The sequence below is a fragment of the Rhipicephalus sanguineus genome, unplaced genomic scaffold (genome assembly GCF_013339695.2).
Source record: "Rhipicephalus sanguineus isolate Rsan-2018 unplaced genomic scaffold, BIME_Rsan_1.4 Seq451, whole genome shotgun sequence".
In the NCBI taxonomy this organism is placed as follows: Eukaryota; Metazoa; Arthropoda; class Arachnida; order Ixodida; family Ixodidae; genus Rhipicephalus; species Rhipicephalus sanguineus.
In genome coordinates, this window is record NW_023615281.1 from 87,713 (window position 1) to 202,063 (window position 114,351).

Below are 114,351 nucleotides of genomic sequence, written 5' to 3' on the forward strand. Positions count from 1 at the left end.
GGACTGCCTCGTAAACGCAGCAAATTGTGGCAACAACTCGTGCAGGCTGTGTCAGCCTCTCTCTTTCCTTACCAGCTTTGTCTGATTTTGTTCATTCTTTTTGATCTGGCTGTTGGAATACTAACAGAGAAAAAATGCAAACATTTTATGAAAGTTTTAAAAGCGGAGCTCTTTAAGCTTTTCGTTGTGCCGGGTAGTGCGAACAGGAATTGTCGTCATCGTGAACCATGCTCGCTTCGTCCTCTTCATCTGCTTCGCTCCCGCAACACGTGCGCCGTTTGTCCGGCGTGGAATACAAAAACTATGATGGGCGAGTCTTACGTGACGAAAGATCACGTAACGTCTCGTAACAACTAGTACAGTGACTGAACTAGCGTAACATCACGTAACAACTAGTCACGCGACTAAAAATCATGTAACATCACATAATAACTAGTCACCTGACTACAACCACGTAATTACTAGTGACGTGACTAAAACCACGTAACATCTAGTCACGTGACTGAAATCACGTAACATCACGTAACAACCAGTCACGTGACTAAAATCCGGTGACAACACTCACATGACTAAAATTTATGTGCCATGATGTAACTAGTCACGTGACTAGAATCATGTAACCTCACATTACTCGCAAGACTAAAAATCACGTAGCATCACGCCACATTAGTCACGTGACTAAAAATCACGTAACATTTAGTCACGTGGCAAAAATCACGCAACATCGCGGAGTAGCTAGTCACGTGACATGTTCCCACCAAAAACCACGTAACAGCTAGCCACGTGATTAAAATCACAGCATCACGTAACAGGTCGTCACGCGACAGCCTAGCCATGTCTAGCCATACTTAGCGCTATTAGCAAAAACTTGGCATTACTAGCAAAACTTAGCTAGGTCGAACATTAGCTCCGCTGATGGTTTCAGCTTTTCGCCACTACTGCAGCTGCGCATTTTTTCTTCGACACAAGGCATGGATAGATATTTTGAGGACAGCAGTGAAGTGACTTGACATCTTCAACATGGAAAAGTTCTTGGACTGTACAAAGACGAATAAATGCAGTGAACATTTCTATCATGATATCATGATTTTTATCATGAACCAACACCAACTCGCCCAACTTTTCACCTTGAACATTTCTAAATGTTTTAGTAGCATTCCTGGAAGAGATAATGACATAGCATTAATATTCGCCGGTCTTTTTTTAAGAATAATTTTTTCAACGACCGCGGCAGTTTCCTTAATCTGACCAAACGATGTCAGCGCTCGGTATTTACCTTTATTCCCGGCTTTGACGCTTTTTTAATGGTATGCGCACCTGAGGTCCACATGTTTCTAACGCCGAGTGCGAGGAAACGATTGTTTGGCTGCCGAGTATATTAGTGTGGAGGATCAGGGTCTGGATGCCGAAAAGCTGCAGCGACGAGGAAAGGCGAATAAGTTCGGGTGCCATTCGCTGGCACCACTGGCAGGCGCCACTGGTCCCGCAGGGGCGACGCTTTGGTTCACACTGTTCCTGGCACCCTACGAGAAGTTTCCGACGCTAGCACCTATGACGTGCCTGTTTCCACGTCCGTGAAGACTTATTCAACACGCTGCACGATGCCTTTGTTTCCGAACATTCTCAACGCCACGTTTGCCATCGCTACGACGCGTAAGTGATCTCTTCCAGAAGCAGGCGTTCGTTCCCCGCCATCTAATTAATGGATTCTCCCGAATTTTATTACGGGCATCTGTTACTGTGGAACGGTATAGTATAAGGTGCTCTGGCTATAAAGAATCAGCACTTCGGGCTAGCACCGTGTGTCGCTATGGCTTCGCTGCGTGTGTCGTGCTATCTCCATCCAGGTTCTTAGAAGCGGCCATGTTCTCTCTCGCGTCCGATCACCTGGGCCAGACAGGCACCCCCTTTGTATCACACTACGACTGGCATGTGGTGATCGTCTTCCAGTTGAGGCTTTTTTGTTCTTTCGCAAACGACTGGAATTATGGCGAAGACAAACAAAACGTGACCTTGCAGAGTTCTAAAACAGTTTAACCGGGCCTAATATGGGCTGGACTCAGGCCCACCCGAGCCTGACACAAGCCCCAAGTTCTGAGGTCCGGCTTGGGTCCGAATCAGCGGTTGCTTGCTTTGCCGAACCCGACCCACGGGCTCGGCCCGGACAGTTCTCTAGTTTAGGGGAACCTTGAATACAGAATCATGAAAAGGGATGTGCGTCGCATGCATTATCCAACAAAATTTATTGTGAAACAAAAACTGAGCAGACAAAGTTCTTTGTGCGCTAACATGACGAAGCTTATGTATCTCACCTGGTACGAAAATCCAAGGCACGACAGCCCTACGTTTATTATTCCCGCCCCAAGAACTGCCAGCGTTTCAAGTGTGTCGGTCTTCCAAATGCGAATGTGAGCCTGAAAAACATAGAGAAGTAACGTAACTGGCAAAATGCACATCGCGAATAGACCATTTTTTACGGGATTCAAGTCTACTGCTTCTAATTGGCATGAATTCCGTGCAGTGAATTTCTTTCTGTGAAAAGCGGTAATATAACCATCCCATATGGTGAAGAATATCCTCTCTTGCTTGCCTAAATCTGCTAAATCATCTGCGCAACAAGCGCTGGTAGTTCAAACTTAGTTGCTGGCGTGCTTTCTGTTCAGTTAAATCAAGAAGCAATGCGAATACTTTTTGTAGAATGGGGTAAATTCGTTTTCTAGACACGACACATTGGAGTCGTGCATTGCAGTGCCGCTTATGCTGGTATGTAAAATTAGATGGGGAATAACTGGAGAGCTTTGAAGCAGTGCGCCTCCACCTACTCTATTTCACTCCTATGCAAAGTTCGCATTACATGAACAAAAAAGAAAAAAAATGGTACTGATAAAAAAGACTCTTTAACATTGGCAAGCACTATAACATGAAAGAGTGGCATCGAAGGCGGGTCACTGTATGCAGTCGCTGCGGATATTCCGAACAGATGTCCGTGCGTCTTTCATTGCACCGAAAGCTGTTCATATTCATGAACCTGCTTCACGTGCGGCTATGGTCCCGCTATTATAGCAAGTGGCAATGGACGACTGCCCAGACAACCCCAAGTCTGAAGCGTAGCTGTTGCCTTTGCTTTTGTGGACATCGCCAGAGATACAGCGTGAATCAAAGGGCTCTGGAAAAGAGTCTTCAAGATTAGCCCTTTTGTGCAGCTTTGCGCAGCGCCCGCTGAGAACTAATGAATACTTGTGCGACGTTTTTCAGCAGATAGCGGTCCCTTCGTGTGCCTCACGTGCATTCAAAGTGCCTAACAAAGATGTCTCACGGTGAAGCTTACCGGAGGTGCGTGGTTGAAGCCAGCGCCTTGTCCCGTCGCCGCGACGTCTTCGTTGTAATTGTACGCAATGCTGGAATATCAGAGAATCACAGGTTGCGTAGCGCAGGGAGAATAAACGCAAAATAAAGAACGAAACGACACACAAAGCGCAAAGGTTACATACCTCAAGACCATGAACCAACAAACCCAAAATTACACTGTCTTGAAGTTCATTTCGCGGCTCTTTCGTACGCCCATTGCCGTGCCCAAGTTACGCAACAACGGTGAAAGGAAGCGTCTACGAAGTTATTACGGGTATCTTCAAAGCCGCAGCGCGCGGCCTCTTTTTAAGCGTATATCTTAACGATATGTGCACGAATTTAAGTTACAGAAAAGAGCGTACGGAGGCGACTTGTAAGAAAGGTTCTTTGCCTTGCAAACTGCAATTTGTGAACTGCCATCTGCTGACTGTTCCCCCGCTGATGATTACCGATGTAACGCAGCCCGCGTTACACAATGTTCATAGCTTAAAAATACCGAGTTAGTTACAAAAAATCTGAGTTAAAAAGGCAAGATACGCTTGCTCAAACCGTTCTCTTACAGTTTAAAAGGAGTTCATGTATGCAGAAGCCGAGAAAGAAACACCAGCACATTGAATTGCACTTAAGTTTAAACAAATAATTTGGCAATACCCGCGCGATCACGGTGATTACGAAGCAGTGGCCAACGTAGACATGGCTGCAGATAATTATTTGCTGAATTTTGAACGTAATTAAGGTAAACCTTATGAAAAATAGTGCTTGCTTTGACTAACATTTTGCAAAGACTCTAGCCAAGCAAAACAATACAGAACTGTTTTACTACTTGGCGTTGACCAGGTAGTGAGACAACTAGTTTTGGCGATTCATAAGTGGAAGTTTCTTTCATAAACGCAACACGCGGAGAAAAAATTCGAGGAAAGTGTGTGATATAGCTGCGCATCCGCTACCGTTGCGTGCCCTTGAATGCTTTCTGCGTGTAGTCTGTAGCTTTGCCTGCGTTTTGAATTTACAAGAGAAAATACATTAAAGTACATTTTAGATTCGACACTGAAGCTGGCCTAGTTCAAAAGTAAAGTTATGCACCCTAATTAGGTACGATACACACAGCTAAATGTGGCTTCCAGCAATTACACTGACGAGGACACAAGGACGACCTCGTCATCGGCTGGAAACCCCCCTCTCTATGTGCGACCATCTAGCACAGGCAAACTATATATCAAGCCTGACAGCAATGAGCCACGAAACGAAATCTACGTTTGTCCTTCGGCTCGTCGTCTTATAAGGCCGCAAGGCATGGCTTCTGTGCTTTTGAGTAAGTGGCTGTTACCAGTCGATGTCCATAGAGTGTCCCATGTAGAAGCGCTGCTGGTGCTTGGACCGGTTGAAGAGGACAGCCAGAGCCGCCACATTGTAGAGGATCTCACCTGAGCGGACCACGTGGAGGTTGTTAAATGGGCCGTTGCCTTGGTAGCCGTGGCTGACATAAGCATGTCAAGGATGGTTCTGGTTTTACAGCGGGTGGGTGTTCGCAGTCTGGACTCGCCAAACGCCCAGTCCGTGGGTAGCGATGCGGGCTTGTTGGTCTGTCATGCTTCTTGGATGTGGGTGCGAAAAGACAAGGACGAAGGGAAGGGACTATTTCGCGAAAGTTGTCTCAGCAAAACGTCACTGTCATTGAGTAAAACGGAATTAAACTACTTGCGCACGTGCTAAGGCCTGTCTTGTTGCCGGCGTTCCAGAAGCGGTAAATTTCGTCGTAGGAAGTTTTCAGCCTGTCATGTTGTTGATTGTGTTGTTAGTTTTTTTCATGTTATATGCAAGTGGTCACGTGGATGTCATGTGCAAAAATAGGTATATCAGTCGGCTTGGTGATTGAAAGTAAACGTTCTTGTTGTCAGTAGCGCCAGTGTGTGTGTGTTTCTTCCCTTCGTCCTTGTCTTTTCGCTCCGACATCCAAGAAGCCCAGTCCGTAAGCGCTATACTCGCTGGCAACTTGTCTTGGCAACTCAGGGAAAGGGGGGGAACTTCTGCACACAGCTACGCCAACGCGATGTGGTCCGGTTGCGAGGAGACGGAGGAGCCAAAAAGTATTGTCATGCGTGCTATATATATATATATATATATATATATATATTATATATATATATATATATATATATATATATATATAACTCCCTCCCCCTTGGCTACGCCAGTGCGCAGTCCACAAACAACAGCGATTGCCGTCTCGCCATTGTCCGCTGCGGCGGCGAGCCTGTCGCGGCTGCTTCCCTTGGTTATGCGGTCCTTTACTAGTGGTGCCCTCCGCGGGACAACACGTAAAGCCGACATGGGAATTTCAGAAACCTGGAAAATTCTGGCTTTGCGAAAATGTGATGGCAAACGTGCTCTTTAGGGGGCCGCTCACGATGCTGACGAACGCTAGAAAAAAGACGCAATGTCGATGCCTCCCGAAAACAGCGTTCTAGCGAAGGCCGCAGTTTACAATAACAGTCTACCCTTACGCGTCTCTTAGACATTTGCCCATGCATGGAGACTTCGCGCCCGTCAGCTACGCTGCTCACCCACCTTCACCGAGTGAAATGGTCTCTAGTTTCTTTTTTTTTTTTCACGTAGAAAACACGACGCAATTGGGGACTACATTTATTAACAGTAACACTAACGCAGTTTGACTCTGTAGCCTTCGCTTCATTGCCAATAAAACTAGTCCACGAGTATGATTAATAGCGAACAGAGAAGCAAAACTGCATCTGACCCTTTACTGCAGACACACGTTTGCACGACCACGACCGGCACATAAACGACTTACAGCGACCGTATGAGAGGGACTCTATGTGGCGGCTTGACTGTTCCCTTTCCCCAGGTGCGGCAGTATGCTCAAAACCACCAGTAGGGAGACAACTGAACGGCCGCATTACTAACCAGCTTGATCATTTGATAAAACTGCATAGTCACTGCATACACTAAAATAAAGCGAATTAGGTAACACTACAGCTCTTCAATACGAATTAATGAAAAGCAACAGAGCTCATACGCAACAAATAAATGTAATGGAAGTGGTCTCAGTCTTTCCTCCGCCATACCTTCGCAGGCTGCTGTCAACGCTGCTCTGCCAGCTAGGGTCCACAATCGGGACAAAAGCCCCACGGTGGTCGTCATTCAGCTGAGGGAACACACCGGACGTATACGTCATTTTCATAATTTTTGCAATGTTCGCTTGAGCGAACAAAAGTTTTTTTTTATTATATAGGAAGCATTTAATGGCTTAATTCTTTTGCGGTGCGGCGCAGTGCTCTGCCAGAAGAACGCCTTAGGTCCCGGTTTTTGCCTGTTGCTGCTGCGTTCTACAGCAATCCGTGACACACGTTCTCATGCAGCTTGTTCCTGGTCTATTTAAAACTCAGAAGAATTCGCCAAGTGAATGCTAAATCTGGCCGCCGACGAAGCGTCGAAACTAGCGCTGGACCTCTCGTACGCGGTTTGCTGCAATAAGTAGGATGAAAACGGCAATTTGTGAGCAGGCGCACAACATTCTATGAAATTAGTGTTCTTAAAAAATCTAATTCAGCAGACATAAGCCTCGAAAAGAGTACACAGGAGCTACAGGAAGAAGTAAAGAGAGAGCTGTACCGAAAGGCAAACCACTTAACGTAAGATGTGCTAAGAGAAAGTGGCAGAAATTGAAACTGCTGTCTGAAGATACGGACGCTTTTGCATTTCGACCCATCGAAATATTGCAGTCGTGACCGGGAATCGAACCCTCGCGCTGAATGTTTAGAAGCGTGACGCGTAAGCCACTAAGCCACCAGGGCCCCACAGGGCGAGTAATCCGAAGACTATCATGCGCATTTTCGAAAGTGGACGGAAAGGAAAAAGAGAGCGAGGAAAAATAAAAGTAACCAAAAAGGAGACACACACCGAATTAGTTTTTTTTTTCTGTCATTTTTTTTTACCGCAGTCCTTGCAGCTCGTCTTCCTCCCTATCATAACTGATCCCTGCAAAAAAATGGCTGCCTGGGCTTGCTTTTTCCGCTAAGACGAACTCTTTGTACGCAAAACGTAAGAAGTATTTCTTTCTCAGGTGTTATTGAATTCTGAACACTTCCGTCGCCTTACTTTTTTGTACCCTCATATGTTATTCGCCCTCAAGAAGATAGCTTAGGTGCATAAAGGCTGCCAGGGAAAGCAGCCGTTGCCTGAAGCGTTCCTTGTTGTTCAAGTGCTTCCTCCTAATATTTTATCTTGTCTCAAGTCAGAGAATTCAGGCTGATTTACGGACGCCGCGCTTAAATCGCAGATTAAGAAGGAAAACATCAACATCCAAGTAAGTTGGGTCACAACGAATTTTATTAAAAAACGTGGGATAACTTAAGATACGTTTGAAATTAAATCCGATCAGAAAAAAAAAAGAAACAAAACCCCCTGCTTACTTGCACAACACCGTAGCCAATGCACGAGAAGGGGGGATTTTGTGTTTGAAATTGATCCACACCTGCGGGCACGGAAACTTAAGTTTGACCTCCATTTTCTTCACCACTAGTAGACATTTGCCTCCCAAAAAGTGTACATAATGTAACGAGATATTACTGCACAAGCCAAGACTGATTGACTTCCGTTTTAGCGTAACCGCATAGGAATGCAGCCTGCCGGCACAACTGCCGGCTCCGAGTGCTTGCGGCGCTGTAACATGCAAATGATCACCGACAGAAGGATACACCCAGCATATTTCTGGCCTCCTCTCCAACCTCCTGGTGGGCGTTTTGTGGCTGGACGTGGACGACGTCTCGGTCGACATGGGCGATGACCAGTTGGTCGACGTAGTGGCCGTGCTGCCGCTGGCTGCCTGCGAGCCCAGCTCGGCTTGCTCCATGTGCACGGGACTGGCCTGCGGCTCGCCTCGAGGCTCGACGTCGTTCACCGCCGTGGCGTGTGGTCGGCCACCATCGCCGAATCCTCGGCGCTCGCTTCCCACTCATCGCCGTTCACCTCGTCCATGCCTCCGTGAAGCTCGGGAAACGGCGTGTCCGCGCGCTCATCTCCCCGCTCCGCAAGTGAACCTGCAAGGGAAGTTCCGTTCAGAAGAAGTTTAACTGGATGCCACCTTAATGGTTCCTGGTTGTCGATAACCCTCTTTCAGGCACAAGCATACATCTAAGGGACACTCATACGGCACTCGCAAACCGGCCTTAAGTGAACGCTGCGTGCGCGCGGAGCAAAAAAAAAAAAAAGAGTTTCGGTGCGCGTAAACAGACACATTCTAATCATCCGAAGAAAGTTCACGAGAACTAAAGCTACGTAGCTACGCACTGCGTGCAACTACGCTCGCAATCGAACCTTGCTTTGTACTTCCGTCTTCTGGCTCACTGTCCCCATCCTCCGATTGCAAGTCGCCTGCAGACATGGAATAAGAACGGATTCTCAGTTATTGCTAAGCTCGTATCGTGAAACAACCTTCGAGGGACGCTCAAGTGAGACACTGAATCAGTTTACGCATGTGAATTTGGGACTGTATTACGATTAATTTCACCGTCACAGGTTACATTGTTGGAAGAGGAAATGAAAGTCAAAGTTTCATGTTTGAATTTCGCGGCGAAACTTCAGCATGTGAACGTTAGTGTGGCGCCACGAATTTCAGTCTTTTTGCGTATTTTCCCCACATTTGCTATATGAAATTTTCCGAAAATAGCTACGTGAGGACTTTGTGTCCCTCAGCACACAATGTAAATTGTCTTTAGCGACAAACGATTACGGAGGCCCTAGTAGACACCGTCAAAATCTATGACGTCACGGCAAGCCGCTGCGGGAATTTCCAGGCGGCTTCACCTCCTGTATTTTTGCGCGTTTACTCTCTTAACAAGCGTCTTCTCGCGGTAAGAGTGGTAATTTCGGTGTAGTGAAATTGTGATTTATTTGCACGAATAAAATCGTTTTTTTTTTTCACTTCAGTGTCCCTTCAATCGATACATGGAGGCTAAATAAAGGGAGAGTGGCTACGTTGATTCGCCTTTTCCAATAATGTCTTCTAGAGCATGTAATTAATTTAAACACGAAACCCAGTAAGCAAACTGCCTCCACATATTTTTGACAGGATGGCAAGCAACGAGTACTCTCCCAGGAAAGCACATTTCGCCACATAAAGTATCCGTGACGTGGCACACACTCCTCCCCCAATTCACAACATTCTTTTACGTCTTAAAAAAGTACTCCTGCACTAAGCTACCACTACATGCGAAAACAATTCATTCTTGCCTCTTTCGCTCTCTCTCTTCTCCTCGTCTGATTCAGCGCTGCCTGCACAAGCAAACACGGCGTGAAAAAGCAATGTTAATCCTTTTACCAAACGCTGTCTGCATTTTGAGTTGCGAAAAGGAGTAGAGGAGACAACATGCAGCGAAATGCTGCACATCGGTTCAAACACAAAAGTTGGTCCTTGTTGTATTCCCGAAAATAATGCGCATTCATTCATTCATTCATTCATTCATTCATTCATTCATTCATTCATTCAAGAAAACTGCAGGCCAGCAATTAACACCTGCAGAATTGGCTAGGTCACTTTAAAGGAATAAAAGTGATCTTAAAGCAAGAACAGCCAGTATCCAAGGACATGTCAAATGGGCAACATTAGAACACTAACTTCGGACAGTGCCCAGCTTCAATAACGCCGAGTGGCCGATAGTTTCACTCTTAAACACATCGCAGGAAGAAAACGGGCTCGTGACTGTTTGATCTTGAAAATTTTGGAGTTAATAAATGACTGCTCTTATAGGCGATACTCCTCACTTTGTCGTCGAATCTTGTGGCGCATCTACGTAGCATCATCGTCATGGCCACCAGTTCCGTCATTTGTATGCCCACCCGTCATGTAATGTTCCAGTGGGTACAAATAATCAAACATGAAAAGTCTGCGACTTTAACATGCTCGTCCGGTACTAACAAGTCTGAGATCATCAGGAGGTCGGGGACCTAAATGTTGCCAAATAAACTATAACGAGGAAACGTAAGACAAAGAAACTTAAATCTAACGTCAGCCATCAGGAAAAGTGATTTTCTTTCTCATATTAGTAAATTATTCTTTCACAATCCCAAAATCACCACGCTTGCCGGGACGAGACGCATGGTAAGCGAGAAAATGTGCAAAAAGAAAACGCGGGTCGCGACGCCACCTTGAAATTGCCGTTTTAGAGCTTATTTTTCTTATTTATTCGTTTTCCCTTCTAAAGGGTAGCAATGTGCTATATTTCTTGGTTAACGTACCTGCCTCTCCTTCGCTGCTATAAACCGAAAGGAAAATTGACAACCACCCGTCCGTAGCCCGAAGACACAAGAAAATCTATACGGATTTCTCAGAAAGAAAGCTTCTTAGTTGCCGGCAAATTCGTCCTGGTCCGGGGATAAAACCCGGGACCAGCGCCTTTCTGGGCCGTCGCTCTACCAATTGAGCCAACCAGGAGCTAACCAAGGTCCGCGGGCCAGGACAAATTTCCCGGCAACTAAGAAGCTTTCTTTCTGAGCATGGGTATTCTTGTTGCTTCGTGTACTACGAACGGGTGGCTGCCTGTGTGTCTTTCTCAACCCTCTACCACCTTGCGCGATTCCGCAGAACTTACTTGCAAGCCCAAGTTTTTCTTTGGCGGGCGGCATGATGCCACTGCATGTTTAGGCCTCCCCAGCTTTCTTAAGTCTGTCTTGTACAACCAGACTTTTATTCTCATATTGGAACATATGTCCTGGCTAGAATAACCAGAACGTGTAAGTGACGTGGACCGATATGGCTGGTAACGATTGGCGGATTCATTTCAGGGAGTGGGCGGTATGGCTGCCGGTCCTTTTCCACATCATTGTATGCGTCGTCCTGTTCACCGTCTAGCGCTATGCTTTTGAACGGGAACAAACTTTTCAAATATTTTGGAGGCTGGACAGTTCGATCATGCTTTGCAAGACCGTCCTCCTCCTTGAACGATAGACGAAGGCGGTTGCACTGCTCCCCGTTCGTTTAAAGCAGCCATGCCTTCCGCAGGATTCTTAGAAAATGAGCTGAAAAAAAACACTGAGCGTACAGATGCTAGAAGATGGCTCGACTTCATTCACAAGTGATTAAATGTTCGCCCATTCAAAGGAACAATATGACTTTCTCCGACCAAATAACGTCATGTCTGTAACCACAACGCTTGCAAAATGAGATCGAAAAAACGCTGAAACATATTGCCACGCCCACTTCTTGTCTTGTTTTGATGTATTCGGGTTTGACCGGCAGGGACGGTTATCAACGCTCGACGCTGTCCGCGAAGTAGTGTTCTAGAAGCGTCGCGATTGTAGTAGATCGGTTTGTTAAGATTGCGCCCCGCACGCGAATGTTCTAGCTTTGTCTAGAGATTACGCCGCCACCAGCGATATTGCTGGAAAGTTCGATAGCGCCTGGATAAAAGCCGACGCGCGTGACCGCTTGTCAGTTGATCGACGGACGACGCCCTGTTCGCCGCTATCATTGTACAGCGTGTATTGCTGTAGTTCTAGTTCTCATTTTCCCGGCCACAAGTTCGGCCAAATAAACAGTTTCATTCTGCAAACGCCGACTGCTTTCTTCGTCGACGTCACGACCACGTGACATCTGGTGGAGGTGCTGGGTACAAGGCTTGTCGGGGGCGTCCGGAACATGAACGAGCAGCCGCAGACTGGAAGGACTACCCCCACAATACGGACCCCTACCGGACAAGACCAGGATCACAACGAAGAAGACAACAGCCACAATGACAACCGCTGTGGCGCCTACAACGGTCGTCATGCATCAACCGAGGGAGCCGCCGACATTCCGCGGATCACCATGCGAGGATCCAGAAAGCTGGCTGGAGGCATACGACCGAGTCTCCACGTTCAACAACTGGGACTGCGACGAGAAGCTACGCCATGTCTACTTCGCCCTTCAAGATGGCGCAAGGACCTGGTTCGAGAATCGAGAGTCCACGCTAACATCATGGGACCTCTTCCGCACCGGATTTCTCAACACCTTCACGAGCGTCATCCGGAAGGAAAGGGCTGAAACCCTTCTCGAGACCCGTGTACAGCTCCCCAATGAAAACGTCGGACTGTACACCGAAGAAATGACTCGACTATTCCGCCATGCCGATCCAGCCATGTCCGAAGAAAAGAAAGTTCGCTTCCTGATGCGGGGAGTGAAGGAAGAACTCTTCGCCGGACTTGTGCGCAACCCGCCGAAGACGGTCTCGGAATTCCTTTCAGAGGCCACCACAATCGAAAAGGCACTAGAAATCCGCACTAGGCAGTACAACCGCCGCATTCCTACGACGACCTACGGGGAGGTTCAGGCGCTGCAGTCTGATGACCTGCGTGACACCATCAGAGCGATTGTGCGGGAAGAGCTGCGCAAACTGTTACCTTCGCCGCAGCATCAAGTGCATTCAATCGCCGACGTTGTCCGCGAGGAAGTCCGGCAATCGCTTCGAATTCCCGAAGCACCGCAGGCTCAGCCGGAAGCAATGAGCTATGCTGCTGCAGCCCGACGCAACGCCCCACCCCCTCGCCCACGTCAAGACGCCGCGTCGCCGCAGCAGTTCCGCCGCCAGGCACCGCCGCCACCACCACCGACGCCATACCGCCCGCCGACAGGACAACGCTGCGCCCCCCGAAAGACCGACGTTTGGCGTGCCCCTGACAACCGGCCGCTCTGCTATCACTGCGGGGAAGCCGGCCACACATACCGCCGATGCCAGTATCGACAGATGGGGCTACGCGGATTCGCCGTTAACGCGCCGCCCGCAGCCAGGCGAACGGCCTCGCGACATCGACGACTACCTCACCGGAACACAGTGGGAAGAACGACGAGCTTCCCGCTCGCCGTCGCCCGGCCGCTACATGTCACCGCACCGCCGGCAGTACACTGGCCCAAACCGGGGCCGGTCGCCTAGCCCGTATCCGGGAAACTAAGGGCAGCAACCGATGGAGGTGCGGTTGCTGTACGACGAAATGCCGAAGATCCTCCGCGGCCGCCGACGACGACAACGCGACGAGACCTTCAGAACACGACGCAAACCGGACGGAGCCCTCACGACGAAACTTCGCGGCCCGAAGAAAACCTGACGACGCAACGTAGAAACAGCGGGACAAATCGACGAAGCCGTGATCCGACGCCACGACCTAACCGCAACGCAAGACGACGAACTAGCGACCTCGATGTCCTTATCGACGGCACAGCATCACAGCTCTCGTCGACACCGGAGCCGACTATTCCGTCGTCAGTGGGCCATTCGCCACCAAGCTGAAGAAAGTAAAGACCGCTTGGAGTGGACCCGAAATCCGGACAGCTGGAGGCCACCTGATAACACCGATTGGTGTCTGCACGGCGAGAGTCACCATCAATAACCGGACTTATCCTGCGAGCTTCGTAATCCTACGAAACTGCTCCAGGGATGTGATACTCGGAATGGACTTCCTAAGTGACCACGGCGCCGTTATCGACCTGAGGTCTGAGTCGATAACACTAAGCTCAGACAAAGCGCTCCCACGCCACGCGACGCCAGGGAACCATGCACTGAAGGTGATAGAAGAGCAGGTGACCGTTCCGCCGCGCTGCAGCGTCATTATTTCCGTCGGCACCGAAAAACCTGCGAACCTTGAAGGTGTAATCGACGGCGATCAGCAACTACTCCTGAACCGTCAAATTTGCGTCGCAAGAGGTATCGCCGAGCTGCATGACGGTAAAGCAAAGGTACTGCTGACAAACTTCAGCCACGAATATAGGCACCTCAACATGGGTGCGACGGTTGCCTACATCGACGAATGTGTAGCCGCCAGCGATGCTTTCGCCCTCTTCGATGCTGCCGAACCTGCTTCGACGAATAGAGGTCCCGAACCGGATTTTGACGTCAACCCGAGCCTTCCGAAGGTCAAGCAAGACCAGCTCAAAACCCTGCTCCTGCAATACAAGGACTGTTTCTCGTCGTCATCGCGGGTCCGACAAACGCCCCTTGCTAAGCACCGAATTATAACAGAAGAAAATTCTCGACCACTCCGACAGAGCCCCTACAGAGTTTCGACGCGAGAACGTGAGGCCATAAAGAAACAAGTGGACGAAATGCTTCGCGACGACATCATCCAGCCTTCAAAGAGTCCGTGGGCATCACCTGTGGTGTTAGTGAAGAAGAAGGATGGGACACTGCGCTTCTGCGTTGATTATCGGCGCCTGAATAAAATCACGAAGAAGGACGTGTACCCCCTCCCACGGATAGACGACACCCTGGACCGACTTCACAACGCGACGTACTTTTCGTCGATGGACCTCAAGACAGGCTATTGGCAGATCGAAGTAGACGAAAGAGATCGAGAAAAGACCGCTTTTATAACGCCCGACGGCCTCTTTGAGTTCAAGGTCATGCCTTTCGGTCTTTGCTCGGCACCTGCGACGTTCCAGCGCGTCATGGACACCGTACTGGCCGGATTGAAGTGGCAGACGTGCCTGTGTATTTGGACGACGTCGTCGTGTTTTCCTCGTCCTTCGACGAGCATCTCCGGCGGCTTGAGTCAGTACTTCAAGCAATCAAGACCTCTGGACTGACCCTGAAGCCAGAAAAGTGCCGATTCGCATACGACGAGCTCCTGTTTCTGGGTCATGTGATCAGCAAGTCTGGAGTGCGCCCAGACCCGCGGAAAACAGCTGCCATCGCCGACTTCGCGCCACCCACCGACAAGAAGGCAGTGCGCCGATTTCTCGGCTTATGCGCCTATTACAGACGCTTCGTCAAAAACTTTTCACGGATCGCCGAACCACTGACGCTTCTCACGAAGGCTAACGTGGATTCAGGTGGGAAACGGCGCAAGTGCAAGCATTTCAAGAACTTAAACGACGCCTGCAGACGCCACCCATACTTGCGCATTTCAACGATTGCGCCGATACGGAAATACACACCGACGCAAGCAGCGTAGGACTCGGTGCCGTCCTTGTGCAAAAGACTGACGGGCTTGAAAGGGTTATCAGTTATGCTAGCCGGTCACTATCCAATGCAGAAGCCAACTATTCCACAACAGAAAAGGAATGCCTTGCCATCATCTGGGCTACGTCAAAGTTTCGCCCCTACCTCTATGGCAGGCCCTTCAAAGTTGTCAGTGACCATCACGCCTTATGTTGGCTAGCTAACTTGAAGGACCCTTGTGGTCGTCTCGCACGATGGAGTCTCAGACTTCAAGAATTTGACATTACCGTCGTGTACAAGTCCGGACGAAAACACTCTGACGCCGACTGCCTGTCCCGAGCCCCCGTCGACGCGCCGCCGCAAGAGGACGACGACGACTGCTTCCTCGGAACTATAAGTGCCGACGACTTCGCCGAAGGCAACGAGCCGACGCGGAACTGGGGGGCCTTATGGAGTACCTCGAGTGCAAGACCGCCGTTGTTCCGAAGGTATTCAAGCGAGCACTGCCGTCGTTTTCCTTACGGAACGGCGTTCTCATGAAGAAGAACTTTTCGGCACTTCGAACCGACTACCTTCTTGTCGTGCCCTCATCATTGCGACCAGAGGTCCTCCAGGCCCTACACGACGACCCGACGGCTGGGCACCTCGGTGTTTCCCGCACGCTCGCCAGAATACAGGAAAAATACTACTGGCCACGCCTTGCTGCCGACGTCGCCCACTACGTTAAGACTTGCCGAGATTGCCAGCGACGGAAGACACCACCGACGAGGCCCGCGGGACTTCTGCAGCCAATCGAACCACCTCACCGGCCGTTCCAGCAAATCGGGATGGACCTACTGGGGCCGTTCCCGACGTCGACTTCCGGCAACAAGTGGATCGTCGTAGCAACCGACTACCTCACCCGCTACGCCGAAACAAAAGCCCTGCCCAAAGGCAGTGCCGCTGAGGTAGCCAAGTTCTTCGTTGAGAACATAGTCCTTCGACACGGCGCCCCAGAGGTTCTCACCGACAGAGGTACGGCGTTCACGGCTGACCTGACTAAGGCGATCTTGGAATACAGCCACACAAGCCACCGCCGCACCACCGCGTACCACCCACAGACCAACGGCCTCACCGAGCGTCTAAATAAGACCATCGCCGACATGCTGGCCATGTACGTCGACGTCGAACACAAGACGTGGGACGCCATCCTTCCGTACGTGACCTTCGCGTACAACACGGCCGTACAGGAAACGACGCAGATGACGCCATACAAGTTGGTCTACGGACGGAGCCCGGCAACGACGCTCGACGCCATGCTACCAAACGCGACCGACGAGGAAAACATCGACGTGACCACACCTACACCGCGCCGAAGAAGCACGACAGCTCGCCCGCCTACGGATCAAGAACCAGCAGCGACTGACAGCCGCCGCTACAACATTCGACGACGCCACATGGAATACCAACCCGGTGACCGTGTATGGGTATGGACGCCAATACGCAGACGAGGACTTAGTGAGAAGCTTCTTCGACGATACTTCGGACCGTACAGGGTACTTCGACGCCTCGGCGCACTCGACTATGAGGTTGTCCCTGACGGCATTACGAACTCTCAGCGGCGCCGTGCGCGACCTGAAGTCGTCCATGTCGTGCGCCTTAAGCCGTTTTTTGCGCGTTAGCGATCCTGGGGACTCTATTTTTTTTCCTTTGTTATTGTACTAATTTATTTGTGTATGCACTTGTTTTTATTTTTCTCTTCTATGTTCTTTCACAAGCATCGGGACGATGCTTTTTCAGAGGGGGCAATGCCACGCCCACTTCTTGTCTTGTTTTGATGTATTCGGGTTTGACCGGCAGGGACGGTTATCAACGCTCGACGCTGTCCGCGAAGTAGTGTTCTAGAAGCGTCGCGATTGTAGTAGATCGGTTTGTTAAGATTGCGCCCCGCACGCGAATGTTCTAGCTTTGTCTAGAGATTACGCCGCCACCAGCGATATTGCTGGAAAGTTCGATAGCGCCTGGATAAAAGCCGACGCGCGTGACCGCTTGTCAGTTGATCGAGACGACGCCCTGTTCGCCGCTATCATTGTACAGCGTGTATTGCTGTAGTTCTAGTTCTCATTTTCCCGGCCACAAGTTCGGCCAAATAAACAGTTTCATTCTGCAAACGCCGACTGCTTTCTTCGTCGACGTCACGACCACGTGACAATATTTCAAGAATTACGTTTATCTCTCCAATAATGTGATTGACGAATTAAATACTGAGAAATGAAGCCCTAGAATTAACCTGAGGGTCTGTATGTATTTTTATTCAATAACTAAAATTTTAGAAATACATCCTTTTTGGGATTCGCTCTTCAGAAATCCATCTCAAACTGAAATCAACTTGAAACGAAAAACAGGGTGCCACGTTTACAGCCCGAACATTGCACACGTGACCATAGCTGCACACTTGCGACAACGCACCTTCCTTGGCGCTTTCGTCTTCTGTCCGTTCATTCTCTTCTCCCGAACCAAAACTGCCTGCGGAAAAAAAAATGAAGTAAGAAGGCAGCACGTTGAACATCGCCTCGTATGCTTCAGAATTTGTTCTGCGCGCCCAGTGTAATGTGCGATGCTTGGAAGCTACAGGTGTCTGAACCCTCAATGGCTCAGATTGTGAAGAGAGATTACCTTCGTTATTGTGATATAGCTGTAAACAAGAACTGAACGAAAGCAGCGGTAAAGGACATTTAATACAAGAGAGTTCGTTGCTGAAATTTCCGTGCATAGCGAATAAAACAAAAGCTCACAGGGTCTCCTAAGAAGACTCGAAGGCGAAAGCCATCTGTTTTTTTTTTTTTATTGCGAAGCGTTTCTTAGCGAATCTTAGCGAATCTTAGCGAATCTATCTATCTATCTATCTATCTCTGGGTGCTCTCGTCATCGCCTCTTTAATTGGTGTGGACCAAAATTGACATGGGACGGTAAAGGCGCGTTCACGCTTGGCCTCGAAGGGGTGAAAGCGGCACAACTAACCGGAAATTCACTCGCTTCGCCGCCGAAACGGCCGGAAAACCAGGAGGCGAGACCGACGCGAAAAAATCGGTCCGAGACCGATTTTTCCGCCACGCGAATGCGGATCGCCTTTCCGCTTCACGGGAAGCTTTAATCTGGCTGCACCACCTTAGCCACCCGATGTAAACAACGGCCGACCGCTAATTCAACATGGCGGCCAGGGCGTCGGCGGTGGCTCGCATCGACGCAAGTGCGACTCAGCGCGACAAAACTCAACAAGAACGCGTTTCTCGAGAGCCTGTTTGGATTAGGATTGCCGAGAGGACTGGAATTCGCAGAAGGTGAAGCAGCAGCGAGTCGGCGTGCCGCAACGTATCTCGCTTTTGCGCAGCCGGGTGAATCCGCCGCCGCCGCTGCTGGCGTGCCCGCTTATGTAGTTTCTGCTGGTGTATCTCCCGAAAAACGGTTTGAAAAGGTGAAAGCTATTTCTTTCCCGTGTTTTGCAAGCATAGTTAAATTCGGTAAGGAATTAAATGCGCAGTAAACGGGCAAAATATAATGAATTCTCGAAATGGCGAAGGCGGCAGCGGTGACAGCACGCAGGAGGGGCAGAACAAATGTGAACATTTTCCATGCTCGTGAATAACGGTTTTCCGGACGCTGTGGCGTTTTCGCATTCTCTTGGCGTCTCAAGTGTGAATGCGCCCTAAGAGGGCTTGACGAATATGACTGTCTGGTCATGACATGAATAACGTAAAAATCCTGTCGCGGACATCGTCAAACCCTTCTCCATACACGCGTGGCACATACCCGTATGCCACGGGCCGCGGGTATGCGCCACGGGTGATTGACAGCTTATATCTACCCAGGAACGGCGAGAACAGACATTGGCAATTTAAATGCGAGGGCGTTAAGAAAAACCGATGCCGGCAGCGTTGGCCCGACGAATGCAAAGAATAAAAATCAGGATCCCAGCAGGAATCGAACCGAAGCATTCAGAGTCGCAGTGAGGTATTCTACCACAGTGCCCCGCCAGGTCATGAAACTGCTTTGGAAAAGACCATGCAGGCGTAATCTCGGTGCACATCAATTGTGGTTGCAGTGCTGGTTATCTAATTTTATAACAAAGAAATAAACATTACATATGTACTCCTATATACAGGCGTCATGTCGGATTGACGTCAATTGTGGTTCCAGTGCTCGCTCCGCTTTTATAGCAGTCTAAAACATCACATTTGAATCCCTCTAAATCAGCAAGCTATATCCAAGCGTTGCTCGACACCGGAGGAATACGCTAACAGAAGTTCCGTAAATATTCACACTATCGCACCGTAAAGTGCACTTCGTTTCGTTAATACTGACGTGTGTGCTCTAACGTGAATGCTCACGTTACCTCAGACTATAAGTTACCACTTAAACGCCAGTGTAGCTGACGTGCCTGGTAAGCCCACGATGTGTAGACAACTACTACACTTACAAAAAGTCGTCGATCCCCCTCGTAACGCTTGGCTCAAAGCAACAAAAAAAATGCAGCATAGGCAACTACTCGCTGACTGCATCGCATGAGACCGATCACCACGAGGCGTGGGATCTGCCGAATTTCTTCTCAGTCGATGCATGACCCTAGTGATGCAAAACTATCGATGGTACGGTCGACAGCTGAGTCACTGTCGAACTATCGATGGCAAAACATGCTATCGATAGCGCTATCGATAGTAAATTCTATGGTACTATCGATAGTATAAAGTCAACAACTCGAACTCATGTAGAATAAACTTGGTTTCCCGCTCGCGTGGTGAAGCCGGAGGAGCAGGCTGAAGGACAAGAAAGTTGTGTTCCTGCACCAGAAAGCTTGGCTGACACATGACAATTAAGTCAGACTGTTCATCTGCAGTGGAAAGGAAGGCGTTACATGTGGTGGAACTGTGCGGCTTCAAATTTATATTGCATTTTATGATTCAAAATTTAAAATTATCAAGAACTAATTTGCAATTGGAAGGTGTAATGGTTGCTTTTGGATATGATTTATGATCGACATATTCCGCATTTTCACAGTGCGGAAATAATTATTTCTCGCCAAAAAGAGCTCATTAATTAGCTAAGTGAAATAGGCTATCGCAAATATTTTGGACATATGGCCCAGAAACAGCCAGTATTAACACAGCAGTAATCAGTATTCATACCACATATCGATAGTATTATCAAGACTGCTGCAACAAGACTGGGAAATACGGAGCTCTTATTTGGGCGAACTTGTGCCCAGAAAATTCAAACTCAGAACACAAGCGATACACGCTGCGCACTGAGAGCGGCGAGAACAGTCGTCGGCCGTCGAGTAATCTGATCATCGATGGAACGAGTCGTCCTTTATACACCAGTCATCGAACCTTCCAGCGTTATCGCTGGTTCTCGCGTAAGCTCTCGAATAAACTTGACTATTCGCTTCTGGCACGTAATCGTAGCAGAATGATCTCAAACAATCGTGAACCTTCTCAAACATTACGGCGCGGTCTGCGTCAAACGCTGCTAACAGTCTTTGTGGGTGAAACCCGAATACATCAAAACAAAGCAAGAAACACGCGTGGCAGTAATATCGCTAGTAATATTAACGACGGCACCACCGATTGCACTATCGATAGTTTCAAAGAAACTATCGATGCTATCGATAGTCAAGTTACCGATAGTTCTGCGTCACTAATTGACCCTCCCGAAAGACCCAACATGGTCTTGCAGTGCCTGCGGGATCGGAGGCGTTCTGCACCTCACATTTGTTTGCTCTGCCTCCGGGTCGGTCCACCTTTCACCAAGTGACGATGCCTTGTGTCAGTTTATATATCGTCATTGTGACGTTAAGGTCAGTTTCGCGCCAGGCCGGGGTAAATTTCTCTCGACACTCTCAACGGACCTCACCTTCAAGCTCTAAAGCTAATGCCTACGCATTGTGGCATGGATGAGCACGTAGGCCACTGTCATCGTCATTCCCTTTCCCCTACGCAGAGTAGCAGGTCAACCTCTCCGATTTTCTCGCATTAAAAGTACTTCTCTCTTCTTGGCCGTGTTGGCTGTTGGTGGTTCTGTTGGCACAACAAACGCAAATAATTTTACACGCCGTGCTACCGTCGGAAGAAATAACCGACCGTGCAGTCCAAGTCAGTCGATAGCGGCGTACATAAACAAACACGTTCGTCCTTGTTCTGGCTCGTCCCGCAGAGTCGAAAGAAACCACTCGCGTTGCCATATCCACGTATGCCTTGGAGTCGCGTCCCAATCTTCTTCTCATTTTTGAGCTTATTTCTGGATCTCGCCTAGACGCAATCAACTAGAGGTAAAAGAGCAAAATAAAGCCCCGACTTTCGTCATTAATCTCTGCGAAAGACCTCGGAGGGAACAAACATTGGCTTACGACGACTTGCATGGATTCTCGATACACGAGTCGCTTGCATTCGTCCTTTATGGAGCTCGCTTTTTTTGCTCTCGTTCTTCTCGGCAGGCCCTATTTGTTTACGTCGAAGTACGCTCATTGCGGCTGCACCGTGTACCGCGCTTATCTCGGCGTCCGGAAAGCAGACTCCTCGCGAAGATAAGCGCCGCCCATTGGCGGTGAGGTGCACGCGCCTTACGGCCGTGCCATTTTTCTATCGACTCGGAGTCCGCGCTCCTCGTTGCAGCGTTTGTATAACGTGGACACGCATTATATAGACCCGTTCCCCGTCCTAGTCGGGCTGATAACGGGCCGCGACAGATCGTCGGCTCTCTTAATAGCCTTCTTTCCCCACCTTCTACTTTTCTTTTTATGGTGTTAAAAATGAAATTATTGGCATGGCACAAAGTGCGCTCCCAAGTTTGTAAAATCCATGCTTTCGCAAAGCACAGTTTTCTATACTTTCATTCGAACGTGCCTACTCTAAAACGACTCACACGAGGATTTTTATTCCTTCGTCTGAGTCGTTTTCGCGTAGGTGGCCGCGTCAAGGTGCATCACCCCGGCGAACCACCTCCTGATTTTCTGATAAATAGCCTGAAAAGTTTTATGAACTGTAAAATAAGATTGTAAGCTTCCGCGATGCCCACGCGCACTGACGTGGAAACATTAAATGAGTAGCAAATCTTTGGACGAGTTGGTAAGACTAACAGCGCGGAAACGAAAGGACGAAGGAGAGCAAGTAACACGACAGACGACTTTCAACTGAAGTTTATTGCAGAAAACTTCAGTTAAAAGTCGTCTGTCGTGCCTCCTTCGTCCTTGTCGTTTCCGCGCTGCCAGTCTTAAGAAGGAAATGAATACTAAGGTTATATTTGCACGCCATAGCGTGAAGAGATGTGACGTCATCTTCCGAAAAGCTTTTGCAAGGCGAGGCGTGTAATCAACGCCCACGTATGCGCACAGACTAAGACGGTGCTCAAGTCTGAAAGATCTTCGCAGCGCTGCGCACGCGCAGTTTGCCTCCGCCGGACGCCAAGCGGCCTCAGCTGGGCATTGAAAACACACAAAATTTGACTGCAAGCTAGTCCCCAAATTTTGAAATCAAGCTAGGTGCATTACCAGTCACGGTAGTGCACATTGAACGAGGCACTCACGCGCAAGGTCGATTGGGAACAGTGATCGCTATCTGGAAAGCCAGCTTTACAGAAACACAGTGCTCCACTCGGTGTACGTGGCCCTGTTTAAATGAAGTGTCCCCGTGAGCGTTTCGAAGGCCTTCGGACGTCGTAAGCAAGAGCCTTTTAAGACACGATATCTAGATGAATTGCTAACGACCTACGCCGCAACTACCGGCATTAATGGAAAATTTGTGTATTATGCACGGCTGGTAGACAGCGACAACAGTGTCATTCGCATAGGAGCGCGCAATGTAAAAAGCATGAGCAAAAAGAGCAAAGACGTGTACATGGTGCGGCTTACACACTGTCTGCACAGAATACAGAAGGTTATACATTAATGTGTGAACGATAGTGCACGCCGCCTTATAAACAAACTGCTGGCACACACACGGTCGAAGAAGTGGAATAAGTCACGATTTACTGTTTCGCATGTAGAGCGCACAGAGAAGCGATCTCGATCGAGCATGTACACCGCGTCCTTCTGACAAAGGAGAAAAATTGACCCCCAGTAAACGCGACATATCAATAGTTTCAAGACAAAGATTATATCCTTCTTGCCGTCATTCAAGATAGCATGCCTGCAGCACACGTATCCAGTAAACAGTCTGCTCTTCTGTGAAAGTAATTCTCGCCTTGCCTATGGAAGTTGAAGTTAAAGAAGAAAAAAAAAAGCGGAGCGAATGTGAAGTTAACCACCGGGAGGGGTTGGGAATGTGAAAAGGGTGCTGTATTCCCCTGTATTGCAGAAAGTGCTATATCTGCCAAACCGGGAGGCGTTTGAATAGTCGTTTAATGGATCACAGGGCATCGCTGAAGGCTAAGCCTTCGTCGAATTTGTGGTTGCATTGTAAAGCTCGCAAATATCATCCGTTGCTGCGTGAAACAAAGGTGCTGTCCCGGCATAAAGATAGGACAGCGCGAGAAGCAGTTGAGGCGTTTTTATTTACAAGTATGGCAACATGTGCATTGCTACGCCATCGGTTACGTTGCAGAAACTAGAGATAGATTATCTAACTGTCAATCTCTAATCGTTCGCGTGGTTTTTGTATCCGTTCTTTATATTTGTGTTCCTTCAATAAAACTTCCAATTGCTAGTCTGCGCTTGTGCGGCTTACTTGTCCCAGTTTTTTCGCGCAGTTCTTCGTAGTACTATCTCTGGCAGTGCCGCAAATACTGAAAAGGCGGTGTTGCGTCTCACAACGCGAACGAAGCAGAATCGAAAGTGCAGGCTGGAAATGTCCTCAACTGCGGATAATGGCACATGCGAATTTTCATGTTTCAAGTAGGCGCCTATTATTTCGATACACAAGTGGGAATACGCAATAAAGACTCGGTTGTGAAATGGGGTTCCCCGGAACCGAACCCTGTTTCACATGCGGGAGAATCACGTAACCTGTGACGCCATCGGTAGAGCGGCACGTCGCTGTCGACTCTGGTACTGGCAGTTGTGATGCTGGCAAAATAGTGATAACCGCGAAGCGCAGGCTGGTGTAATCAGCCTTTGTATCTATCATTGTGTATCGCCTAGCTTGTGTATCTATTCCGATTCTATTACCTCACAGGTTAGCCTTGCCACTCACTGATGAATAATGGGGCTGCAACCACAGTCACGGCAATGAATGCCAAGATGCTCCTCCACCGCTCACGCAGGCGGTCTGGCAGACACATGTTGGGGAGACCAGCAGCTTATTACCAAAATGAAACAGTGTTTAGAAAGCGCCTATTTGTCATTAGTTTATATTTTAAATGAACATTGCGGGAATTAGCTTACTTTACTAACCGACCAACCTAATAACAGTAAACTATGTGGAGAGGAAAGTGTAGAACTTGCCCGATTTGTAGAATGCAGAGATGCAAAATTGTTCATCAAAGAACAGCACAAAAGCACTCGTGCCACGAACTGTCCTTTTATAACACGATAAACATAGCAGAAAGCTCCGTTGCCTAAGTCTCCGTTGCCTAAGTCCAACGCAAAGAACACAGTGGCAGGTAGTAGACATACCACAGGGCTTAAATCCGGTTTTGCCCCACAAACAATGCAGTGAACGAGTACGAGCTACACTAAGACAAAACTGAGTTTTCAAAATGTTTGCGCATCGAGAAATTCTTTTTGATAAGGTAGATGCAGAAAACGCAAACAACAATGCTCTACGGCCGTTAAGCACTTGGACACCAGATACAATAAAATGCCAAGAGTTAGATCAATGCATAAAGCTAGTCTCAAGGGAAATGCTCAGCACAACTCGACAGAGTACGTCGTAAGCCTAAGAACTTAACTTACAGAGAGTACGACGTTTTGAAGCAACTCGCGGACAGAAAGGACATTATTATAAACCTGCGGATAAGGGTACAGTAATCTCGCATCTGAAAAAATATAAAAACGAGGCTATCGGGCTAACGACACTCATGATCTAAAATTAATCACGACCCATGTAGCAAGAAGATAAAACATAAGATATAGCCAGGGTATTAATCATTCCTTCTGAGTACCGCTCCTTGATGCCTAACAATAAACAAGGGGCTTCTACCGTCTTCCGAAGATGAATTACTTAACGCGCATATTCCAGGCAGCCCTATAGTATCCAACGGCAATACACCTACTGAGCCACTACCTTGCTGCTCTATTCTGTATTCTTTCGATTTGGTCAATTAAGGCTTTCTGGCGGGGGTCCCAAACACAACACGCATATTCTAAAATCAGGAAGACGAATGAAATATAAGCAGTATTTTTTTTTTTGGGGGGGGGGGGCAGTGTGTGAGAATTTTAGGCATCGTTGAACAAAATTTAGTGCTCATGGGAGCTTTGCAAGTACATTGTACGGATGCGCATTCCAGGAGACTCGAAAGCGTTACACCTAAATATTTATAGATTGATTGCTGGGTAAACAGCAGGTTTCGTCCTTTTTCTCTCTTTTTTTTAAAGTAAAACACACATGAACACATTTCTTCGCACTTATTTCTCACACCATTCCACAATTTTATTAGGTCTCTGCAAGCTAATGTAGTCTTGCTCATTTGTTTTTTTTTAAACGACAGAGTTGTCGGCAAATAAACGTACACGTGAAGATATCTCGTCAGGATATCATTAATATAAACTAAAACTAAACGCGGCCCTAAATCGGACAGATGAGGGCCACCCGGTGTGACCCCGACTAAGGCGAAGTTCAGTTAAAACTCGATCTAACGAAACCCGATTTTACGCATAGCTCTATATCTAACGAAGGAATATTCATTCCCAGGCAGGTACCCAATAGCCTTCAACGTTGTCATCAATCCGAACTGAAGAAATAACTTGGTGCCAAACCCGATTTAACGAAGTTTTTCCTGAAATAAATGAATATTATAGAACGGTGATTATTTTGTAATGTTGACACAGATGGGTTTTTCTTCGAGCGCGTGGTTCTAGTCGCCCTGGTCCCGACCCTAGTTTTATTTTGACGGGGCTGCACGCGGCGCCCGGAACATCGGTACAAGCGGCGGCGGTCGTTTGTCCCCCTTCTCCCGCGGGAACCACACGCTTTCGTTATTTCATCCATGGTTATGCGACACATGATCGTCGCCTCGCAGTTTTCTTGCTTGGCCTTGTCGCGCAATCACTGCATTTGTTCTCTCCGTGGTTGCATATCGGCAGCCTGTGATAGCTTGACGCTTATCTACGCCTCCACCGCCCGGACATGGGAGGCTCGGTGTCCGGGCTGCCTTCGCGGACTTTTCAGATGCAGGGGTGAAAGTGCTGCGCCATTTGCGCCAAGCTGCGCCAATCCGCTTCTGCTGCGCCATCCTGCTCCAAACACATTATTGCGTCAAAACTGCTCCCCAGCCGTATTTGCTGCACGGCCTCCGCGATGGGCTCCGGTGCGCTTCCGGAACCGATCACCGAGGCTACGTTTGGTGCCTTTATGTGCCGCTGTCATCCGTGTCATGGCGCGCCTATGCGAGCCTATATCTAGGGGTGTGCGAATATTCGAGTTTCGAATTCGAATCGAATAGAGCCTAATCGAATAATTCGATTCGACTTTCGAATAGCTAGTATTCGAAGTTTCGAATAATTCGACAGGACGAATATCTAAAACGCGACAGAGGCCAATTACGCAACTTCGTTAGGGTGGGGTGGCTAAAATTAACGCTAACGTCGTTACAGTGGGCCTGTCGTTAAAACTTTCATCAACATCCTGGTTCAAAAGCGAGCGCATGCTGATCTTAAAGGAGATTATGTCATATCCGCACGTAGAAAAAACACAGGAGAAAACTGTGAAGCCATTCAAAACTTCGTTCCCGAAACGAAGGCACGGACTTCTTGAGTAGTTCGGTCGCGTATGCCGCAAGCGCCGTAAAACGTCCCTTACTTGGGCCTGCGAAACCCTCAGTCATTGGCTTTGCAATGTAAAAATTCGTTCACGCTTGGTAGTCGCCAACTGCCGTACCGAACCACTCGTTCAGAAACTCCCGTCATTCCGGCAAGCAGTTAAAACGCTGCTGTGAACGGGCGCCCGAAGATCTTTGGGCCCAGTGCAACCCATGGCGATGAGCACAACATTACCGTTGTCAGATAAGCCGTAATGCGCGACCATGGGGAAGGAAACTAGCTACCGTGCCCCCCTCTGTTAGGAGGTTAGGAGTGGCGCTGCTGACTGGAATGGCGGCTCTCCTATTAACGTGCTTACGCGTGCCCATAAAAAGCTGAAACAAAAGCCATTCCCGAACAAGTGCGTAATAAAACTGTCGGCACGACGTAGCGTCCCTGATTTTTCCTTTGTGTGCCGTAGCCCGGCGTACACACTTTGTATCATTTACTATTCGATTATCGATATTTTGGTCACTATTCGGCACTATTCGATTCGAATTCGATTCGAGATGGAATTTCACTATTCGCACACCCCTACTTATATCATCATCACATCACTTGGCGCGCTCTCGTGACGTTGTCGAAGGCGCAAAAAGCTAGCGAGCCTGTACAGGAGACAAGAAGTGAGTTGTGCGGCCATGATTTCGATTGTCACGCCCGGCGGCAACGGAGTTTTTTTGGCGCGCAGCGCGCACGAGGCTGTTGCCGTCATCGTGGCCAGGGATTGCGAACATGAATAAAAGTAAGTGCGTTGACGCTTCATATTGTCGAAATGGCTCTATTTACTGCGAATACTTAATTTGATGTGAAGCCATGAGGATAGTGCAAGCAGCTGCTGCGGACGTAAACGCGCGACCATTATTTAGAAACTTTGCATTAAGGAAACCGCTGTATAGCTGAGTGTGTAATGTGGATTTTGTGTCATAAGTCTGCATGAGAAAGACAAACTTGTTCTACCTGTTTGCGGTCAATGAAGCCACTACCAACCGCGAAACCACTCACAGGGCTTCGGTTTGTGTTAGTCGGTTGGACCATTTCCGAAACTTTTTTTTAGTGAAAGCGCGCCTCTCCATGTGCAGATTTTTTTGCATTGCACACAAGCCCTTAGACGTTAGAAAATGCAGCATGTAAATGTGCTCGTGCAGCAACGAGCTTAGTCTCGCCTGTGCGATCGGTCGCCGTTTGTTCGATTTTGGCTCGTCGGAACACTGCGCTCGGCTCGTGGTCGAGTACGCTGTAGCTCGTACCATCCGCAGGACAACGTGACATGCCGCTCGCCGCCGTTGCTGGGTATGGTTGGTACATGAGGTGGCCAAGTGAAGAAAATATACAAAAAAGAACAAGATAGACACTTGGAGCGTTTATTACTGAAAAGACGAATGTGAGGTAGTACGAAAACAGAACCACGGTATACAAATTGTGCGCTTGCGACATCTATTATCATCGCAACCTCAAGTACCTATTTGCGTGCGTATAAACCGACACCAATAATTGAAAAATCTTGGAAGGGAACTTGAAGGGAAAAGGTGAAAGCGCGTAGCGCAATTTTTGGCGCGATTTACGCGCGTGTTTTTGACGAATGCCTTCGCGAAATCACGCTGTTTGCGTCCCGAATGGCTTGATTCCATGCGCGACTGACGCGTGGTCGGACGCCATCTCAAGATCGCGCCGCCGCGTCTTCCTACTCGAAGTAGAAAAGAAAAAGCCTCGCACGTTCATCGCCCGCTCGTCCGACAAGCGGAGTTTAGGGTGCAGACGCGTGTTTGTTTGCTTTCTTCCAATGCCTCCAGACGGCGCTGACCTCCGCACATTTCGAAGGAACTTTTTGAAGCCGGCGTAGGCTTTGACGAATATGTAGCAACCCAACAAACGCGGCGCGAAAACGCCGCTGCTGAAAAACGTTCATTACCACGAACGTTTCCATTTGTCAGTCTAGTCAAGTGTAGCTATTTAAGACATCGCTTATCTCGTTTTCCTGAGTCCATTGCTCTATCACAGCTGTGATGTTTTAATTATAACACGTACGCGTATATATAGATATATCTATATATATATATAGATATATATATATATATATATATATATATATAATCATTTGTGTTAAGAGTGGTTCATCGTATTGAATGTTTTCCTAAATCGTTGAATTTTTTGTGTTTACCAGAAATAAAAAAAATAAACAACAACGACGTTTGACCCAAGATTCTGCTCCAAAAACAGCATTATTCCTGCTCCTGAGCTGCTCCAAAACACTCAAGCCCGCCTTCCACCCCTGCAGACGCACAGGCGCGGGTTAGCGGCAAATACAATGCCGCGATAGCTTTTGGGCGTCGCTGCGTTACAATTTTGATTTAGAAGGGCCGAAAAATCTCATCCTCCATTTTTGCGAACTATCCAATTTAGCGAAATAGTTCGCGCGGTCCATCACTTGGTCAACATCGAGTTTCAACTACATCACCATTACACACATTGTTAACGCTGCGGCAGTAATTGGCAATCCAGTTGAACCCTTTCTAAACATTAATTGCCCTTTGAAGTTTGTGAAGCAGCAGTGGGTGGCAAAACGTGTCAAACGCCTTTCTAAAATATAAAAGACGCGATCTGTCCGTTATTATCCACGTCTGACACCAAGTCATGGTAAAACTCAATCAATTGTGAAATCAAAAAAAAAACGGCAGGGAGGGGAATATGAAGCTGCGATGAAAAGTCCGCAAACAGGGGGTGGGGGCTCCAGCCGACGTTCGACAAGTGTACTTGCCTTCTTCAAGGCTGGAACTTTTCCAGGCAGCATGCGAGTGAAAGAGGTAAAGGTAAGATGCAATTGGCCAGGCACAGCATATTAATATGCCGGGGAAACCTTGACCAAAAATTCGGCTTCATCCACACTTTTAGTGTAAGGACGAAGAAGATTCATATGCGGCAGTGGGCCACGACATTAGCTGAGAGAGCCGAGCGCGAGCTGTTGGTGTTGGACTGTGATTCTTGTGTTGGTTTTCGCCGCCCGCCTTCAGCGTCCGTGAGCCTGCTTCTCAAGTGCTACTTGTCGCCAATAAACCTCGTTCCAGAGTGGTGGAGGTGCGGGGTACTCAACCTGGAACTCCGAAACAGGAGACTGCCCGCTCCCCCAGAAATGGCCGACGAAAACACCCCAGCAAGGCACGGCCCAACCTCCGATGGTCTCATCGTGCCCACTGCGCTACGCCTGCGCGATCCACCTTTCTTTGACGGCACCGATGAACAAGACGTTGAAGATTGGCTGTCGACATTCGAAAAGGTGGGCGCGAGCAACAAGTGGGACGATCCGTCGAAACTTCAATATGTGTCCTTCTACTTGAAAGAGGTCGCAAGCCTCTGGTTTCACAACCACCAGTCGGAATTCGCCACTTGGAGTGCCTTCAAGCAACGCATTGCCGATGTGTTCGGTCGCCCCGAGGTACGGAAGCTCCGTGCTGAACAGCGCCTTCGGGTCGTGCACAGCTGCAGGGAGAAGGCTTCACAAGTTACATCGAAGACGTGCTGGACTTGTGTAAGCGCCTTAACCCTTCGATGAGTGAAGGAGACAAGATCAAACACATCTTGAAGGGGATAGACGACGACGCCTTTCAGATGTTGCTGGCCAAGGACCCACGGACCGTGTCTGAAGTCGCCACTCTCTGCCAGAGTTTCGACGAACTGCGGAAACAACGGGTCTTGGCGCGGCGAGCAGCGGCTACAGACAACACTCTCGCGGCGTTGACCATCGGTGGTGAGCACAACACTCTGCTGTCGGAAATCAAACGATATGTGCGCGAGGAAGTGGCTCGACAACTGTCGTGCTTGTCGTACTTACCCACAACGGAACACGCTACTGAGCGTGTCGCGCCCGCCATCCGACAGGTTATACAGGAGCAGGTCTCCGAGGCACTGCCGTGCGCCTCTCAGCCAACACCTGTCGCCGCGCCACTGAGTTATGCGGCCGTTGCTGCTACTCCACCGCGACCTCTGCCTGTGTCGACTGCCCACCTGTGCGAGCGCCAACGACGTCATTTCCTGGTACACAGCAGTGCTATAACGGAAACCCCTGGCGCACACTTGACAATCGCCCAATCTGCTACGCATGCGGGTACCCAGGCCATGTCGCGCGCTTCTGTCGCCGGCGCTTCGCAGCGACCCCGCCTGTACCGAGATATTCCAACTACTCCTTCCGGGCCCCGTACGACGCGCAACGAGAACTTCCCCCTCAACGTGACCGACTACCAGCTGAACGTGACCCGCTACCAGCCGACCGAGACAGCCAACCTGCTCACGAGTACCGATCATTCGCTGCCCGTCGCTCACCCTCACCACGGCGCCGTTCTCTGTCACCCCTGCGTCGCCGACCGAACCCCCTGGAGACGGAAAACTGACTGCCGCAGCTCCGGAGGCACGAGCTGCGTCGTCGTCACATTGTACAAGTCCTCGCCTGTCCCCCGCCAATGTTATAGAAGTGTTTGTCGAAGGTTTACGAACTCTCGCGCTTGTTGACACCGGTGCTGCCATATCTGTGATGAGCCGAAAACTTTGCCGCTCTATACGAAAAGTAACGACGCCGCCTTCCGAGTTTTCGCTGAGTACAGCGAGTGCGCAACAAGTTCGACCGGTTGGAGCATGTACGGCCAGAGTCATCATTCAAGACGTATTGTATGACATAGAGTTTCTCGTGTTGGCCACGTGTTCTCACGACGTGATACTCGGATGGGATTTCTTGTCGCGCCACCACGCCGTCATTGACTGCGCTCGCGCTCAAGTGGAACTTTCGGTGTTTTCCGATGCCCCGTCCACTGACACCGAACGACCTCACATTGGCAAGCTTCGTGTTGCCACCGACACTGACGTTCCTCCTCTCAGTGCCGTCATTGTCCCTGTCTATCGCACTGAATTTTCTGGCTCCACCGTTGTGTTCGCGCCATCCGACGTTTTCATTCGCCGCCACGGTACGTCTCTGCCATATGCTCTTCTGCCACCTCACCAAGATGCGACTGGAATTGTCGTTTGCAACCCCAGCTTATGCCCCCTCACCGTACATACTCACGAGACGCTTGGCCACGTTCACCCTGTAGACGACAATTGTATAGTGCCCATTGAATCCCACGAAACTGGCTCAAAACTTCAATTGAACGCTGTCACACCTCGTTTTACGCCGGATGACATCTCCTCGGATATATTCAACCGCTCCATCGACAGCAAGCTTCCTCCGGATCAACGCGAACAGCTTATCAGCCTTCTGCATGAATTTCGAGATTCGTTCGACCTTCCCCAGAAGGCACTGAGTCAAACGAACACAGTTGCTCATACAATCCACACTGGAACTCACCCTCCTTTGCGTCAGCGGCCCTACCGGGTATCACCGAAGGAACGTACTATAATTGCGGAGCAAGTCGATGACATGCTTCAGCGCGGTGTCATCACGCCTTCTTCCAGCCCCTGGTCTTCCCCTGTTGTACTAGTTCGGAAAAAGGATGGTTCGATTAGGTTTTGTGTGGACTACCGACGACTGAACAAAATTACGCGGAAAGATGTCTACCCTCTTCCTCGCATCGACGACGCCATCGATTGCCTACAAGGTTCCGAATTCTTTTCTTCACTGGACTTACGTTCGGGTTACTGGCAGGTCCCGATGGCAGAGTGTGACCGACCCAAGACAGCGTTCGTTACGCCAGACGGCCTATACGAATTCACGGTAATGCCATTCGGTCTGTGCAATGCACCTGCAACTTTTGAACGGATGATGGACAGCATTTTACGCGGCCTAAAATGGCAGATATGCTTATGCTACCTTGATGATGTCGTCGTCTTTTCCCCAGATTTTCCTACACACATCGACCGTTTGCGCACCATTCTTCAGTGCCTTACTAAGGCAAACCTTCAGCTTAATCTGAAGAAGTGCCGCTTCGGGCTCGCCAACTCACTATACTTGGCCATGTTGTGTCAAAGGATGGAATCCTCCCGGACCCGGACAAACTTCGTGCAGTAGCCGAGTTTCCGAAGCGACTTCACTCAAAGAACTTCGGAGCTTAATCGGCTTGTGCTCGTATTTTCGTCGTTTCGTCCGTAACTTTGCATCGATCATAGCACCACTTACGCAACAACTGGCTGGCCCCACTAATCTTTCTAACTGGACCACAGCATGTGACGAAGCCTTCCGTACACTGCGCCGCCTGCTTACGTCACCACCCATTCTGCGCCATTATGACCCAACTGCTCCGACTGAAGTGCACACAGACGCTAGTGGCGCTGGTCTTGGCGCGGTGCTCGCGCAGCGTAAGCCCGGCATTCCAGAGTACGTCGTCGCATATGCAAGCCGCGCACTCACAAAAGCGGAAGTTAACTACTCAGTCACCGAGAAAGAGTGCCTCGCAATTGTGTGGGCGTTAAGCAAGTTTCGTCCATACTTGTACGGACAGAGTTTCGACGTCGTAACCGACCATCACGCACTCTGTTGGTTGGCTTCGCTAAAGGATCCTTCAGGTCGCCTTGGGCGTTGGGCTCTTCGCCTACAAGAATTTGATATTCGCGTCATCTACCGCTCAGGACGAAAACATTCTGACGCGGACGCACTGTCCCGATCACCAGTGAGATCCAACACAGACACGCACTCAGACGCCGACTTTTCCATCTCTGCCATTTCTGTGCCGAACATGTCACTTGAGCAGCGAAAAGACCCATGGATTGCCTCGCTGCTTAACATCCTTTCCGACACTTCAGCGTCTGCATACCCTCGTGCCCTTCGCCGCCAAGCCTCACATTTTGAGATACGGGACGCGCTATTATACCGCAGAAACTACCAAGCGGATGGTCGTAAATGGCTCTTGGTTATACCAAGCCACATGCGATCTAACCTATGTGCGTATTTTCATGCCGACCCGCAACATGCTCACGCTGGCGTGTTGAAAACGTATCACCGGCTCCGCCAGCGTTACTACTGGCGTGCTATGTACACCTTCGTCCAGAAATACATTCGGTCCTGTCAATTATGCCAAAGACGGAAGACATTTGCCCATTCACCCGGATTACTGCAGCCTCTACCGTGTCCTGCACGCCCTTTCGACCGTGTTGGCATTGATCTGTATGGACCCCTTCCGTACACTGCGGCTGGCAATCGATGGGTGATTGTCGCCGTCGACCATCTTACTAGATACGCTGAGACAGCGCCGCTACCTTCTGCTAGTGCTCGTGACGTTGCCAATTTTGTCTTACGTCGCTTCGTCCTCCGTCACGGTGCACCACGCGAACTACTCAGCGATAGAGGGCGTGTGTTTTTATCCGAAGTTCTTCAAGAACTCCTTCGCGCTTGCCGCACGGTTCACCGCACCTCTACAGCCTACCACCCGCAGACCAACGGTCTAACTGAGCGCTTCAATCGAACGCTGGGAGACATGCTCGCGATGTATGTCAATTCGGACCAGTCTAACTGGGACGTCGTTCTCCCATTCGTGACCTATGCATATAATACCGCCACGCAGTCAACCACAGGCTTCTCGCCTTTCTTTCTTTTATATGGTCGTGAGCCATGCGCCACCCTTGACACTATTTGCCGTATCGCCCGGACGCCTCCGAATTCAGCCCTGTTTCTGAAATTGTACAGCACGCTGAAGAGTGTCGTCAGTTGGCCCGCTCATTCACCTCGGACAAGCAAGCCCAAGACAAAGAACGCCATGACCGCGACCAGCAAGTCGATACTTTCGCCGCCGGCTCGCTCGTCTGGCTTCGACTGCCCTTTCACTCCCCTGGCCTGTCGTCCAAGTTTGCCCCCAAGTATCACGGTCCTTATCGCGTTGTGGAACGTCGATCTCTTGTGACGTACGTGATCGAGCCGGTCAACCCATCTCAAGACAGGCGCCGCCTTGGTCGCGAGACTGTCCACGTGAGTCGCCTCAAGCCATATCACGACCCGCTCCTCCTCTCGTCACCGTGACTCGCCAGGATGGCTCCTCTTTGTCGCCGGGGTAATTGTAAGGAAGAAGAAGATCATATGCGGCAGTGGGCCACGACATTAGCTGAGAGAGCCGAGCGCGAGCTGTTGGTGTTTGGACTGTGATTCTTGTGTTGGTTTTCGCCGCCCGCCTTCAGCGTCCGTGAGCCTGCTTCTCAAGTGCTACTTGTCGCCAATAAACCTCGTTCCATTAGTAATAATTCAATACAGAGTTCGACATGTTTCTGCGTGCTTAATCGCTGGAAGTTATAGGCAGCGCCACTCGTAGGGCTTATTGGTCAGGTTCCACATCGTGCAAAGATCGTACCAGCCTTGAAGAAGACAAGTCCACTTGTCGAAACGTCAGCTCGAGCACACACCCCCTGTTTACGGACTTTTTCATCAATCACTTGTGTTGTGCAAGACAGGCCCTTGCGAAAATCACGTTGGTTATCAACTAATCACCTGTGCTCTGTAAATGTTTCATTATATCTTTGTATAAAATGTGTTCTATTATTTTACAGGAGACTGATGTTAAACAAGTAGACCTATAACTGTTCACCTCTTTTTGTGAATTATAAACGGGAACTATATGTGCCATTTTCCAGACAGCATGCCAGTGGAAAGAGATAAAGGTAACCCTACTGAAAATTCCTATATATACAGGACCCGTACATACGATGTTATTGGATACGGGTGATATAGGTTTTATGGGTCATATGGGTGATATAGGTTTTATGGGTCATATGGGTCATACGGGTGATATAGGTTTATGGGTCATACAGGAGATATAGGTTCATGGGTCATATGGGTGATATAGGTTTTGTGGGTCATATAGGTGGTACGGGTCCTACCAATTCTTTCGGTCCTATGGACACGTAGTAAGGGTCATAAGTGACGTGCAATTGAGCATACTACAAATAAGGCAATGCCGGTTTATGAATAGGTTATGTCATGCATACACTATTCATACATGAACATGCAGCAATGTGTGCTTTAATGGTGCTTCAAAGGTGCAGTATACTCTAAATGGGTAGAACAATCAAATATAGTGTTGTATGTAGGTGTTTGGAGAAAAACAGTGAGACAAATATTTTTGCAACTTCATTATTTATTTAAATCATTAAGCATTTTGGCAATGAGATGATTCATCTTTTTCATCCGGGCAGCCACATGCACATCTGCCGGCTTAAACTTCACATTCTGCAAGCCATCTGCAGAGTAGCGAGCAAATACATGAAGCGCTTCTTAAATATTTAGATTATTTGTTCACCTAAAGTAAAAATTTAATGCCACTACGTAAAGAAAAATACCTTAAAGAGGTACTGACACAAAATTTCACAGCTGAGATAGCCTCAGGGATTGATTCCCGTGAACATGCGTATATCATCTACCAAACCTGAACAGCGAATATAGTTCGGAAGATAATTTATATGGATATTGAAGTTCGCGTGTGTGATCCAGCGCTATATGCCACACCTTGCATCATTGAAATCATCCAAAGTGACCTCAAGGTGACTCCCAACTTCCGAGACATCACCACAGCGGCTGAGCTCCGAGTTGGCGCAGCTAGAATAATAGCATCATAGTCGCCATTGCTCTTTGTTTACGCTTGTGCCAGCAGGCTACTATTCGGCGACTGCTCGCGAGTTCGTGCCTGCAGCGAATGTATGGAAGCCTCAACAAAGTCGTTGCCACCATACCATGATGATAGAAATGAGGCCAACGACATTGAGCAGCACATACGGCAGCGAAAGAATGCGAGTAGATGATACAGGCAGCACAGAAGTGCGTCACGGTTCTGTGTACCATCTCACATGCTAGATGGCATTAGTTGCACCAGGCAACTTGTTGTTCTCGCTCTGCCAAACGGAAACCGAGACTAGTCGGTAATAAACAGACTGTAATTAATTATCTGTCCCGCGTTGTAGCAAACAATCTGCCGTGTTATGACTAATAGGCCCCCAGCGATGGATTGCAGCAAAAAAATGCCAGACGAAAATTTTTGTGTCAGTACCTCTTTAAGGAAAAATACTCACTAGCCACAGCCTCCAACTTTCTTGGTGTCAGGGCCCTCTTCGGTGGCCCGTTTGTCCTCCTGGCGCACCAAGCGCCGACAAGGCGCTACTGTGGGATTCTTGTTCTGAAGCTCAAGGATACTGCACAGGAGCTTTGTGGCCTTCTTGCAAAATAAGGAGTCCTTGGGCCGCGACAGCAGCCAAGCCCATTGCTCTTCCTTCACGAATATGCCACTTCTCAGATGGACCTGCATTGGAAAAATGTCTTTGTGATCCTTTTCTTTTTTTGTGTTGTGCGAGTTAACATTGTTGCACTCATTCTGAAAGCGTTGCTATTACAGTTGCAATTTACCTGCATAACTGCCTTGTAGCAGAAAGCTTCAATGCTGAAAATTATTGTTCCAAGAGGTCTCACAATTTTGACTTGAAACAGATAAATAGAGGAGCTCAAAGAAGAATATGTGTGCAGCTCTAGGCACATGCAGGACTTATAATTGGTAGCATTAGCGCAATCTTCAGAATGGCACTTGTGCAATCACTCATTCAACTGACTGCTAAAATATGGGGCAAGAACATGAAGGTAAACATTAGCTTCAAGAGAAGAGGACTGCCAACTAACAAAAGGGACAAAAATGACAGCCGTAACGTGAAATATCAAATAGCAATAAAGAAATCTGACACTATAATGGCTCAAGCAAGATCAAAAATCCATTTTTTGCAATCATATCAATGAAAAGCAAATGTGATTGATCATCATGGCTGCCTTTGAGTCAATTTTGTGCCACCTCAGCAGCTGATGTAAAGCAATTGTGAAATATGCTAGAAAGTGGTATTAACTAAAATTTCCAGATTACTATAGTTTTCTTCAGCGAGTTAAATTAGCACAAGTTTCAGCTTTCGTGGGAATACTGACAAGAAAATTAAATTTTTGTCATGACACACTTTTTTTTTCATCATACTTCTGGTTGTTTGTAATACCTTGCAATCACAGAGTCTCAATAACCCTCCAGCTAATACGTATCGCTTTACATTAGCATCAAAGCATAATCACTCCTTATGTCCCCCAACTCCGCCCCTGTCTTATCAAAGAGCAAATACATTATGTAGCTTGTAGTTGCTGCAAGAGGCTTCTGCACTATAGTGCTTTCGTGCTCGAAAGTTACACAGTTTGCAGCACAACACAAACAGCCAATCAGAGACAGTTTAATCATTTATGCAACTGAAACTACTGTAACAGTTCAGTGCGACTAGTGGGGTTCAACGCACGCCCGCTGCCTTTGCACAGATGGTCACCTATTCTGCCTTCCGTGTAACTCTCCATATCAGCGGTTACGGGACGTGGTGAACAGGCAAGTTTCGAACGTGTTCCGCCATGAGCTGGTTTGGAGAGGCACGCTGCGCAAGCTCTCGGCCGTGTCAAGGATTTGCATGATTGGGAGCGAGCGCATGGGATGCTCTCTCTCTAGACACCATAAAGAAAGCAGAAGTTTCTTTCCTGTCTGCTGGCTCCTTTGTATGAGCATCACTTGGACTGATTCCTGTTCTGGTTGTTCAGCCAAAGAGCGTAATTGAAAAGTGAAACTTTGAGGCAATATACAGCACCAAGATATTGGCACTAGGCAGCAGGAAAGAGCGGCACCTCTGAGGTTCGTTGTTTGTTGTCCACTATTTTGATCTCCTTGCTCACCACTCATGCTGACTAAGCTACTCTTTGAGGCACCTTACGTTTTCAGGTAAATCGTTTTTATAAAGCGCAGATGACGACAAATATAGAGGAATGAGACATGCTAAAATGTGTGCTTTCTTTTTTTTCTATTTAGAGCGAAGTACACACCGTGCTTTTCATGAAACAAAGGGGCCCACAACACTTTTCAAGCATGGTCAGAAAACAATGCCGACCGAAAGTCGAGTCTCCTGAGAGCATGTGAGGCTAACATAGCACAGCACGCGGCCTGGAATTCACAATTTATTTTTAGTCAGCTAGAAATTGCTCCCTCTTCCCTCGACAAATGATGCCATAAATCCAAATGACCGCGCCATGAGCACAAAGTACACTGACGCTGCGGGAGGCTGCCATGTGCCCGTGCGCTCGCTCGCAATCACTTTGAAAGTAAGCCCCGTGTTCGAAGAAAAAAAAAGGAAAGGAAGTACTCAAGGGGATGATGCGCGCTGACGAATTAACGTAGCTTTTGTCCCCTTGTCATCACCCCCTGCGTAACTTTCAGCACGCTTGCACTAAAGGAGAGAAAACACTTAAAGCGTGCGACAAATCCCTGTAACTATGCTCGTACTTGACAGATTGTAAAAATTTTTACAGCAGTCGATTTGTGAGGCAATAAGCTCCTTTAATGAAGTAATTTGATGATTACTTTGAAATGTGTTGCAGGGCCCCTTTAATACAAGGCGTAGTGAACATGTGCGTTGTCCGACATCCGAACGATCTGTCCCAAAACTTCACCCACTGTAACGCTCAAACCTCTAAATCAGTGTCAATTATCCAAAAGAAAAAGTGTAATCATTATGCAAGCAAGTACAGTATATGCCCACAAAATTGATAAGTGGAAGCAGCAGCAGTGAAGAAAAGATATTCAGCTCATATGATGAAAGTAGATGAACTGATAGTGATGAGTACTAATGCATCAACAGCAAACATAAATTACCAAAAGGTACAGCTACCTACCTCATTATCTATGAGGGCCAACACTGTAAGTGGGAGTTCACCACTGGTCCCTGCACTCTGAAAGGCAAAAGATGGGACAGTTTAATTAGCCACAAAACAAGGTGTTTCCACACAAGCATGCGAGCGTAGCAACAACATGCAAGAAAGCAGCGCGTCAAATCACAGCACCAACCGAGCCTGCGCAGCAACTCAAGACGCCAACAACGGCCGCTTCTCCAAAGTGCGCCCCTTCACCCCCTACAGAGAAGGCACCCCGCCGACCGGCAGCGTGCTTCGCATCAAGCGCTGGTGCAAAAGCTGGAAAAATTTTGAACTCAAGAGACAATGCCATGTGGAGTGAGGCTGCTACCGCCGCTTCGAGACGAACGTGCAAGGAACTCGCTCTTCCAAGGCCTTCGCTGGGCTGCGCATGGATGAGTCATGTCAGTGACTCTCGAACCAAGTGCAACTCAATATAGGCGCGTGGAGACACGAAAGAGAGGAGTGGTTCAGTTGGTGAGGAAGTGTGTTATGATGTAGTAAAGTGGTTCGGTCGGCCAGAGAAGTGTCGGGAGATGATGCTGTGCAGTCACGGAGGAGGCATTTTGAAAAAGTGAGAGAAGTCTCTCAGACAGTGACACCAAGAAACCCCTGCTCAGCAATACATTCCACAAGAGGAACTAGTAGAGCCGGTCAATATGAAATGACTAAGTGTTCTTGAATATTCTGCACATGCATGTGCTTCTATGAACACATACACGCAAGCTGCAAGTAAATGCCATATACTACAGGCTGGTCAACGAGAATAACGACGTGGATTCGTTGATATAAACATCAACAACTCATACCGGTGTCACAGGGGCAATTTTGATCGCGATCAGGGCCGATCCGAATGTGGTTTCTTGATCGCGATCAACAACGGTCGCTGCTACAAGTTAATCTAAATTAATTTTGGTGCAGACGTCGATGCATGCAATGTGGGAGCCAGAAGCGATCGTATTGATCTAGACTGGGTCTGATGACTGTTATACCGCTGTCAAAAGGGCACTTTTGATCGCGACCAGGGCCAACCCCGATCGGATTCTTTATCGCGATCAACAACGGTCCAAACTAATCCGTATCGAGCTTGGTGCATACGCCAGTCAAATCGCGATCTGGGAGCCAGCGCATCGCGATTTTCTTGATCCCAGTCGGGCCAGATCGCGAATAAATGTGACCGTGTAGCAGCATCTGATTCTGATCGAGCCTAATCCAGGCCGGCCCTGATCGCGATCGAAAGTGCCCGTGTGACACCGGTATTAGAGGTAGCCACGCAGCACCACATGATTCGGATCTATTTCAATCCGAATAGGCCATGACCGCGACGAAGTAAGTGCCCGTGGGACACGAACGCGCGGTATCAGTTGCAGCACGAGAACATGACACACGGACACAGTATGGCACACGAAATTAAAACACACACACACAAACGTGTTTTCGTTGGGCCTTCTTTTGTCCGTGTGTCGAGTAAAACCCACGCCAGCGAAAACATCATACAAAATAAAATCACACTCACCTCCAAGAAGATCGACATCCCCGCGAAAGTAGCACTCGTTGATGTCCTCACCTGGCTCACTTTTCCAATGGACCTCTATTTCTTTGCGATATCGGTTAAGCTGAGTTGATTGCAGTCTTTTATGAGCTTGTCAACAATCGCGCGGTAACCGTCTCTGTAAACGACGAACGCGACTTTTGGTGCAACCGGCATTTCGAATTCTCCTGCGTGGTTTTACTGACCCACATATCTGCTTGATATCTGCCGCAGAGCTTGTAGAGGCACACCGGACGCTGCACTTAGCAAATATTTACACCCGGCCGCACTTGCCGAACCCAGCAGCACACAAAGCGCAGCGCCATATTAACGTCTAAAAGACTTCGAAATTGGCTTGTCTTGGCCGCTTTGGCTTGGACTCGACCCAGTCCACATCGATAAAGCTCGAAGCAAACTCGACAAAACTCAGTCGTAAACTTCCAAAGTGATAAATACACTTTCTTTGACACGGGTAAAAAATCGGGCAGCGAGTTTGATCGGTCTTCAAACAGTTCTTTTTTTTTTACGTCCAGAAATCGCAATTTGGCTACCGTAATGTGGCTACTCTCGGGTGGGATTGACATATGGCTTGTAAACATCCGGTCGCGCAAATTACAAATGGCAGCCAAGAAGTCTGCGGTAATCGCGGTGATTCTCATCGACACAGTAACAAACTGGACCTACCGAAAGCGGAGGGCATGGGAATAAAAAGCTCTTGCGAGCTTCATTAAGCTTCCCAGCTGATTACAGTTGAGCAGCATGCAGTGACGGCATACATTAATTGGCGCACATAAGCACACATGATCGCCAAAAAGTACGCGGCAAGTACACGCAACTTGGAGAAGAGCGAAAAAAAAAAAGAACACATCAAAGGCAAATTTAATATCCGATATTATAGATTCACAAAGAAAGCATGAAGCGCGGTTCTGCAACACGAAATATCAAAACCATTTTGCGTTTAATACACAAAGTAATTGTAAAATTATTCTCGTCTGGGGCCCCTAATTTGTGCGTGGTGTTCTTGTTTTGAATTTTTTCATGAGCCGTAAGGACTACACAGGAGAGTATTCCGCTAACGTTATGTCTGTAAGCATTGACATATTGTTCTTTACTTCTCTAAGAACGGCGTAAGTTATAAGTATTAAAAATCGTTTGGAAGGGCTGTGGAGAAGGATGATCCCTGGCTAAGTTGTAAATAATGCGTAAAGCTTTTTTTTTTTTTGAAGGACGTAGAGTTTTTGTAAGGCTGCTTTGATATTAGTAGGAAGAACGCACAGCTTAAAACGCGTGACTGATATGCACATCCCACAGCAACTTTTCTGTGAACCAAACACCAAGAGTCTTCATTCTAAAAAGACAGGGCGTGCAAACACGGACACAAGAAAGAAGTCAACGCCACAAACGCCGACTAACAACTGAAGAGACGCACAACGGTGGAAAAGAAAGAAAGCACGAAAACTTATCCGCGCATGCATGCAATAGGCGAACTTATCAATCCGGCACGCGTGGGTATATATATATTCTTGAAAGATAACTGTTAAGGCATTTGATTTCATCTTCATGCAAGGTAATCGACGGTTGGCTAACGCAAATGCCGGTACAAAACTACGCATTCATCGAATTTTGGCGTGCACTTACAATCTCGACAATGTAACGATAGATTACAAGGTGAGCCTCTGGTTAGCGATCTCTCATATGAGAGATCGCTAACCGGAGGCTCACCTTCTACATATATTGGAACATATGCTCCAATCATCTCTGGTTAATGCAGCGGCCAGTCTGTCCTACGTAGAAGCGGCCGCAGATGTAAGGGACCGCACTTATTGCATGGCCATCATATCGGTCCGCTTCTAATCCTTTACTCGCTCATTCTGTCTCTAGACAGCGGCACAAATCTTAGCTAGCTTATTGGCAGCCGTGAAAACAACATTAACACAGTATTTTCTTAAGCCTGTGAGACACGTACGCAATGAATGCACGGCAGGCCCGTAGCCAGGAATTTTTTTCGGGGGGGGGGGGGGGGCACTTGCTGAAAGCCTTGACTATTTGAGAAAAACGCCTATTTTCATTATTTATTTTCGGTAAAACACCACGTATCATACAAATCTCGGGTGGGGGGGGCCCTGGTTACGGGCCTGATGTACGATATACCTACGACATGCACGTTTCTTCCTGCCGTCGATTAACTTGCATAAAGGTGAAATCAAATGCCTTAACAGTTATCTTTCACGTAGATCCCCACGCGTGGCGGATTGATGGGCATGTGCAGATCAGTTTTCGTGTTTACCTTCTTTTCCGCCATTGTGCTTCTCTTCAGTTGTTAGTCGGCGTTTGTAGTGTCGTGGCTTTCTTCCCACGAAACACGAAACCTTTATAAAACGTTTTATAGAGGTTTTAAACGTTTTAAAGACGTTTTCTAGAGGTTATGTGTTTCATGGGTCGCGTCGGTGTTTGCACGCCCTTCTTTTTAGAAAGAATCTTACCGACTAGCTCAGCCCTCTGTTATACAAGAGCCTTAAACGTTGGCACAATTTCTATGTTTTTAGAGCTGTCAAGGATTCACAGCATAATACATGTTTACCCTCAGCAGGGGCGTAGCCAGATATTTTTTTCGGGGGGGGGTTCAACTATATGTATGTTCGTGCGTGCGTTTGTATGTGTGCGTGTATATATACGCAAGCAAAATAGAAAAATTTCGGGAAGAAGGGGTTTGAACCACCCCCCCTCCCTCTACGCCCCTGACCCTAAGGGCAAGAAATGATTGCTTTCGTTTTAGCCGCATTAATTTCTAGTGCATTTAGTTCCAACCAACACTCCAGTGTGACAAGCATTTCATTAGCTTTTCTCATCATTTCATCAGGATTTTTCCCACCGAAAAATACAAATAAGTTATTAGTGCCACCTGTGTATACTACATAAAATGAGTTATAGATATTGATGATGTCATTAGTATTTAAATCAAGCAAGAAAGGCCCCAGTATGCTCCCCTGTGGCACTCCTGACATAGGACCCAGTGTTTGTGATGAGTGCCCGTTATTGTTAGCCTACTGATGTCAAATCGACAAATAAAAGCCAAGTATCGATCACGACAGTGCATATTTGTGTCTACCAAACGCTCGAATGAACCGTTTTGAGCAGTGCATGTAACCTTCAACTGAAAGTTCCTGGTAACTTTGTTTCGAGAACAGTTCAGTATAACGAAGCTGTATGCTCTGGCAGTGAGAATGGTTTCTCGTGGAAGTACGACAAGATGTTTTCCATGGTTTAGATGGACGCACAGGAAACAAAACATTAAGAATTACGTACTCTTCTGCCACTCGTGCACGACAAACTAAGCCAAGTATCGATCACGACAGTGGGAGTTTGTGTCGTCCAAACGCTCGAATGAACCGTTTTGAGCAGTGCATGTAACCTTCAACTGAAAGTTCCTGGTAACTTTGTTTCGAGAACAGTTCAGTATAACGAAGCTGTATGCTCTGGCAGTGAGAATGGTTTCTCGTGGAAGTACGACAAGATGTTTTCGAAGGTTTAGATGGACACACAGGAAGCAAAACATTGAGAATTACGTACTCTTCTGCCACTCGTGCACGACAAACTAAGCCAAGTATTGATCAAAACAGTGCCAGTTTGTGTCGTCCAAAGACTCAGATGAACCGTTTTGATGAGTGCATGTAATCTTCAACTGCAAGTTGCTGGTAATTTTGTTTCGAGAACAGTTCAGTACAACGAAGCTGTATGCTCTGGCAGTGAGAATGGTTTCTCGTGGAAGTACGACAGGATGTTTTCGAAGGTTTAGATGGACACACAGGAAACAAAACATTGAGAATTACGTACTCTTCTGCCACTCGTGCACGACAAACTAAGCCAAGTATTGATCAAAACAGTGCCAGTTTGTGTCGTCCAAACACTCGAATGAACCGTTTTGATGAGTGCATGTAATCTTCAACTGAAAGTTGCTGGTAATTTTGTTTCGAGAACAGTTCAGTACAACGAAGCTGTATGCTCTGGCAGTGAGAATGGTTTCTCGTGGAAGTACGACAGGATGTTTTCGAAGGTTTAGATGGACACACAGGAAGCAAAACATTGAGAATTACGTACTCTTCTGCCACTCGTGCACGACAAACTAAGCCAAGTATTGATCAAAACAGTGCCAGTTTGTGTCGTCCAAACACTCGAATGAACCGTTTTGATGAGTGCATGTAATCTTCAACTGAAAGTTGCTGGTAATTTTGTTTCGAGAACAGTTCAGTACAACGAAGCTGTATGCTCTGGCAGTGAGAATGGTTTCTCGTGGAAGTACGACAGGATGTTTTCGAAGGTTTAGATGGACACACAGGAAGCAAAACATTGAGAATTACGTACTCTTCTGCCACTCGTGCACGACAAACTAAGCCAAGTATTGATCAAAACAGTGCCAGTTTGTGTCGTCCAAACACTCGAATGAACCGTTTTGATGAGTGCATGTAATCTTCAACTGAAAGTTGCTGGTAATTTTGTTTCGAGAACAGTTCAGTACAACGAAGCTGTATGCTCTGGCAGTGAGAATGGTTTCTCGTGGAAGTACGACAGGATGTTTTCGAAGGTTTAGATGGACACACAGGAAACAAAACATTGAGAATTACGTACTCTTCTGCCACTCGTGCACGACAAACTAAGCCAAGTATTGATCAAAACAGTGCCAGTTTGTGTCGTCCAAACACTCGAATGAACCGTTTTGATGAGTGCATGTAATCTTCAACTGCAAGTTGCTGGTAATTTTGTTTCGAGAACAGTTCAGTACAACGAAGCTGTATGCTCTGGCAGTGAGAATGGTTTCTCGTGGAAGTACGACAGGATGTTTTCGAAGGTTTAGATGGACACACAGGAAGCAAAACATTGAGAATTACGTACTCTTCTGCCACTCGTGCACGACAAACTAAGCCAAGTATTGATCAAAACAGTGCCAGTTTGTGTCGTCCAAACACTCGAATGAACCGTTTTGATGAGTGCATGTAATCTTCAACTGAAAGTTGCTGGTAATTTTGTTTCGAGAACAGTTCAGAACAACGAAGCTGTATGCTCTGGCAGTGAGAATGGTTTCTCGTGGAAGTACGACAAGATGTTTTCCAAGGTTTAGATGGACACACAGGAAACAAACATTGAGAATTACGTACTCTTCTGCCACTCGTGCACGAAAAACTAAGCCATGTATTGATCACGACAGTGGGAGTGTTTGTGTCGTCCAAACACTCCAATGAACCATTTTGAGCAGTGCATGTAACCTTCAACTGAAAGTTCCTGGTAATTTTGTTTCGAGAACAGTTCAGTACATCGAAGCTGTATGCTCTGGCAGCGAGAATGGTTTCTCGTCGAAGCACGACAAGATGTTTTAGAAGGTTTAGATGGACACACAGGAAACATAACATTGAGAATTACGTACTCTTCTGCCACTCGTGCACGACAAACTAAGCCAAGTATTGATCACGACAGTGGGAGTTTGTGTCGTCCAAACACTCGAATGAACCGTTTTCATGAGTGCATGTAATCTTCAACTGAAAGTTGCTGGTAATTTTGTTTCGAGAACAGTTCAGAACAACGAAGCTGTATGCTCTGGCAGTGAGAATGGTTTCTCGTGGAAGTACGACAAGATGTTTTCGAAGGTTTAGATGGACACACAGGAAACAAAACATTGAGAATTACGTACTCTTCTGCCACTCGTGCACGACAAACTAAGCCAAGTATTGATCAAAACAGTGCCAGTTTGTGTCGACCAAACACTCGAATGAACCGTTTTGATGAGTGCATGTAATCTTCAACTGAAAGTTGCTGGTAATTTTGTTTCGAGAACAGTTCAGAACAACGAAGCTGTATGCTCTGGCAGTGAGAATGGTTTCTCGTGGAAGTACGACAAGATGTTTTCGAAGGTTTAGATGGATGCACAGGAAACAAAGCGTTGAGAATTACATACTCTTCTGCCACTCGTGCACGACAACTAAGCCAAGTATTGATCAAAAACAGTGCCAGTTTGTGTCGTCCAAAGACTCAGATGAACCGTTTTGATGAGTGCATGTAATCTTCAACGGAAAGTTCCTGGCAATCTTGTTTCGAATAACAGTTCGGTACAACGAAGCCTTATGCTCTGGCAGTGAGAGTAGTTTCTCGTGGAAGTACGACAAGATGTTTTCGAAGGTTTAGATAGACACACAGGAAACAAAACGTTGAGAATTACGTACTCTTCTGCCACTTGTGCACGACAAACTAAGCCAAGTATTGATCAAAACAGGTACTCTTCTGCCACTCGTGCACGACAAACTGAGCCAAGTATTGATCAAAACAGTGCCAGTTTGTGTCGTCCAAAGACTCAGATGAACCGTTTTGATGAATGCATGTAATCTTCAACGGAAGGTTCCTGGCAACCTTGTTTCGAATAACAGTTCGGTACAACGAAGCCTTATAATCTGGCAGTGAGAGTAGTTTCTCGTGGAAGTACGACAAGATGTTTTCGAAGGTTTAGATAGACACACAGGAAACGAAACGTTGAGAATTACGTACTCTTCTGCCACTTGTGCACGACAAACTAAGCCAAGTATTGATCAAAACAGTGCCAGTTTGTGTCGTCCAAACACTCGAATGAACCGTTTTGATGAGTGCATTTAATCTTCAACTGAAAGTAGCTGGTAATTTTGTTTCGAGAACAGATCGGTACAACGAAGCCTTATGCTCTGGCAGCGAGAGTAGTTTCTTGTGCATGTACGACAAGATGTTTTCGAAGGTTTAGATGGATGCACAGGAAACAAAGCGTTGAGAATTACGTGCTCATCTGCCACTCGTGCACGACAGACTGAGCCAAGTATTGATCACGACATTGGGAGTTTGTGTCGTCCAAACACTCAGATGAACCGTTTTGATGAGTGCATGTAATCTTCAACTGAAAGTTGCTGGTAATTTTGTTTCGAGAACAGTTCAGTACAACGAAGCTGTATGCTCTGGCAGTGAGAATGGTTTCTCGTGTAAGTACGACAGGATGTTTTCGAAGGTTTAGATGGACACACAGGAAACAAAACATTGAGAATTACATACTCTTCTGCCACTCGTGCAGGACAAACTAAGCCAAGTATTGATCATGACAGTGCGAGTTTGTGTCGTCCAAACACTAAGATGAACCGTTTTGATGAGTGCATGTAATCTTCAACTGAAAGTTCCTGGTAATTTTGTTTCGAGAACAGTTCGGTATAACGAAGCTTTATGCTCTGGCAGTGAGAATGGTTTCTCGTGCAAGTACGACAAGATGTTTTTGAAGGTTTAGATGGACGCACAGGAAACAAAACGTTGAGAATTACAAGCTCTTCTGCCACACGTGCACGACATACTAAGCCAAGTATTGACAAGAGGCCTTCTGACAAGAGGCTCATGCAAACGCGGTTTCGGTTTCGTTTTTATGGCAGGCATTTTTTTGGACTTGTTTTTTAGGAAAGAAGACGCGCGATGGATTCGATTTTTTTGTTAAGTTGAGAATAATTGTTCGCTCAGACCTCCTACGATTAATGCTTTGCTGTCATTTTTTTAAATATTTATTTTATCTTTCTTGGAGAAATGCAGAGTCGTCCACGGGCTTCCAGTCAGTCTGTACCCAGTTCTTGGGCAAGGCAATGTGCCACATCTCTCCCATGTTCTTATTTTTGAATAACTATGTTAGCACAAAGGTATGATAACTATGGTAGAACAAGCCACAAGCATGCCTTGCAACTTTACTCGACCATATTCTTAGTTTACCAATTATGGTGCATCTAAAAATATTATCATTCATTTATTTATTTATGTTATCTATATTGATTTAATTATTTCAATTATTTAACATTAGTTTAAGTAGCATTAAAAGAAACCAAAATTACCGCAAATATTTTTTAGTTCCCAATAGATTATCTTTTTGGCATTTCCTCCCCCCCTTCTTTCTCTTTTTTTTAACAAATTATATTGCCGCACATTTCGTGGCCGATGCCCCGTGGTGAGTTGTGCCATTCTCCCAGGAAACAAAGCGACGGTTTTGCGTGGTCCCCTCGAAGTTTTATAACCATGGAGTACCACTTATATCTCTCTAATAAACTTTAGGATATATATTTGCATGTCGTATATCTAATACTTGTTAAATGGTTAATTGATAAATAATAAATAAATAAATAAACGAATTAATATCATGACTTCATGAAATGGCATAGAGCTGAGAAACTAAATTCTGGTAATTTTATGCACTTCAGTACCAACGGAGTCTTACTCAGGCCCTACATATTCGGTACAATAATAATAAATCCTATATAGGTCCTACAGTAAACCTTGTGGGTCTATGTAGGGCGCCCTGTCGAGGTCTTACATTCGGTCTTCTGGGCCCTGCATACCACCATACGGATCATTTATAGGTCCCATTTGGGTCCTATGTAGCACTGTATGGGTCTTTATAGGTCTTAGATTGGTCCTATATAGCACTATATGGGGCATTTATAGGTCCTACGTTGGTCCTATATAGCACAATATGGGTCCTGTATGGGTCCTACATTGGTCCTATATAGCACCATATGGGCCATTTATAGGTCCTACATTGGTCCTATATAGCACTATATGGGTCCTGTATGGGTCCTATATAGCGCTATATGGGTCCTGTATGGGTCCTATATAGCGCTATATGGGTCCTGTATGGGTCCTATATAGCGCTATATGGGTCCGGTATGAAAACATATGGGTCCTGTATGAAACCATATAGGTTTTTTCAGTAGGGAAGATGCAAATGGCCAGGCAGAGCATCTTAATATGCCGGAAGGAACCTTGACCGAAAAATTTGGTTCCATCTACACTTTTAGTAATAATTCATACTGAGTTCAACATGTTTCTGAGCGTTAAGTGGCAGCCAACACCACTCGTAGAGCTTATTGGTCAAGTGCCACATCGTGCAAAGATTGTGACGTGCCACGTGACGCCCCCTGGCAAGAAGAGTGATGCACACTCGCCGCCTTGGCTACGAGAGGCGCTGGCTGACACTGTCAGCAATTAAACGCACAAAATACACCACAAGGGCGACGACAAGCTACGTACGCGTGAGTCATGGCCTAGAGACGTTCTCTTCTATTTTTCTTTGAAAGTGTCGGCCCACTGTCGGTATGACAACGAGCGCGCTACACTCTAAGAAAAAAACGAGTCAAAAGAGAGCTAAGGCCGCGTGACTCTCTTCGGGTGTCCATTTGACCCATTTTGGAAGGTAGATGAAGAGAAAGAGAGCATTTGGGCTGGAGTCACGGGACTCCCCTGAAGCGCGTTTCGATTGACTTCCGTGATGAAGGCGCCGTCGTATGCGCCATACGTATCGCGCGTTTGCCGTTCGGCGCCGTTTTGGCGCGGTGGCTCGCCTCCCTCGCGACGGAGCCAGCCGGGCTGGCGCCGCGCCTCGGCCTCCTCTCTCAGTCTGCTCGGTCTTTTGGAATGCGTTGCTTCGGTTGCGCGGGTTGCGTCAGTTGCAGGGTTGCCGTTGGTGGCTACTTTGCGCCAAATTGGCTACTTTACGACCCAGTCTGGCGACAAAAATTTCAGGTTGGCGCCATGGCTACTTTCTGGCTACTTTGAACCTCTATTTTAGCGCATCCAGTGGCCATTCTTTCTCATTATCTGCAGATAAAATACCGAGCGAGCCTGACGACTACCCTTTGTTTCCAAGCTTTTTCTGACGCGTCAGCCAGTGTATGCGCGTGTCCTAGCCCCGCCATGAGTCTGGTGCTCATCGAGGCACCTGAACGCAACGCGCGGTGCGCCTGCCGTGACGGAGTGATGTTCTTGTTCGCCTAGTCAGTGTCACACCCACTATGGAGGATTGGCCAAGAATTCGGTGGTTTTATGAATTTAAATAAAAATTATGAAATTGCAAATATACCTTACAAATTAAAGATGAAATTTAAGTATGCCTTTTGGCTAAGATCAAAACTGACGAAATTGCGCGCATGTTGGCATACGCGTGGCTAGCACGCTGTTCACGCTGCCCGCCATCGGTGCCGACGCTATACGAGCCAGTTTTGTAGTGCTGATGCACGGCGTGTGTTCTCGTGTGACCTTGACAAAAACAGAGATCCGATACAAAATGAAGCTGGACCGGTCATCTTCGAGCAGATATCACTTCTTGAAGCTGGTCGACTTCAAGCACGACTGCTTTTACGATTAATACTCCTACTGAATGGTTGGCTGGAACGTTTCCAATCTTACTCTGTCTCTGGCAATTACTCTATCTATTCTATATAGACTGTATGAAGGTAATTGTTCATTTATTTGCAATTTGCTTATGGCTTGAAGGCCAGGCAAGAGGAGAAAAAACTGTGCTCGTATGCTATTTTATTGCTGACACAAAATGGTATTATTATTGTTCAATAACAAAAACTATTTTCAAAATACCGCTTTTCTGCCATTTGCTACAAGTTTGGCGATAAGAGCAAAAGACGTGGCTACTTTGGCTACTTTTAGCTTGAATTCTGGCTCCTTTTCGAATCTACCCACGGCAACCCTGGTCAGTTGCCTGTCGTGCAGTTTTGTGTTCGAACATAAATACGCATCTTCGGTAGCGTTGACGCCCGGCTCCGTGCTCGAAGTCACGCTTGGAGGGCGGAATATTCATGGAGGTGCGGACACGGAAAACGTGCGCCCGTTAACGGTGAGTGTACTGCTTTCGTAGGTTACTAATTATACAGCTTTAGCTGGGCGTCTGCAGCAGCTCTGCAGAAGTTATCTGCCAGCCATTTCCAGCAGCAGCCTGCGCCCGCGGGGCTGCTGCGGATGCCCAACTAAAGCGTCTGTTAACGCGTTGACACCGTACGCGCGTGGTGCTGTACAGCTCCCATAAAATAAGCGATGCAAACAATTATCAAGGGTCATTTCTTGCTGATCGCACATGGTGTCTGCACTGCTGAAGGTGCAAGATGTCGTTTTGAGATGCGCTTTAGGCTACTCATAACAACATTTTCATCAACCTTGAGTGTGCGGCGTGCTTCCGCGCGTGGGAACGTGAAAAAAATCCCCGTCCCAAGAACGCTTCGACGAACCATATATCGTGGTTTTTCTTGGCATAAAGACGGTAGTTTGAGGCGCAGATATAGTAGGATGCTTCCAGCACGTACGCGTTAGTCACCTAAGTTGGACACGCCTCGCCGGTAAGGCGAAAACGCTAGAGACTTTCGACGGCGCGGGTTCTTGCGGTCGCCGCCGTGCACTTTTTTCCTTTGTTTCTGTTTGCTGTTTTCGTGGTTTGTCAACATCTGCGATGACGCTATAACAGAATCAAGTGAGCGTACGTGACTGTAGGAGTTATGTGCGCTAATTCTAGCATACGACATGTCTGATCTCGGCGTAGACGGCGTCCGCGCGCGTTGGGTGTCGTTCGGGCGCTCGTACTCGAATGTGTTTGCTGAGTATTTAAGAATAGGTTACGTTAGTAAAACATGCGGTCAGTAACCGCTCACGGCGTGCACCTGACTGCCGGAGGATGCGCTTGGGTGTCGGAATATGCTGGCGCAAAGCCGTGCTTATTCTGAAACCAAATTTTGAAGCGATTTCTCAGAAAAGAAGTGCTTTCATTCGTGCATAGCAATTGCCTATTGCGAAACGATGTTCCCGCTGCCTTTTACGTGAAAATTAGTTTTCGTTGGGAAATTATATTGAACGAAACACTCGTGTCAGATGTGTGTACAGTAACGGTTTGTTGAACAAAGGTGGTTTTAAATACAAAAACAGTGTGTATGTTGTGGTTATTCCCAGAGTCTCGGATCCCTTCTCCCGTCTCTTCACTCTAGTTGACAGCCACACTGGGGAAAACGGTGTCGCTTGGTCTGACGCCTCACCGCTCGTGATGGGAAAATCAACAGCGGTGTTCGCCCTGTCAACCGAACGAGCAGTCGGTCTGTCACTAATCCCGTTAATCGGGATGGCAATCGCCGGGCGGATTCTAAAGGCTGGCGTGACGGCCCTTCGAAAACGCACCACGAAAGCGCAGACAATTTAGAGTTGGTCCTTTTGGTGCGCCAGCGAACGCTGTTTGTGGTCCAAAGACCGAGTCAGAGCCGAGAGTCGATAACACAAGCGAAACGAAATATATTCTCAGCTAAGGCAATACAAATATCGCAAACACATGCACACTCGGCTGGTACGAGTTACAGTTTCAGAATATAACTCAGATGGTGTTTACACAACGGGAACTAAACAAACATATCACACGCTACAAATGCAATCGCATGCATTACAACTATTCAAGGACAGTTAAAGTCCAGAATATCAATGGCGTATCCAGTCCACAATTCTGGACGGTAATCGAATGCTTCTCTTCAAGGAAACTCACGCCAACCCCAGCGGTGTCTGTCGCAGTTCAACCGTCGTCTAACTTGTCACGGCTCACAATTCTTCCAGATCGACGATCAACTGACCGCACACCACCATAAACCTTCTTTTGCTAACGGAGCCACACTTACCGTACCTTCACCATCACCGGGCCGACTGACTCACTCACTCCTGTCCGACTGTCTGCCTGACTGGTCGTCGTTTTCACGCTTTTCCCTTCCCCCCCGGTTTCTAGAAGCGTCGGGAGGGTTCTTCGGCGTGCAGTACAGCCAAGGCTAAGGATAGTTCGAGATTTCTCTCGCCAGTTCTACTCGCGGCGGCGTCGCTCGGTGATGCGTCCCCCCTTCCTTCTGGAAACATCCAGGCTTTGCCGAGCGTTTGATCGGGTTGTCTGCGTCTGGCTCGAGTGGGTGAGGAGGATGCGGCGCGTCGGCGCTTTTTTATGCTTGTTTTTTCGACGTTCGCGCATCTTGGGAGAGCGGCTCGCGCTGTTTTATTTCGCTGCCGTTTGAAAGCGGCCGCGCGCGCGCTTTATCAAGGCTCGTTTGTGACACGGTCCTACATTTCCTTTGGTTGGACAAGACGACGTAGGAAAACAGGTGAGTGGCACCAACGCAAAGGAGCTTAAACCAATTTCGTTTGTTGTTTACAAGAGGCTCACATGATCTTGTGCTGCAAGTTTGTCGCCAAGTGACGTGTTACAAATACTATTTGCAAGTTTGTTTTAGACGATAACGGCAAAAAACTTGGTTCCTTACCATGCCTGTTTGCATTTGTTATTTTGTTGTGAGCCTTCATTATGTCCGTGTAGCTACTTATTGTGTAGATTTGCAAACTTTACTGCAATTCATTTTCTCATCATAATATCACCTCTCTTTTCAGATACCGTTTTTATGGTGCTCACGCTGTACAGGAGCGACGCCTAGCAATCACAAGTCTGATGCCTCCACCACACCGCTTTTTCATTTATTCTTAATCATAAGGAATAAAGATTGAACATGTACCGATTCTGCGTTTATTTTGCACCATATGACACTATGCACATCATCACACATTTTAGTTGGCTATACTCATACAACCCCATGTAAATGAGGAATACCTAAACTTCTTAATTGAAAATCACAGACCATCTTTTCGCGCTTTCTATATGACTTTGTTGTGAAAGGTGTGTTGTTTTGACGAGCTTTATTCAAATAATGCAAAGAACTGTTCTTTCTTTGCAGTCGCTGGGCAGAACGGCAAGTATTATGGACTTGCTTAAAGACTGACTATTTTCCACAGTAGTCGCGCAAAGTAGCAAGGGTCAATGAGAGCTTAATAGTTGTGGAGGCGCTTGACGCTTCGGTGTGGGTCACTTGACCCTCGTAGGAGTGTTACCGCAAGATTCGTCTGGCTCCCTTTAAGTGGTAGCGTGATCCTTCGGATAAGTCCTACCACTCTTCCTTGAGGTCAGGGAACTCTCCTAGAGCGCGCCAACACTGACCCACCAAGACAGTCGCCGTGACTCTTTAAAGGGAGTCGTATACGTGCAATCAGAACTCTCCGAAAAGAGTCACGTATACGCTTTTTTTTCTTAGAGTGTAGTGCCCCAGTGTCGGGCGCGTAATTATGCAGTACAAGAATGCTATCAACCAACGCCCTGTCTTCCCTCGTGATCACGAGGGAAGCGCCTGTGTTGTGTACTCTCTCCGTCCTCGCTCTTTTTGCGCTGTTCAATATGTCGATGCACCGACTAGCCCAAGCAACCGTTCTTCCCCCCATGACGTAATTTCTCGAGAGACGAGCGAGCCATTTGAGCTCTCTTTGGATCGTAAATTCCCTGCATCCTACGATAGGTGAATCAGAGCATAGAGTTTCCTAAAATTAACTAGAGGGACTCTGGCTCTGCGATCGTTCCGCCACCATGGCAATGATGGGTAGTAACGGGTTTGCCTAACCTTCATTACGGCTTCGAACGAACTTGGTGGCTTTGTTTTTGCTGTGTCTTGACGTTCGTTGCAGATGAAAGAATAGACCGTTGTGAACTTTGTGACCAGATTTGAATTGGCGAGCCTAATAAAGGTGAGTGGTGAAGTGGAACTGCTGACTTTTTGCTGACTTCGTCCTGCGACAAAGCGGAGCAGGCGAAGCGGAGCCAGACGGACCGAAAGAACGAAGTTTAGACAAATCCGTGTACTACCCATCAATCCCATGCTGGCTGAGCGCCATGCGTTGCAGCTCCCATAGACACTAGGGCCAGAGTTCCCTCTAGTAAGTATTGTAGGAAACTCATGGTCACAGCACTGGCAGCGTTGTCTGTTCATAAAGCGTTGCGGGGCCCCTTTCTTGTCTAGTTTTGCATGTACGATGCCCATATATTCATCCCATTTTGCTTGTCATAGACAAGCAAACTATGCTTGCACACCACTGTTTGTTAACATGACATGCTGCTATTTCGTGGGTGAAATGCTTTGCACGAAAGCTAGCTTTACATGAAAAAGGTCTCATTAAATTTCAATAAGCATTTTTTTATGCGACCAAATCGATGTTTAATTTAACGGCATCCTGTCATAGAGCAAACGTACGTTTATGTTTAGGTGCAGTGGTGTGGTTAGTTTCCATTAACCAGGAGTGACTGCACTCATACAAAAGCACTCTGATAGACAACTATACGACTGGTTCGCTGTGGCAGTGATCTCAGACAACTTCGTTTGCGTTCTCTTTCCTTTGAGAATTTAGCAGCATGCTGTAACCAATTAAAACCACTACCGCAGCGGACTATTGCTCCCCCCCCCCCCCCCCCCAAAGAAAAATGGCTCAGCAGCCACAAACGCTAGCAATCAAAATATTTCCCAGCATCCATGCTAAGTAGAGGCCCGGCAGTGAACAGTGAGGCGGTAAGGAACGGCGAGCGAGAAAAGGCCCTCGCTGCGATATCATAACAGGTCATCGCAGCGTAGACGTAGATTCCTAAATATGCATCAACGGACCTGCTCTCGTCGTTACGAACAGCGAGACGCCGATGTAATGATGATGCCTATCTGTGTCTCGGAGCAAAGCACACGCACGATGACAGGCGGCGCAAAGAAAAAACAAAAGAAGAAGAAACCGCTGCGATCACAAGTCGCGATAGCGCCCAACTCAAGAAAAACATTCATGCCGCCGTGGCTTCGGCCGTGCGTGTTGGCCGGCGGCACGACAAGGCCGGTTTCTCGTCGCGCAAGACAATTGCGTCGCGTGTCACGATACAGCGGTGCGCTGCCGCGCTCTGCAGAGGCGCACTCCATGCGTGGGTGCCTCGACTGCGCGCAGAGAACTTGTCCCCACACAGCAGCGAGTGAGTCACCGCGTATAAGGCATTAGCCGGTGTCAATACTCCGCACGTCTGAGCGCGGGCGCCTGCTAACCACACACGACGCCATACATAGAGCGCAGGCTCGGCCGCACGCGGAGACGTAGCTCGTAGAAACAGTCACGGTCACGCATCGTAGCGTGCGCAAGATGTTCAGAAGGGTGCTCGGACGGCTGGGCTTCCGTCCTGTCTGGTCAACAGTGCCAAGTTACATATGGACGCTGCTCCTGCCCTTTCGAGATCGTGGACCAGCGCACGCAGCAATGCGTAACATTGAAGACTCATACGACTCTCACAGCTACGAGAATCCGCAAGGTTGTGCAATTTCCCTTCTGGTTCAATATGCCCTTTTGTAAATCGGGGCTGTAAAATGAACACTTCCTTCATTTTGGGATGCCCGTCTGAGTCTGCCCCCAAACAAAAAAAACCACGTCACCTACTCCGAGGAAGCGATGCGTCATGTAATGACGCCAGATCACAGAATCCGTGATGACGTTATCATGACGCCACACGATCGCGTCATCAATCGACATCTTCGTTCGGTCGAAGGGTCAGATCCCGGAGGCTGCGCAGGAACTTAATCGACGCTACGCTTTTTGTACAATACGTGATGCCGCGTCAGTAGATCTCGGCGCGGTCGTGTGTGTGGCAAGTGTGGGTTGACCGCTCATTGTGAGGACACCGAGGCTATCAAGTGGACGGTTCCAGCAAGTCTCAAACGCGTGCACAAGAAGAAAGGAAACGCGCTGGACAAGGCTGGACTTACCACTGAAGATGATTAAAAGACTGTATTCCCTAGCCACCACCATGCACGCATGCGTAACGAGCCAACAGCAGAATGATTTTTGACTATCTAACACGCTCCAACCCCTGCCCCCTATTCTTATCTCAACCCGACTTAACCGTGCACTACATGGGAAATTATATTTCGCCAGGTATTGAAATTCTTTATCAGTGATACCACCGAAGGTTCACTGACCTCATTCAGCGCCCACTTCCTGATGTGGAAATCTTCGCATATTCTCTCTCCAGTCTATTACTCTCCTACCCACAATCGAGACACTGCCAAAAAAGGGGTGTGCTCCACACTCTTGCAATGCAAGGGCAAGTGCCCGCTGTTCCAATTGCAGCAATGTCGATGCGCACGCATGCGCTCATTGAGGCATCGGCCCGTCTGGCCGACGTAGATGACGCTGCTGCTCTCGACAGGCAGCGCCATCTTTGGCAAAAAATACAGACTGCGTGCAACAACGCGTGTTCCTTCTCTCCAATGCCTGACGCTCGCTTCCGTGCACGTGCAGAGCTCTCGCGGTGCATTTCCGGCGCCTCACATGTACCGCTTGCAATGCGCCTTCAAAGGATCTTCAGCTGCCTGCACTTCCGTAAAGCGAACTTGATAAAAGGAGAAAGGTCGTCAAACACGTTACGGTGAAGAAGACGATCGCGACGACGACGCCCGACTCAAGAGAATGCATTTCCCAATCGCATTACACCGTTAGGACGTATCCTTGACGTAAGTTTGATTCTGTCACTTCAAGAGCGTAACAGTCCACATGCACTCCGAAGTGAAGCCGTGCCGCTATCGAGTTCTGCGTGTGCTACGAATCATATGATTGTTTTTTGATATGGCGTGCTTACAGTAGCAGCCGTGTCTTTCGTTAACAGACGTTTGCGCGTGCGAAAAAAAAAAGAATTATACGGCATGGCACTGTTTCCCGAGAAGTTAGATCAAGTCCTTCACCCGCCGATTAAGACGCGAGGCAGCTAGCTGAGCGTTAACCACTGTGAGCAAGATGAACTGTTCGCCTCGTTTTTTCGCTCTCCGTCTGCTTGCACTCTCTTTTTATGAGGATATCGAATTGACGGCCGTATAATACCTGCTGGCGCAACGGCGCAGAAAATCGCGCAAGTCACAAGGTGATTCTTCAAGGTTGCAATTGCAAAGCATTATTAACTGCCAGTTATATTTAGCGGCTTAAATATCACCTAAAGTGCAAAAACAAGTAAACCTGCAGAACGATGTCAAAGCTTGCTGAAAATGCACAGACATCCGTTCCAGCGTGTAAACAGCCCCCCCGACGCGTGAATTTCAGGCGCCGACTCTGACAATGTGCCGAGTTCATTGATTCAACCACCTGCGCAACGCTAACGGTATAACGCAGTGTGACGTTCAACAACGACGGTAGTCTCACACACCGGGACCGAAATACAAAGTTGTTTCACCTACAACCGTAACGGACTTTCACAATGCAAGAAGACAGCGAGTAATCATTACTGTAGTCCCCTGCGTGCATGCGCCGAGTTACGTACTGATTCATGTAGTCGAAACGAACAAAGCATGAACTCAGACGCCAAATAGAAGTCGAGACAGCACTGTCAGCTATCCACGCTTGCCCCTTTATTAACGCGATAGCGTTAAGAGCTCGTGTCGCAGAAAGTCTGGTGTCGGCTCGGGTCGGCACCGTTGGTTGTAGCGAAAATTGTCCGTGAGCGAAAATCGTAAAGAAGCAATAAAAAAGAATAAATCTTCGGTCCCATTAGGCTCGACCCGAGCCGTTCACGTGGCAAGCAGGTGTCCTGCCACAAGCCACGATGTTACTTGCAGCAGCTTCAGAAAAAATACGAAGGAGTCTCCTTAACGCATTTTGTTCAGCAGGTTGTCACGACGAAAACGACCCATTCGGCATTTGTACGCATTTGGAGGCCATCAACTACTCTGAAAAGGCCGGGATAGTTTCAGCTCGCCGCTAAAAACCACACGAACTTTCAAACACTCTAAAAATGGACAACTATGTCCACTACGGAAAACGTATCAACCACGCCGGTTTCTAGAGGAGCGTTGATCAAGCAAACCGCAAATGGATGATGGATGGATCTATGACGTCCCCTTTATAACGGGGCGGTGACATGTCTGCCACCAGGCTCGAAGGAAAAAAAAAACTTCCTTGTTTTATGTTGGCCTAATACCTTATCCACATTGATTAAATCTATGTTATATACCAAAAAAAATATAAATTCACGTCCATCTTCTGCCTCTTAAGGCAGAATGACCTTATTTTTCCCCATTATTTATTTTTGTACTTTATCTCTACCTTTCTGCCACCAATACCCCAACCGTCTCTTACTTATTTCTATCGCGGACGTGTTCAGCTTTCCATTGTTGTCCCTAAAAACCCAAGGCTTCCTGTAGACTCGTGCCCACACGTATACCTGGGTGAATATCGCCACATTCAATCAGTACATGTTCCATCGTTTCCTTAGTTCCCCCGCAGCATGTACATTGTTCTTCTTCGTTACTGAATCTCGCTTTATAACTACGCGTTCTAAGGCAGCCCAACCTTGCTTCAAACAGTAAAGCGCTTCCCCTTGAATTATCAAAACCTTTCCTCCTTATTTCGTTTTTTTCCCTTTCGGTAGTTACTCAGAGCCGGCTTCTTTTCCATCGCTGTCATCCAATAAGTCCTCTCGCCTCTCTGACCTTCCGCTTAATGCTCCTGTTGCCATATCGCCCGCACTGCTAGCCGTATATTACTGGTGAGCTCCTAGTTCTTTTTCTCCACTGCGTGTCAACGCTTTTCTATACAAATACCTGAAAAGCTTCTCTGCCCATCTCTCTTCCTCATTTCCTCAGCCTCTCTTCGAATCTCATTTTGCTCTGAGTTTCCCTCACTTCAAAGCCTGTCCATCCCATATCTCCCTTTACAGCCTCATTTATCGTCTTCCCGTGAGCGCCCAACGCGAGGCGGCCCGCCGTCCTTTGATTTACATCCTTTCCTGATTGTACCTCTGACTTCATGCACACCACTGAGTTCCCAAATGTAAGCCCCGGGACCATCACACCCTTCCACAGCCCTCGAAGCACCTCGTACCTATTGATCCCCATAAAGCTTTGTGCTTCATAATTGCAGCATTCCTCTTTCCCTTTGCTACCGATACTTTCTCTTGTACCTCCATATATCTATCCCCCTCATTTACCCATACTCCGAGGTACTTGTACTCGCTTACCCTCGGTATTTTTTGGCCCGTATGAAGACCGCACGGTCTTCGTGATCATTGAATACCATCAATCCACATTTTGTTGCACTAAATCCTAGTCCTAGAGCCTCACATTCCCTTCCGCATATATCTGCCAGTCGCTGTATATCATCTTGACTGTCCGCAAATAAGACAATATCATCAGCATAAAATAGACCTGGAAGCTTCTGCTCAACCATCGTGCCGACCTGTTTGTGCGACAAATTAAATCCAATTTTGCTACCTTCTAGCGCTTTTTCCATCCTCACCATGTACAGCATGAATAACAGCGGGGACAAAGGACATCCCTGTCTCAGCCCCTTGCTAATTTCAACGCTGTCCTTGCTACTTATTCCTTCCCATTCTATACAAACTGTATTTTCTCGGTATATTTCCCTCAAAAGCGTACAGTCGTCCCCTATGCCCACTTCTTTCAATATCCACAAAAGTTCCTGATTAACGTTGTCATACGCCCCGGTGATATCTAGATAAGCTACATATAAGGCCTGTTTTCTATTTTCGATATTTCTATACACTGGGTAGATACGCTAGATAGCTACGCTAGATACGCTAGATAATGTGCTGCCATCTGTGAGGCATTGTGAGACTCTTCATGTCCTCCAGATGGCGATGCGCGGCGTATATCTTGGAGGCCATGCGACTCTTGCTTTAGATAAAAACCTCTCCATTCGCGCGAGCGCGCGCGCGTTTGTCTGTGTGCGTCTGTGTGTGTAACAATACAATTAATAAGTGGGCACTTAGTTGTTGAAGTGCCCACTAGGGACCGGATTTCGCTATCGCGTTCAACTCTTAAAAGCGAAGCTTAAGGATCCCCCAATTTTTTTTCTCGTGCGACATCCGAGAACCGATACAGTTTCACACGTGAATCGCGTGTCTTGGTGTTGTCTGCACTGTTGTGGCAGGCCACGACACACAAATACTTCGGACCTTGCTTGTGCTTCCGCGGGGTCGCTTCTGCCAACGTGGGAATGCAGCTTCGCACAGCAAGCCTCTCGTTTCAGCGTGCCAAGCTGTCGGCACGGCGCCCCAGTTCCCCGCACTGACAGAAACGCGCGCGCGTGTTCCCGCTGCCGACACACAGGCTGAGTCGGCTGCGGTTGCCCCCAGTTGCGCCAGAGCATCTCTAGAGCCGCAGCGCGGCGCTGCACTCTTAAAAAAAATGGAGTGACCCTCTCTCCTTTAAGGGAGAAACGGCGATGTCCCCAATGTTCGTCTTCAAATGGAGAAACCGTTCCTCCCTTTTCAATGGAGAAACCGTCAAAATCAAGATGGCTGACGCCAAGCCAGTGAAGCGAGCAATAGATTTAGGCCTAGCGAGCGCATCGATTCTCGACTGATAAAGAGTATGCGGCACGGCATCACAAAAAACGGTCCCGCTGAGCTTAATATCGAACGCTATGACAATAAAATCAAGCGACAAACCTGTAGTGATGAAACCTCGCGAAACGGAACGACGGAACTCGTACGTTTCGCTCGGCGAGCGAGAAGGAGTTCACTTTAAAGAGACGGATACTGACAAAGGGGCTCTCACCCAGAGACTGTACGTTAGGCTTGCTGTCTTTATTTGTCGAGCGTCACACGGTGCAGCGACGTTATCCACGCGTTTGTGCCTCCAAAATGTACATTCTGTCGCATCAAAACAATCCCGGCGCGGCAGAGCATAGTTTCGATAGATAGATGATTTCAACTTCATATAATAGTGGAGCTATGAGAGCGCCGCGGCCGCGAAGTAGGTGGTAGGTGGCGCCATCTAGAGGGATTAAACATACTAAAAAAAAAGTTGTTTCTGACTGAGGCAGCGTACGTTGATACTGCACACGGCATTTCGGGGAGGTAGGCCCCTCATGGATTACTCAACGACACCGGAAGTTGATACGCACACGTTCACTAGGCAGACACATAGTACGCACATTCAATTCATACATACACAATTAATTCGCATGTATAAAACCTACAACACCAAACAATTTACTACAGACGTTTACACATACCTCTATGAAGCGCTGGCCTTTATAGTCACTGATTACAGTGGACCATGGTGGCACAAAGATGCGTCATTTTTCTTCAACTATTTACGATTTCATGGCTGCGTCACAATATACGCCGACATTATTAAATAGTAGCTATGCTTAGCCAAGCGCACCAGTTAATCTAAAGCCGCATGATAATGAACAATAATTACAAAGAGTGATTAATTTAGTGCGAAAACGACCATATTAAGAACCGTTCATACCATTCCGCGACATTTTGAAGTAGCGCCATCTTCCGACAGCGGCCACAGATGAAATTTCTCTCTATGATTTCTTTATTTTCAATAGTTACTGCGTGAGGCGCAACATCGGCAACATAGTTCAGATTCCGTCGCCTTCGTCGCGTTGACTTCGTTGAGTGGTTTGGCGTTAACATCTGTTCACATTCTGTTCATGCGTTGACCACAAGTATGACGATGGGTCATGGATTCTTTCAACTGCTAGCCCTTCAGTGACAATGCTTCTGATGCGGTACGGCCGTCTCATTTGTGTATACGTACGTTACAACGTGGTCGTGCGAAGAAACAAGACAAGATGGCCTCGCACCAGACGGTGGTCTTTCGAGAGCGATGTCAGTGGCTCTTGTCGTCGCGGCAGCTCGATTACTTGAGTAGAGAAACTGGCGCTACACCGCGCGAATTATGGAAAGAACGCTACCCACACTACGTGTTCTGTAATATTTCAGTACGCTGTACCTACACGCTGCTCTGCTACTGTTACGTCACGGTATTCGCCTGGCGTGTGAAATTGTGGTCATTGTGCGACCTGTGTAGTTGTCGTTGTGGCGATGGTTTGTCTTGCGTTAGATTGGAATACTCTTTTCACAAAGGTGAGTGAGAATGTTAGTGATTACCCTCTGTGCACAGCTGTCATTAGAAGCGCATTTTGTGTTGAGTTTCGCACGCCAAAGCAAAATCCTGAGAACGAGAGATACATACTGCACGCGTGCACAAGTCGGTCCTAATTCTCAATGATGGCATGCGAATTGCAAACGCATGTGATTGAGAATTTTGGCTTAATTGACAGAAGTCTTTGACTATTTTTCAGATATGTGCAATTATGATGCAGGTTAACGTTAAAATGCGGCCACGGCGGCCACATTTCAATGGGGCGAAAGGCAAAGACACCCGTGTGCTTTGTTCGGGTGCACGTTAAAGAACCCCAGTTGATCGAAATTAATCCGTAGTCCCACACTACGGCGGCCTCATAATCATACGGTGTTTCAACACGTCAACTCCAGGATTATATGTTATTACTTTCACGCATGCACTGTCCAGTGGTATCACGTTTGCTAAATGTTGTAAAAATTAACTTCATGCTTTATATGCTTGTTGTATTGCTAGTGCTATAAGTGCTGTAAAACTAAAAACGCGTGCTCTAGCAGTATGTTAACGCTGAAAAGTTGATTATGTGTACAGTCTAGGTGTTCATTAAAACAGAGACTGTTTTGTGAAGCGGGACTTACTGTATTTATGACAAGCAGATCGCGCGCAAACGTATACAAACAACACGAGACACACGGAAGTATGCAGTGCATCGCGCGCGCGCCGAGCCTATATAAAAAAAGAAAAAAAAAACGCCACACACGTTACTCAACACATAGAACAAAAACAATGAACGTCACTCGTGTGTTGCTCGCATCAATCCTAGGTACAAGTAATTGCACGCGACTGGCCGAGATCGGTAGCACTGGATATAGTCTGGTCTGAGGCTGCCGAGTGAGCGCGAAAGGGCAGCCGCTCTCCGCAGCACGGAATCACGATTTAACTCGGCGTGCGCATGCGCGCGCGCGCAAGTCACGTGGTTGAGGAGAAAAGTTTCTCCCTTGGCGCTTGCCGCAAGAGGGCGCGACGAGTAAATTGTCCGCAAAGGAGCAAGTCGCGGCTCCGAAGGAGGAACGGAGCCCGTTGCTCCATTCTCGCTCCCTTTTTTTTTAGAGTGTGTCGTCGCGCCGTAAACTTGAGCTTGGGTTCCCTATTGGCCGCGAGATCGAGCGGAGTCGCCCCCTCGCGGCTACTGGCTGAAGCGCGCCTAGTGTGGATTGCTCCCTGCGTCGTCTGCTAGCCACGTCGTGTTTGCATGTGCGCGTACGTCCTGCACGTTCTCAAAGGGCGCTTTGTTCTGTTATGTTAGCGCGAGTTTAACTGCTCGTACGTATACCTAACATGGTGTACAGAAGCAAATGAGCTTGCTCTGCTGCATGCGCATTGTAATAATCAGTGAGTGCGACTTTCCAGAGGGCTGTGTATTGGTGTCGTACCCTTCATTCGCCAGAATCATTTCAGTGTTGGTGCCGCATTCTTGTTCAAGCACACCCTAAAGTGCGCTTGGCATAGTCCCAAACATGAGGAACATTAAATAGTGTGTGAATGCAGCGTTTCAGCGACTCGGTGGTAAGCAAAAACGAGGCTCATGCACTTTCGCGTTGTTGTTAGGTGTATAACCGCGGCACTCCAGTTCATGATGAGCTTTAGTTGTGCCTAAGATGTCATTTTATTGCGCGGTCGTGGTCCCACTACAGCGAAATATTTCTATCAAGTGAAGTCTGAGACTTCGGTACTCAAACTGTCCCTAAAAAAGAAAAGAAAAACAGACAATGGAATGACACGGCAGTGATAAAACGGAGTTGCCGCGCGCAATTTGAACTTGGGGCGAAATTTATGCAGAACCACCCGTGTGCTTAGATTTAGGTACGCTTTGAAGTACCCAGATGTTCAAAATTATTCCCGACGGCGTGCTTTACATTTATAATGTTGTATAATTTCACGCAAAACCTCATCCTTTCTTTTTACATTATCTTGAGCGTTTGTGGAGTTGTTATAAATTGATGGAAGGCAGCGGACATTATTAGTTTGAAAAAAAAAGACACTTGTTCCATAAAATGACCGGACCTTTGTTGCATCGTTGTGCATTTGTATACAGGCCTCCGACCGCCTCTCCACAATAACGCGGCGACGGTGCTGCCACATGTAGGTCGATCTCGCGGCCAATACGAGCGCCCGCTGTGATGGCTTTCGTGATGGCGCGTGCGCCAGCGATCGCGACCGCGCCCTTAGATTCAAAGTTCAAAGTGGCTACTCGCATGACAACACCCCCCGCCCCCCACCTCGCGTCATTTCATGGTCGTTAAAGACGGGCGGGGCGTTTCCTGCCTGTTTCGACGGCAGGCCTCCCTAGCGGGGTGATATTATCGCATGCACCCTCCGAGCGACGGAAATGGGCCGGCTCGTTTGATCTCTACTTCGGCCGCGTTCATCGCCCCCCTCGCGCGCTTTTACCCACGGTAGAACATACAATGCGCAGGGGGATCCTGTCAATTTGGACTTCATACCGGAGGGACATGACGGCAACGGCAAAAGCCCATCGAGACTGTCCTTATAATTGGTATCGCATTAAAAAGAACCTCTTTGGCGTTGCCACGGGGAACGGCGCGCGTGGTTCAAAGGTTCCGTTTTCGCCGAACTGCGCTTCGCCCGGCGCCCGGCATTGCTCACGCGCCCGCGTCTCAGTGGTAGTTTCGGTTTCGCGTACTGCTGCGTGTGTTTTGCACGCTCGTGAAAGTCGCTCTCCATAGAGTTTCCTACAATACTTTACTAGAGGGAACTCTGGCGCTAGTGTCTATGGGAGCTGTAACGCATGACGCTTCAGCCAGCATGGGAATGATGGGTATAGTACACGGATTTGTCTGAACTTCGTTCTTTCGGCTCCGTTTGGCTCCTTGTCGCCTGGGTCCGCTTTCTCGCAAGACAAAGTTCAGCTAAAGTCAGCAGTTCCACTTCACCACTTTAACTTCTTTAGGCTCACCAATTCAAATCTGGTCGCGAAGCTCACAACGGTCCATTCTTTTATCCGAAACGAACGCCAAAACACAACAATAAACAAAGCCACAAGTGCGTTCGAAGCCCGCAAGTACAAAGACTAGGCAAATCCGTGTACTACCCATCATTCCCATGGTGGCTGAACGATCGCAGCGCCAGAGTCCCCTCTAGTTTATTTTAGGAAACTCTATGACTCTGACAGAAAGGTCGACAAAATTAAAATGCCGCATGCATGTGATGTTGCCGGATGCCCGAATGGTGCACGCCGCCAGTGCACGCCGCCGCGCAGTAAAGGCGGGCGACTTGAAGTGCGCTAACGCGATGCGGACAACTAAAACGTGATTTTATTTCAAAATAAGCACTTCCTTGGCACAAAAGTAGCACTACGAGGTTTCTGGACCGCTATTTCAACAATCAACGTCGACTTAATATTTGCCTTTAGTGACCCTTTAACATCATTCTGGTGTTGGCTCTTTACGCATGCGTGCATGGTGGTGTTCTAGGGAATACCGTCTTTTACTAAATTTAAGTTGTAAGTCCAACCTTGTCCTGTGCGTTTCCTTTCTTCTTGTGCGTGCTCGCGTTTAAAACAAACTTGCTGGAACCCTTCACTTGTCATCATGTACCAACTGGCCCAGAAAAGCACACTGCTAAAAGAGCTGTCAAGAACGCCGACGATACCAGAGACGGGAGCGCGCATGTCAGCTCCGCCAGTCACCCACCTTCACAGAGTGGAATGGCCCCAACATTTGTTTTCTATTTGTTACGTTCATACAGTTTCACCGCAGATGTTGACTGACTCGGTGGTAGTTAGGGAAATTCGGAAAGTACGTGCACTGTGAACATTCATACAGCTAAGACAAATATTGCTACCTTCTTTTTCGCTGTTCCTCGACTGTGAATTGTGTTCTGCTGCGTTGTCAGCCAAACAACGCTGTGCGGAAGATAATGTTTGTTCTTCTTGAGCAAATAAGTTCTCAGCACTGTTCACAGTTTAGGATACTTTCTGACTGACCATGGTCAGTCAGAAAGTATTCTGCAGTGCGTATGTTTGAACTAATGACAGCGGCTAAGAATGTGGGAACAGTTGCGGAATCGTATGCGTTAGTTCTCCCGCGGACCAGCAGATGTGCGTGCATGAAATTAACACATATTCCGTAATTGTTGCAAGTTAAACGCTTCCAACGTTCAACTTTCTTCATTGCGTCTGTCGGTGCAGAGCAGACGCTGTCCTCCTCATCAAGAAGAACGATTAGGAAAAGAATAAAGTGTGACAGGCTCCTGTAGGCCTGGGCTGAAGCACATCCACGAGGCGATGACGTGAAAACAAGCGGAAATATCGCTTGGTTTATAGAGTTATCTGACTGCAACCATCTTGAAGTCCTTCACAGATGACAGGAAATTATAGACAGCTGAGATGGCAAACCATTTGCTTGCGCTCGGCCCTCTCGCGGTCCTGCGAACATGAGGTGGCAACGAGTGTCGCTGAACAGTTGCAGCGACTAAAAAAAAAAAAAAAAAACGCAGGCTTACCATCTGAAATAGTGGCTTACGTTTTGTAGACCCTTGTGAAAGAAGTCAAGTCCCGTGGTAGGCAGCAAACTGCACTTTCACGACCAGACAAACGTTCGCTAGTTGTGTCTTATTTGCACAATTTTTCACACCGCCCTCAAGAATGTTTCGAGCACCGGGCAAAGTTTGCGCCAGTTTGTCAATGATCGACGGAACAGGATCGAGCTTTGCACTAAAAAGCACGCTTCATCCTCTGCAAATTGGGTGCGGTTTATAGAATAGTCCTTTCATGTTGCAGCTGCTGCGTTTGTCAAACGGGGAGATGTGTGAACGACAGGCTAAGATAGCACCGCGCGCAGGTAAAGGCTCTGATTGGTCATCTTGCTGACCATTGCAGACGTTGCAAGTGTCCCCCGTTGTTCGACAGCACACGTGTCCTCAGCAGCTATCAGGCGGAAGAAGGAATGATGCCTTAAACATTCTGCATATCTGCGATCTGATGTGTGAGTTCAATCGTTCTGGGCAGAAAGGAAAAGATATAATAATATCTGGGGTTTCACGTTCTAAAGCCACGATATGATTATGGCGCGCCGTAGTGGAGGGCTCCATGAATTTTGATCATCTGGTGTTCTTTAACCTGCACTGACATCGCACAGTACACGGGCCTCTAGCATTTCGCCTCCATCGAATGCGACCGCTGTGGCCGGGATCAAACCCACGAGCTTCGGGTCAGCAGCCGAGCACATACCGTAACTGCTACACCGCCGCGGCGGGCGGCAGAAAAGAAAAGAATTCCTCGATGAACGCCTCCGATGCTACACGTATCGATTTATTTCTAATGTTTTGTTTTGTTTTGCTTCGTTTTGTTTTGTTAAGGCTCTCTGTTGTACGCGTGCGCTTTGAAATTCTTGCCTCGCACTTTTATAAATGTCAATTCAGTTGAAGACCAGCGTTCTTACTGTCCTGTCATTTCTTCTCTACGCCATCTTTAAGTGTTTCTTCTCGCGCTGGAAAATGCCGTGAACGAAGTGAACGCGCGTATCGAGCAACATGGCTCACCTTACACTTTGGTACCATATCACGTGTGCCGTCAACAACAGACCCTGCCAGACGGTGACATGCCCGGTTTCATGAGCCACTGTATGGTTTTTGCCTTAATAACATTGCTTCTTGCATACACGCTTCAACTGTTCAAAAGTTGAGGCTGTCTCGAAAGCAGACCTCGTTATACAGCATGCGAGCATCGCATTCATCCGTCAACCCACCTTCTAGGCTGGGGGCGCTCTCCGAGCGCGACAGAACTTTGGCACTGCTGGCGTCGTTCGTCTCCTCCCCGTCCTCGAGGCCCCGAACTCCGTGGAAAGATCGAGTCCTCACCAGCGGGTCGTCGTCGTCCGGCTCGAGAACGAAGGTGTTGACGTCCCGCAGGTCGTACTTGAGCTGGGAGAAGCTCCGCACCTGGGTGAACATTTCAGCGGCTTTTTTTTTTTTTTTTATGAACAGCCCTCTTGTGCACCGAAGAGTGTGCGAGTGCTCCACTATGTGTCGCGTTACACGCGATATAAAACGAGACTCGAGCACATTACTTTTTGTCGTTTTATTCTGTCACACACCGCAACGCAACTGTTCGCTATACACCACTATCTCGCTGAAAGAGTTGAGCGGCGTAACCCTTCACTGTAGAAGGGGACGAAGCGTGAACCATGTACTGCAGGCACGTACACACGTCAACTGCCGTAAATGAACGCTCGCAATCACGGCGAGTAATACTAAACCTCTCGGGTCTTGATATTCACAATTATACTAATGAGAGACTGGGATGTGCGTCGTCCATGTTGTTAAGTGAAAGATGCATTTCTGCAGCTTTCATGACACAAATTTCGTTTGAAAACAGCTGTGTCCGAACGCAAGGATTCACGCAGCCTAACCACAGGTGCGTGTAGTAATGAGGAACATATGCGCCAGTGAGCCACTACGAAAAACATTATAACCACCGCCAGGTCACATAATAATAAGGCTGTATAATGATCCCTCTTTAACACATCCAACTCATTACATGATAACGTCGCACTAGGTACACAACAATAAACCACTGGCGAACGCTCCAAACGTATAATCCGCGGTCTCTACGTAAAGTACATAATTGCACTTTTTAATGGCACGAGCACTCGGCGACACTCTTCCAAACATATCCGGTCGAGCACTTACTTCCGGTTTTAAGGATATTCCTAAAAGTATTCTAAAAAATAGAAATCCGTGGTTCTGCTTCAAGTTAAGAGTTTTATTAGATACTGGCAGGATAATTAATGAAAATTAACTCATTGAGTTGAGTGATATATTGTAAGCAGGTGGAATTTTTGCCGCATCCGGAGCAGATCTCAGCCACGCGCTTTTTTCTACGTGGCCTCCAAGATCCTCTTCGGGGAGCGCGCGAAACGGGAGGTTTACCCAAGGAAGACCCAGGGCACAAGAACGCCGACGCGCGCCACCCATAGGTCGGCAAACTCACTCATGAGTCGACTCACTCAGCCTCACTCAGACTCATATGGAGACGTGAGTCTGAGTCTGAGTGAGTCCGGGTGAGTAAAGTTTTTTGAGTCTGAGTCCGAGTGAGTTCGGTTGGGAAAAATTTTGGTGAGTCTGAGTCCGAGTGATTCCGGTTGAGGAAAATTTTGGTGAGTCTGAGTCCGAATGAGCTCTAAGGGCAAAATATATTTCATGAGTGAGTCTGAGTGAGCTCCACATTTTTGGCCGACCTATGGTCCTATCTACTCAACTTTAGCATTACTATCAGCCCTATGTCAGCTCACGTTTATACTCTCATATACTCCCGCATACTTAAACGCGCTACCGTTCATACGTCAGCTCAATATTTATTGATCAGAGCGTGATTTGAGGAGGGAGAGGGGGGAGGTGCCTTGACCTCCCCCCGCAAACTTTTTCACGGGAAGTTACTGATAAAAATATCTCGTGTGAGTCATGACTTTCAATAAAAAGGTCCTTATTGAACTGCAAACTCAGATAACTCGTATTTGAAGGTACGAGATCAAAAGGTGCTAAGTAGCGCACCGATTATGCGAGATATTGGCGTTAAAGAGCATTGACATTATGGTAGAAAAAGGATAATTAAATGCTAACGGACTCATGAGTCGACTCACTCAGACTCAGATCGAGCCGTGAGTCTGAGTCTGAGTGAGTTCGAGTGAATAAAATTTTGGTGAGTCTGAGTCCGAGTGATTCCGGTTGAGGAAAATTTTGGTGAGTCTGAGTCCGAATGAGCTCTAAGGGCAAATATATTTCATGAGTGAGTCTGAGTGAGCTCCACATTTTTGGCCGACCTATGGTCCTATCTACTCAACTTTAGCATTACTATCAGCCCTATGTCAGCTCACGTTTATACTCTCATATACTCCCGCATACTTAAACGCGCTACCGTTCATACGTCAGCTCAATATTTATTGATCAGAGGCGTGATTTGAGGAGGGAGAGGGGGGAGGTGCCTTGACCTCCCCCGCAAACTTTTTCACGGGAAGTTACTGATAAAAATATCTCGTGGTGAGTCATGACTTTCAATAAAAAGGTCCTTATTGAACTGCAAACTCAGATAACTCGTATTTGAAGGTACGAGATCAAAAGGTGCTAAGTAGCGCACCGATTATGCGAGATATTGGCGTTAAAGAGCATTGACATTATGGTAGAAAAAGGATAATTAAATGCTAACGGACTCATGAGTCGACTCACTCAGACTCAGATCGAGCCGTGAGTCTGAGTCTGAGTGAGTTCGAGTGAATAAAATTTTGGTGAGTCTGAGTCCGAGTGAGTCCGGTTGAGAAAAATTATAGTGAGTCTGAGTCCGAGTGAGTCCGGATGAGGAAAAGTTTGGTGAGTCTGAGTTCGAGTGAGCCCTGAGGGTAAAATATGTTTCGTGAGTGAGTCTGAGTGAGCTCCACATTTTTTGCCGACCTATGGCGCCACCACACGCCTAAGTCAATGATTAGGGTCCCTTTGCATCTTGTATTAATGAGCACGGCGGGGTTTGACGAAAGAGAGTATCGGATTACTTACGATAAAAAGGCGACAAAGAACTCCACCTTTCTTCACTTGCACTCTAATGGTAGCAATTTTACCCTATCGGTATAACACATTAATCGGTATAACACGAAAGTGAAACGTGTCTTCACAGAGGTAGTTGAGCGTTTGTTGTGCATTGATATGAGCGCCTTACGATGTCTATTAGTGTTTGGCAGCTATAGCACCGTCAAACACAAAGAAAGACGCACACGAAATTCGATTCCGTGTCCTGCGGGTCAGTGGTCGAGCGCAATAGCCGTGGCGGGTTACTTGCGAAATACGAATTTCTCAAGTTAAAAGCAATTAGGGGAAAGTATCCCATGAGAACGTTGTATGCCCTTCAAGGAACTTCACTACTATTTTCACCTCCCCCCCCCTTATAGCCTGTGTCAGCCCCTTCCCCCTCCCTTCAGTGCCTCTCCTCCACCTCCTTTGTCAGGTTGCTTCGGCTACCACTGCCCAAAAGGGGGAAGGAGAATCTTGTCCCCGCCCTCACCTCTCTCCTCATCTTTCCCCTACCTCCCCCCTACCCCAAAATGTAGGCACCTCGGTCCGCCCCTGATTCTGCCGTGCACCTGTTGGAATATTGCGTACGAGTGTCACTTTGTGTGTGAAACTCCGGCTGTACTTAGAGTTATGGCTTAAAAACGCCTATCAAACTGACGGAACGTGCTATTCATACATGTAAACTCGTCTCACATTTGGATAACCTTTAAATCAGAGTCAAGCACTTTCAGCCACGAAAATAGTCAACAAAAATTTATATACAACTGCAAACACTATCCAGGGTTTGTTATTGTTATGGTTTACCACAGTATTTACTATGGTGTTCATTATGGTGTTTATTATGGTGGTTTGTAGTTTGTTAAGTTTGGTTGCACAGTTGAACAAAGCTTGTTGACTTGGACGATCGTAGCCGTAATCAAATTTATTTCTTTTTGGGATACCGGACATCCCCAGTGAGATCTAGCGCAATCGGAATGTCACTTATTTCAGAAACACCCCTAGACGCCCTCATCGAGAGTATTACAGAGGGGAGTGGTGGATACAAACATGATGTACAATTAGTACAATAAGTGGAAACTACTAGGATAAGCAATCACTTATACAATAGGTGATTATCAGTAGCTTGACGAGTAACTCGTAAAGGTAATTTAAAACCATAAAAATACGTTACAAAAGAGCAAACAAAAAAATATACAGAACGTGTTACAATGCATGCACATCAAAACGAACTCTCAAATAATGATACGTTGGTTGTAATTACCGAAGCTGCAATTACCGATGATGACAAGAAGGAAAGAAAGCACACCAGCAATAGAATGCATATCAGTGCACCAAATAATCACTAAAAGAAGAAAATCCCGAAAAGTAAAAATAAAAACAGCAAGGGTAAATGAGCATCAGTCAGGGTATAGCAGCTCTTGACACTTGCTTACGTCAGTTTCAGTGGCGATGAGCAATGGGAGGTTATTCTAATCAATTAGAGTGCATGGTATGAATGACTTTGCGAACCGATAGGACTTGCACGCAGGGCGCTTAACTTGCACGTGTGATCACTGCATGGAAAAATAAATGCGGGTGGGCGAAAGAAGCGTCGTGGTGAATTGGGCGATGGCAAAGTTTGTGAAAGAGTGAAAGACTCGCGAGTTTACGATGATGTGATAAACTTTAAAATAATAATAAATTGCTGAGGTTTAACGGCCCAAAACCAAGGAAATGGACCCAAAAAGTCAATTCCTACTTGTTCAAAAGGCTTACTGCTCCTATGCCGATACCACTAGCGTCAGTGTGAACCTCAGTCGGGCAAGATGGATCGAAGTGACGCATAAGTGGTGCTGACGTTAGTATAAACTTAAGTTGGGAGAATGAGGCGTCACACTCTGGAGTCCAGTTGAAGGCCTCGTGCTGTCGCAGGATACTTGTCCGCGGGTACACGATCTCGGCAAACCGGGGACCAAAACGACGAAAATACGAACATAGGCCGATAAATGAGCGAAGTTCTCGTGTAGACTGCGGTGGTTTGAAGGAGCTCACTGCTTCAATCTTACGAGGATCGAGTCTGACGCCATCCCTGTCGACTAAATGTCCCATAACCAGTGTTTGGCGTTCGCCAAACCGACATTTCTTTGAATTCAGAACCAGTCCAGCTCTTTCGGTGCAGTCGAGAGCAATGCAGAGGCGGTTGTTATGTTCTTCAAACGCACGGCCAAAGATTACAACGTCGTCAAGGTAACACGTGCATAACTCCCACTGTAGACCGTGTAGTGCTGTGTCTATAAATATTTCAAAGGTGGCAGGAGCATTGCAAAGTCATAACATTAAATTCGAATAGGCGATCTGGAATCACGAGAGCAGTATTTTCCTTGTCTTTAGGTTCCATAGGTAGTTGCCAATACCCCGATCGCAAATCAAGTGTTGAAAATAAGAAGTAGCCCGCAAGCAATCAATGACGTCATCAATTCACCGTAGGGGATAGACATCCTTCTTCGTCACTGCGTTTAGACGCCTGTAATCCACGCACAATCCAGGAACCGTCTTTTTTCCGGACAAGGATTAGGGCTGTCCACGGGCTGGACGACTCTTGAACGACATCTTTGTTCATCATGTCCTTTATGCAATAACTTTGCGCTCGGAGGATGACACTCGGTAGGGCTTCTGGCGGATGGGGTGTGCTGAGCCGGTGGCTGAGCCGGCGAGCGCTGGACGAGTAACTGAAGTGGTGCATCTCCATGTTTAAAGTCGAATGCAGCAACATGCCGGGAAAGAACCTGTACCACCACTTGCCGTTCCGTTGTACAGAGAGCCTTGCTGACCATAGCGAGCATTAGATCTTCATGATAACGGTTATCACAAGGAGAGGAAGCTGTGGTGCGGTCCGCAGTTGGTGCCGCTATTGAGCTGCATGAGGCTTCATCGAAGAAAGCGATCTTCATACCACGAGGAAGCACAACCGGCGTGGCGGAACAGTTCAGCGCCCACAATGCTGCGACTCCTTTCGCAATGCACGCGACAGAACAGGGCACAAGTATGTTCTTAGTACAGTTTATGCTGAGAGGCCCAACTACAAGGTCAACACAAGCAGCATCAACGGCAGTTGAAGAGACACGAACGGGTGTCGGGCACCAAGGTGGTGTTATCATTTCATCAATCACACTGTGTGTGTTCATGTCTTCGGCGCGTGAGCTTTGTCCTGAAAGTGCCGCTAAACTTGTTTAACGATATTTCGCCACTACCACAGTCGACGGAAGCGCCGCATTGCTCACTAAAATCGATACCAAGAATCACATCGTGCGAACAACGAGAAAGAACCAAGAATTCCGACACAAACACTTTCCCAGCCAACAAAAACTCACAGCACAAACACCAAGGAGATGAAGCCACTCGTCGCCTGCTCCACGAAAGGTAATGGCGTCGTTCCAAGAAAAAACTTTGTGGCCTAGACAATTTTCGAAGGCGAGGCTCACACACACAGTCTCCCCAGTATCAACTAACGCCGTCGTCGGTATTCCGTCAGTCAACACGTTCACTTTGTTTTTGAGCATCGCAACAGGCAGACACCGTCCGACGACCTCGCCTCCATCGGCCGCGGATGCTAATTTCCCGGCGGCGGAGGGCAAGAACGACGCCGAGGGGACGGTGAGCGACGTGGACGGTTAGGTGGTGGTCTCAAACTCCGCTCGCATGCTGGCGAATCACTGCGTCTCGTCTCGGGCGAAGAACGGTCCCTTGGAAACAAGTCGGTCGTCCGCAGGTCATGTGATGTGCCGGCTCCCGGTGGCGAGAATATGGGTGGTGTCCTTCGTGATGGGCGGCGTCGACGACAATATCGAGCTATGTGTCCTGTAGAACCGCAGTTGTAGCACACGGGAGGGTCGCGGCTCAGACTATAGTTGTCGCTACGAATCCTAAGCCGCTGCTGACTGCGAGCAAGTTCGTTATCATGCGGGTAACGGGTCTCTGCCGCTCGCTGGAATCCGCTGTATCGGTCGTAAGTCGCATCATGGTAATAAGGTCGGTGCTGTCCTTGTCGCAGCGTGACGTAGTGAGGCACAGGGTCTCGAGTATAAAAACGCGGCTGTTCTCGTTGTGGTCGAGCGTCATAGGTATAGGGCCTCTATTGTAGAGACGTGGCTGTTGTTGAGGCATGAGATCATACTCCTCAATATCCTTCGCCGCTTGATACGAGGAGAAGGACGCAACGTTTGGCTCGAACTCTGGTGGCAGGTGGGAATGATGAGCGCTTGAGTGTGCCACCTGCGCGTATAGGCTGAGTTCCTCACGGACTATTTGCCGGATCGTCGATGCAAGATCGAGAGGCTGGTTGCTCTCTACACTCTAAAGACAAAATCGAGTATTTGGGGAGTATTTCTGCCCACACAACAATAATCGTCATCTGGCTTGCTCGCGTTTCCTTTCTTGAAAACCCAGCTCTCGTCACTTTCCTGTCAAGAATGCTATGTCACGCTGATAACGCGCGCGCCGTTCGTGACCGGGAAGTGCCGCGACCGCGGTGATAACGCGAGGAAAGCACGCGAGGTGAATGACGATTGCTGTGTGGCAGAAACACTCCCAAAATACTCGATTTTGTCTTAGAGTGTATACTTGCAACTGTCGTCACATTGGCTAGCCTGCCAAACTTCGACGTGATGCGCCTCGTCTTTAGTTGCTCAAAAGTGTGGCAGTGCCGAATGACATCGGCGACGGATGTCGGGTTTTTTCGCGATGAGGAAACTGTAAACGTCCTCGGCGATTTCTTTTAGAATGTGCCCGACCTTGTCTTCCTCACACATTCCAGAGTCCACCATCCTACACAGTTCTGTAACTACCTCAATGTAAATCGTGCAGGTTTCGCTTGGCACTTGCGCGCGTTGAATAAGCGTCTGTTCTGCTCTTTTCTTTTTTGTCGTGGAGTCGCCGAAACGCTCTTTGATCTCAGAAACAAATTTATCTCACGTCGTTAACGTTTCCTCGTGATTTTCATGCCATAATAACGCAGTATCCGTTAGAAGGAACACGACGTTGGAAAGCTGGGAAGCGACATCCCTCTTGTTGGCGGCGCTCACCCTTTCGTAATGGATGCCTCGTCGTCTTCATCCGGTCTTCCGGCGAAGGGACGGGCATGTCTCAGTTGTGGAGCTGAACTGGTCGGCGCAGAAGTTGAGGGGGACTGTTGTTCGCCGGCGTTGTGGAACATGTCCAAACCAGATGGATTCGGTGGAAGTCCTGCAAGGCGACGGCTCCGTCGAAGAACTTGCGGTTCAACCTCCCTTTTCGGGTGTCGAGTACCCAGCACCTCCACCACAACTGTTACAGCGAGTCAGGGGCGTAGCCAGGGGGGGGGGGGGGTTGGGGGGGTTCAAACGCCCCCCCCCCGAAATTTTTCAGTTTGCTTGCGTATATATACACGCGCAAATACAAACGCACGCACGAACATGCATAAAGTATGGTTGAACCCCCCCCCCCCCCCGAAAAAAATTTCTGGCTACGCCCCTGCAGCGAGTTGTGATGAGATGGCTTTATTTACAGGAGACGGACGATGGTGGTAGCGCACTGCGGCCTTGCAAAGCCCATCATTTTCCCTCTTCTCTTCCTCCTTTCGCATGTCCATTACAATATGATTATGAGGGACGCCATAGTGGAGGGCTCCGGAAATTTCGACCGCCTGGGGTTAAGTGCACCTAAATCTAACTACATGGGGCTCAAGCATTTTCGCCTCCACTGAAAATGCGGCCGCCGCGCCCGGGATTCGATCCCGCAACCTTCGGGTCAGCAGTCGTGCACTATAACCACTAGACCGCCATGGCGGGTGATAAGTTTTCGATCTGAATGCGATTTCTAAGAGCCGCTATACTAGAATGACGCGAGTAATCGGAAAACGTGAAGCACACAGCACGGTTTTGCGCGCGCTCTATGTTGGTCGATTCCACGAAAGATCAAAAAAGTGTGATATTTGATGTTTCCGATTTTCCTGATAATTTGTATGTTGTGCACATATGACTGCACAGCACAAAATCGCAGTTCGTTTTCAAATAAAAATTTTTTTCATAACAGGAAAATTCGACAAGTGTCGCCGGTTGACGACGACCAGTTTACGAAGAGTGCGTTTTCGTAAATTCGCGATCATGCTGGCGGCTACTGAAGCTATATATTACAATATCTTTCTTTTTGGCGAGAAGTAGAGTAAAGAGGAAATAGCTCTTATGATTTCATGGAATTCTGAGCAAATTATGCATATTTAAAAATTCACGAAAAACGCTGCCTTTTTGAAAATCAGTGAAATTTGGGACGCTATGGCTACTTCTGTGAACATCTTAGCTTGTTCATATTTGCAGCATGAATAGGCCTCTATGTGAATAATGAACCTCTGCATTTGTATTTCTCTAATAATTTTCAAAGTAGTAAATTTTCATGCTCGAAACCCCAAAAAGAGAAAAGTGCTCCTCGATTCAAAATCTAATAAAAAAAACCCAATCTCAATTTTGTTCAAAGTCCCCCAAAATGTTCTCAAAGGACTGCAGAATGATATTATGAAAAAACATGTTGCATCATTTTTATTAGGACAAAAGCAGAAAATGTCAAACATTGTGTTTCCAGAGCGTTGTGGCTACTGCGTGAAAGACATCTCTAGTAACAAGAAAATACAGTAACACGTCTTTTTCTTCTCTGAGCTTCGCTAAAAACAGTAATGATCTATTGTCGGAAAGTTGGAACTGTTTTGTAATGGAGAAAAGATCGTTCCAATTAAATGTATTTGCGACACCACTTACATTCCTCGTCGACGGGCAGCACGGACATTTTCATTCCTCTGGATAATTTTTTTTTCTTGAGTAAATGCGCTTATAAAAGCAACGAAGCTAAACGCGAAATTTGTGTAGCTGAGTCGATCATGCATTGTAAGAATGTGAGAAATCGCAAATAGCGGCAGTGGTGAACGGCGAGTACCGGAGTGCAACCTAAGCACAGCAGCCACACATTGTTTGCCAGGCTTGTCGCTCTGCACGAGAAAATGCTGCGGTGTCGATTGCGTTGGTTACACGATACATTTTTCACCGCTCGTCGCTCTCCCGCCCGGTCTCTGGATCCGCACCGTGCGGATCGTGTGGCGGATCGAGTGGCCCGCTCTACAAGCACTCGTGTAAACGGAGTAGCATGCGTTAGGCGGACAGGTGCAAAGGGCGGCACGATAGACGCCCGCCTGAGCAGACGACAGCAACGAGCACGGCTGTGCCAGTCAGCCAAACACCACCTGAGATAGAAATTAAGCATCCAAATTGTGCTTCACCTTGATGCGATCACTGTCCTACGCTCTCAAGGTGGCTACGGGTAGGCGTTATAGCCATGACCGAGATTTTGTACGGACTGCCTCATGGTGCACAAAAAGAAAATTCCGCTGCAGCGGAATTTTCGTTATGTAGAAGATATCGTATCGAGTCTCTTTTGCGGAGGGTCATGAAATAGGATGCGCGCTCAATTCAAGAGGGAGACCAGATCTGCCAGCACTGCTTCAAGACACACAAGGAGATGCAAAACAAAGCAGATGCAATGCAAACAAAACGTGTTTGTCCGTGGCCAAAACTGCTGCCACCAATCTTCACGTAATCGATTCTTTTTAAACTCTGCATTGATCACATAAGGTTTGACAACGTACACATTTGGGCCAACAAAAACCACACGTCTTGGCGACCGCTCTCCAGAAATTCATTTCCATTAATGAAGAGACCTTGGCTTTTATACCAATCTCTCGATTCTGGCGCACCACATCATCATAAGAGACGCATGGAGGGAATGCGTTCTTTAGCACTCAAGATATGAATTATACTCAACTGAAATAGATGAAAGAAAAGGAGGCTACAACTGAAAGTGCCTACTGTGGACTGAGGGATGTCTAACACTGGCGTGAAGTCGCAAACCACGCAAATGCATTTCATTGGAACGATCTTTTTTTTCTTTACAAAACAGTTCCCACTTTCCGACACTAGATCATTACTGTTGTTAGCGCAGCTCAGAGAAGAAAAAAGACGTTTACTGTATTTTCTTGTTACTAGAGATGTCCTTCACGCAGTAGCCACAACGCTCTGGAAACACAATGTTTGACATTTTCTGTTTTTGTGCTAATAAAAATGATGCAACATGTTTTTTCATAATATCATTCTGCAGTCCTTTGAGAACATTTTGGGGGACTTTGAACAAATTGAGATTGGGTTTTTTTTATTATAGATTTTTTAATCGAGGAGCACTTTTCTCTTTTCGGTGTTTCGAGCATGAAAATTTACTACTTTGAAAATTATTAGAGAAATACAAATGCAGAGGTTCATTATTCACATAAAGGCCTATTCATACTGCAAATATGAACAAGCTGAGATGTTCACAGAAGTAGCCATAGCGTCCCAAATTTGACTGATTTTCAAAAACGCAGCGTTTTTCGTGAATTTTTAAAAATACATAATTTGCTCAGAATTCCATGAAATCATACCAGCTATTTCCTCTTTACTTCTACTTCCGCCAAAAAGAAAGATATTGTAATATATAGCTTCAGTAGCTGCCAGCATGATTGCGAATTTACGAAAACGCACTCTTCGTAAAATGGTCGTCGTCAACCGGCGACACTTGTCGAATTTTCCTGTGATGAAAAAAATTTTTATTTGAAAACGAACTGCGATTTCGTGCTGTGCAGTCATATGTGCACAACATACAAAATTATCAGGAAAATCGGAAACATCAAATATACCGTTTTTCGATCTTTCGTGGAATCGACCTGTTATGAATTAGATATGAGTGGCTAGGGCGCCAAATGGATGAGGTATATTCAATTTTAGGACGCGCAAGTGTGAGGTAGGCGATCTTACGCATAAGAGAGAGAGAGAGAGGGGGGGGGGGGGGCTTTTTCAATGTATGTTCAACTAGGCCGAGCGAGTGGTTAGCGGAGGCAGTAATGACATCTATGTGATAGTTCCATGTTAAGTCGGATTGAAAGTGTAGACCGAGGTACAGTTAGGTGCAGTACAAAGTTTAACATCTATCTTATCCAAAACGTAAGCAGTTGGCAAGCGGGCATTATGATGTGTAAAGGACATTAGCTTCGTTTTAGACTCATTAAGCGTCATTAACCATGTTGTACACTACTTGTTAATATTGTTAAGATCAGATTGCATGCAGGATTTCGCGGTCGGCTATACATGTTAGCCGATAGTATATAATACACAATCGTCTGCAAAAAGTCTGATACATGAGGATACACAATTAATTAAGTAATTAACATAAATCATAAAAAACGGACATATAGAACACTACCCTGAATGACGCCTGATGTTACTTGAGCAGAGGAGGGATTAGAGTTGTTAATTAGATGTGAACTGTGGTCTGAGTGAAAGGAGTTCTTTAATCCATGCCACTACGTTAGGGTGTGTGTTAAGCTGTATGAGTTTTTGCAGTAGTCTGTAGTGACGAACACGATAAAAAAAAATACCTTTGAGCAGTCAAGGAAGATGGCGTCTACTTGACATTCAAGATCTAGTGCAGAGTGTAAGTCATAAACCCAGCGAGTTGAGTGTCGCATGAATATCCCTTGCGAAAACGGTTAATGAACAGTTTCAGGGAAACAATATCACGGTAGATCCCACGCATGTGGGAGTCGATGTCATGCGAAGACGGAAGCGAGTAGCAACCTATATGCCGCTTTTTCAATGCGAAGCATTTCTTAGCGAACCCTAGCCACTTTGAGCGTTTTATCTACGTATCTATCTATCTATATATCTAGCTGCATACGCCTGGGTGCTCTCGTGATCGCCTTTTAACTTGGTGTAGACCAAAACTGGCATGGGAGGGTAAGAGGATTTGACGAATATGACTGTCTGGTCATGACATGAATCACGTGAAAATTCTGTCGCGTACGTCGTCAAACCCTTTCCTCCAGGCACGTGTGGTGCATACCCGTTTACCACAGGCCGCGGTGTCGAATATGCGGCACGGGTGACTGACAGTTTATATCTACCCAGGAAAGGCCAGAACAGACATTGGTAATTTAAATGCGAGAGCGTTAAGAAAAACCAACACCGTCAGCGCTGACCCCACGAATGCAAGAACAAAAATTAGGATCCCAGCAGGAATCGAACCCAAGCGTTCTGCGTGGCAGTCAGGTATTCTACCACAGAGCCGCACCAGGTCTAGAAGCTGCTTTTGAAAAACATTCTATGCAGGCGTAATGTCGGTGCAACGTCAATTGTGGTTGTGGTGCTGGTTATGTAATTTTATAACAAAGCAATTAACACTACACTTTTCGTCCACTTTCTTCACATTTATATTCTAAATACTACAGATAACACCCCCTATACTCACCTAAGACAATATAAGACATACAATGCACCGCGAATGCGGCGTCGCCGATGTTCGACTCACCACGAGGGGCCCGCGGAAAACGAGCCGCGGTATCGTCCCCCGCGGACCTACCGCGGGAGACGTCCATCCACGCACGCTACCAAACCCCAAGGAGGCTCGCTGCTGCTTTCTGTCCGCCTACCACCGGCCTAGCTTCTCCCGCAGGCGGCGCTGCCGGCGCCACCGCGCTAACGCTAATCCACGCGAGCACAGCGCCACTGCTCGCTCGGCGGCTGTTAAAGCTAACTGCGACCTATCCGCGATACGCGCGTGCGCCATGAGGCGCAAACGACTTTACAGGGGGTGATAGCAACCCCCACAATGGACAGAAACGGCCAAAGCTCCTTTGGTCCACAAAGTAATGCTTCGCATTGTCATGCTTCGCTTCTGTTTAGACACCTCAACCGTGCGGTAAAGGAAGGAACGCCTGTGCGCGTGACATTGGCTTTTGTATATAAACCCTCCTTGGGCCCTACTTCCATTACTGTACCCACTAAGCGTCTAGAAGGCAATACACGCATCTACATAGCTGCAGACGTTTTGATGATGTGGCTGACAATGATGATGATGAATTATAACTCAGCCCTTTGTAAGGGGATGGCCGTTTTCAAGCGCCCGCTCGTTATGCAATGCACATTGTGTGACGCCTGTTGCGATTCTGGACCCTGCCACGCAATATTACAGCTGTTAACGTGAGTGCTTGCGCGACATGACAGCATAATCTTTTTCCGAAGAAGTTTCGAGCACTGGCGTGGCTCTGTGGTAGAATACTTGAATGACACGAACAATACCTGAGTTCGATTCCGGCTCGCAGCCTGAATTCTATTCCTTACATCCACCGGATTTTTCCCCCACAACGCCGCTGACCGCATTTTTTGCGACTCAGCGCTCTTTAACGCTATCGCGTGAAAAAGTTCCGGTAATATGCTCTTCGATAGTTGACAGATAGTTGACAGCGGCAGTTTATTATGTTGGGCCTAGCAACAGGCGTTTCGCCTGACCTTACCCATCAATAAAGAGGCTGACGTGTTTTCGGGATTATAGAGACGAACAAAACGGAGCTACTTATCTCAGCCAAATTTAATGGGAACGCCAATTTATGATAGTCACTGCGTGGCTACATTAAGAAGCTTAAGCTTCTCTGGGCACACGCAAACAGCACGGTGTCTCTTGTTTACGATGAGTTGCACGTTCACAGTCAATTTTACTTCTACGATGATATACGTCGCAAAGTGCAATAATACTCATCTAGCGGTTAGGCACCTACCAACAGCATTTTCTTTCATTGAAAGCGCGGCGCATTGTAACCATAACTGAAAAAAAAATTGTAGTGGCTTAGCTCGGCTATGCGTAGGATATACGTAGCGTGAGCTAAGGTTCGGTTGATTATTCTTAGCTATACTGGTTGTTTAGGATTATCTTGATTATCATGCTTACTGCTGCTTCAATGACACTCACACGGTATACGCATTATGTGACTCATGTATATTTATTTTTTTGCTCAACGCCACTTCTCTATTGCCACAAAGGCCACGGGGTGGTCAGTGTAGTAACACGCTGCCGTCATTATGGCCCCAATGCACGGCGCAGCGTCAGACGGCCACTGCGCAACGGAGGCGCACAGCGGCGCGCGCCGGTGCCAGTATGTCTGACGCTGCTATGACGTCGCTCCTCTGGAATGCGCAGATTGGCGAGGCCCCCGCGGCGGCGGCGGCTCCGGTGCGCCAGCTGTGCGCCGTGTCACGTCACTGCTGCTCGCGCATGCGCAGCACGGCTCTCGAACTGCCACGCGAAACTGCTCCAGCTCGGCCAGTGTAGCTGTCGCTACAAAAAGTTGATAATATTTGAAGCTGTATGATTTGCACATGTACGTTATTGAAGACACGGTTGCACGGGTGACATTTGTGAAGAAGAAATTATGTCACTAAGTTATGAGCTGTAGACATGTGATCGTGCCTTTCGCGACGCTGCTTACAAAGAAATGGTGATGATGCATTTTTGGCGGGCAAGTTCAACCACTTGGATGTGCGCTGTTGAATTTGGGACGAGCGTTCTCTCTTTTGTTTAGCACCTTCCGAGTGCCAAAAAATTCTCATATAAGCTCGTGATGCAATAAACAGCCGACTAACTTCGGTAATTGAAATAATTCTTATAAATTTAAGGGGATTCTCTTGTGTCACAAAATTTCACCAGAAATCTTATACGATTACTGTTTAGGCTATGCAAGCGGAATTTCTATCCATTTAAGACAAGTGCCGATCAAATTCTTGAATTAATCGTCACATTACACATATTAATCAGATTAAGTCTCGGCGTTACACTGCAGTAGAACAAAACTATCAAACAAACGTTTTGCTGTGAGCTAAGTTTGCGAAACATTATTTGCAAAGCATTTTCTTCGGTTACTATGAATATACACCTAACCCCTGGCCTTATCGTCCCAAGGTAAAATAACATTACGTTCTGGCAGTGTGGCTTAAACCCTAAAAAGTCTTATATAACCCAGGCCAGCCTATTAAGGTGTTACACTGAACAAACTTTCCTCGAGAACATATTTATAACTTTATACGTGTGACGCACGAGGTATTTCTATGCCATACGTCTCTCTATGTGGAGTAACAATCCCAGCGCCCTGTGTTACATACGCATTTAGGCTGACATGATGGCACTTCTTTGGAGCAATAAACAAAGCGTGTGCTTTTCACATACAACAGTAACGCGTACGAGATGCACTGCAGTAGAATGTGATATAGTTTTTCACGCATTTGATATAGGGAAAACAACGCAATGCAACCGATCTTTAACAGCGAAGCTGTTTAAGCTATCGGTAACGTGTGTTCCGTTATAAATAACTATCATCATCATGAACTTCATTCTCTGTACAGTGAAGCTGGTTAAGCTATCGTTAACTGGTGTTTCGTCGCGCAAAACTCCTCAGGTTGGTATGCGCCACAAGAATTGGGCAAGCCCCACTACCGTGTACAGCAGGTGCGAGTGTCAAACGAAAACGAACAAGTGAAAAGAGAGAAGGAAAGCGATAGAAGAAAGAGGAAGATAAAAATAGACAAGTAAAGGGAATAAAGATATAAAAGATAAGAGACAGAAAAAACATAGACAAAGAAAGAAAGAGGAAGAGAAAAACAGAGAAAATACATGACTGATACCTCGTCATAGGAATCGGTATAACACGAAAGCGAAACGTGTATTCACAGAAGTAGTTGATTGTTTATTGTGCATTGATCTAAGAGAGCTTGTACAATGCCTATTGGTGTTTGGCAGCTATAACCGTTTGACGGGATGCACCCACGTTGACGCCTAGTAGCACATCTCCATCGCGACGAAACGCCCATGATCATGATTTAACCGTTGTGGTAGCTGAAGTTAACATATCCCTGGACACCTAGACACAGCGTATCGTGAATCCCCCGTAAAGGTGGCACCAAAAATTGAAGGACACTTTGTAAATTCCAAAGTGTGTTGGCGAAAGCCTGTGGCCATTCGGCTGGCTATGTCATGGTATCGGGGAATCCACATTCTTGGGGCGCTCCTCCGAACCGCTTGCTCTGGAATCATCACCGGGCCGCTTAGGCATAGGTCGGCAAAAAAATTGGAGCTCACTCAGACTCACTCAAGAAATATGTTTTGCTCTGAGAGCTCACTCGAACTCAGACTCACCAAAAATTTTCCTCACTCGGACTCACTCGGACTCAGACTCACTAAACCTTTTCTCAGCCGGACTCACTCGGACTCAAACTCACCCACATATTACTCAGCCGGACTCACCCAGACTCAGACTCACGGCTTTATGCGAGTCTGAGTGAAGAACATGTTTCTGGGCGAGTTGGTACTTGCTAACTGACATTTTGGTGGCGCTTTAGCACAATCACACAAAAGAAGGACACACATGATGAGCCAACCCCAACATGCTCAAGTATAGAAAACAGGAGATCATGACATACTCTATCACTTTGCCCAGTTGGTGAGCAGACTACGCGAAGTGTTTCGGAAATTGAAATATGACGAAGAAGCGTTGTTCGATGGATGTTCTGGTGAAAATGAAAGTTTTGTAATCTCAACCGCATGCTGAAAGTGCTGCAGTGAGAAAGTGTTTCCAATGTCTGGAAATAAAGAAAAAAAATGACAGTGGCGCAGTGGATAGCGTGCCCGGCGTCTGATGTCGCGGACCGAGAGGTCGTTGGTTCAACTACCGGTGACGGGGCTTTTTTTTTGTCACCTTATCGTCTTTGTTTTTTTCCCACGTTTCCGTGACGGAAATACGTCACTGAAATCTTGGTGAACCCGGCATAAAACACTTTCGTGTTAAAAAGAGATACAAGAAACAGAGGAACAAAGAAAGAAAACAAGGAAGGCCGCCCAGCTTCCTTCAGGCTTGGCACCCCTATAATGCGAAGGTGCCATAACTTTTTGCTTACCCGTCTTCTCTCTTTTTATCCTTTATTGCAACGGAAAGCTTACCTGCTGGTGCATCCTATCGTAATTTGCAACGTGGAAAGCGCCCAGGAACTTTTGTATCTGGACTTTTTTTTTATCTGCAGAAACGTGATAGCTGTAAAGAGGCCGGAAAGAATGATGCGTATGTGCCGTGGCGATTATCACTGGAGTGCCTATTCAAGCAGCCCCCATTCGCGGTTTGTTGATGGTACTACATCGCAGGGATGCCACAGAATTACGCGTACTCACTCGCAAACTTCCGTGCGTACAGAAGCACTGAAATGCTCCGCCACGTAGTGAGACAGGCTGGCGAAGTGACTGCTGTTTAACTATGGTGGCACTAAATAACAGCCGAATGCATGCAGCATTTTGACCGTTCGCTTACTATTCCAAGGCATAGTGTGACATTCCATTTTCTGGCGATTTAAAATTCCTACTCCAATTCCAAACCGAATGACCTGTTCTATCGCAATAACATTCAATAACTATTCATTTCCACAAACATATCCTGACACGTTCTGGGCGAATGGCGGTCTCTCTAGCGTCAGTGAAAGCCTGTTAGGTGTGGATACCGCTGATCATGCTCATTAGTCTACTAACACTTCTCGTATTCACCATCAACGTATTTGAGGCAAGCTAAATGACAGAAAATACGTCCAAATTAATTTTTAAAAGGGGAGCAGCAATGCCACGGGCGCGCAAGTCTTTAGGAACATCGTTTTCCCTCAATGACAGTCAGATTGTGCGATAGCCAGACGGTCACATTATGTTTATCACACTCGCAGCACTTGATAATAATAATAATAATAATAATAATAATAATAATATAATAATAATAATAATAATAATAATAATAATAATAATAATAATAATAATATCTGGGGTTTAACGTCCCAAAACCACGATTTGATTATGAGAGCTGTAGTGGAGGCCTCCGGAAATTTTGACCACCTGGGGTTCTTTAACGTGCACCTAAATCTAAGTACACGGGCTTCAAACATTTTCGCCTCCATCGAAAATGCAGCCGCCGCGGCCGGGATTCGATCCCGCGACCTTCGGGTTAGCAGCGCTTGAGTTAAAATGAACGGTTCCCCCTCGAATTAAATTTAGGTGTCACGTGGCCAAACTGTGGGGTGGCTATGTAGAAATATCTTGGCAAGAATGACGATACATTTAAAATAAATATCATAAAGAGCAGGTGATTTCTGGCGTGCTAACACTATACGGCAATGTGGGATACATGATAACTTGACAATAACCCTTCTTGTATTGCATAAATAAAATCCATAAATTCAACCACGAGATATGAAAAAATGAAGGCAGCTTCGCACTAGTGGCACCGCCAAGCCTGAAGGAAGTGCGTTGCTGGGCGGCCTTCCTTGTCTCCTTCCTTTACTTCTTCCCTTTCTCTCTGTTTATTTCTCTTTCTTTCTTTTCTCTCCCTGTCTTTGTTCCCTTTCTTCCTCTCCCTTTCATAAGAGGTTCTGCGTGACCGGCGACAGAGAACCCATCACCGCAGCCACCGTAAAAACAGCCTCAGAATGGACTTAACGGGCCAACTCAGAAGCTGCCCTCGTCATAAGTCATAACTCGGGCAAGTCCGCCTTCTTATGCATTCAAACAATTTTTTTTAAATGTGTGCGCCCTTTCATCCTACTTTACTTCCAAATTTATTCACCGCTGGAAACACCGTGCATCGATGGAGGACATATTTTCTGTTACGCCTGATGGAAATTTTACAGGGTATTACGCAATGTGTTCACTATTTGTCTTGTCTGAAACACTGAAACTGTGGTAGTCGTTGAGAAAGTGTAGCGCAACACGTGTCGCGCATCAAGCGCGGATTGCCGTCCTAACCCGCAGACACATAAGACTATCGCTACACTGGATTCCCTTCCTTCCGAGCTGAATGTGACGTCATAGGCGGGGGCTTTAGCGTTCTTTTGTTAAGTGCGATGTCAGGAATTCGACACCGCACCATGGCGCCTGCATTTCGATAATGACGGAGCAATAAAACGAGAAAGCCGCGGCGTATTCTTTAGTAAAGAAAGAACCGCGCCCACTCGGTCGAACTGATCCTGTCGAAGAGCAGAGGCTGTTGTGTCAACATCTTTCTCGTGTTCGACCCTGACAAATATTGCCACGGCTAACGGTGATAGGGGAAAAGGAGTGTGTGGCGGAGCGACAGATTTGTAAAGGGTAGTCACCGCGTAAAGTACGCATGCGCAGAAAACATAGTCGCTACAGAAAGTGTGATTGCACAGGCTCATCTGGAGGACGGTAAGTTAGCAAGGATGAGAAAAGGCGAAGTAACATGCACCGCGAATATCTTCTCATGCCAGTAGTTGTGACGCACTGTTACACATCGTACTCAATTACGAAGGTGCAAGAAGCAATAATTCATGGGGGCGGGTCCTATCTCGCTAGTTTCCGAGTCAGTCTTGAGTTGATAAAAGCAGCTCGGAGCCACCTGTCTTTTTAATCAATTCAAATAATATGCACTTACCACCTCGCCTTTCTTTGTAGTCATTTTCTTGACGCCATTCATGTTCAGGGCACCACCGAGATCCCTGAGCACCTCCTCGAAAGTTTGCGTAGTCTTGAGGTTCAGCAGGACGCGACTCGTGTGTTCCGGGTCCAGGCTGCTGACAACGTCAATGACGCGACCATCGTCTCTGCCACCTGAGCCAGGCAGGCTGACCGAGCCGCCCTTGGCGAGTTTCTTCGGCTGTATCAACCTGCCCGGATCCTCGTCCGAGCGCTGCAAGATGCGGTTGCGCGCCTGACCGTACGCGAGTGGGGCGAACGTTCGTGTTCCCGAGGCGACGTACGAAGCACCGTCTTCGAACTCTTCCAGCGAAGGAACCTTCTTGCCGTCAAGAGTGAAGATGACGCGGACTCCGTTGCTGACGGCCAGCCGCTGCGATATGTAGTCGTACAGGGACTCCATTGTTTTGAAGTCTCGGCCGGGATTGATGGACACTCTGATGCCCGAGGAGAAGGGGTCCCCGTTGGCGAAGAAAGTGACCATGAGCGCCTTGCGCTGGGCGGCTTCGGCGAGGAAGCGCGAATGCGTGCTGTTGACTTTACGGATCCGCGGAGCCTTGGCGACCCGTTCTCCGGCGGTGTCCATCCTGTCCGGTCCATCCGCCGTCCCGGCTAGGGAGCCCTAGTGCCGTGAGGAAGTCGGCTTCAGCGTGTGCTAAGACACACCGTTTTACAGAGGCCACATCACTGTCGCGTACGGCTCCCACCACAAGAGCTGCCGAGACTCAAGCGTGCGATGTCACCGACGCACCAGCAACCAATGCACGTGAGGCTGTCGTCACCTCCCAATGGACGGGCGTTGACGAAGCCAGAGAAGGCCTCGGTCGCAGCGTCTGTCACATGCCGCGCGCGTCTCAGCGGAATGGCGTCTGCCGATCGGTTCACCTCTCTTGCCAGGGAGCCACTTGTGGTGCTGCTGGCTCGATTATTTTCAATCGCCATAGAAACGACGTAAACGATTCCGCGCGCCGGCCGCTCGCTGACCGACCCTCCGCCGCGCGACGCTCCCAACTCTCTCTGAATCCTTTCTCCTCTCCTTTTTCTTTCCCCTTTTCAAACCAAACGCGCATTGATTAACCCTGAAAGCTGTTCCTCGAAATGCAGTGTCCAACTCGTCCTCCACATTTTCGGCGGTGAGCGACGATCGGAACGCTCAAACAGGTGGCGAGTCGACGCCGCACGTTTCGTCGCTTTGTGGCGCCGCCGTCTTGGCTTGAAACGTTCGCGTTGATGCTACATCTGTGCTTGGCGCATTCGCTGAACGTTTTCAAAATTCATGTAAGTCGACCCTGCGGTTACCTCAGATACAATTAATGTCGCTCGCTCTACTGGCGCAAAGCCCTCGAGAAAGAGAAAATGAGATGATGATGACATATATAGGACATGAGGTTGTGCACGTGCATTCAAGAGCGAATCATTGACCCCGGCGATTGCCGCCCTCTCTATACGCACGCCTCCTTTACTAAAACGGGCACGAGTGTCAATCATCAGTCGATGAAGAGCATGTACATTAATAAAAATTTATTGTCGCTTGTACACCCCCTCCCTCCTCTCGAAAGAAAAGCTTGTGCATACAGAACACCACAACTGAATTCAGTGTTGTGTGAAGGGTCGATAGATTTAAAATCGCTCGTGTGATACTATATTAATGAGAACTAACAGACAATAATGCCAAGGTAAGTATAGGAGATGTTATTTGTTATTTGTAATAACATTTCCTATACTTACCTGACTAACACTCCTAGGTTTAAATGCACATATATACCCTATAAAGTGGAAGGGGGGATGACTGCCGCCATAGCTCAGTGGTAGAGCATCGGACGCGTTATTCGAAGGTCGCAGGTTCGGTCCCTACCGGCGGCAAGTTGGCGGCAAGTTATCTTTCCGTCCACTTTACTTTCTTCACATTTATATTCCACTTATTACAAATAACATCTCCTATACTTACCTTGGCAGTATTGTCTGTTAGTTATCATTAATATTGCGTCTGACAAAAAAACACGAGCCCTTAAAAGCCATCTTCTTCCTTCATTCATAGCAAGGGTCTCGTTCTGGCAGACTTGATGCCTTCAGGTAGTATGCGAGCGATTATTGGTCAGCTGCCAGCTCGTAAAAAGATCACGTGCTACGTGACGCCAAAAAGACAGAAAAAGAGTGTTGCACACTCGGCGCCATGGCTGCGATCGGCGCTCACTAACACTCCTAGGTTTAAATGCACATATATACCCTATAAAGTGGACGGGGGGATGACCGCCGCCGTAGCTCAGTGGTAGAGCATCCGACGCGTTGTTCGAAGTTCGCGGGTTCGGCCCCAGCCGGCGGCAAGTTATCTTTTCGTCCACTTTACTTTCTTCACATTTATATTCCAATTATTACAAAACATTTCCTATACTTACCTTGGCATTATTGTCTGTTAGTTCTCATTAATATTGTGTCTAACAAAGAAAAACGAGCCCTTAAAAGCCGTCTTCTTTCCTTCGTGTGATCCATTGTAATATAAGGTGCGAAGAAAACGCTTCGTAACAGACGTCGAGGCGTTGCTTCAGAACAGATTTACTTTCCCATCTGCATGCTGGCAGCATGAAGGCACTGACGCTTAACGTCAATATATACGCAGAACATATGAAAGAGCTTTGCACATGCGGAAAACAAACACGTGGGCGCACCGGCCAGTAACAATGCACGTGCATAGTATGTTCTCTCTTGATACATTCCTCCCACAATTATTCGACGAATTCATAGTTATAACGCGAAAGGGGGCCATCGCTGTTAGCAGCTTCTTGTGAGGGTGACCGGTGGAGCACTGGGCGCTGCCTGTCGATATATGTTGCCTGGGTATTGCGTGGTTCTGCAGAATTTGTCTCATGCACTTTCTGCACATGCGGCAAATATTTTTCGCCTGGTTCCAAGCAAGGATTTGGCAAATAATCAGTACGCACGTACCGCACTCGGCTTCTGACCAAATACATAACTGGTGGTTTCATTGCTGTCACTTTGCCAAGCAAGCGCTTTATGAATACTGGGCATTCAGAACCTGAATGCCCAGTATTCAGGCCGCTAACGCTTCGCCTCCCACCAGCAGACGAAAACCATGAGCGGCAGGACCCTCCCCATCTCTCCCCGCTATGTCCCTCCATTGTTCAGATCCCTTTTATCATTTGGCTGAAGCAATGACAGCCACGTCCTGTGTTTGGGTCGCAAAAACAATTCAGTGAAAGTCATTCTCGTAAAATATGCATTGGTCGTATTACATGCAATGGAAAGGTTACCGTTTCTATGCTGCAGTGAGCGACTTTTCGTTTTTCCTTCTAACTTGCAACTACTTGAGAATGGCTTTCTTTGCCGCATCATTCATTCGGCCGCACCGTAGGATTTTGGATGGTTCCGGATCATAAGCGCATGCTTAACGGCGTTCGCTTTCAAGAACAATCTAAACTATGCAGCAAGAAACTGAGGCATCAGTACCTACTTCAGCGGAATACCACAAACAGAGAAAGTAACAGTTTCCACAGTTTTTGAGGCCATCACCGCATGCATGATTTTCATTTCCAGCCACTGCAATCCATAACATGTATCATTTTGTTGGAGATTCTAAGAGCGCGCTTTTTCGCGGGTATAGCCTATTCGCCTCGTGCGCCACCGATGGCGGCGCTGCGAATGGCGCTCCGGTGACGCAAAGGCGGGGATTCGGCTTTTGTCGTCTGCTAGGCTCTGGCTAAAACAGCAGCATTTTTGATATTGTTCGCTCGCGACGCACGGCGTTCCTCGACTACTAGCTGTATTTTCTTCTAATGATAGTTCTTTAGATGGCTGCTTGCATTACAGGAGGTTAAGAATAGCTGACAATTGGGCATGTTGGTTCATGATCCAAAGTGTTGAATTGCGCAAACAGCACAGGAACTAAAGGACGATGACACACAGCGCGCAAACTACCAACAAAGTTTATTTCCTTGAGCACACAATTTCTATACACCGCGCAAGCGCCGCCAAGCATGTACTACAATCAACGTTTTAGAAACGCAATCTCTTTGCTAGATAAGTTGACAGACGGCGTGCTGACGCATTCAGGACTTATTCTAACAATGTTTTCAGCTTCAATGGTTTCTCTTGTCAACTTATCATTCGCGGATGGGACAACAGTACATGCGCCGAAAACAGGTTGATAGCCACATGTTTTACAATGTATCGCAAGTCGTCACGTCCATTTTTTACAATGTTTTTGTGCCCTCTGAGCCATTCATTAGGACACCTTCTGGTCTGGCCTATACAATACAGCACGCTCTAAACTAGTAAACGATCTATCGTCAACCTTTGCTCTAGCCAAGTGATGTGAGCATGAAGTTGCCGTTAGTTTTGAACATCAGTCCGACCGGTTATCAAAGCAGGTTATCCTTTAAATGTTCAAACTCCTGTTGCTGAAGCTTTGCTCAGAAAGTTTTGCCAGTCGCTATTAACTGAGCCGGCCTCAAAGAATAACTCGAGAAAAATCGCTGTCATCCCGTACAGGAACTAAAGGACGATGACACACAGCGCGCAAACTACCAACAAAAGTTTATTTCCTTGAGCACACAATTTCTATACACCGCGCAAGCGCGGTGTATAGAAATTCCACAAGATATCGCAGAATTTGAAAAAAAGTGGCAGAACGATCCAAAGTAAAAGTGGTTTTCTCAGCTCCTCGTAAACTTCTAAGTCTTTGCCACCGCAATAATAGCGATACGAAATCTAATATGTGCGCTAACAAACATAAGGTCCCCTACGTTCCTTGCGAGAGCAATGTTGTATATAGGATCCCCCTTTCTTGTGGTAAGATTTATATAGGCCTCACCACAGAGAACACAACGGGACGGCCAGCCTGTCCCGTCGTGTTCTTTCTCTGTGGTTCGTGTTTCCCGCTGGCTTTTATCCAATTCGGCCTGTTTTCTATTTTATACGGGGTGTCGGAACGAAATGTTTTTCATTTCGGTTTTAGTTTCGTTCCACCGCAAAAAGTTCCGTTCCGTTTCCGTTCCGGAACGAAAAAAAAAATGTTCCGTAACGGTTCGTAACTTCTTTTTTTTGTATGCAAAAATTTGAAGTTAAGGTGATCATAAAACACATTGGATTTGTGATGTAGTTACCTGCCCTCCTCTTAAGAAAGTGGGACAAGGGTAAAACACGTTCTTCAGAGGAGTGGAAGTAACTGTACCACGAATTCCTACCAACTAGCACACACCAGTATACCCTTCAAAGTCACAGTACTTATTTTCTCAGAAGCCAATTGCGATTTTTTTAGTGGCCTCAATGCTTTGTCAAGGGAGCGAGCACGATCTCAGAAGGAGCACGTCATTGAGTCTCATGTGCGAGACCGCTCTTCTGATAAAAAGATCGCCAGGCCTGCGCAGAAGACGCAGCACAGTCACAGCGAAAGCTGGAAGAGCGGACTTTGTAGAGTCCGTTGTAGAGTTTCTTGGGGCAACTAATACAAGTACACATGCAAGGTACCCACTACGCCATAAATCATCGTAATTTTTCTGAAGTAGCGAAGTTCCCACTATGCCAATTTTCGTCCTTCTTCGGAGAATCGTGGTAACCGCTACATATCTGTAAGGCATTATGTGCACTTGTGCTGTGGCTGATGACAAGAAGAATTAGGGCTGAGCACTATGCAGTGGGTGGGAAGCAGTGTTGCGGAATAGGCGCCTCCATTCCATTCCAATTATATTCCGGGGAATTAGAACTTGCCGCAATTCCATTCCTTTCAATTCCTCGGAATGAAAAAACCATTCCTTTCAATTCCTCGGAATGAAAAAAACTTAGCCCGTTCCCACTCCGGGAATGGCCACGCAGTTCAGTTCCATTCCTGTAATTCCTTAACGTAGGAAAGGCATCTTGATAGTTTTATCGAGTTATGAATGAACGCCCCATAAAGCTGATGTCATCAGATGCATCGAGAACTGCAAAGTACGCAAAGCACGTTACCAAGGTCGAGGTATAGTAGCTTGGTGATGAAAGAAAATAGCGCGAAAAAACGTAAAACAATACGAAGAACTTACGAGAAAAGGCTATCAGCAAGCGCATGCATTGAAAGAAAATCGCGAAAAGAACGTAAGACAAGACGAAGAAGGCTACAGCACAAGCGCTACCACCACAAGCTTGGTGACATGTCTTGTGCAATACAACCACCCAACTAATTCACATGGGGCAGTTCTCCCGCTGCCTCATGAAGTGCGTTGCGTCGGCTGCGTGTTCCATAGTCATGTGTTCGAGAAAATGTGCGCATTTTCGGTTGCGCTCACGCAGAGGTTCCATGCTGGAAGTGACGCTTGGAGGGGCCCGGGGCCATATTCATGGAGCTGCGGACACAGGCAACGTGCTTTGAGGTGGTAGTATAGTTTTACTGCATTGGCCATACCACTCTTATGCACAGGTTTAGAAAGAAGCCTTCGGTTAAGATACTCCGATATGTTGTATCACTGCTATTTATTAAACACTCTTTGTTAAGCTTTGAGGTGGTAGTATAGTTTTACTGCATCTTGACCATACCACTCTTTTACACAGGTTTACAAGAAGCCTTCGCTTAAGAAGCTATGCTGTATCACAGCTATTTATTAAACACTCTTTGTTAAGCTTTGAGGTGGTAGTATAGCTTTACTGCATCTTGACCTTACCACTCTTATACACAAGTTTACAAAGAAGCCTTCGCTTAAGAAGCTGTGTATCACTGCTATTTATAACACTCTTTGTTAAGCTTTGAGGTGGTAGTATAGCTTTACTGCATCTTGACCTTACCACTCTTTTACACACAGGTTTACAAAGAAGCCTTCGCTTAAGAAGCTATGTTGTATCACTGCTATTTTTAAACACTCTTTGTTAAGCTTTGAGGGGTAGTATAGCTTTACTGCATCTTGACCTTACCACTCTTTTACACAGGTTTACAAAGAAGCCTTCGCTAAGAAGCTATGTTGTGTCACTGCTATTTATTAAACACTCTTTGTTAAGCTTTAAGGTGGTAGTAAGCTTTATTGCATCTTGACCTTACCACTATTATACACAGTTTACAAACAACCTTCGCTTAAGAAGCTATGTTGTATCACTGCTATTTATTAAACATCTTTTTTAAGCTTTGAGGTGGTATTAAGCTTTACTGCATCTTGACCTTGCCACTCTTTACACAGGTTTACAAAGAAGCCTTCGCTTAAGAAGCTATGTTGTATCACTGCTATTTATTGAACACTCTTTGTTAAGCTTTGAGGTGGCAGTGTAGCCACAAATATCTTTTGTAACCCCAAAGTATCACGTGACAGTTGACTGTGGCAACGCGCACGCCATTAGTTGGGCTAACTGTTGCCTTCTTTTTTAGTGGAAGTTGTGTGTACAGTGGCATCGACCCAATTTCTGTGGCACATAAACGGTCATGATCATGCTAGTTTTCTGATAGGCCGCACAGATCTCTGTGGCACTACCCGTTTGTTGCCTTGGCACATACGTAACTGTTGCCTTCATTTTTAGTGGACCAGTGGTGAGTAGTGGGATTTACCCAATGTCTGTTACGCATACCCGTTTATGATGTCCACAAGCGTTATCACGGATCCGCACATGAAAGGCTCGACCAAGAACAGCTTCGCTGTTAAAAATCTTCCGTTCAAGTGAGATGGAACTCGGGGCTTCTGCGTGGCAAACAGGTGTTCTACCACAACGCCACGCTGTGCTCGAAATTGCCGCTGAAAAAACACTATAATGAATGTCATGTAGTGTGAGGAGCGTCATTAGCACAGTAATATTGCGTGACAGAAGCGTAGAATTCACCAGGCGTCAAAACACATGAGTTGCACAGTGAGTGGCTGGTTTAAAGGTCTGTCCATGACAAAGCGCTCAGCATAATAATCATCATCATCAGTAAAAGCATTAACAAAGTAGGCAAATGCGCGTGTTGCCTTACGGACGTGTGTACATTGCGAATCGGTAAAAGGAAAAGTTACGGCGCAGTGGGCAATTCTCAACTGTACTTAGAGTAGGCATTATAGGATAGTTTGAAAGGACCTGTGTTGCGCACACAGACGTTCCTTTCCTAGCGACACGGCGGAGGTGTCCACTGAGAAGCGAGCGAGGCTACGATGTAGCGATGCGAGCGGGGCCCCATTATGCTATCGCGTTCTCTTGAAGACGAAGCTCAAGAGTCCCCCAATTTTTTGAATGCGAGCATTCTCAGCGAACTTCTGCGACTTTGAGCGTATCATCTATCATCTATCTATCTATCTATCTATCTATCTATCTATCTATCTATCTATCTATCTATCTATCTATATATCTATCTATCTATCTATCTATCTATCTATATATCTATCTATCTATCTATCTATCTATCTATCTATCTATCTATCTATCTATCTATCTATCTGTCAGTGTCGGAGCACTGCCGCTCCGTGTGTGTGTACCTCCTTTCGTCTTCGAGCTCTGCGTGGGGCAGTGTTTACGTTTCCTGTGCGACGCGCCGCTGAAATTCGAGACGTTCGAACTCGCGGCTTTCTACGAGTGAATACGACGAATTCTGTGTTGAGCGCTGCCCAGTGGTGTGGTCCCCGTTGGGACAAAAAACGCCAGGCCTGCGCTGAAACCGCAGCACAGTCACAGCGAAAGCTGGAAGAGTGGCGTTTCTAGAGCCCGTTAAGCTCTTTGGGGCTACAATACAAGTACACTAGAAAGGTACCCACTACGCCATAAATCGCAATTTTTGTGAAGTTGGGAAGCGCCTACTAAGCCTACCCACTACGCCATAAATCACAATTTTTGTGAAGTTGGAAGCACCTACTAATCCATTATCGGCATTCTGCGGAGAGCGAGGCACCAGCTACACCAGGGGCGTAGCCAGGGGGGGGGGGGGGTTGGGGGTTGAAACCCCCCCCCCGAAATTTTTCGATTTTGCTTACCTATATATACACGCACACATAGAAACACACGCACAAACATACACAAAGTATGGTTGAACCCCCCCCCCCCGAAAAAAATTTCTGGCTACGCCCTGAGCTACACGTCTGTAAGGCATTATATACACTTTGTTGACGCGACGACTGATGACGATGAAGAATTTTGGCTCAGCCCTTTGTAATGGGTTGGAATCTTTAAACGGCCCACCAGTTATGTAATTTGCATTGGGTGACGCCCGGTCGCTATTTCCCTCTCCCGTCATGCTGTATAACATACGTTGACGCGGGAGAGATGGGGGGGGGGGGGGTGGGTCGAAGAACTTTACTGAGACCCCGAGGAAATGGATCATGCGCTTATGGGCTTCCTCGGCAACCAATACAAGTGTGCGAGGAACCAACTACGCTATAAATCATTGTAATTTTTGAGAAGTAGGGCAGCAGGCACTGTGCCATTTTTCGTCATTCTACGGAGTGCGTTGGTACCTGCTAAACGCATGTAAGGCATTATGCGCACTTTGTTGATGCTGTGCCTGATGACGATGAAGAATTATGGCAGAGCCCTTTGTAATGGGTTGGAAGCATTCAACAACGTACTCGTTGCGCAATTCGCATTGTGTGACACCTGGTTACAGAATTCGCGTTGTGCGACGCTTGGTGCTTATTCTACTCTTCTACCACGCTATATTGCATATGCTAATGTGGTTCCTTCCCGACATGAAGCCTGTATAGGGCCTTTTGCAAAGCAGTTTCAAGCACCGGCATGGCTCAGAGGTTGAATACTGGGCTCCCACGCAGAGGTCCCAGGTTCGAACCTCGTTCCATCGTGGAATTTTTTTCTTATTTCGAGCGATACGGTTACGGACACCGGCGGCGGCGGACAACCACGGCGCCAAAAACGGCCGGTGAAATGATCTCAACAGCTTTCGCTGTAAAAGCCCATCTCGACCGAGGCGCCAGGCCGGAACCTCTGGCAAGGCAGTTAGCTTCGAGGCACGAACTGGGACGGACCGCGGGCCAGCCACAAGAACGACATGTAACCTTTGTTTTAATACAGTTTGCTTTAAATCTTAAAATTGTATTCTTTCCTTCATTATTTCCCTGACAATCTACTATCTATCTATCTATCTATCATATCTATCTATCTATCTATCTATCTATCTATCTATCTATCTATCTATCTATCTATCTATCTATATCTCTATCTATCTATCTATCTATCTATCTATCTATCTATCTATCTATCTATCTAGCCGCCTACGACTTTGTGCTCTCCTGGCCGTTTCGTTAATGGTATGTATACCAAAATTGGTATGGCATAACATGACTGTGTGACGAACATATATGACAGGTCATAACATGAAAATCATCACATGCATGTCATGAGTGGCATGATTTACATGCCACGGCGTTGGTGATCTTGCGGCAGTTCTTTAATTTGATATATACCAAAATTGGTATGACGTGACAAGAGTGCATGACAAACATGAGTGACAGGTCCTACCATGCAAATCATGACACGTATGTCATGTACAGCGTGATTTACATGACATGGTCTCCGGGCGCTCCCGACCGTTTAATTAGACGGATATACCAAAATTTATACGACGAGACGTTTCTGTATAGCGAACATAAATGACATGTGGTAACATGTCATTTAGGTCATGTGGTTTTTTTGGCAGCATTGGTCGCGGTAGAACTTTCAACGCGCCTGACAAACCCTCCTGTATTTGCAGGATCACCCCTATGCTACACTTCTGCACGCACTGCCCGGCGACGTAGCTACAGTTCGGGCTATCGCCTGCATCATCGATCATCTTCGACGTCATCGCCTTCTCCTGCATCATCCAGTGTCGACTACATAAGACGAAGATTCCCGCGGCGCCCTTCGTTTTGGCAGCAGTGGTCGCGGTAGAATTTTCAACGCGCCTGACAAACGCCTCCTGTATTTGCAGGATCACCCCTATGCTAACTTCTGCACGCACTGCCCGGCGACGTAGCAGCTACAGTTCGGGCTATCACCTGCATCATCGATCATCTTCGACGTCATCGCCTCTTCTCCTGCCCATCATCCAGTGTCGACTACATAAGACGAAGATTCCCGCGGCGCCCTTCGTTTTGGCAGCAGTGGTCGCGGTAGAATTTTCACGCGCCTGACAAACGCCTCCTGTATTTGCAGGATCACCCCTATGCTACACTTCTGCACGCACTGCCCGGCGACGTAGCAGCTACAGTTCGGGCTATCACCTGCATCATCGATCATCTTCGACGTCCATCATCTCCTGCCCATCATCCAATGTCGACTACATAAGACGAAGATTCCCGCGGCGCCCTTCATTTTGGCAGCAGTGGTCGCGGCAGATTTTCAACGCGCCTGACAAACGCCTGTATTTGCAGGTTCGTTTCATTTGTATTCTTGTGATTTATGTTTACATTGTTTTATTGCTGCCGCGCCACCTGCTGCCCCTTTGAGTGTACTGTTTTCACGATGCCAGCTAACACAGGTCTTGCCAAAGATGTAGATGCATTGTGCAACGAGTTCAAGAGCTGCGTAATAGCCTCTCCGTCTTCAATGACCTCTTTGAAACCATGAAACTAAAACAGGAATCTCCAGAATGAAAACAAGGACCTTCAGCAAAAAAAATGAGGTACTGAGCCAACGAGATGCTGACCTAGAGCAATATTCCCGCCAGAATAATGTTGAAATCAAAGGGTGCCTACTACAAAGAGTGAGGACTGTATCGCAGTTCTTCAGGGCATCGGGTGAAAGTGTTGGTTGTGCTATCACTTCCGCTGACATTGATGTTGTTCACCGGGTGCCAACTAAAAACGGACCGGACGAAAAAAACATAATTGCCAGGTTCCACCCGTGTGAAAAAAAGCAGAGTTCGCAAACAGGTCAAAGAAAGCTCGTCTTACGACAGGCGCCATCGGTTTCACTGCACGTCAGGAAAGACCAGGTTTGTCATTACCATCTGACCGCAGAAATAAGCGCCTGTTTGCTCAAGCACTCTCGCTAAAGAAAGAAAAAAAGTGGCAATTCTTGTGGTTGATAATTGCCAGATCAAGGCCAGAAAGGGGACACAGTCGTGTTTTTCGCATTTCCGAGCTCAGTGATCTATCTGTTTTTTCGTAACTTGGCTGACAGTGCACATCTGAATCGGCTTTCTAACCCCTTTCACAAGCAAGGAACTGTTTACACCGTTTCGCGAAGTCTCACCTTTCGCTTGTTCATTTCAACACGCGTAGTTCACCGAACATTTTGACGATCTTATCAACTTCATGACGCTCATTGATCATAGTTTTTCTGTCATCTGTTTTTCCGCACTTGGCTGTCATCATCAGATGACGTACTATTACCGCCAGGTTACCTCGCCGAGTTTGTTCACCGCGCTAACAGTTGCATGGTGGCTCTGCCATTTTTGTACGATTACCATGACGTACACCCGTCGCTATGACTTAGCCCTTTCCACTGATAACTGCGGATCTGTATGGCTAGAATATGATGCTCTTCTTTTCATGGTAAAAAAGTAATTCTGGGATGCATTTATCGTTCGCCTCCCACCCTACCACCATTTCTGCTATGCCCTTGATGAAACGCTCAGACAGTTAACAACGAACATAAGAATATAATCATCATGGGTGACATCAATATAACATTGCTGATATTTCTGACTCCTCGTGCTTGGAATATGTTAAATGCTTTCAAGGTAATGGGCTTGAGTGCTCAATTACCACTTCCACACGCAGTGTTTCTGGTGGTTCTAGCACTCTCATTGACCACATTCTAACGAATCATACTACTGTCACTCTGCCGGTGTTGTCGACTTTCCCTTTAACTGACCACTTTCCTGTATTTCTCTTGGTGGATAGTTTACGTGAAACATAAACTGAAGACTGTAACTAAAGATTTTTTCGATTGACGAATTCCGTAACATCATTTCTCAGGACTGACTGGACAGATGTCTTAAACGATAGTTTGCTATTCCAGCCTTCCATAAGCTTTGTGATAAATGACTGATGCAATAAAAAAATGTTGCAGTAAATCATCATATTAAAGAATATTCTGCTCCCAGACGCCTTGGATGACCAATGGTCTACTGCGCAGCATGAAAAAAAGATACTTGCGTAAAAGACAAAATGCAGCCATTTAATTATCACTTTTGCAGCGGTTTAAAAAGACTCCAATACGCTTTGCATGTTTTTAAGGGACACAAAGCGCAACTACTACCAAAACCGTATCCTTAACAATGGAAATGACAGCCGCAAAATTGGCAATTAATTAAGGAATTTTAAACCAGCAGGCTTCCGCGCCGGGATTTCAAAGTTGTTGATGGTGCTCACCAATGCCTCCGACTTGCTAATGCCCTTTAAACCGACAATTCTAAGGCCAATGCGCCTACTTCTTCTGCTGTTTCCTCTCTGCCCTCGATGCTCGCATTCTTTTTATTTAGCCCTGCTTCCCCGCACGAAATTACTCAAGCAATTAAGCAACTAAAATGCACAGTGCAGGCCTAATAACATTCACCCTTTGAAATAAAACTCATTGCCTCGGAGATTTCCGTTCCTCTGGCCCATGTATAATTCAATGTTTCAGAATGGTGATTTCCTGAGGACCCAAAGGCAGAGTATGTTCCAGAGTTCAAAAAAGGTGGCCGCACTCTATCAATAACTATCGTCCGATAAACTATTTCCTTTTTTTAGCAAAGTTATCGGAAACTGCTGGTTACTAGACTGACAAATTATCTGAACAAGTGTTCTTTGACACTTATCAGTTTGGTTTCAGGCCATTTCTTCTGAACTCGCACTAATCGAATTCACAGATTACCTTAAACATCCATCGAATAGGCTTCTTCACCGGGGCCGTATTTGGGATCTTTCAAAAGTCTCTGGCATATAATCTGCCATCCTTTCTACAAAATTAGACTCTTCTGGCATTTGTGGTCCGACGCTAACGCTTAACGTAATTACCTGTTGAACAGGTCTCAGACTTGTTTAGTCGGGATTCTTATTATAATCTAATACCATAAATCAAGGTGTTTCTCAAGGCTCATACTAGGACCCTGCTTGTTTTAATTGTACATTAATGACTACCCAAATGTCTAATTCATCTAAATGTGTTCTATACGCCGATGACACCACCATATTTTCCTCTGATAGTGATTTAGATAACTTACTTAGGGAATTAAATAAAGCCGCGGCCAGTATTGTACAGTGGTGCCGTAATAATCAGCTCGTAATTAACCCACTTAAAACTACATTCATGCTATTTCACTCCCCACGTAAAACTATACCATTCGTGCCACACCTAACCATAGACGCGCATGTTATTCATCCCTCTGACGCAACCACGTTTCTTGGCGTTACCATTGATTCTCACCTAAAGTTTGATAAGCACATTGCCGCTATCTCGTCCAAAATTTCTTTTGGAATTCGAGTTCTGATTAAAAGCCGCACATACTTCCCTTTGCACATTCTTCGCTCTTTATACTTCGCCTTCATTCATAGTCACCTAACATACTGTTCTTCTTCCTGGGGAAACACCTATAGGATTCATCTGTCCAAGATTGCTCATTTACAGAATAAAGCTATAGGAATTATAACCTTTAGTCACTGGAAAGACTCCGCTACGCCTATCTACAGTAATCTCGGCATTCTCCACAGCCATCATTCCATATCTCTGAAACTAGGTAAGCTCATAATTGCGCGCGTCATCATGATATTGAATTAAACAGTATTCCATCCCGTTTTCTAATAAATGCAAATTTGACCAGATTCTCCTTACAACATAGCTTACTGTTGCCGGTGGTTCACTCAAACTATGGTAAACAGACAGCGTTGTTTTCTGGTATTTACCTTTGGAACTTACTACCTACGTTCATTAAAAGCTGCCACAATATAAAATCATTTAAAGCACAATTAAAGAAACATTTATTTCAACAGCTTTGCTAACATTTCCTGGTACCACCTTTCTCGTTTCCCTAATTCATATTTGTTTTTCTTTCTTTCATTTTCATTTCTCTTTGTCATTTTTTATAGGAGTTGCGTTTTTGCTTTCTTTTGAGTTGTGCGGATTGTTCTACGCCTTGTTAACTTAGAATTCGAGTCGATTTGTCTTAACGTGTATTATTGTATTGGTTTCTGTACTATTGTTACATTTCATGCTTTTGAATTATCTTTCCTGTTCTTTTCTTTTGTTTTCTTTTTGTTTTTGTTTTTTTGTTTCTGTTCTTGATTTTTTTTCGATTTCGTGTTTCCAATATGCTTTTCTTTTGCTCGCCACTTGCCTTCCCTGTATTCGATTAATACAATTAGCTAGGAGGTCCCCCTGACAGTGTTTACTTTGGGACCTACTTCTGTAATACTTACGAACCATGTCACTTGTATTTTCATGATGTTGCAATAACCTTCAAACTTCACAAATGAAAATCATGACGTATGACATTTACTCCATGACATTCATGCCCCGCTCATGGTGCGCTTGCGGCCGTTTCGCTATCTTGACATGTACCAAATTTGGTATTCCACGACGTCACTGTATGACGAACATAAATCACAGGTGGTAACATGAAAACCATGACATGCATGTCATGTACAGCATGATTTACATGCCATGCCCATGGTCCGCTCGCGGCCGTTTCGCGAGCTTGATATACGCCAAAATTGGTTTTGCGTGACATGACTGTACGACGAACATAAATGACAGGTGGTAACATGCAAATCATGACATGATGTCATGTAGGGCATGATTTACATGCCATGCTCATGGTGCGCTTGCGGCCGGTTCGCTAGCTTGGTATACCCCAAAAATGGTATTTCGTGACGTGACGGTATGACGAACATAATTGACAGTTGGTAACGTGAAAATTATGACATGCATGTCGTGGAGGGCTTGATTTACACGCCACGCTCATGGTCTGCTCGCGGCTGTTTCGCTAGCTTGACATACACCAATACTGGTGTTGCGCGACGCGACTGTATGATGAACACTAATGGCAAGTGGTGACATGACAATCATCACATGCACTGCACTTCATGTACAGCATGATTTACATACCACGCTCATGGTGCGCTCGCGGCCGTTTTCCTGGCTTGATATAATCAAAACTGGTATTGCGTGAAGTAAGTGTACGACGAACAGAAATGACATGTCATGCATTGTATATACCAGAATATACGTTCATTATATAAAAGATTGTACATACATGCATGCATGACAAACGTGGGATATACAGTGGACTAGATGGCATGACGTGAATGACTTAATTTTCCTCAGAGAGAAGCAAGGCGATGCATGCAGCTCTCTGCTGGCTGCTTCACATTACATCGATTCCCACGGTGTGTGGGATCTGCCGGATTTTTTGCCACCATGTGCTTCTCGCTCTCGTTTCTTCTCTCTATTTTTATCTCGAACTTTTTGCATAAAAAGGCACGCGAACACACTGCATTAACATTTCTGATGAAGGCCGGACCCCGGCCGAAACGCTGAAGATCTGCGTTTTTCCAAGAGGGTCTTCTTTATTTAGTATATATATATACGAGGCCTATTCAAAAAGTAAGGGCCGTTTGCTAATAATTAGACATTTTTAGAATGAAGATTTAATTGACCAGCGCCATCTGTTAATTCTTCGCGAAGGTACTGAAATTGTTGTTCTGACTCAGTAGTCGTCTGCTTGTCGGGGAAAGCAAACGATGTCTGTGAAAATCGTTGCTCGCGCCTGTTGTAAAGTGCGAGTTGTAATTCAATTTTCGCTAGCAAAGGATCATCAGCTCCTCATATTTATGCGGAATTGTGCCTAGTTTATGAACATGAAGTGGTGAGTAAGGAAAGGTCATAAAATCGTGTCGAGACTTCACAAATAGCCACACAAACGTGCACGACTAAGAGCGGAGTGCAAGGGCCAGAATCCAGACCAATGAAACTGTTCAACAAGTGGACCGGGCAATGCCATTCGATCAACGACTAACAGTTAGTCGTTTGGCGGATGAATTTCCTCTTGTCAGCCGCACTACAATTTGCACGATTGTAACTGAAAAGCCCAGATATCACAGTGTGTGCAAGGTGGGTACTAAAAATGCTTACCAACTCAAACAGCAAAGAATTCCCAGGCGGCGATCTTCTATGCAGCGGGACAAGAGAAACTGGTGCAGCGGTATGAAAAGTGCTTAGAATTTAACGGTGATTATGTAGAAAAGTGGAGTAGTCTTGTTCTAAATTAAACCAGCCAATAAAAACTTTTACTAACGAATACTTATTTTTCGGGGACTAAACAGCCCTTACTATTTAAATAAGCCTCATATATATATATATATATATATATATATATATATATATATATATATTATATATATATATATATATATGGATAGAGAACTACTTCTATATAAGAAAGTGCGCCTGCACTCCATATTACTTGTTATTCACCGGATCCAATAAAGTGAATGTGAACTATATATTTATATATACAGTGGAATCTCGTTGATACGATCCTGCATAATACGTTTCTCGGCCTAATATGTTTTCGTTTTTATTCCCGGCCAACGTTCCTTGGAAATAATGCATTTTCATGCGTTTAGTACGATCACATTCTTGCCCAAAATTGGATAACAACCGCGAAAGTGGGTCTTGGTTCTTGACCGATATATCTAGAAATCCTACGTTTATTGTTCGGTATACTAGCTTAGACCGCGTTCCTGCGAATCACGATCTGCACGTTGCAGAGCCGCTGAGGCAACACTAGGTGGTATTGGCTGAGCCAGCAGCAGCGTCGGTTTTGCGGTGAAACGATCGCTGCCAGGCGCGGCCGCTGCGTCCAATGATGAAAAGAAGAAAGTGCAGTGCAAATTGACCAGCTACTTCAATGTTGCTCATTAAAAGTAAGTTGCTGACACAGTATCCATATTTTCTTCCTTCTTTAACCTCTTTGGTTAATACGAGTTTTGCATGTTACGTTTTCTTTTCCGGTTCCCATGAAAAACAAGACAGGCCCCTGTCGTCATAGCAAGCGAACTCTACGCCGAAACGGAAAAGCTGCCGCTGCCGCACCTGAAGTTACACTGAAATGAGCAATTAACCAAAACTCGTTACTTAATTTTTTAATTATTAATTTGAGGGAGTTGTTTACATGGGAAAGTTGTAGGACGTGACAATTTACGGCATACGCTTTTTTTTTTTAATCCCGCGAAATGCACGTAATTTGAGATATTAATAATCGAAATTCAACGTCCCGATGCCGGCGATATCGAAACGCAGGAAATCCGTCATCCCTGACACGTCAGACCAGAAGCCCACCTGACGAACTTTGAAAAAAGGCGCGTCGCAGCAAAATGTGGTCAGGAATAACGGCAAGTTGTCCCAAATGCCCAACCTTGTTCTTTGCTTTGGTGTGTATTGCTAATCTGTTTGCTTGCTCACGGCACCGTAGTATGGAAATTTATAAATGCCGTCATGAACAGGTATGTTGGTGATGTTGCTTATCCTTTATCCCACTTTCATGCCTTGTTTTGCCAAGACATTTTTTAGCCAAATTATAATGTTGCCTTCCATTATGAAATGGACTTGAGCAATATTTAGAAAGTGGAATAAAAGACAAAGTCCGCACATGGAGTATGTTTTGCGAGACGTCGTCTAGTGTGGAACTTCGTTGCATTTCAGGCGATAGATGCAGGGCGTCCCAACTATCACGCAGCATGATTTTAAAAAGAGGAACGGCGTTACGCGAAGCAAACTTAGTACATATTATTCCCAGTAGACTGGAGTAGCCACCACTATTTTTTCGTTAATGGGGTTTAATTAGTAATAATTGTGTTGATAACTCGAGTACTCACGTAATGATCAAAATGTCAATGAGGCAGTGTATGCACGCTCAAATACATCCAACTGCGCTATTTTCAACAACACACTAATTGTGTTGTTGTTGTTGAATTGACTTTATTGCATTGATGCTACCAAGGACTTCTGATTTGGAGCAATTTTTGGAGCAGCAGAATTTCCATTTTGGAGCACTTTGAAGCAGCAAAAATTTCCATCTTGGAGAACTTTGGAGCAGATAATTTTACATCTGGAGTGCACTAGAGAGCAAATGCATTAAGATTCAAGCACCTGAATAATTATTATGGGGCTCTTATGAAGAGCTAGAAATATTTCGATTAATTGCGAAATCTCATTGAAAAAATAATCTGAGGAGAACTCCATATTTCACTCGATAATGCAAAAATAAGGGCTCATGCAGTTGAGTGTTCTGGATGAACCTCTTCGGTGATTATTTTCGACACTAGGAAAGAATACCGGCTATCAATAAAATTGGTAATTTTATGAAATAACATCTGAATACATCTATGTGTTCATCGCAGACGTAGTAGACAACGCCGTGACTCCAACAGTGCCTGGATGCCGAGTCACACTGTGCCTGATGCATTCTCCTAAGACAACCCCCAGGCGAAAGCCAGGTTCTTCTGCTTCTCGATCGATGTGTTGATCCTCCCTCTCTGCAAGCTTTCTGCACCTGACCTGATTTTGCACTACCTCCATGATCGGCGCACCGATCACGGAAGCAGTGGAAAGCGACGATGTCATGTGATGACGTCACCACGTGACAGGCTCGCTACTGACAGCGAGCCCGTCGCTCGCATCAGCGACGGGCTCGCTACTGACAACTGCGCACATTAAAACGCAATTGCGGCTGCTCGACTAAGAGGCATGCTTTTATTATTTAGATTACATTTTTAAAAAAGCAAGCACTCCCGGCTCGAAAGGGCAGGGCCTTTTAGGGGGTATTTACCGCAGAGTGATTACAAAGCCGGATGTGCTGGTGGTAGGAATTACGAAAAAGCTCTTCTGCATGAAGATACATGGATAAAGCATATCTGAGGAAAAGTGTCAACGCGTTCCCCCGTTCACGTGTTCTTACATGGACGCGAAACACGGAAAATTCGATATTGTTCCGTAATATCTATTGCTAGCGATCCCAGATTTCGTTCCGCGATGTCCAGAAACATAAGTGACAGACATTTTAGCGGCACGCGTGCAGTTATTACTGAACATTGCTTTCATTATACGTGCCGTGCGACGCTTGAAACGAGCTATCAGCAGCGTTTCTAGAAGAGGCGACGTCCGCCGATTAATCGCCGCCACACTTCACGCTGCCGATTGGCCTAGACGTCACGAGCATCTGCGGAGAGCGCGTTTCGCTGTCGAGCCGACTTGCACAACAGAAGCTGCGTCGGCACCGTGCATGGCTTACTCGGCACGCATGCGCGAGCGCTGTTCATTCAGCGGAATGATTCTTGGTCCGTGGTTGCAACATTGACGGCCCCAAGATCAAGTTGCACATCTTTGGACGCGCCGGCGGTGCGATTGCCGGTGATAGACGCCCGCAAACCCGAGACTCTGGCGCAGTTTGGCGCAATTTTCGTCGATATTATCAGGTTGGCGCAGTAATACAATTTGGCGCAGGAGTGGAATCACCGTTATTGTGGTAGAGAGAACACGCAGGGAATACCCGGGTGGTGTGCTTATTTTTTCCGGCTGATACAGAAAGCCCGCGAAATATGAAAAATAACACATGAATACTCAAACCATTGGTCAATTCCGAAAGAAAACAAGCTTCGAAATGGATGCTAAAATGAAGCGATGGTGTGCTTCTCAAAACGGCCTGCAACATCAGGGCTGCTCTGCCCCCATTACCGTCAAAAACCCGCATGACCATAACACTACTTGGCGCCCTGTTTAGATGATTAGAGGGCGTATGGTGTCACACATGAGCACAACTTACTCGTGGTTACGACGTTGGCAGTGGGATGCACTTGAACCACAGAAAATGAGCTGTTGCGCCGCGTCTTTACCGAAAAGAGGCAATGGCACGGCATGTAGCTAATTGGCATAGGGCAATAGCACGAATCACCTGCTGAATACCATGTGACCTTGAAGAACGCACCGTTGCACCCTATACAGGTGGTAACAAGGCGAATGCATTAGAATATTTCATTGTAAAGTTATGAAAAATAGCAAGTGAGTGCACTTTTGTATGTATATGGGACCATGCATACATAAACGGCATCCCACAATTTGAGGAAGTTGCATGAGAAACAAGAAACACTTCGAGGTGCTAGGAAAATGGTACTTTTATTATTTTCTTTCTTTCGAAGAACAATAACAGTATAAGCAAGGACTGATTTTGTAATAGATTCACAATTGCATTTTTTTCCGATTAAGCCAACCACCAATATTTCTGAGCTTTGGTGATTAAAATGTTTCACAAAGTTATTCTGAACCTGTAACACACTGCAACAAAATTTCTTAAAACTATTATACAGAGAATATTTCTATGCCTACTGCTAAAGAGGCTTATGTAAAATCAGGTACACAAACCATGTAAAAGTTTCGCAACTGGTTTTCTTGGCAACGTTGCCACACATTATGAAACAGCCGCAGTCAAATGTTCCAGTCACACATCACACACTGCATGTAAACTTTCTCCAACACCAACACTTTGACACTCACAGACTCTGTATAACTTCCTTTTTCTCCATCCTCAGCTGCAGAAGCTGTGCAGTGCTGCTTCACCAGAAAAGCAAGTATATCTGACCTAAAACTTTAGTCTTAATTCAAATTAGGTAAGCGATAGCAATATTAATGCTATCACAGCGCTGTGAGCTCACATACATGAATACTATTTTGAATGAGTCGCAACACAGTGCACAGGCACTGTGCTCTGTGTTCCCTCTGTCTGTATCCTCGTCAAGTGTGTGCTGTTTTCACCTTGTATGATCAACCAACTAGCTCGAGATGTGTTATTCCAGTTATAGGGGTGAGACGGCTGAAACTGAATTGGGAGCAGTTTTTGGAGCAGCAAAATTTCGATTTTGGCGCAGAAGATCCCTGATTTGGAAGTTAGCAACATTTATTGTGTCATCCTAGGAGCTTGAAAAAAGACTAATTTGCAGCAGCTTGGGGGGACAAGTACATATTTTAATTGGCTTAGCGTACACATAACACTGAAACAGCCTTTGAAAAAAGTTTTTTTTAAGATTATCGCCAGGCATGAACTACACTACCTTTATACATACCACGCGACTTATCTAGCCCATGTAACAAACGTATGAAATAATTGAAAAAAGGTTCTGGAAACTAGGTTCACCCCAAACATTAAAAAAAAAAACGAAAAAAAAGCCCCCACCTCCCCGAAGGGAATCGTGAGGAAATGCGAATGCATTTCTTGCGCCGAGAGTACACGGCGTAGTAATTTTAATGGCGTAAAGCTGGACACATCGACGCGCTCAAGTGTCTCCCTTTTGGGCGCCTCTTTCAACGAACGCTTCCTACGTGCGTTCGTAATCACCTCAGGGATGTTGCCACCGCCTTCAATGCAGCACAAACGCGTTTAGAACGCGCTGTTTTCAGGCTGTGCCAAGGCAGCACAAACGCTACAAACGCGTTTCAAACGCACTTCATTGAGGCGGTGGCGCAGGGAGGAGAGCGAACGGCGAGAGAAGGAGCGGTGAAGCACTGCACCTACCCTCTCCTACACTCTCCACACACGCGGGAGCTCCGCCGAGCTCCCACGATGCGAGCGCCCTCACACGCCAGAGCGCGCGCCTCCTCTCCACTCACTCTCCGCCCGCACCACCTGCTCCGGTTGCTAGGGGCGAGGATAAGCGCGCCGCCCGCAGCTGTTGCTATGGGAGAGGGAGTGAGAGCGGAGGCGCGCGGACAACGCCGGATGCCTTACATAGCCCGACTAAGAAATGCATTTGCATTTAAAAGCATCACACCTATCAAAAATTTGAAAAAGAATTGTCATTGCAGAAGAATTGTAGTTACATAGCAGTAGGCCTTACCTTAAGATCAATGATATGATTTAGCAGATTACTGCTTCATCTGCTTATTTAGCTTTTCAAGCTTCCGAAGAGCTTCCTGTAGGTCAGTGTTGCTCTTTGTCAGGAGGACATTGCAATAAGCGCCTTCAGCTATCTGCTCGGCAGCGCGGTTGGCATAGCGTCAAGAGTACTGCACGCTTTTAAAAGACGACAACAAAAGCGCGCTGCACTAGAGTTACTGAATATGCAAGGTAGCATATTCAATATGCAATGTGTTGCTGCAGCAACACATTGCAGCAAAAAAACGCGAGGCCAAAATTTTTGTGTCATTAATATCGAAGGCCATCGCCGTTGATGCAGAACAGACTTGCGATCCTCCCCCCCCCCCCTTCCTCCACGCGCAGCTCCGCGAGTCACATACTTCAGGCACCGCGCAGCGTAACAACGTGTTCACGCAAACGAAGCGCTGGACGTACATATTTTTTTATTTTTTGCAAAACAACAAAGGTGGCATGGCAGTCGCACGGCGAAACGGCCGTCGACCGATACAGCGGTCGTAAAGCTAAGCCTAAATGCTCGTGTAGCCCACAGCCAGCGCGAAGCGATGCTTCGTATGCGTATCAAAGCGCTTGTAGCGCGTTTTATTTACAAAATTGACAGAGCAGTAGCAAATCACCATGTATGAAAACTGCCACGTGATCGCCGACGCGCCATGAGCCACGAATAAAGCGCCGATGTGCCCGTTAATGTCGCTTGAACTAGTTTGAACGCTCACGAGCATCAGTTACCAGCTCTCCGTGCGTTCTGTCACCACGGGTCCGCAAATCATGCAAGTTTCATGGCGCGCACTAGACGACGAAAGTGCTTCTACCACGTGGGCCTCTCGCTACTCGACATGCGAATGGCTTCGTTAAATGCAAAACTCAATGCAAGTTTATTTGTCTAAATAAATAAATTAGTTGCTAATGGGGGTAAAACGGGAGCGGGTTGCATTCGTTCTGGTCGCTCGCGGAACCCAGTTGAGAACCCATGCGCTGCAGAATCGCGGAGACGCGTCGTATGCAGGAGGGGCGTAGCCAGGGGGGGGGGTTCGACCTCCCCCCGAAATTTTTCAGTTTTGCTTGCGTATATATACACGCACACATACAAACGCACGCACGAACATACATAAAGTATGGTTGAACCCCACCCCCCCCCCCGGAAAAAAATTTCTGGCTACGCCCCTGGTATGCAGGAAGCTGAAGCAAAGGGTACTCGCCCACGGCAAACGCGCGCGTAGGTGACCACACACAGCAGCGTCGACACGAAAACCGCAGCGACCGGAGGAACACGCTACGCGCAACAAAGAACCTGAGAGTCAACCCCGCTACGCATGCCACTCGGCAGTTTTCGCTAGGCGACAGTAGCGCCAGAACACACAGCCTAGCGCATAGGTGGAGTGTACGGGGGGGGGGGGGTAAAGCCCCTATACATAGGGACTTTAGGGGGGGGAGGCTCGCCCCCTTCCCCCCGGACTGCTTCATGGGGGGCACAGACCCCTCTCGCGCCGGCCCAGAGAAATTTTTTAAGTGCTTGGCTTAGGTCCCCGTCCATTGACAACGGACTGCTGGCCGCCCTGTATGGCAGCTATTTCACAGGGGGCTGTTTATGCCCGCTTCTTTTTGATTTCTGGCTTTTAAAATTCGGATCATGGGCCAGTGGCAAAATTAAGTCAAACATTCAGTGGAAACGGCCCCTCAAGCCGATTTG

The 114,351-nt window shown here is 47.0% G+C and overlaps 3 protein-coding genes across 3 annotated transcripts; all 3 read right to left on the reverse strand.

Annotated features, from left to right (window-relative positions):
- Positions 1-2,228: 2,228 nt before the first annotated feature.
- Positions 2,229-8,334, reverse strand: LOC125756224 (echinoderm microtubule-associated protein-like CG42247). The gene is made up of 4 exons (XM_049411581.1): positions 8,064-8,334; positions 4,676-4,825; positions 3,329-3,398; positions 2,229-2,414 (listed from the first exon to the last, which is right to left on the reverse strand). Exons 1-4 carry the CDS (start codon positions 8,216-8,218, stop codon positions 2,229-2,231), a joined length of 561 nt encoding a protein of 186 aa, XP_049267538.1. The 5' UTR covers positions 8,219-8,334.
- On the reverse strand, positions 8,263-91,225 carry LOC125756234 (echinoderm microtubule-associated protein-like CG42247). The gene is made up of 6 exons (XM_049411580.1): positions 89,841-91,225; positions 69,700-69,892; positions 17,721-17,777; positions 9,598-9,639; positions 8,683-8,739; positions 8,263-8,405 (listed from the first exon to the last, which is right to left on the reverse strand). The coding sequence occupies exons 1-6, from the start codon at positions 90,465-90,467 to the stop codon at positions 8,263-8,265; spliced, it is 1,119 nt and encodes a 372-aa protein (XP_049267537.1). The 5' UTR covers positions 90,468-91,225.
- LOC119377384 (uncharacterized) lies at positions 36,375-41,604 on the reverse strand. The gene is made up of 3 exons (XM_037646879.2): positions 41,358-41,604; positions 39,824-39,880; positions 36,375-37,391 (listed from the first exon to the last, which is right to left on the reverse strand). The coding sequence occupies exons 1-3, from the start codon at positions 41,373-41,375 to the stop codon at positions 37,164-37,166; spliced, it is 303 nt and encodes a 100-aa protein (XP_037502807.1). The 5' UTR covers positions 41,376-41,604; the 3' UTR covers positions 36,375-37,163.
- Positions 91,226-114,351: the final 23,126 nt, after the last annotated feature.

Excerpts from the sequence above, each read along its gene's own strand:
- LOC125756224 (XM_049411581.1), bottom strand. The coding sequence starts at position 8,218 with ATGGAGCAAGCCGAGCTGGGCTCGCAGGCAGCCAGCGGCAGCACGGCC. Across the intron at positions 3,399-4,675 it reads CACTCTATGGACATCGACTG|CATTGCGTACAATTACAACG; the intron begins GTAACAGCCACT and ends CTGATATTCCAG. Across the intron at positions 2,415-3,328 it reads GCTTCAACCACGCACCTCCG|GCTCACATTCGCATTTGGAA; the intron begins GTAAGCTTCACC and ends TATGTTTTTCAG.
- LOC119377384 (XM_037646879.2), bottom strand. Across the intron at positions 37,392-39,823 it reads TGGCCCTCATAGATAATGAG|GTCCATCTGAGAAGTGGCAT; the intron begins GTAGGTAGCTGT and ends TTTCCAATGCAG.
- LOC125756234 (XM_049411580.1), bottom strand. The coding sequence starts at position 90,467 with ATGGACACCGCCGGAGAACGGGTCGCCAAGGCTCCGCGGATCCGTAAA. Across the intron at positions 17,778-69,699 it reads GAGCGCCCCCAGCCTAGAAG|GCAGTTTTGGTTCGGGAGAA; the intron begins GTGGGTTGACGG and ends TTTTTTCCGCAG. Across the intron at positions 8,406-8,682 it reads AGACGGAAGTACAAAGCAAG|GTTCACTTGCGGAGCGGGGA; the intron begins GTTCGATTGCGA and ends CTTCCCTTGCAG.